Here is a 107,617-nt window from a genome sequence, read left to right on the forward strand (position 1 = left end):
TATCCTGTATTTAGTATCACAAGTGAAAGCATATCTTGAAGTGAATGGTCTCATCCAAAATAACTATTCTGGTTGGCATATAAACAGCAGCTTTCACATCATTTGCTTACGCATGGCTAGTATTCAGCAATCCATCACTTTTATGAAGACATTAATCCAGTACAAAAATAAACAAAACCCAACACCACACACAAGAAGTCGAGGTGAAAAGAATTAACTTCAGATACATATGATTGGTCTAAAATAGCCTACAAAGCCAATAATGAGACAGTGAAAACTTAGCTTAATTTATTAGAACCCAATAAATGGTTTCAGTAACTGAATCTTGAACACCTCATTCAGGACAAAAGTTACATTTTGAAGGCATCTTAAGTAAAATCTTGCAGTGTACAAAGTACAGTGTTATCTACTGAAGACTGCAAATTTAGAATTTTAAGATTTGTATCGTAATGGGGTATTGTTATGGCATCTCACTGAGCAGGTTCAGCTTTTTATTTTCATGTTGAAAATATACTCACATCATGCAATATTTTTAAAGTGTGTAATGAATAGTCCTGGCTTAAGTTGACAAAGCTCAAGTCTTCCAAAAAAAAAAAAAAAAAAAAAAAAAAAAAAAAAAAGTCAGCTGCTTAAGCAGAATCTTCTCAAAGCTTTGTTTTCAGGAAGTTATTGTATAACTACGAATTGTTACTGAAGTAAAAAAACCTGATGACCTTTTACTATTTACTCAAAATTTATTCAAAATGTTCACTTAATCACCACAATGAACCTTAAATGTAATACGATGCTATTTTAAATTTGAACCTGAGTACAGAGATAGCAAAGTACAATCACCCCGTCATAGGCCCCATAAATTCTATTCCCAGTAGCCCTTTTTGAGAGGCAGGTAGCGTTAACCTTAAATTTGAACTTACTGTAAATAAACAACCATTTCTGTGCCACAAGTACTCCTTTTCTTTTAACCATTTCTGTGGAATTCAGAAAGTATTTCAACCCAGAATACAAACAAGTACAAACTCTTCTGAAATAGAAAAGCAACAGTGCAGATGTCAAATGTTTGAAGAGATCTGTATCAGAGTATTAAACTTTAAATTAAAATGACAGACTTGAGCTGTTCATGAAATTAAGAGGGTTCATATGATATCTCGTGATTGCAAAGACTGCACATACTTTCCTTTAGTTTTCTCTAATGTGAGCTATTTATACAGAACTGTTGTAGACTACTTCTAATTTAAGAAACACTTGTACCCTTTAAAGGTGTTAGCAAATAAGTTTCCTACAGCTTTGTTAAGGGAAGTTTTAAAATACTGATTCAGTTTTTAGTTTGACTGGTGAAATCAGCTAGCCATACCTCTTCCATCATGGATGAAGTTACTAATACTCTAATATCACTGATTTCCAACTATGGATATAAACTTTGGTCACTGTGTGCTAGGATTAAATGGCTCTGATTTCTAGAAAGTTGCTGTAGAATGTTTCAGTCACCTATCTCTGTCCTTAATTTATTAAGGAAGGTGCAACCCATAAATATTTTTACACATTTTCATTCAGTTGTCTCAATTGAAAGCTTACCTGCAAAATACAAAATACAGCACCCATGGAAAACAAGGGGTATTTTCATTCATACAGATGATATATTCCTGTATAAAAGAAGTCCTTCGGCTGTCCAATTGTTTCCACAGTATATTTCTTCCATATGTAAGATACAAACTGTACAAGTTCTCCAGTTTACAAGATTTCCTAATTTGCAGAAACAATTCAGACTAAATTGATAATATATTAGTTTGTTTTAAAAGCAAAGATTACAGGTAAGGTACAGTCTTTAAATTTAATTGGCTCACTATAACAGAACAGAAATGTCATTTTGATAATACAATTTGCAATAGTACAACTATGTACATATATACACACAGCATTTTGTGTCTCCTTCCATTACTTAACTAACATTAAGTAAATTTATTTTAAGTAACCCTATTATTGTTTCTTTATTACCATCTTAAGGATTACTGAAACAAAAATGGTTCAGTTTTGCAGTGCTTCAGTTCTGTTGCAAATTCTCTTAGATTTTAATTCAGGCTTTAAAGCACATCATTGAAGCGTGACTTTCTATAGTCTCCAAGGTCCATTTGAAGTTCTTTCTCTTCATCATCTGCAAATGAAATATTCAGATCCAAATTAATATACAACTAAATGATCACTACTGAAACTCATTTAAAAATAGCTTTCCAGAACACATCGGGTTACAGATATATGTGGATACTGACATGGGTGCACACCACATTAAACCTGCCTGTTCACAAGAATAGACTAGACATGCCAGAGATGCCATGATGGCTATATCTAATTACAAACCCAGTGGTCTTCATTTTTTTGTTTGCCTCTGCTGAAGAAGTGGGATTTTGATGGTGCTAGATACCCTTATTTTGGAGTGCTGAGTTTCAGAGATTTGATTGATTTTAAGACATTCTAGGACTGGTTATATTTATCAGTTGAGAATGTCCCTTTTAAATGGGCCAGACAATCCTATTAAATCCAAATCCTTTCCAGAAGAATGAGACTTTGTGCCTTCTCCATTTTCCCCCACCTTCACAGACAGTGCATTACAAGAAAAAAACACCACACAACAAAACTGTGTACCTCATGCAGAAAAGTTACACTCTTGCCTCTAGCTCCCACTGCCAAAAAAGCTGTATATGGTCTGATAATGAACCAAGCTATACATTTCTTCTCTCTCTTCCTCATGAGCATAAAAGGGAGGAACACTCCAAAAATCTTTGGCACAGTCAATTGTGAAGCAGTGGAATCCATGCCCAGTATTTCAAATTGTACTTTTAATCAGTGTTTTTGAAGTCTGCTATATTAAAGTTCACATTTGTGCTTCTAAGACACCATAGTACAGTGTCTTATGAAGTCTTTAAACAGCAAACTCTAAGCTTCAGTCTTATATTTTATATATTAGCTCTAATACGGTTTTATATTTTTCTTTCATCTTCAGGTCAATTCAATCTTTGTTGTGTGTTCATCTTCAATATCATCATACTGCCCATGATAAAATTCTCAGTTATCCCTTTCTGCTCAAAAGATGAATGCAGTTATCCAGAAAGGTTATCATCTGACTGATATCCACCATGTCATTTATGACATTTACCTGCTCAGGACTTGGGGAAAAAAATATTTTAAGCCAGACATTAGCCAGAGGTAGAGATGAAAGATTTCTTTGGAGGGTGAGATCCAAGGGAAATGCCCAACCCCACTGCTAATTCCAGATGCTGCAAAGTGGTCGAATTTCTAATCAGATACCATGTGTGAACACTGCATAGAGGATTGTATCCTTCATATCAGCCTTTGATTGGTAGGCTTTTGATAGATTTGTAACTTCATCCTCAATCACGGGAAGGGAAGAGGAGTTCTCACTTTCACCAAACTTTCCAATACCCTAACAGCCTACCACAGCAATTGTCAAACTTTACTGTCCTGTTCTATTTCTTCTTTCCAACCTAACATGGGGCTCTGGCCTTTTCCTTCCTGCTTTCAAACCAAGAAAGCTGAAGTTCCAAATACAGCAATGGCAAATTCTGAAAGATATTAGAGCTCCCCTTCTCCAAATTTGTTGCATCCCTCCCATTCCTAGAAGTAACATGGGCAAGTTTCACTGCTGGAAGAGGTTTAATTAGATCTTTCCTCAAAATGTGTCTTATTCAGAAAGTTCACACTGAAATCTTCTTTCCTAAAGTACTTTGCATTTGCAAGCTGGAAAATTTCAGTTTTTTAATGGTAATATCCTTCTAACAATTCTGGAAGGAGTCTTACCGTTCTATTACATACTGCAATAGTCCAAGTCTCAAATTTAACCTCTGTGAAATGCGCATTACAATGAAACCAGGCTGCCATTGGCTCAGGGGTATTTCAGTTGAGCCAAAGACTCATAATACAGGTGTCAAGAATTATTAAACAATTAAAGCCACTCAAGAAGACTGCATCCCCTGGGTGATGTCTCTTATATGAATGTGAAATTTTCAAACACTGATATTGCTATTAAATACAACCTGGAATATAAACATTTTGTGATAAAAAACAAGAGCTGCTTAACTTGATTTGTTTGTACCTACAATACTTTCTGCTTTGCCTTTAAAGCCACAGAATATTTTCCAAAAACATTTCGGTTTCACTTTAGCCAAAGACCATTGAGATTTTTCCCTTCCACTCATTACAACAATGAAGCCAGGTCACCAAAAAGCGTGTTGACTAAACACATTTTTAATGCTTCCCCTGAGCAAAGTATTGTTGGCTTTTCCCTGCCATTGATCTGTACACCAAAATCAGGCAAATAACCAGCACACAGAAAAACAGAGCAAATACCCAGCTGTCATTCCTTTTCCCTTCAGTTCCAAGCCACTTCTGTCATCTTGAACCTGTAGAGATCATATCTGCTACTCTTCTTTTCAGGCAGATGCTCACAAGTTAACACACTGACCTTTACTGACAAAAATTAAGCCCACTGTCACTTTTGATGTATACAGTATGAGTTCCAAAAATCTAAGTTTCCTATCTGCTAGTCCAAAATAAAGCCGCAGAACCCAGATTACTGAATTGTCAGGCATCGTATCTGTAAACGTCCAAGACTTTTACAAAGCAATTTCTCTTTGCCACCAGCTGATCCAAATCGATATTAAGTACAAACAAGTTAAAGCAATTTACAACCCAAGGCTTATTTGAATAAATACAATTTAACCACAGCTCTCTGTGCCTCTAACTTTTCAATTTCCCACCAACATACCTTATAGAATCGTGCTGTAAGAACTGGTGTACAGAATAGTATACTAAAATATGCTGTTTATAATGGCATGCAACACAAGTTATGTGTACTCAATCTCATCACTTGCTCTGTAGAATACAAACCACTACGACACTGGGTTAGTATTGAAAGGTCAGTCAAAACTGAATCCAACCTAAGAACTCACACACTGATCTAGTCAGTTGAGCAAGAGCTGCATACTGCAGGGGGAACAATCCTGCACTGGTCCATAGCATTGGACTAGATGACCTAATCAGTTTTTCCCCCATCTCTAATTTATGATTCATAGAGCACAGCAGTAGAGAGAGAGAGAGAGAGCGGACCGTACTGAGTAGAATACAGAAAACTAGCACTTTGAGGAGATTTAAGAGTGGTCATAGTATTGTAGGGACTAAAATGAAAAGCTAGGCAATATGGCCAAGGTTTTAAAAAACTGGAGTCATATTTAGTCACCAGCCTGAGCTGTCAAAAGAGATGAGCATCCAACAAGTACCTACTGAGGGAGCTGTTGGATGCTCATCTCTTTTCAAAAGCCAGACTGAAGCCTAACTTTAAGCTCCTAATTTTGAAAATCTGAATGCATGGTTTAGACAGTTACACATGAGTGTCTAGATAGAACTCTTTCCTTAACTTTACAAGATGTATGGTTAAGAGCAGAAATCCCATACTTCTATAAGTCAATGGCAATAAAATAAACAGGCTATGTATTCTACTAGGTCAGATCTCCAAATCGAAGATACAAAGTGGGTTTTACGGACAGAACTGAAGACATAGTAGCCCTATTCAGATGAAACTGAAGACAGTAATCCAGAGCATTTAGAAATGCACCTGTCACCGCTGATCAAAACCGCAAGAACAGGAGCCTCATGCTGGAAGAGCAGCAGTAGGCTTTGTTTGTCAGTAAGTTAATTCATTGCTCAAAGTTCTCATCTGTACTTACGTACTCCTTCACCTGTTCATTAGCTTCCCCACGCCAACACGGCCACAGCATGATGCATATTTAAGTGCACAGCTACAGGAGTCGGTTGGTTCTAACCATATTTAGGGTCTCTATTAACTACGCGTAGAAGAAAGTCTTTCAAATTTATTTCCTGCTGTACAAACCCTGTTATCTGGGAACTTTTCAGGAAAAGAATATGCGGTTACAATAAGATGATCAAGAACAGGCACCTATAAAACTTCAAAATATTTTGTCTTATGCAATTTTCTTTTAGCTGGAGATATTTAGTACCTGAAACAATTTCTCCATAAAATTGTGCAAACTTTTCACAAACTACTACTACACTACCATACAACATTAATAGTGTAATTGGAAACATGCCATGAAGAGGTTTAGGTTGGATATTAGGAAAAACTTTTTCACTAGGAGGGTGGTGAAACACTGGAATGCGTTGCCTAGGGAGGTGGTGGAATCTCCTTCCTTAGAAGTTTTTAAGGTCAGGCTTGACAAAGCCCTCGCTGGGATGATTTAATTGGGGATTGGTCCTGCTTTTGAGCAGGGGGTTGGACTAGATGACCTCCTGAGGTCCCTTCCAACCCTGATATTCTATGATTCTATGAAGAGTCAATACACTGAAGTGCCCGCAGAACAAAAGATGGAGGCATGCACATATAAGTGGATATTAGACTATCACTGAGTTAACTAGTTTTGAAGTTAATAGGGTAAATTGAATGTCTGTTGAATCTGTGTATTAAGCACAAAAATGTTTAGTATAGTTTTTAGCTACTAAGTGCTGATAATTTGCTGATCATAAAACATGTAACACCCTAAGATAGTTGTGAATACTACAGATATAAGTAGTAGTCTCAAAATACATGTTAATATGCCTTTGAAATTGTTTTAATAAATGCAGAAGCATGTATGTTCAAAATAACTAGCTATGAGACTTCCTGATTATTGAAGGCAAATAAAACTGTTCCTGAAATTTCAGTCATGCTAACTTTACTAGCATAATAAATCAGATTCTTTCAAAGATTTATACAATGTTAAAATATACTGTATTGAAAACCGTTATAAGGTTGGTTTTGAAACAGTAAGTATAAACATAAGTGAAAGACTGCCTGAAGAACATTTCTTTTATGCTAAGGCAGTTTTGATTAGCTAGTAATATTGGAGCTGTACACAAATTCAACAAGTAAACTCAGTGTAGATTTTTCTTTAGTGGGATGGAGACAAGGCCCAAGCTCACCTTGGACGTCTTCTTCTCCACCATCACCATCCTCTTCCTCATTGTAGGCAAGTTCAGCCTGCTTGTCTGCCTCATACTCACCCACGTTACCATCATCCCCATTATAATCCGCCAATTTAGAGCCATGCTGCGGATCAACAGGGGATTCATTCTCATCAAAGAATCGGCCTGTGAAGTAGGCAAAGGATTAAGTCAGAAGCAAAGAGGAAAGGAAAGAAAAGAAAGGATTCTAACAAAGCAGATCATAGGTTAGATTCTTCAGTCCTCGTAGCCATGTCAGTTGTGAAAAACGAATACTGTTTTATGAAAACATCTCCATGCAAAAAGATTTACTTGATTATTTAAAAGGAGTTTGGAGAATTCTGCTGGTCAGTGGCACATGCCAGCTAGCTCTTACAGCATTTGGTTACTATGGGCTTCACAATTTGGAGAAAAAAAAGTGTTTCAATAGAAGGCTCCATATAGGAAGACCCAGAAATACCATTCACTTTTCCTCGAATGCCAGGATTTATCCATGACAATGAAGAATTCTGAAGTTAGATTTGCCTGACTTTTACCATCACATTGGCAAAAATTCAAAAAATCTTCTCCTTAGAAAGCACATTGGTGGTTTTCTGCTCACAGTGGTGAAGTATAAATACTGCAAAAGGAATTCAGCTAGTCTCTTGAGTGCACCATGCTGTCTGTGGGTCCAATCCAACAAAGATCTGTGTGGAGTCTTGAATATTTTTGTTGAACTATGTAGTTAGTATATCTTTATACTAACTTTCTTGTTATGATTAAAAGGTTTCAAAAATATAGTAAATATCTTAAGCTTTTAAACGGGTATGAGGAATAGTTCCATAATGAAATAAAGTACTACAAAAATGTGAATTAGTTGGAACTACAAAACGGATACACAAACTAAAAATATATGAGGAAAGATGAATGGTTTAATGTCAAATTGAGAACAGGTGTTCAGTTGAGTATCCGGGGGGTCCGAGTCCACTACAATTCAACAAATTTGTCAACTACTTGGAGGAGGGAGTGCAATATGCTAATCAAATTCGCAGATATGAACCTGGAAGGATTGCAACTGGAGACTAGATTAAAATGCAATACAATCTTTATATATTCAAGATGAGCAGAAAATTGAGATTTGATTATATCACAATCATGACAGATGAAAAGTCACATATGTAAAAAGCAATTAAATGCAGAAAAACTGAATGGGAGAATGCCACTTCAACATTAGTATCAGAGAAAAGTGTGCGTGCAGTGGATGATCTGACAGAGTGGCATTGTTTTAGGAAAAGCTAATGCTTCATTGTGTACAGTAACATGTGATTAACAGAGATTGGCAAATACTGAGTAAGGTTTTCCACAAATATTTGCTTGAATTTTTAAGTGAGTTCTCTTCAGCTATGTTTGTACATTTTTTTTATTGCACTAATATTCACAGAAAGCAAATCTGAGTTTAACTGGCACAAGTGTCCACAGAAAGTTTCTAAGTCTTATACAAGGAAATTGGAAGATTACATGCACAGGTATGTACTACATGCATTTATTTAAAAAAAAAAAAAAAACAGAAAACCCACAGGGAACAGAAACAATACCATGTTTCTTATTTGAAGAATCACAGGTAGTGCACATGTCTATTGAGCGGTACCGACCTATTCTCAGAACTTCTCAAAATTAATCCATATATAAGACGACTCACAAATATAGTTTCATATAACAGGTTAGAAAAAATTATGACCAGCTCACAAGCAAAAAAGTCATTTAGATAAGAGTGTGAAATGCTGAATGTATCAAAAAGATGTTAGAGACAACTGCTTTAATTAGCACTAAGTTAATTACTGCGTGTATTCTTGGTACTGCATTTTAAACAAATAAAGGTCAGAACTCAGGAGAGAAGTACATGTGTTAAGTTTTCAAATATGAAGAGAATAGATCAACTTTAGTCAGCCAAAATTAGCATAACCTACAGTCAGATAATTCAGGTTAAAAACTGACGCACACAGGTAGGAAACAGAACATAGCTGCTAAAGAGTTGTGGCAGATATTGAAGGCTAGAATGGATAAATATTTATCGAGTTTATTTAAGAATAATTAAACCCACTGTGCCACAATGAAGCAATATATCTGAGGACAAACAGGAGTTTCTATCAACCCAAGTGATTCTGTGGTACTGACTTGTAGCCATCATGTGCCAGAAACATCAGAAAATTGTATTTTTGAATAAAAATTTCCCTCTAAGAAGAGAATCTATGGCCAACAGATGGCACAGTGCCAACTGATATAACAAGACTATAGGTTCTGCATTTTTTCATTGTTCGATTGTTTTCTAGCTTTGCAGAGTCATTGTTTAAGTGTGTATTTGGGACATTACTGTAAGATTTCTTACTATCTGAGGCTTTATTCTGTAGCATATAGCACGTAGATAGACTGGTATGCTATCTACTTACATGTTACAGGACTAGGAAGGGCCCCAAGTGGTTCAGATATTCAGTCCATCAACAGAATGGGTTTTGTGAACAGCCAGAAGGCACAATAAGGTGGACAAGTGCCACTTGATAAAAAAGTTAAAAGGGAGTTCCATACCCTTGTTTCAAAGAAATGCCAAGCCCTTCAGAATTTCTAAAAGGATAAAACTATATGGAACACATGTAAGGACACAAAATGATCTTTTAATACACTCAACTCGCCTCCAATGTTATTTTATTTACATATGCCCAGCTTTAGTAGAAGACTAAACAGAATAGTCTATATTTGTTTATTTTTAAACAGCCTATTAGGTTGGTTTAGTTGAAATTAGTTATAAATACTATCAAATAAAGAGATTCATATGCACAGATGAACCTTAATTTGCTATTAAGAACATACTCACTTTGGGGAAATTTTTTGTTGGAGATTCAAACAACTTCCATGGCTATAGTTCCATTAAATTTTCCTGATTTCAAATATTCGTATAATACAGTATTTTGTCCATTGATACGTGAATAGAAATAGTTTAATCTCAATTGCATGACACTCTGCTTAAATGTTTAAAAAAAATCAAATTTCAGTATCAGTATATAAGACACATGAAAAACATCAATCATTTTGAAAATTTGTTAAAAGTTAAGCCTCAATGTAAAATATGAAAGCAGGAGATGAAGTGTTTGGACCAATTTCTAGTGTTCAAAAAAATAAAAAAAAAAAATAAAATAAAGCAGACCAAGTGTGATTCAACAGGACAGTAAAATTGGCAATGAAAACCATTCAAGTCCTTAAAAAGATAAAAAAAATGAATTTCACTGATATTGCACACCAAGTTTCTCAACTTAAAAATAAGGGCATATAATTTCCGATCAATGTCAAGGAAATCTGTAGTATATTTAAAAATATTCAATTTTCAGAGATTGAGCTTGGCATGAGAGTTACTTTTCTTTTTAGTTAACATACCCAGGTGTTCCTACAAGTTGTGACAAGATTATTATTTATTTGTATTATGGAAGCACAGAGGCTTATTATTTATTTGTATTATGGAAGTACAAATGAGATCAGAGCTCTGCTGTGCTAGCTGTTATATGCACATCCGAGGTATGAGACACACTCCTTGTTCCAAAGGGTTTAACAATCTAAACAAAGGATAAACTAAACCAAGCAGTGTACCATATCACTGTACTACAAGAGAAAAAGAAAAATATAGATTTTGATACTATGGTAAAAAGGTGCTATAGAAAATTCCAAAAGATATTACAAAAATAAGGGACCACTGCACCCAACAAGAAAACAAAAGCTTTCAGTAAACTGGTCATGTAGGTTAGGTGTTGAGTTTTTCCCACTTAAAGCTTGTAGTGAGAATTCTGTTAATTTACAAAACAGATTTCCTGGAGATTTCACTTTTACTTAAACTCTCACTCTTTACATTGTGCCCTGCAAAAGCTTGATATTTTGTTATATTAATATTTGTAAAGTGCTATGGACTCTCAGAAGCACCAAGAGCTAAATTATTATATTTATATGATCCATCATCTGCCCTTTTTCTTGAATGAGCTGATTGCAGCTAGGTATGGAAACAAGCTAAGTAACCGCTCCTACAAAACCATTACAGTTTAGGAAACTGTCCACAAGTATTCCACTTCTGGTGTGCATGCCTCCCCTCCTACCATGCATACAAAGTTGGATTCTTCTGAACAGCACCGTCCCCCGGGGCCTCACCTGAGCCTTGTCACCAAAGGCATAAGGGTTGAAGGCTGGTTGTGGCTGTCCATCTCCTTACTACCAAAGACAAGCTGGAACCCATGCTGAGCACTGTGCAGTTTCCTTCTCTATCAAGTTTTTAAGTCAGTATTGTAGTTATAATTCTTTAGGTAGATTAGTAAAAGTTTTAAACTCATTGGCAAAAAAAAAAATTTAGATGAGAGATGCTCCAGTACAGTACCACCTGGACATGGTGAAATCAAAATCCCCAGGATCCTGTCCCTCTTGCAAAGTCACTATTCATATTAATAATGGACACCTAAAGTGCCTCTTCTGCCTCACTGAAGCACACATATTGCTCAAGTGCTCAATGTCATGCTTTTTCAGACACACACAAACACACAGAGGGAATCCCACCTAAAACTTTTCCTCATGGAAAGGTCCCTGAGGGTATCCTCCAAGCCAGAGTAGACAGTGTCAGTGCTCCTGCAAGCCCTGGGTCCAGGCCTCATCAAGCAAGTTCCATACATCCATCACAGAATCAGCAAAAACCTCCAAACTCTCCTCGCTGCAGAGTTCTGAGGAGAGAGGAGGAAAGAACACTGCTCTCAAAGGGATAGGAGAGACAGATCTCCCTCATCAGCACCCAGTAGAGTAGGAGACAGTTTGAGACCCGTTGTGCCACTGACACCTCAACACCAGCAGGTTTCCAGATGGCCTCTGCACTGTTTCATGAGCTGGTACATGCCTTGACTAGTACCAAAGCACCGGCACTGAGACATCCGGCAACAAACCACCTACCATGTTACCTGCTAATGTGTGAGATGCACATCCAGAGCAGATCTTTCTGGTACCAGGAGACTTAACAGTAACCAGCCTCCCAGAATTGCCATTGCTGGCCACTAATAAAAAACTCCTAGCTCTGGGGGCATCTGGGTCAACCACCTCAGTTTGTACACAAGATATTTAGGAACCATCTACACTGTCTGAGAGAATGGCTCCACTTCTGGAGGACATATACTCTTCCCTCCTCGACTTCAGCCAAGTAAAGTAGAGATGTCACCCACATACTTACCATGCTCTCCTCATTTTGAGCCAAGCCATTCTGACATGGACAAAATTCCACAGGACAACAGGAGGTGAAGGGGAGGGAGGGAGCTCATCCCTGGGCCCTCTTGGGGAATCCTCTCTGGCCAACAGTACCACATCCCAAACAGGTACAATCATAGCCATTCTGGGGCCGTTGCGAGACGCAACAACAGAAAGTTTCATCAACTGTTTCTGTCTCCAAAACCAGGTCCTCCCTCACATCTTAGACCACATCAAGAAGGGCGACTGGTGCACCATACTTCCCAATATCTGGACCAGGATTTAGACCAAAAATTTCTTCAAGAGACAGATGTCCAGCCTATCCCAATGGCAATACAGTATCACCTAATGAAGCTGTCACTCCAACTGTTCCAACCCAGTCAGGTGATTACTGGATCTTCCAGGAGCACCTCCAATGAATGGCTGATATCTTGGAAATTCCAGTAGAAATAGCACAAGAGAAGTTGCACATACTTCTTGACATTCCATATTCAATTTCTAGAAGACTGTCAATGCCAAAATATCAAAGGTTTCTTGGAATAAACAAGGGATCTATGGCAGACCCAAAGATCAGTGACACCCACGTCACAGAAGACAGATAGGCACTACCAAGTCCCATTGGAGGGGTATTAGTATTTCTATAATCACCCCATACCTGGATCCTTGGTAGTTGCAGCTGTCCCAAAGAGGTCTAAATAGAGACCACCCAAAGCAACACCTCTCTGGCTGTAAAGCCCATTCCTCAGCTAACTTACAGACACACCTATCAAACTCCCAAAAACTTTCAGCTAGATACCACTTCCTGAATTGGGCCAGATCATCATTTTATTGAGACACTCCCTCAGGAAAATAGGAAAGAACTTAAGACTCATCATTGAGGAGCAACTGGTAACTTGCACCTCCTTACAAGCATCCTTAGATGTCTCAGATGTCAATAAGCACCATAGCAACCCCAACTACTACATGCAAAGCATCTTGGTTGCAGTTGTCCAGTATTCTGAAGAAGGCCCAAATGACCACTAAGGAGCCATCGTTCAAGGATCATAACCTTCTCAGTACCATACCAATGAGGCCTTACGTATGCTAAAAGACTCATGAGCCACCTTGTGCTCTTTGGGGGCATACAGCCCCACCTCCAGGAGGAAGCAATACAGGCCAACAGATAACACAGCCTCCAAGGAAGAGGGAGAGGTCCCAGAGGAGACAACCTTCTGACCCTTCCTCCACTCCCATCAGCAGGTTTGACAGCACAGACGACAACCACACAGAACCACAGGATCAATTTTCCTGCCCTCACCTAAAGTAGTCCTCGACTTTCACCTAAATAAGCGATCCACCTGCTAGTTTTCTTCCCTAAGCCTCATACCAGTCAGGGGTGGAAGCTAGATTACATACTTTTAAGATGTAATCAGGACTCTCTCTTACTGTTTGGATTGAACAAGAACATTCAGGAATTCACCTAGAGTGTTTCTGGCATTTGGTAGAGTGAAAGGATAGCCCATTTGTACCCAAAACCAGTTGTGACAAAGTTCCTCCTCTACCTTGGTGGCTCTTGCACTTATTGGCGGATTTGCTCGCCTTGGAGCTTCACGGCAGCCCTCAGTTTGGCCGTTTTCGTGAACCCGAAATCCAGGTCAACTCCTCCTGTGTCTGACCAGGAGTTGGGAGATTTGGGGGGAACCCGGGCCCGCCCTCTACTCAGGGTTCCAGCCCAGGGCCCTGCGGAATGCAGCTGTCTAGACTGCCTCCTGGAACAGCTGTGTGACAGCTACAACTCCCTGGGCTACTTCCCCATGGCCTCCTCCCAACACCTTCTTTATTCTCACCATAGGACCTTCCTTCTGGTGTCTGATAATGCTTGTACTCCTCGGTCCTCCAACAGTACGTGTTCTCACTCTCAGCTCCTAGTACCTCTTGCTCCCAGCTCAAAAACAGTGCACCACAAACTGAAGTGAGCTCCTTTTTAAACTCAGGTGCCCTGATTAGCCTGCCTTAATTGATTCTAGCAGGTTCTTGATTGGCTGCAGGTGTTCTAATCAGCCTGTCTGTCTTAATTGTCTCCAGAAGGTTCCTGATTGTTCTGGAACCTTCCCTGTTACCTTACCCACGGAAAAGGGACCTACTTAACCTGGGGCTAATATATCTGCCTTCTATTACTCTCCTGTAGCCATCTGGCCCGACCCTGTCACACTATCTAAATGGGTTCTGGACTGCATTAGAACATGTTTGAGGTAGAACATTGGGACCCACCTAAACAGATCAGAACCTACTCTCCCAGAGCTCAAGCAGCTTCTGCAGTTTCACTAAGGTGTTCCAATCTCAGATGTGTAGAACAGCTACCTGGAGTTCAGGTCACACCTTTACCCAGCACTAATCCTTGGTAGAGAGCTCCAGGTCTGATATGTTCTTTGGAAGAGCTATCATACAGTCATTTTTCAGTGACACTGAACACGAGTTCACTGCTTGCAAGTCACAAAAACTGGAATACATGTGGACAAATCAGTCAAAGAAAGAAAGAACAGGCTATAGGAAAAGTAGCTGTTCTTTGGGGACTTCTATAGCAACAGTGTTCCCTTCCAAAAGGCAAGGGAAACCAAAGAGTCAACACAAGAATTCCATTAACTAAATATTTCAGTATCTTTAGATATTTGTTCCTACTAGAATAATAGACTACAATGCACTGTTGGAGAAAGTTTGTCCAGTTCACATTTTGTTAGGTATGCAAAATAATTACTCTGAATCAAAGTCAGTTCATTCATTTAATTGATTCTGCTTTACTTTAAAAAAAAAAAGAATTGTTATACCCTTCCTGCCTAAAAGCAGCCCAAGTGCTTCAGACTTACTATAGACAAGTTAGTTTTCACTGTTCTAAAGCTTCACATTCAGAAGTAGATTTAAGAATGTCTAATCAAAAAAACTTGTCTTTTGTTTCTTCCATGAATAACATGCACACCATTTGGATAATGTGCTTTTAAAAAGTCAACAGTAAACAAAAGTCACTTATTTTTACAGATATATGTTTATAAAATGCTTTTCAATTGGAAAAAAACACAAGCAAGCAGAAGAGTTTTTGTGTTGTTTTTGTGTTGTTTTTTTTTATAAAGAGCACAAATCTGGGATTTTAAGAGGAAGTACAAAACCTATCCCAGTACATAGAACCACACTTCACAGGGAACTTTTCATCTGAAAAGTTTGAAGAGCTTTGTTTTGATGTAAGGGAAAAAAAAATCTGGATGAAATATATAAAATCAATGTAAATGCTCATGCCAGTGCAACCTTGAGCTTCTAACACTACTAAATGTCAACAGATTTACAAGAAGAAGAGACTTCCCAGGAAAATAAGACAAAATAAAATACAGTGCTAAAGTTATTGTAAATGGCCTTTTCTCACCCCAAAGGCATTGTAAACAAGTAATTCTTAAACAGATGAAATTAGGTCTTGAAAAATAACTGGGTTAAGATGTACTGAAGAGCAGAGTATCCTCAATGCTAACATGAAAAACTTGATGTTTCAAAGACTGAAAACTACAATTTAAAGATGAAATAACACAAAACATACTATGTGTGTAACACACAACATGCAGTCCACATGATAAATTACAGAGCCACGTGAAATTGTATTTGTGATGCACCTTTGTTTCACCTACACTCTGCCCACTAATCCATCCTTGGCAGGACAACAACTCATTCTGCACATTAAGTGCAACTTGCTTCTCTCAGAATAAAAACAATTCTCCAACATGGACATAAGGCAACATAAGGGTTCTTCTGGATGATATGTTTGGAACAGAACAAGTTTTTCAACAATATGCAAAAAGCAACCAAACCAAGTCAATTTCCTCCCCCATTATAGTACCAAACTATTTCTTTGTTAAGAGCATTCAAGACATAGCCACTAAGAAGAAAAAGTTAAAACGGAGTTAAGTCATATTGATAGATACAAGCAGCTGTCTACTTGCAAAATACAAACTGATTTTAATATTTTGATTGAATGTCTTCATACTTAATTATTTAAAATGTAAATTTTGTTATAAATTTCTACATTTTTAATACCCATAAAGATAGTTTAATAATTAAAACTAATCTCTCTAATAGTAACATGCTATTGTCTTAAGAAAATTAAGGAATGTACTTTCTGTAGTAATATCTTTACATATTTAAATTTTCTGCATGTTTAATTTCTATAAGGCCACCCACACAATTGGTCACTGTTTTTAATGAGTGTTATTGCAATAGATACAAATGAAAAGACAGATGCATCCCAAGGTATTGAAGTACAATGGTATTGACTAACTTACTTTGCTTCATCTTCTGGAATTCACCAACTCTATCCTTTGGAGCTTGTTTTCCAAGTTCAGTTTTAATTTTGTGTTCTTTTTTACTTTCCAAATTTTGTTCAGGAATCAAGAGCTGAGGAGGATTTGGAGGTATCTGCTTCACAATATTAACATTTCCTTCATTGTCAGCATTTAAATCTACAGCATGAAGAAGATAATTTAGTGTAGTCCATACTTATATTGACGACGAGGGCAAGGCACTGATTGCTTCACTCAGATACTTTTCAATCTGTTTCTGACCCAATAAGCATCGTATTGTGCTAAGCTTCCTCCCCACATGCATTCTGTCCTGGATTTTTAATCAATACCTCCTGTACAGCATTTAAGATTTCAAAAGTAATGATTTAAATTAGGGCTGTCGATCACAGTTAACTCAAGCGATAAATGCAAAACAAATTAGCTAGATTAAAAAATAATTGTGATTAATCGCAGTTTTAATTGTGCTGTTAAACAGAATACCAATTTAAAGTTGTTATAAATATTTTTGGATTCTTTTCTACATTTTCAAATATATTGATTTCAATTACAACACAATACAAAAAGTGTACAGTGCTCACTTTATATTACTGTTTTTGATTACAAATATTTGCACTATAAACAAGAAATAGTATTTTTCAATTCAGTTCATACAAGTACTGTTGTACAATCTCTATTGTTAAAGTGCAACTTACAAATGTAGAACTATTTTTATTTATTTTACATAACTGCACTCAAAAACAAAATAATGTAAAACTTTATAGAGTCTACATGTCGAAGCATGAAGGGTCATTATGTTGGATCATATTAAAGAAGTTCTGTATTAAAATCACAAATGAGTTTGATTCCCCATAGTTTAAATTCCAGGGTATTACTAATTAAGAGGTCTCTTGGTTTTTGGTACTGTTTCTCTCCCTCTGTGTGTGAAACTTGCAAGCTGCTAATTGCGTTAGTACATTCTAAGACAGAGTATGTTCTCAAAGCAATTCACACAGAGAGAGACTCAAAGCAATACTCTGTAACAACAGAAACAGCACCCACAGACTCCCCGCCCTTTTGTTGTATTAACAATTGTGATTAAAATAGAGATAGAGGATGTATGTGGATGGATGCTTGGTGTGGATAATAACTGAATGATCAGGGAGGTGCCAGCCTAAGAATCCAGTGTCCATCGGCTGAAGAAGGCGTCAAGTGGAAATAACCAGAGGACCCCCAGAGGGCAGACTGGAATCCACCCAACAGCCTCAAGAATGGGAGAACCAAAGAACAAGATAACATCTAGCAGCACGGAGCCATCAGGAATGTGCTATCTGCTAATTGATTCAGCAACAGCATGAAGAAGCAATTCCCATAGACTGGCCTAGGAAGAAATTCCTATAAAAACAGACTCTAGAAAGTGAGAACTTTGGGGGTCTGATTCTGCAAACCAACTTCCAGGAGCATCTGACAAGGCCCTGCTCCCTCCTCATGTCCAGGCCACCTGGCCAGTGGCTTCGCATGAGCAACTCTAAGGCTGGTAACTATGATAACAACCTTGCAGAACCTCTGTGTGTGTGTGTATGAATGAATGTGTGAATAAATATGCGATTGAATGGAATGTCATAGCTATAACTAACTGCTTACTGTGATTCTTTCTGTATTCACAATAAATGTGGTATTTTGCCTTTGCCTCTTTAGTAAGATCCTGCTGGTTTTTATTTTATTGGTATAACAATATGAATGTTTAGCATATCTGGCAGGTAGATACCTTGCAACACTGGCTACAACAGTGCCATGCCAATGCCTGTTCTCCCTTTCAGGTGACCTAAATAAGAAGCAGGCAGCATTATCTCCTGTAAAAGTAAACAAACTTGTTTGTCTTAACAACTGGCTGAACAAGAAATAGGACTGAGTAGACTTGTATGAGGTGAATTGAAAAATACTATTTCTGTGTTTCTTTTTTACATTGCAAATATTTGTAATAAAAAATAAAATAAAGTGAGCACTGTTCACTTTGTATTCCATGTTGTAACTGAAATCAACATATTTGAAAACGTAGAAAAGAATCCAAAAATATTTATAATTACATGTAAATTGGTATTCTATTATTGCTCAACAATGCAATTAAAACTGTGATTGAGACTTTTTTTTAAAACCGTTTGACAGCCTTAATTCAAATGCAAAGTTATTGCAAATGGGGTGGCAGATACACATGAATAAGGAGCACGGAGAATCCTTTCAGAAAGTGAAATCCTTGCCCCATTGCCACTGAAATCAAAGCTCTTACTGAATGCAGTGGGGCCAAGATTTCACATGGTCTCTACTGCTTTTCTTAGAGATGAGGAAAACTAATTTACCCAGAACGAAATAGCTTTTGTGGAACAAAGTCAGAGCCATGTACAATTATAGAAATAGATGTAGAAAGAGTCATTTCTTAAAGACCTACTATTTGGATATTTAAAACATTTTTAAGCTTATACCTATGCAAACTCTGAACACAAAAATCCACTAGTTTTAGTATCTTAAGTTTAATTTCTTTAAGAATTTGCAATGGACCATTAAGGGACATATTTTTTCTTTGACCACTGGTAGTTCTACTGGCACAACTTATAAATATCCTAAAGCTGTTTGGTCAATTTACACACAAACAAACTATGTTTCACCTTCCTAACAACATTTGAACATGCATTTTGAACTATAGTGTAGACAGAATCCAACCTTTCCCCAGGACTTCAAAAACAGAAACCAAACCCACATCATCATCTTCTGTACCCTTGCTCTCTGCCTGACATTAATAGAACTAAATCTAACTGGTTAGGCTTAGAAAAATAAGTTACTGTTTCTTGTGGTTTCAAAAGTCAGAATCAGTGGATGCTTGCAGCTAACCTTAAATGATTTGGTAGCAGAAATTAGCTATTGAACAAGATCTTATGAGATTTTGAAGTGTTGCCCGTTAGAGTTCATACCTGGAACCATATTTGGCATATGGGGCTGTAAAGTAGGAAGATTCAGATTGGGTTGATGACCTTCACTTTGAGAAGCTGAAATAAGAGGCTTCTTTAAAGCTAAAGAAAATAAATGGATTCACAATAAGAGTTTTGTCCAATAGAACCACCACTACATTCTAGGCTTTGCTTTAACAAAGTTCTATTTATACCAAATTTCATTTTAAAATCCCAGTGCTACAATTGAGAAATTAAAACTTCTGAGTAAAGTTTTCAAAAAAGAGCTTGAATGATGAAGCAGCTTAATCCCCAGTGACTTAAGCACTTGACATTTTACCTTCTACCAAAAATCCAAATGTTTTCTCACCGAAAAGTCTGTATTGACACAACTCCTAACATATATGGGTTTTAAATCATCTGGACTATGTTCACTGACTAATTGGCTGTCTAACATTTCACAGATTTAAATCAGAATGATATCAAATAGCAATATCCTATCCAATTAGAACATGATTTTTCCAACCAGCAGGAGTATCTTCAGCTTTAGCAGGATCATTCTCTTCTATTCCAGGCATGCCTGCATCACCTCCTGATTTGATTTGCTCTGTCAAAATAAAAACATGAAGTTCTTCTGTATTGTTCTTTTGACTTTAATAGTGAATTTCGCATTGGTGAAAGGCACTGGGCTGACAGCACTGGAATTGAGTCAGTTATCCACAGACCAGGCAGCGTGTCAGCAATGACAGCACAAGATTCCGCACACTGCCCTGCTAGTGGACTTCCACTCTGTTCTGGAGGGACCAATGAAAGGGCAGTTGGGACTTGGAACTCAGTCTTTTCCCTCTGTGCGGAGAAGGACAAGGGCATCATAGCAGTAGCTTTTGTAATCCGAATATCTAGCCAATCACAACTGAACTGAGGCAAACTGCTGACTGTCCTACCTCAAAAACAATAATGATTCTGTTTGACGGGGAGGGTAGAACACAATTAACACATTTATCCAGTGACGCAAAAAGGAAATACCTTTGCCATTAGGGATGTGATTGCTTGAGGGTTCTTCATTCTTTACTAAATTTTTCTCACGTGTCTCTTGAACAGTCTTAGATATCGCTTGATCATTCAAACCCTGTTCAATGTCTTGTCTTGGCTGGATTCTCTGTGCATCCTGTTTTTAAAACAGATTAAACATTAATCAAGATGACCCTTAAAAGGAGAGGGGAAATCACTCACTACACCTTGCAATGCTGCTTCTCTGAACATATCTTGCAGAGTTCTCACACCTATGTCTTGGCTCCTTAGGAGAATGAACCTTCAGAGCAGTGGGTAATATGACAGAGCATGAGCCAGACCCCCTATAGACCAACATCTGCCGTTGCCTGCCAGGTATACATGCTGCCCATGCCCTCCAAACCAGACATGCCAAAACCACCAAACAACAAAAAAAACCACACACACACAAAAACTGGGCTTGTTTTTGGCTTAATTGGCTTGTGAGTTGTTTGTTGACTAGTTTTTGGATTGTAGCTTGTTGCTTCTTTTTTTTTTGATTGGCTCCCGGCAAGCAGGGGCAAAAGGGGGAAAAAAGAGAAGATAGAGTCCGGGATGCAAAGCGGGCCCACCACAGTCCCAGACTGCATGCCAGGGAGGAAATCTAGTCACAGAGTGTTGGGGTTCTTAGGGATTGGCTTGTTTTGGCCTTGTTTTCAAATGGGATTAGCTTGATTTTTGGTTTATTGTGAAAGTTAGGGTGCTTATTTACTGTGTGGAAGTTGGTAACTGTGCGCCAAACATGAGTCAATTCCTGCAGTTGTGCAGGAACAGACTATCAGAAAGAAATGCCAATTCAAGAACATTGTAAGATCAAAGATTGTGTCTCAGGACAAGAGGGAAAAGAGCCTTCAGAAAGGTAACACAAAATCAGACTTCAAACACAAATACAGACGTCCCTGAGCGAATCTAGGCTTATGGCTCGTAAAGGGCCCACCTTGACCATGTTTCTCTTCCTCCAACAGGTGCATCACAAGGGTAAGGATTCCTGAATACCCTGTACCAAATCAATGACTCCATTTACAGCAAGACAGATCTTAACTGGTTTATATGGTGCTCAATTCAGTAATTCCCTTTTGCAGGAACAATTTATATCCCCAGAATAGAATAAGGGTGAAATTACAGAGTAGGTATACCTCTATCTGAACAAAGGTGCATATTAAATAAGGTGCAATTACTCAGATTTGTACCTGAAGTTCATTTTACAGACATGAACTTCACCCTCAAATAGGGTTGCTAGGTTGCTGTCTGGCTGAAAGTATGCCATCACATTTATATCTAGAGAGAAAATGGAGGATTGTGTGGTTGTACAAAGCTTTCACTGGCATGAATTTGGAATGGCGGAACTTCTTATACAATTTGTGAAGCAGATATCACAATCATCCCAAAGGACCACCAAGAAAACAGTTACTCCACCATAATACATGTATTTTGCTTGTACTATATTGTACAGTAAAGGTTAGAAAAAATTAGTTTTATCATTATTAATAGGTTTTCTACCACTCTGCCTCTAGTGGGAAGTTACCATTCATAGGCCTTGGACTAACAGGTAGTTCCACCGCATATCTCATGAGCAAAATCTAGCATCCAGCTCCACTATGGGATACAGCAAGAGTTTCTAGAGCTGCTGATTCACCAGACAGACCTTAAATGTGATAGAATTAAAACAAAATAAAAAAACAAAATAATTACAAGGTGACATTTTGGTGAACCCAAGCCAGTGTCTTAGACATCCAAACTAGTTCCGATTTTATTGCTCAAGATGATGATGATATTAAATTGAAACAAAAATCCCGTTTCAACAACAGGATTATTTTTAGCTACTATTTACCTTTTGTTCTTGTACACCTTGGTCCATTAACTTCTTTATATTTTCTTCATGTTGCATTTTCATGTCTTTGATTTGTTGTCCACACTGCAAACTTAATTGGAAGCACACTAACAGTTACACATTTGATTTGGATTATACCAAGTCTCCCATAACTGCCTGGGAGAAAAAGAAAATGGACTGGCACAGGAAGCTTGAGGAGTAGAAACTGGGATATAGTAGAAAATACCATGGTTTCAAAGGTGGGGTGAGCAGAAGGGTCTGTGACCAGCAGAGTACACTCCCTGACAAGCCTGGAAAAGAACCCAAAATTCCTGAGTTTCACCATTCCTCTATCAGCAAATATCTGTGAAACTCACGAGTAAAGTGTCTCATCCTCTCCAGTGCCCATCCTCATAAAGAATGGCAAACTACTTCTACTACCAGATACTCTGTTGGCTCTAGTAACAGGGTCTGTGCAGTGGATCTAAAGATTCCAACCATGCTGATGAACTATGTGGGTGTATTTATATTATGCACTAGGATGGTATGTTTTGTCAGATTTAAAGAGAAAAAAAACCAAACAAACAAAACTATAGTGAAAATATTAAGGGTACAGAGTAAAGAACTCCAGTTAGGAAATGCCATACTTAAGGTACTATGCAAAAGAAATGTGACCATAATTAAAGACAATTGTAATGCACATGCACAAGGAGACCAAATTACAGTTGCACAGGTAACCTTAATTATGGCATTACTTAAGTTCTGAGTGCTTGAATTTGAACCTTTATGTTTTTAATACCGTTTATATATACCGAGTATATATATATATAAAATATTACTAATTCTATATTGAGAAGAGAATCTCTGCAAGAGTTTCATATTTGTTTATAATAGAAAAGCCAGTGGTCAGTAAACTGATTTTGAATACAGCTTTAGAAACCCTTTCAGTTAAACAAAGTAACTTTCCACACACTCTCACCCACCTGAATTCTCTATTCTTCTGAAATCACTAATTCTTATCTTCAAAGAAACAACATTTATTAGAACTGTGTTTATTTGCTCAAAATGGATCTTACATTTGAAATGTATCATTAAGGTATTTAAATATTTTTGGATAAGTTTCAGAACCGATCATGGAAACAAATTCCTACAAGCTGTAAAATTAATAGTATGTTTAAGAATGCCCTAGATGAAAAGCCCATTAATTTGGTTAAAATAGCAGCAAATCACTGTTATAAAACTGCAGTCCACAAGGACATATTAGGGTTTCTCTAATTATTAGAAGTTTGTTCAAGTTAAAAGGAACCAGGATACAATGCAGTGCATTCCTTCCTATGCATGTATATTGGCTGAATAAACAGTTATGCTAAGTGACAGTTTTAATGTGTTCCATTCCATACAATGTTTATTTATGGGCACATAACTGAAACAAGTAAAGGGCTATCATCTCAAAATGGGAGAGTTGCTTGGCTTACTCCATTAGGCTTTCAGGAGTTAAACCCAGGATGGTTATGTCTGCCTCCTCCTACTCTCTGTATTTTATCTCTTGTAAGGCTTGAGTTGACAGAGAGGAAGGTAGTATCTTATGTGCTAGCCACAGCCAATTAATACTGATGACGAAAGAGCATGAGATTATCACAGCAGCTTCAAGGAGGAAAGGTGGAACACATGAACAAATATAAAAGTAACAGACCCTTAAAGCTATTTTTAAAAAATAGTTTTTAGGCCTAGAAGTGAACCAAGGATGGTCCACAAATTGAGGAGTTTGGGGATAACATGTGAAGAGGTAGTAGCCCTGCAAAGCTTTAAATTTTCTACTCTATGTATTTTGTTGTGAAAGCTTCCAATACACATATTTTAAACCAAACACATTATAAATTATGCTTTCAGAAGTTTTAAGCCTTTTCTCAGTGTTACTGTGTCTCACCCTTCCCTACAATATATGGGGGGAAAGAATTGCTTCCTAAAATTTGATTTCTCTTCCAAATTTATAGCCGACATTTCGAGTTAATTTCAGCCTAAGCATAGTATTTTTACCTCAATTCCAATCAAATAAATTGGTCATGAAGACTTTGATAAACACACCCGTAACACTTCAATTACCCACAGTTTGATTAAATATAATTGTTCTTCTATTGTCTCAAATCACATATCGTCTCAAGTACGAGTTAAGTCAAACTGAATAAAAAGCACAATTCTGGGAAGTCACATTTCTCTAGAGACTTTCCCACTCCCAACAAAACACAAAACACCAGAAAATAAAGGTTTACATTAGAAACCCTGACAGCTTCTTTGATTTGTCAGCTATCTATTGGTTAAGGTCTATTTGAGGAATAAAGATCTATTTGACTAGTTTGTGATTTAACGGGAGTTCACATTTATGGGAACGGTACACAAATCTATGGTTAATACAAAACACTGAAAAGCATCATACCTCTCATACTCCAGCCTCCTCCCAAGACGAGTATTGTTCTTCTTGTACTCATGAAGCTGGTCCTCTTGACGAATGAATTCTTGGCGTAATTCTGCTAGTTGTTCTAGGCCAAATTGCACAAATCAACGTGAGTAGAAAAATGCCCCCCTTTAATACCTTTTACCATTGATGCTTCTTAGATGAAAAATGCTCATTTTCAAATCTTTCTGATCTCTGCTGTATTTATTGATTCCCTGCCCCCATTGCATAGCCACACAGCATGCCAAATAAGTTATTATTGTAAACTAGAAATCAATTCATACACATTTATTTTGAAGCCAAGAGTACTACTTGTGATAAGATACTTTCAGGATAAGAATATATGGTAAAAATTTAACTCTTCATTCCAAAGGGCTATATGATTCATCTACTTATGAGAAATAATTTCATGTTAATCTCCTTATATATTATATTTTCTCCTAATATATAGTCTTATTTTGAAAAATATAGCAGTATAAATGGAACCCTCTCTCTCGCTACAGGGTCAGCCATTTACACTATATAATCATCCTCCTTAGCATGCAGCAGACATTCTGTGCTTCTTTTACTCCAAAATTTTTTTTTAAAAAATACATGTCATATTTTTACACCTATCTACATTAACATTTAACATACACTTTAGTTTTCAAAACAGCTACTTTAGAAGTTTCACCTCCCTGCTGCTTTGGGTGCAAATGTGAGATATAAAATGCCTACTCATATTTATTGAGTATTAATTACTTGTAATTGCTTTAAACAGAAAACCAAGATATTAAGCAAGTTAGGAGTCAACATTACTAGGGCCCTACCAAATTCAGGTCCACTTTGATCAATTTCATGGCCAGAGGGTTTTAAAATTGGTCAATTTCACAATTTCACCTGTTAACATCTGAAATTTCACAATGTTGTAACCTTGAGGGTCCCAACCCAAAAGGTACCCGGAAGTGGGTCTGATCTTCCCTCTGCTCTCACCCTCCCCCGCAGCTGCCAGGCAAGGGAAGGACAAGTCCTGTCTTGCCCCAGCCCAGCAGGGACACAGCTAGGAGCTCACTGACTGGGGGGCTTCCAGGAGTAGGGGGATACTGGACCCACCTTCACAAATCTCCTCCAGCTGCAGGAACCTCAGGGGTTTTCCTGCATACCCCGGCCCCACACCGCTCCCGAAAGGTGGCAATGTGCCCCTGCAACTCCATGCACTGCCCCTCTCTGCAAGCACCGCCCCCACAGCTCCCATTGGCCACAGCTCCTCGTTCCCAGCCAATGGGAGCTGCAGGGGCAATGCTTGCAGAGCAGGGCAGCATGCAGAGGGAGACCCCGCCCTGGCCGCTTCCAAGAGTGGTATGGGGCCAGGGCAGCTGGGGAGCCTACCTTAGCAGCAGCTCCGCTCTGGGATCGACCGGAAGATACTCTAGGATCAACCAGTCAATCGCAATTGACCAGTTGGTGACCACTGTCGTAGATAGATTTTCTGGTCCTTTTTTTATTTCTATAGTTTTCTATGTTATGCAGGAGTCAGACTCCCTCTCCCCTCACTCCTTCAGTCATAATTTTTACATCAATAGACAAATTACTTAAAAAAATTTGATATTACTGGTACCTAGAATATTACATTACATTTCACCTTGAAAATGATTTTGGGTATTTTAGAAAAGTTTTTGGTAGAATGTATCCTCTCCCTCCACTGCATAACATGAAAAGGCGGATATGGAAATCCATCCAGCCCTTATTATCTAAGCCAGATAAAGAATTACGTTTTATAAAACTTCCGCAGCTGAAAGACCCAAGCTGCCACTTGTTAATACTCCAGCCTCAGACATACTCTAGATTCTTCTTTCAGCATGCACTCCTCAATACCTAGGGAATTCTAAAAGATTTTAGTGTTCGTATGCTATTCTCAAACGATGTGTAAGTAGTAAGTTCCTTACCTTTTAAACGATGTATGTCTGCCATTTGATATGATATGTTGTTCTGTAGTTTGATCTGCAAAGAAAGAAGTTTAAAGATGTAAATATATATTTACACCTAAATAAGCCAGAAGCATTTGAACACATTTTGATCTCACAATTAAGTAAAAGTGTCATTTTACAAACTTGTGTGAACCGCTTTCAGAATCACAGATGGAAGGTACTGCAAGTAAAATCAATCATACATTTTCCTTACAAGTTAAGTCCCTAAGTTTTGCTGAGACAGGTTTAGCTAAACCCACCTTTAATAGAAATATTTTCTGAAAACTAAGTAAATAAATATATCTTTAAATCTATCATTTGTAACATTAAGATTGCATTGTGGTACTGCATGAAAAACTGAACATACGAGTCACGATTTCACTGTCCAAGCCTAAGTGCTGCAAGGTAAACAGTATTAATAGTGAAAAATCATTTACAAATGTTTCAGTTGTACTAAAGTGAAAAGCAATGGCAAAACAACTGAGAATATTTGCTTTAAACAATACTTTTCATATGAAAGCATGTCTTTAAGAGATCTGCCTCAGCTCTGATGGAGCCAGACTTCTATGAAGGATTTTTTGATTAGATATTTTCATTATGTAAAAGCACTAACAATTACAACCAATGAGAACACATGCAAAGGTAAGTGTAAATATAAAGCCATTATCATGCCAAAATACCTTATATTTCTTTATTTTTTCAAACAACAAATCAACCAAAGCAAAGATGAAAAATGTTAGAAGTGAGGGAACAATGTCTCGAACCAAAGAAACACCATGCAGAGACAAGGAATTATGTCAGAAACTGACCCCTGCACAGTTAGTTTTTGAAAGAAACTTGTCTCCGTTGGGGTCATAAGTATTCCCCAGTAGGGCTGCTAAACTTTTAGGTTTAAACTAAACATTAGAATTCAATTATCTTCCCTTTTAAAAAGTAGCCACAATTTATTTATAAAAAGAAAAGGAGAACTTGTGGCACCTTAGAGACTAACAAATTGAGCTGTAGCTCACGAAAGCTTATGCTCAAATAAATTGGTTAGTCTCTAAGGTGCCACAAGTCCTCCTTTTCTTTTTGCAAATACGGACTAACATGGCTGCTACTCTGAAACCAATTTATTTATAGTTACTTTTAAAATTGTACAATATGAACATATCCCTTTTTTCCCCAAAGCAAAGGGGTATTAGATATTTCAATCCCCACCTACTTTCTGAAGTTTTAATATCTTTGAGTCAGGCATTTGGAATACCTGGTTTGTTTTTTTTTTTTTAAAGCTACATCTGCTCTCAGGTTGGAATAAATGGAAGTGCTATGAAAAGTAGGTACTTTATATAATACCTCTCTCTATAGAGCTGCTATCTTAAAAATAATAAATGCAGCTAAATAACCATAAACTTTCAATTGTTAACATTCATCTCTTTTGAATTAAGTACAGGTGGAAAAAAAAAAAACCCTAAAACCACAGGGAAGTATTCATAAGCCTTTTCAAGTGGGAAAATAGATTTAGTCCTCGCTGCAGAAGACAGACTTAAAAAAAAAACCCCAAAAAACCAGTTCTCTGTTATAAGCAAGTCATAATATTTAACCCAATCACTACCAGTTTACCATGGAGTGCTCCCAGTACAGTTTTATAGTTGCCAGTTATAACAATGTACTAATGAAGAGTTCTTTATTATACCACAGATTCTGTGTAAGTCAGTTGTAATACTGTATCTCTAGCTGAATATGTATATTCAGGATGACTACATTTAGGTAAAATTCAAGCAGCAGACTTAGGGTTATGATCTGAAGTAGTACAAAAGAGCATAAGCTTTTGTGAGCTACAGCTCACTTCATCGGATGCATGTAGTGCATGTAGCTTATGCTCAGATAAATTTGTTAGTCTCTAAGGTGTCCTAAGTACTCCTTTTCTGTTTGCAAATACAGACTAACACGGCTGCTACTCTGAAACCTGTTAAATATGCTTAATACTGTACATGCTACTAAACATTTGGCTTTTAAAATCCGTGCAATAAGAGTAAAAAAGTAATAAGCCAAGCATTTTAGAATATAAGACAGTCTCTTAGTTAGTGTCATAGCAATATTTAGAAAGAGCTGGCCAAGAAGTAGGATGAATTTGATAAATTTCACACAAAAAAAACCCCACCACTTGATTTCACTGAAATAATGATGAAAAACTCAACAAAAAAATTGGAGTTTGGAAAATTTCAGCCAACTGTAACTTACAAATCACTAAAAAAAACAAACCAAAACAAAAAAACCCAAAAAAACCACACCACTATCCTGGTACTGTACAATGTAGTTTTCCAAGTGCCTTAAGGGTCAGAATTTCCAATTAATTTTAGTATCCCTGTAGAACATACTTTTTAGTAATTAACCAAACACAAACAGCTGCGAAGTCAAATGCAGTAGTAGTATTTTTTTTTTTTAAATTCTGTATCATTTGTTTTCCAGAGAGGTATATCAACTTCTAAAAATACATACTTAATCACACTATTTTCTAAGCACTCAAAAGTTAATTCTCAGCAAACACTGAATTATTGGAAGAACCTATCACCTCAGTGGCAAGATCTAAATAGCTCATTCATTGTTGCAGTGGGAAATAATGACTTCACTACCGACAGACCAAAATATGCTGGGCTGCCATTTAAGAGGCAAAATTTGTGGTGCTCTCCCACCATATTTCCTGCTAATCGGAATAAGATGCATTTTTCATTTAGACATGGGATAATTGCTGTTTAAGTAGGACAGTTTTTAAAACCAACCTTGACAGTTCTTATTTCAGCAGGTCAGTCAAATTCCACTTACCAAACTACACCATCACACTTCATATCATGCTATTTGATCATGATATTTTGTTGCAAAATTAATTGTGTGATGTGAATCAGAAAGAAAGGCATTCAAAAAAAGCAGTAAAATTTGTCACACAATGGTATTTCCTTAAATTCTATGACAAAAATAGTAATTAAAAAAGTACAAACTGTTCAACCACAAGACCACGATCCCCAGCTCCATTCAAACGACACTGCACTTACTACCATACAAAGTGTTTCTTATAATATTCAATCACATCACTCATCTCAAACTATTACCACCACATCTTTAGTTTCTTACTATTAAAAAGAGCTGCTTGTTTAACACAGCCTGGCAAAGTTGTCATGAAAATGTACCCCATTAGCACAAAATCTATTCATGCACTCTTTTCCATGACAAACCAAATGGAAAAATATCATTTTGCATAGTTAGTTTAAAATATCCCTACAGAGTGGACTAGCACCAGCCATGACTGATTTTAGCGAGGAAATTATGAAAGAAAAAAAGGTATTTTTTGATCTTTCAAAAATCAAAATAAACTTTCTATACAGAGTTTTGCAAGATAAAGTGGTGAAGAAAAGTGCACAGGCAGGTACTATCTTGGTTTTTCAATGTGCTGTTTAAACGAGTTATGTTTCCATAACAGGTCACCCATTAAGCTAGACAGAACAGTAGTTCCCTAGCTTTAAAGCTTCGGATCTCTTTTTCATTAGTCAGAACAGATCAGATCAATGGAAGAAAACGAGTTCAAGAAAAAATGAGCTGACCTGCAGTATATTAACCCACTTCCAAGGTTATACTCAAATAGCCAACATCCAACACTGGGTAAAGCCTTGAGTTTGTTTCTTGCACCCATTCCATCATCCTTCAGGAGCTGCAAAACGTTAGGATAACAAACTCACTAGCCCACATATCTATTCAGGGGACACCATCACAGGGCCTAATAACATCAACCACACTATCAGAGGCTCGTTCACCTGCACATCTACCAATGTGATATATGCCATCATGTGCCAGCAATGCCCCTCTGCCATGTACATTGGTCAAACTGGACAGTCTCTACGTAAAAGAATAAATGGACACAAATCAGATATCAAGAACTATAACATTCATAAACCAGTTGGAGAACACTTCAATCTCTCTGGTCACGCGATTACAGACATGAAAGTTGCGATATTACAACAGAAAAACTTCAAAACCAGACTCCAGGGAGAGACTGTTGAATAGGAATTCATTTGCAAATTGGATACAATTAACTTAGGCTTGAATAGAGGCTGGGAGTGGCTAAGTCATTATGCAAGATAACCTATTTCCCCTTGTTTTTTCCTACCTACACCCCCCCCTCCCCCTTCCTCAGACGTTCTTGTTAAACCGTGGATTTATGCTGGAAATGGCCCACCTTGATTATCATACACATTGTAAGGAGAGCTGCCACTTTAGATAAGCTATTACCAGCAGAAGAGTGGGGTGGGGGGAGAGAAAACCTTTTGTAGTGGTAAACACCCATTTTTTCATGGTTTGTATGTATAAGAACATCTTCTGTATTTTCCACAGTATGCATCCGATTAAGTGAGCTGCAGCTCAGGAAAGCTTATGCTCAAATAAATTGGTTAGTCTCTAAGGTGCCACAAGTCCTCCTTTTCTTTTTGCGAATACAGACTAACACGGCTGTTACTCTGAAACCTGTCACTAGTCCTAGAAGAGGCAGCAATAGTAACTCCCAAACTCTGCCCTGAGGTTTGTTATTTCTCTATATTGGGCACTGGAGAGGACTGAGAGTGGAAGGAAAGAAGAGAGATCCCCGACACCAGGGAGCACAGCACCGCAGGAAGTACAGAGGGACTCTCACTTCCAGGGGTACTTTTCACACACACACCCCCCCCAGCCCTGCCAGGACGTCAGCCCCGCACCCCTTTACCTTGCTGTCCTCGCATCTGGTAGCCTGGCTGTCCCTGGCTTGCAGCTGGCCGCTCAGGTGTCTGCAGTCCGCCTCCTTCTGCTCCAGCTGCTTCTGCTGGGAGTCCACCCTGAGCATGAGGTCCGAGTTCCTCTTCTCCAGCCGCCCGCGGGCCACCTCGCCGCGCCTGGCCTGGCCCTGCAGCCCGGCCACCTCCTCCTGCAGCAGGGCCTGGCGGGACGCGGCGCTCCAGTAGTTGAAGGCGAGGACGGCGATCAGCACCAGCAGCGCCGCGAAGACCAAGGACGGGAGACGGCCGCCCCTCCTGTTGGCCCCGAACCCCACCATGGAGGAGGCCGGGGGGGGGGGGCTTCGCCGCGCGCCGCCTCCGCCCACCGCTGAGGGGAGAAGCCGAGAACGGGGCCCGGGGAAGGCCCCTCAGGACCCGGCGGGACGGGGGGAGGCCCCTCGGGGCAGGGCTACGAGGGGGGCGCCGCAGAGGGGGGCGGGGCAGGGGCCGCTCGCGGCGGCCGAGGGCACCCGGAGCGCCGTCCCGCCCCGCACGGGAGAAGCGCTGCCGACCCCGCGCGCCCTCCTTCCTCCTCCCGCGCCGGTCCCGGACCCAGCCGGCGGCTCTCGGGCAGGCCCCGCCACTTCCGCGTTACCGCGTCTCGCGAGAAAGCCCCCCCCCTCCCCCCGAGCTCTCGCGAGAGCCCCGCCGCCGCGAGCGGGGGGCGTGGCGGCCTCTCTCGCTCCGCCGGGCCGCCGCCCGCGGGGGGAGCCGTGTCAGCCCCGACCCGCAGGAAGGCGGGGGAGTCCCTGGGGCGCCTGAGAGGCGGGCGCGGCGGCGGCGGGGGCGCGCGCGCGCTCTCCTGGGCTGGAAGCCCGCGTGACGGGGGCAGGTACGGGAGCGGGTGTGGAGGCGTGAGGGGAGGGGGGTTAAGGTTTTTGTAGTGACCCAGCCACGCCCCGTCTTTACTCAGGCCCAGTCTGACGGTGTCTCGTCGGCGCATTAATTCCAGGGCTGCAGCTTCTGTTTCTGAAGAAAAAAAAAAATTTTTTTTTTTTTTTTGAATTTCCAGAATTGCCCCGTTGAGGTCCGTTGTTGGGCGCTCCTGGCGTGAGGGACGAGGCGTTGCCTTGGGTCAGAACCTGTCTTGGAGGCGAAGCGAGGAGCAGGGTGCCCTGGTCCGGTCTCGGCCTGGCCCAAGACGGGCAGCAGGGAGCCTGCAGGTTCCCTCACGCAGGGGCCTCTCCCAACACGCTGCGTGGTGGCCTTCCCGTGCAGCCACCCACCCTTGCTGGTGGCCCTGCTGTCATTTTCCCCTAAAGTCCTTAATTAACTTCAGGAAAAACAAATCGAGATGCACATACGCGCCTCCAAATCATGGTAAACGTATCGAATCTTTTTGCAGACTCCATAATAAAGATAATGTATAGGTGTCTCTCTTCTTTACAGGGCCTAAACAGAACAGAAACACAAATAAGGTGCTCTGCAGGTTCTTTGTCTTTTTTGGTGTTGCTTCTTTTCCTTTTTTTGGGTTGCTTTTTTAAAAAGACTTGCGAGCTAGTAAGTCTGCTGCTGTGAAAAGTGATATTAACAAACCTACAAATTTCAGAGTAACAGCCCTGTTAGTCTGTATTCGCAAAAAGAAAAAGGAGGACTTGTGGCACCTTAGAGACTAACCAATTTATATGAGCATAAGCATCTGATGCAGTGAGCTGTAGCTCATGAAAGCTTATGCTCAAATAAATTGGTTAGTCTCTAAGGTGCCAAACATACAAATATCACTTTTCAAAGCAGCAGACTTACTCAGTCCTGGCAAGCCTGGGGACAAATTAAGCCCTGGCTGGGGAGGTGGGTAGGGGGAAGGGGAATGCATGACAGGCTGGCAGAGGCAGCAGGGGGTGAGCCCCATGATCAGAGCCTTCTGCCTGCCCCTCCAGAGCTGGAGCCCAACCCTACATCTCCAGGAAGGTGGGGAACTTACTAGTTACCTCCTCCTCCAGTATTTGTGTCTCCCGAGAGAGGCAGGATCCAATCCCTGCTGGTGGCCCTTGTGGAGGGACCACTGCTTCACTTTCTCCCCCAGTCACTGCCCAGGAGTCTGTGGCTGTAAGAAAAGCCTCTGGTGGCCATATTTGAGAAATGCTGTCTTAATGGGCCCAGTGGTGTTTAATATATTAAAGATCATAAAAGGGGGGTGAGTAGTGAGGTAGCAAAGTTTGTAGATGGCACAAACTTATTTAGATTATTAAGGACCAGAGGATATTTTGAGGAATTTCAGAGGGATCCAACCACACTAGGTGAACAGGCAATGTGATAGGAAGTAAAATTTACATTAGAGGGAAAATTTAAATCAGTCATGCACATAATGAATTTCTTAATTAATTGTAACAACTCACTGAAGACTTCAGCTCAGTGTACAGCTGGGGTCAGAAAAGTAAACAAGATGACTTGTACTCCATGCTACAGAGGAAGGTGAAAACTCCCCAAGGTCTCTGCCAATCTGACGTGGGGGAAGATTCCTTCCCAACCCCAAATGTGATTAGTTTGATCTGGAGCACATGGATGAGACCCACCAGCTGGAAATCTGGGAAAGAATTTTCTGTAGTAACTCAGCTCTCCCCATCTGGTGTCCCATTGCCAGCTGTTGGAGATATTTGCTAATAGCAGTTGCGCATGGGCGGTATGCTTTTGTAGGCAGTCTCATTATGCCATTCCCTCCATAAATTTATTAAGCTCTGTTTTAAAACAGGTTAGGTTTTTTGTCCCACTGCTCCCCTTGGAAGGCTGTTCCAGAGCTTTACTCTGCTGATGGTTAGAAACCTTTGTCTAATTCCAAGCCTAAACTTATTGATGTCCAGTTTATATCCATTTGTTCATGTGCCAGCATTAGTCTTTAACGTAAAAAACTCCTCTCCCTCCCTGGTGTTTATCCCTCTGACATATTTATAGAGGGCAATCATATCTCCCCTCTGCCTTTGTTTGGTTAGGTTAAACAAGCCAAGCTTAAGTCTCCTCTTGTAAGGCAGGTTCTCCATTCCTCTGATGATCCTAGTACACCTTCTCCAGCACCTGCTCCAGTTTGAATTCATCTTTCTTAACCATGGGAGACCAGAATTGCACACAGGATTCCAGATGAGATCTCACCAGTGCCTTATATAATGGTAATAACACTTTCCTGTCTCTACTGGAAATACCTCACCAGATGCATTCTAGGATTGCATTAGCTTTTTTTCACAGCTAGATCACATTGGTGGCTCATAGTCATCTGGCGATCAACCAATACACTCAGGTCTTTCTCCTCCTCTGTTGCTTCCAACTGATATGTTTCTAACTTGTAGCAAAAATTGTTGTTGCTGGTCCGTAAGTGCATGACCTTGCACTTTACACTATTAAATTTCATCCTATTTCTATTACTCCAGTTTTCAAGGTCATCTAAATCTTCTTGTATGATATTCTGGTCCTCCTCCTTACTGACAATATCTCCCAGTTTTGTGTTAGCCACGTATTTTATTAGCAGACTCCCAACATCATTAATAAAATCATTTTGTGCCAACATCATTAATAAAAATGTTAAATAAGATTGGCCCCAAGACCCATCCTTGAGGAACTCCAATAGTAACCTCCATTCAGCCTGATAGTGCGCCTTCCAGCATGACTGACTGTAGTCTGCCCTTTAACCAGTTCCTTACCTTCCTTTTGATTCTTGTATTAATCCCCATCTTGTCCAATTTAAGTGAAAATTTCCCATGTGGAATTGTATCAAATGCCTTACTGAAATCCAGGTAGATTAGATCTACTGCATTTCCTTTGTCTAGAAAATGATTTCCTTCTCAAAGAAAGAGATCAGGTAGGTCTGGCATGATTTACCTTATGTAAATCATGTTGTATTTATCCCAATTACCATTTACTTCTATGTCCTTAACTACCCTTTCTTTCAAAATTTGTTCTAAGAATTTGCATATAATTGAGGTCAAACTACCTGGCCTGTAGTTTCCTGGATCAGTTCCCTCCCCCGCTTCTTATATATAGGTACTATATTTGAAATTCTCCAGTCATAAGGTAGAATCCCCGAGTTTACAGATTCATTAAAAATCTTTGCTATTAGGTTTGCAATTTCTTGTGCCGGTTCCTTTAATAATCTTGGGATGCAGATTAGCTCCCCCACCCCAGTTTGGTCCCATTAACTGTTTGAGTTTGGTTTCAGCTTGGATACAGTAATTTCTACTTCTGTATCCTTATTCCCATTGGCCACCATGCCTCTGCACCCAAAATCCTCATTACCCTTTTTAAAAACTGAGGCAAAATATTTGTTTACATGTTGTGCCGTGCCTAGATTATCTTCAATCTCGACCCCATCCTCCGGGTTTAGCAGTCCCACTGCTTTCCTTGTTTTCTTTTTATTTATATGGCTAAAAACCCTTTTATTACTGGTTTTGAGTTCCTTTGCAAGGTCCAACTCGGCTTGTTTTTTGGCAGTTCTCACTTTTCACCTGTGCTTTCTGACCTCCAAGAGTAGCTTCCATTCCTTGTAGGTTTTCTTTTAATCATAGAATCATAGACGATAAGGGTTGGAGGAGACATCAGGAGGCTATCTAGTCTAACCCCCTGCTCAACGCAGGACCAAGCCCAACTAAATCATCCCAGCCAGGGGTTTGTCAAGCTGGGCCTTAAAAACTTCTAAGGATGGAGATTCTACCACCTCCCTAGGTAACCCATTCCAGTGTTTCACCACCCTCCTAGTGAAATAGTGTTTCCTAATGTTCAACCTAGACCTCCCCCACTGCAACTTAACACCATTGCTCTTTGTTTTGTCATCTGCCACCACTGAGAACAGCCAAGCTCAATCCTCTCTGGAACCCCCCTTCAGGTAGTTGAAGGCTGCTATCAGATCCCCACCTCACTCTTCTCTTCTGCAGACTAAATAAGCCCAGTTCCCTCAGCCTCTCCTCATAAATCATATATCCCAGCCCCCTAATCATTTTTGTTGCCCTCCTCTTGACTCTCTCCAGTTTGTCCATATTCTTTCTGTAGTGTGGGGCCCAAAACTGGATGCAGTACTCCAGATGTGGCCTCACCAGTGCCGAATAGAGAGGAATTAATAACTTGTTTGAAATGTTTGCTCTTCCACTTTGGTCTGCAATCCTTCCCTATGATTTTTTTCCTGTTGTCTGAGATACAGGCAACAAGATGCAGGCTTCAGATAGTTTCTGCAACTTTGACAAACTAATTCCAAGACTCTTCCACATTCAGATCCTTGAGTTCTTCAATTCTTACGGGTATACCAGGCTGCTTGCACTCCTTAACATTCAACACCTTAACAAAGTAATTTGTAAACTTGTCTGACAATTCTTTCTGCATTTGGAAAGTTTATCGAAGCTCATTATCAACAACAAATTACTTGAATCAGCATGCCCAGGGTTTACTAGTAACATCTGTCTTGGAAGAGATTTCATGTCTTTTAAGGGTAAAAGCAATCTGTCTTGTCAAAAGCCAGAGTGGCTCCCAGTCCTCTGCAACTTTCAAAATGCTAATTACTGTTTGTCCTAATCTGGGGAAGGGGGTGCCTGACTACTCCTGGGGTAGGGGAGCATAGAGGAGAGGACAGCATCTGTGTGTTTATAAAGAAAGCTGCAGGACCTCAAATCTTCTCCCTACACATACATACTCTTTAAATGTACTGTTACATCTGCAGGTACAGCAGCAGCTGAGTCTTTCAAAGTCCCTTCTGCCTTTTCTCCCTGCTCCCTTTACTGCTCCTAAAGTAACCAGTTGGGGGAGCCATTCACATGGACAAAGCTCTTACAAGCCACCTTCCTCGAGCCCAAGCTTCTCAGTTCATTCTTGGGTGGCAGTAACAGATGCATTCCACACCCATTAACCTGCCACTTTCCAGCAAGTGCAGGGAATGTGGGAGCAGGAATTAAAGCCATAGGAGTAGGGACCACTGGGAAGAGGAACATACACACAAACGCTTGTAAAAGAGCAAAGTGAAAGACCAGGAAAATAAAAAGAAAAGGACAGACAGAGAGAAAATAGATGGTGAAAGGGGAGATGGAGGTGTTGGGATGTGTTGTAAAGGGACACTGGAGGGGTGGAAGCTGACCCAAGAAAAATTAAAGGTTGTGAATCACTAGCCTGAGTTCTAACTTCAGTTCATAAACAGCTAAACAACAATCTCCCAGTCACTGAGATAGGATGAATCTTCGGCTGCAAAAGGCAAATATTAAAGCATGTTTTCTACTAGGGGAAAATATGTGCTTTTACCTCTAGGGATAAAATTATACATGGAACAGCTTGGGGAAAAATGGCAATTAGATCAATACATTTCTTTATGTAAATGAAGTCCCTTTGAGTAATATTCATGGAAGGCTTTTTGAGGATAAGTAGCTTGGAGGGTTGTTATAGGGGATTGTTAAGATATATGTTGCATTATGAAAACAAGCTGAGACACATCTGGGGTTATAATGAGGTTGAATCAGGTGAAATGGCAGAATGTTGTGAAAAAAACAGTCTAAAGAATACACTTGTGTACAGGGAACAGTAACTGATTTGAAGTTTCAAGCCAATCGGGAGGAGGAGAGACATCTGTTCGTGACGAGTGGTTGGGGAGTTTCAGTGCAAAGTCAGGCAGTGTGAGAGGGGATGCCTTCTTTAAATCACACTTGCAAAAAAGAAAGAGTAATTTTTAAAATGGAAGTTACTGTGGTGCCATTCCAGACCTCCAGGCATCCATGTACCTGTGATATTCCTTCAGCAACAAACAACCTCTGTAGTGAGGGTAAAAAGCAAGAAGTTCTGAAAGGCTCCACTAGAGATTCTGAACAGCTATTAAAAAGGTGAAGTATTGTTTTAGACTCTTTATTTGTAATATAACATCTGCCACACCAAAAGGACTGTCCTTGGAAGAAGTGGCCCTGGGAAAGGGTTTGTCACCTGTAACTGTGGGCTGGGCTCCTGAAGGGGAGTGCAGTCTCTGTTCAGCTCTGATGGACATAATCTGGTGGGACAGAGGCTGACCAGCAACATATGCTGTGGAAGGGTACACAGAGATAAGAGAGCTCCCTTTTCTCCAGAAAGAATGACCAGAGAAGAGGAAAGCCTTGCTATGGATCACTCTGTGAACAGGGGTAGACTTGGATAGACCAGGGCTGCTGTCAGATCTTGCCAAGGAGGAGCTGACTGGGGGCTTGGTAGGACCTGCAGAAAGCAGCCTGAACAGTGCTGTAATCTACAGTCTACCAACAGGCTGCAGAAGTGGGGGAAGGATAAGACCCTGGACATTGAGACAGAGCTTGCAGAAAACCTAGGGTGAGCAGCTTCTTCCTTTTCAAGGTGCTAGCACAGGTTGGCTGGCCCTTTAAGAGGAATTGGGGACCTAGCAGTAAACCCTTAGCTGATCCTGTTCTGGATTCAGTTACAGGTAGTGATCCCAGCTGTGGAAGGGTCAGGGAGAGCCACAGAGAAAGGGAAGAGAGCAGGTTTCTGCTCTGATTGAAGGTAGGTGGAAGAGAGCCTATAGGGACCTGGTTATGTTCCTGTGGGGGTCTGGAAGCAGGGAGACTCCTGGGAGAAGTGGCTGGGATCCCTGGGGACTGCAGGCAGTGGGGAAACCTGCTGAAAGAAGGGCCTCCAGGAGAAAAGCCCTGGGAGGCAGTGCTCTGCTTAGGAAGCATAGAAGAACTCTGCGAGTAGGGGAGCGGAGCAGGGACCTTGAGCAGAGCTGAAGAGAGGCATAAGAATCCCTTATCTGTATTTTCAGTTGCACTTTTGTTCACCTGGAAGATGCATGAAATTAAAGGTAAGCTGGATGGAGGGTTAGGCTATGGAAGATGCAGACAGATAGGCCATTATAGTGCCAAAGAAGTCGTCAGCCAGGGTGGTGGAGATGGAGACCCCTGCAATGCCATGCTCTGATGCCAGGTGGGCCATGGTGCTCTAACCAGAACTGCTTGCAGGGCCCATGGTTGGGCCTCCTAGGAGAGGAAGTACCCATACCCCCATTCCTCCTTCAGTGGAGTGAGAGCTGGTCCTAAACCCAGCAAGAACTGGAACTGCAGTGGCTGAAGAGCTTGGACTCCCTCCAGCCCGGGTAGGATGACTTTTGGAAACCGCTGCTACTAAGGGAGAAGGACCCTAGGAAGGGAGCTGTGGTCCAGAAAGGGTGAAGAACTATGTGTGTGTGTTTGTTTTTTGGGCTAAATTCAACTGTCCTGCCAGCTGAGAGGGAAACTGAGGCACAGTTGGGGGGGAGTAACCAAGGCACCAGCTGTTATTGATCAAGATTGCACCCCTTAAATCACCTCTTAGACAAATACAAAGGAAACTAATTAAAGGAAATACATAGGATACCAAATAAAGAACACCTGTCTCTTTAAATTCTGTATTTACTGAGTAATAGTCATCTTTAATTAATACCCATTAGTACTGAAATTATGCAAAAAGAAAACATACAGTGTAGTTCATGGTGACGTGGATTTTGAAGTCTGGTATTGTCAGGGTAAAGACACACTAAGGTAAATGGGCAGGGGAGAGGACGCTGGCTGAGTGCATAATACGTTGGTTTTCATACGGCTGTGCGTTATCGATATGTGTAAATAACGAGCGTACAAGAACTACTTTAAAAGAGCATTGTTTAGGTTGCAAAATCAAATACTTGAATCTAGGAAATGCTGGAATTATGGTTGTCTGTGTAACATTAATTCTGCCCCCTTGTATATCCAACTTGTGTACTGAATGAGACAGGAGTTTTACGGAAAATATGTGGTCACATAATTGAAAGCTAATTTAATACAATCATACAAGTGGGCAGAATTAAGATTGGACTGGTAACTGTAAATCTGGTATTTGCTAGCTTTTGATCACCTGACTTTCCAATCTAAGGGCTTGTCTACACAAACACTTCATTCACAGCAAGCTGGGGTATAAATCTATCCCGCAATGGCCTGTCATGAACTAAGTGTTTGCATGGGCCCTTCTGCTCACTAGAAGTTCTGTATTGTGATTTGATCTACCCTGCTTTCAAACAGGCGTAGATTTCTACCGAGGGAATTCTTGAGCTACAGGATAACTATGCAGACTTTCAGCAGAAGAAAGCTGTTCATCTCAGAAGGGGGACAGCCCACTAGTGTCATGTGCTGGGTCTGGTCATAGTTAGGGGACACCTGGCCGGGATGTGTGCGTCTTGCTCTTCCACCCCAGTATGTGGGGGTCTCTTGCCTATCTGGTGCCTCCAAAGCTGGGGATGGGATGCGATGCGATGCTGGGGCCACGTTCTGGGTACAGAAAGTTTGGTTTGGGGCAGACTGTGTGCATTGCTTCTGCTACTGCTGTAGTGGTGATGTGACCCGGGCTCTTGTTCTAGTGTGTGCCAGCATTTTCCTGAGGAAAACAAGCAAGAGAAGGGAAATAGTGATCAATACTTTATAACTCAGCTAAACCTCGATGGAATTTCATGAGACAAAGAAAAGGCACTTCTTTAGCCCGAGGCTACCTCCATGCCAGATTTCAGAGACCATCCTCAAACAATGGAGGTATTAGATCTTCCCAGAAAAAGGTCTCAAGCATCTTTTATAATCAAAGGTGCTGAGCTACCTAATATAGTTTCTACCAGTTCCTCCTATAACGTATCTGATGGTGCCTGGTTTTCAGGCACAGAGATGTCCAAGTGTCATTCATTGCATTGGTAGTTATCTGTGGGCTCTATAGTAAGACCAGGAGGAAACAAGTCTCACAAGTAGGCCCTTAGAATTTCAAGAATGTAAATTTTGAAAGCTGTAAATATTTTGACTGTGTCCTTTTCCTTCTACGTTTATGGTCACTCGGATACAGTCATAGTCTCTTGGGGCAGAGGCTGTCTGTATGTGTTGTACTGCACCTCAGACAATGAGGCCCTGATCTCAGTTAGGACTCCTGGGCACTATTTTAAGATACACATGTTGTTGTTTTTTTAAAATACCCTCCTAGTAAACATTCCTCCACCCTCTACAAAGCAAGGCTAACCCAGGACTGTTGTGTGCATTTAATGTGACTCTAATTCTTCAAGATATTCAGCTTTTCTTTGACATGTGAATGGTTCTAAAGAATAATGTGCTGCCTTTCTGCACCTCAGTTATCTCCAGTTCCACAAGATTTCCTGGACACCGTGTATTTGAATTGTAATTTGGACATGTTTCTGGCAACAGATGTTGGTCTCATGCTCACATGAGAGAACTAAAAAGAGAACTAGTGAGTTGGTTACCACTGACACATTTGGATTATGAGGTAACTAGAATGCAGTGCACATTCGTAATCTACACAAAAGGTAATATTGGCGTAGGTCGGGGCGGGGGTGTTTGGTTTTTTAAAGGTGCTGAACAGCCACAACTTCAGTTGAAGTTAGTGGTGGCTGCTGATGCTCAGAATCTCCAAAAATCAAACACACACAACTCATCAGGGTGAGAAGGCAATCAATTTAAAAACACCTAATCCTACCCTACATGTGCAATCAACTCACAGGGATTGATCAAACTGATCAGCTGGGTACCTCAAAGCCCAGTAACTTGCATTTGTTACCTCCTGTATTATTTAAACCCTTTTAGGCATACTTCATCCCCTTGTATTGCTACTAAATAGTGTCTTAACATCTTCTAAATTGTGATCTCTAGACTATAAGCTCTTTCTGTGTCTCATGTGTGGAAATTACCTTGCACATTGCAATTGCTACTGGAATAGAAATAATATCTCAGATTCACAGTGTAAAACTATTGTTGGTAGAACAAGTTCACCCTACAATTAATGTGTTAATAACAAATATATAAAAGCTGCAAAAAGGGTGCTGAAGTTCTAAAGTTAAGCATCAAATATCATGAGACACATGATAAAACAGCAAGAGTTGGCGTCTCTGTGAGACTTTCAAGTAGACAAGCTTAGCACACTTCTGCTAACTTGGCTATATGTGAGTTTGCTTCAGTCACCTGCTAAAATACCTGACTTCGGAATATGAAGGCAGTTCTTGCCATGGTTACAAAATGTGTGGGCCACACATTATTTATCCAACCACTGAGCTTTTTGTCAAGTCCTTTATAGTGTTGACCAACTGGCAGATACAACTACACCCAAGTTAGATTTCCTCTTGTTGAATAACTATAATTGTTTTAACAATCCTCAGAGGGGTAACCGTGTTAGTCTGGATCTGTAAAAGTGGCAAAGAGTCCTGTGGCACCTTATTTACTAACAGACGTATTGGAGCATAAGCTTTCGTGGGTGAATGCATGCATCCGACGAAGTGGGTATTCACCCATGAAAGCTTATGCTCTAATACGTCTGTTAGTCTATAAGGTGCCACAGGACTCTTTGCTGGTTTTAACAATGAAAGCACATCAATAACTAAAATCTAACCTTACACTTTAAAGGGCCAAATTCTGCTCTGATGCACAGGGGGGGCTCTCAGTTAAAGTCTCATTAACCTATAATTGCAGATCCTGGAAGGCTGCTTTCTAGTACCAGTAGCTTTGGACTAATAAATATACTTAACCTCTTGTATGTAACATAAAATAAAGGACTTTCTGTCTGTCAAAGGTGTATAAGTGAGAAGTAAATCTTCCTGGAGCCATCCAACACCTACCTAGTCATGTGAGCATAAATAAGTGGGTGCATCAGTACAACCTGTAAGTTTGGGAAGCTCACACTGTATGATTTCACAGAGTGGCTTTTCTTTTTTTTCCCTTTTATTGTCTTTGGGACCAATCCTGGGAGAGGCTTAGCACTCTTGGCTCCCATGGAAGACAACAGGAGTTGAGGACACTCAGCACCTCACAGGATTAGGCTATTTGAGTGTCATGATTATGCCAAATTTGTCTAATCCCTCCCAGAACTCCTCCGTATGCACCCCCAATGCAATTTGACTGTGTTTTTGTATGACAAAATTCTTTCACTCAAGGAAAACTAGAGCTACTGTAGTAATTTACTAAAATCCGTTTAATCTAAAGTAAACAGTATGACTAAGACTCTTAAACAGGGGTTTCAGTAGGAATCTTCGTGTTTTAGTTAACTGTGTCACAGTTCAGCGTCTGAGCACTAGGTGGTGCTGGTTTCCATTGTGCTTTGCCGTCATGAACACAAGAACACAACTGAAGCAAGACTTTTCATCTGTATTGAAGTGCTATAAAACTCTATTGCAAACAATGCCCATCAATTACGGCGTAAGTACTAGGTTAAAATTAACTTAATCAGCAATTAAGAACTGATTAATCCTTTTTAAGGGTTAAGAGATTCAAGGAGAGTGCACTGGGCTATAAGCAATTATGCTGAAATCGTGCTAATTTTTTGTTTTCCCAACCTGTTATGTTAATGGTCACTGCTGCTTTCTGCTTTTGAGTTGGAATACAAGAAAATAGTAGACTTGGAATTGGGATGCCTTGGTTATAGTGGTATGTTGTTCTGCCCCTTGAGCAAGTAGAATGAAAGACATCAAAATGCTACGGGTATCCTACTTATGATTTGGTGAAACCTTTTGTTTTGAGGCTTGGTACCTGAATTTTCATGGTGATGTGGGTTATCTACAACACCTCAATCTATTAATTCAATTGCGTGGTACAATTGGCTTCTCTGCTGAAAAGCTTACTCGTGTGTACAGATCAGAGCTCTGAGTGTGACATCTGTGATGGCATGGAGGCTTCATTTTCTGTAATGGAGGCAGAATGTGCTGTGGTGAAAAGTAATTAGGAAGGAGCCCCACTCCTGCCTTCTTTATAATGACTCAAATGGTTTAGAGCGCTTGCACCAAACGGGATTAGAATCCTCAGGTTTGAGTGCAGGAATACAGCTACCTGAATATTCAGCTTCCTTGTGCTCTGTGTTCTTAGCTAGTGGTTTTGATTCCTGGTTGATTTTTCTTGTAGTCTAAGAAAGCTACAAATTAAAAGCATCCCAGACTATTGGTGTACTAGGTAACCTCTGGTATCTCTGACTAAATCTATAAAGGGCTTTTGTAGTCTCAGACACTCCAGAAAAATGCTAGCTGTTCCATCTCTTTTTGGCCCAACTCATCAACAGGAGAAATAATTAAATCACATGGATCTGAAAATATTTCGGTCATATTTAAGAATCCAAGAGGGTTTTTAAAGGCAGGGACAGATGGAACTTCCCTATTCAATGCATGCTGGGGTGCAGGAGGTCAGATAGGGCCCAGGCCAGGTCACTGTCCTGCCTGTGGGTATGTGGGGAGCTCTGCTTTACATGTAGCCAGGGTGCTCTTTTGGTCCTACATCTCCATGAGCTCCAGCCCCGCTGCTGGTGGGAGTGACATCCCCAGCCCTGCTCCCAGTTCTGGGGTCTTGGCTTGGCAGGTCAGCTTGGGCCCACCAGGATGTTGGTGACGATGCCAGTGGGATCAGGGCCCAGCCAGGGAGGGCAAGCAGCTCCCCACGCTATCTATGGTGGGCCCCAAACCTGAGCTGTGCTGTGACTCTGTGCTCCAGGTCCACTCACACAAATTGGGCTGTCTCACTGCTCCGTCATGACAGAGGAGCAGCTGGGCCAATCCTGTGTGGTGTTGCAACTTGGCACACAGGATCGCAATGCCGCTTGCTCAGACGGCCAGCTTCCCTTTCAGTTTGGGTGGCATTGTGACCCTCTGCCCTGTGTTGCAGGTCACCACTCTGACCTAGCCTGATTTCTGTGGATGCAGTTGCACCCAGGGACCCCAGCTAAAGCCACCTTTGTGTAAAGGACACCCTATAGCAGAAATTTGGCAGGTTTTTTGTATTATAAATAAGATTCTGCAAGTTAATATTGGAAAAGCAGCAGTTTGGTTGACCCAAGGCCTAGAAGGACTGTCCACGTAGATTATGCATTAACCTATTAATCACATGAGCTTTATACAGCTCTGATCTCATTTATGTATCACTAAAATAGTAATTGTTGTGGGTCATTATTGTGTCCATACGGCCATAGTCGTGCTGATAAAGAGAGCAGGGCTGAGGATCCATTATTGTGCTACTCACAGCATGCAAGGGACGGGAAAGCAGCCTGCTCTTCCTTGCTGGGGATCTCAGGCTTGGGGAGCCAGCTGTTTTAGGGCTGGTGTAGCCAACTCCTATGCCACCGGGCCTGCAGCTCCACCTTGTGAAGGGTGAGAGAGGTGAGTTAAGGAGGGGCATGTCTGCAGCAAGCTGCGCTCCAGCAATCCACACCTCCAGGATGGCCCATGGGCATAGTATAAAGCATCCTGGAAGTTTGAAGAAAATGGAGTCGTTCAACAAAAGGGCATCAAACTGGGTTGATGGGTTTTTTTTTCTTTTCCAGATTAAAGGGTCGCAGGGATGGGACACATCCCACACATTTCCCAAGAGATATGCTGGATCCGAGATGGCAATCTAATGGATGCTAGAGATGGAGAATTGAACACATGAAGTCATCAGGTAACTCTGAGCTGGCCCTGTTGTTTGCGTTTTGAAATCAATAAGTTACTCGCAATTCCATAGGGGGAGAATCAAGCCCCAGGCACAGTAAATAAAAGCCAAGTTTTTTTGGCATATGATATGAGAAAATCACAAACAAAATTGATGTTAGCAGGATATAAACACAGACCAACTGCTGCACTAAGAGTAGCTAGCTCGGTTCTAGGCTTAGTTACACAGTACACTGGTTATCTCAGCTGGGGTCTTCACCGATTGCTCTGTTCTTGCCAAACAGGCTGTTAACCAGGACTCCAGTACATTTCTTTGGAAGTCTGTGTGGCCTGCGTCCCATTAAAGTATCCTGTCTCCCCCTCTTGTTGGCGCATCCTATATCTCTCTCTGAGCTAGAAATCACTAGGAGTTACTTGTAACCTCGATAGTGGAGCCCTGGAATTGGATGTGGTGACGATAAACTGGGGCAATTGGTGCTGTCCAGCATGGGGAAATAAATTGGACATGTGTCCTGTCAGGAAGGAGAAATGAAATAACTGAGTTGCTGCTTGGTCAGAGGAGCTAAACAAGCCCTGAACAGTGCTGAGAGGAAGCTGAATTAGCGTTGTGTGGGCAGGTGCTGAAGGGTGTGATGGTCCCACTGAAATCAACGCGATGGTGCACATGCTTGAAAGTTAAGGGTGGACTGCTGGTTCAAGGCATCAAGATGAACAATCTCAGAGGTGTTGGGTCAGGTTACAAAATTATTAAACAAGATTTCGAGGACTGAAATTGTAAAATGAACATATGAAGGTGAAGTTTATACAAGCAGATACTTTATAACAGGGAAGCACAGTTTGGAATGGGAATGACTTGTTTTTGACCCCTGAGAATAGAAACACAGCTTCCAAAGTCAGAAATTTAACAATACACAGCAGTTGTGGTTATGTTTCCCTGTGCCAATACTGTGATTGCAAAAGGAAAGCGATGTAAAGACCAGATGTCCCAATCTCCAAGGAAAGCTTTCTCTAACAAAAATGCCCAGTTATGAAAACTAATAAAAAGACAAACCTTTTGGATACAAGAAAACATTTTAACACTAAGAATTAAAAAGGAGGAAATAACCAACTGGCAAGTGAAGTGCCAGGAAAACACTGCAGAAAGAACTAAATTCAAACAGCAGTGTGGCTTTTTCCAAATGTAGGGCAAGTTGCACAATGCTTTTTGGGCTGTGAATTGTCCTATCACCTGCAGTGGGGTTGCTTGTGAAAGCTCAATCACATGAGTAGGGCCCTACCAAATTCCTGGCCATGAAAATCGCCTCACAGACCGTGAAATCTGGTCCCCCCGTGAAATCTGGTCTTTTGTGTGCTTTTAGCAAATACTCTACAGATTTCATGGGGCAGACAGTGTTTCTCAAATTGGGGGTCCTGACCCAAAAGGGAGTTGCAGAGGGGGGGTCGCAAGATTATTTTAGGGGGGTCCTGGTGTTGCCACCCTTGATGCTGCTGGCGGGGGCTCTGCCTTCAGAGCTGGGCTCCCGGCCAGCAGCCACCACTTTCCAGCTGCCCAGCTCTGAAGGCAGAGCAGAAGTAGGGATAGCCGTACCACAATCCCCCCTACAGTAACTTTGTGACCACCCAGTTCAACTACAAGAGTAGAATTTGGCCCACTGTGCATATTACAATAAACACAATACCAACATACTGGATGCTTATCCTGTTTTTCTTGTGTCTGAACTGTATTAAGTGTCTGGCTAGACAGTTCTTGTCCCAAGGATCTTTAGTCTCCTACATTTACGTAATCCCACTGTGTTTAAAAAAGGGATAGTAATGCATCCTCACTGTACCACTTAGAGAATTGTCAGATTCAGTAGGGAGTCGGGGGTTAAAACATCCCTCTTCGCTTCCATGTTTGGTTTCTAGATGAATAGGGCTAGCAACTAATCAAAAAGGATGTAAAAAGTAATTTCATCATTTGTATTATGAAAAAGTAGCAATCAACATGCAATTACACAACAAAATCCATACATAAAGCAAGTATCAGTCTAGTGAAAAAACTGAAATCAAATGTTATCTCCTCACCATCAAGAGCTACCTCAGCAGGGAAATAAAAAGGTTGGTTCTTTTTAATCACATCCCTGACAGTTAGCAGCACAGTGGATAGTTTATATATTGAGGGTTGCTGATTCAAACTACTCAGAGCATCAGAAGAGTTTGTGAGAAAATTCATTAGCCTGAGGGACTCTGCTTCATGGAGCCATTGTGTAGTCTGGGAAGGGGGTGAGGCAAATCTGTAATCAGAGAAGAAGTATGTTATGGATGATGTCCTTGTAAAGCCCGTGTCTAGGGTGACCCCGCTTGGCGTGACCTCCAGTGGCAGGCTGTGGCAGAACCAGTGGGTTAGACCCTCCACTGGTGTCTGGCCTTCAGCCCTCTGCTTGGGAAACTCAGCTGGCAAACCCCTCTTGCTGCTCTTCAGCCTTCCCCCAGGAAGCTCCTCCAGTTTATCCAGGGACCTCCCACAGTCTCCTAGCAGCTCTCACTTGCTGTTCTTTTGCTACAAGGCAGCTCTGACCCACCAGCACTTTCCTCCTTCTGTGACTCAGGTGTCCTCTCTTAAGCCAAACTGGGGTCAGCTGAGGAGTCATGGGTGCATTGACCTCTTCCCTCAGAGGGCCACTGTCACCCTGTGACACCCTTTACAAATAAGATACACAGGAGGCACCATCAGGGTCTGATGACTGGCTTCTCTTGCTCCTCCTCTGACCACTCTCCTACAGGCATTGGTATTTAGGGAACGGTGCTGGTGGCCCTCCTCCTCCTTTTGATGTCCATCACATGTACTCCCCCTGTGTGGGATGTCTCCCATGTACTTCCCTTTCCTTTCTGCTCCCCCCCAGCCCGAAGCTTGCTCCACATTCAGGAAGCCTCCCACCCCCCAAACACCCTTTCACTGGAGGAGAGAAACATGAGAGGCCCTCATGGTCTGGTCTCCTCCTTTCCTTCCCCAAAGGGAAGTGTGAGGAGGGGCTTCCTCTCCTGGGCCACTCACTTCTCCCTGTGAAGCAGAAGTGGCTTTTTCTGCCTTCACTCTCTTCCCTTGATGGAGGACCTGTACTAGGAGTTTGGGTTTTCTTGATGTTGCTCCACCCCCTGCATCCCAGGAGAGGAGAAGCAATGCAGCAGCTGTCAACAGCTTGATTGCTTTCCTTTTCTGCCTCTCCATCCCACTGCGTGTAGACGCTGCCTCCCTAAAAGCCCTGGGGCTGGAGTCACATCACTCAGCCTGATCACCTGCACTAATGGAGAGCTCAAGAAGGCAAGGCCTCTTGGGCCCAGCTTTTGCTTTCCTGAGTGCCCTGTGAGCCTTGCCTTAAATTGGAGACCAAGTGTGGTGTAGCATCGGTTGATGGGAATGGGGAGAAGGGGCGAGGACAGGCAATACGTGTTTTGGGTCTGATTTATTTCTTTTGAGCAGGCAGAAGAATGCCACTGTAGGAAAGAGCACCCTGTGTTAGGGTCACAACTGCCCTAGCTGAGAGCGCCACAATGGCTCAGCCATAGCCGAGGCAATCCTGTAACTCTGGTGTCCTCAGAACGCCACTTGCTCCTGCTGCCAGGTGGTGGCCAAAAGGTATCAGCCTCCCTCGTGTGACCCCCACCCAACTGGTAGTAGACCCAACTGGTAGGCTCATGGATGGCAGTGAGGACAAACCTGGGGATCCATCGTGAGGAGAAGCTCCTGGGGTTGGAGAGTGGAGTTGGCTGAGGGGAAATGGAGAGAGAAGCCACCTGGTACCAGCTCCAGCACCACTAGGCCTCAGTGCTGAGGTAGCTGTGCGTGTATCACCTCCCTCAAGCCAGCGGGGTGAGGCCCTGTGCCCCGCGGCAACTGGCAGCGCCACAAACGTTGGGCCCCACACGGAAACGTCTCTGTAACAGAGTCAGAAGCCCACGAAGGCTGTGCCTACATTTTGTTGAGTTACAACATCCTTCTCCTACCGATGGTTGGGTCTGCAGAGCGTGTTGGTGGCTATGGCTTGTGGGAGAGAAAGGTGAAAATGCCCTGGGCTTGCTGTCACTTACAAGAAGGTATTTTTGGTTCCATTTCACTTGCTGCACATACTATTTTCCTTCTTATCCCAGTCCCTTATTTTCCCCCATGCTGATCTAATAAACATGTTGCCTTGTGGGATGGCCGTTGGTAGGTGCTGAAACTGAAATGGATCATCTAAAGCAGTGTTTCTCAACCTTTTTGAGACCAGGAACTGATTTGCTGCCTTCCTAAACTGTGTCAGGGAGATCTTGGGGACTGGTGCTGGTCCACAGACTGGTCGTTGAGAAACACTGATCTAGAGACTGTTAGAAGTTCTTCAAGTGGCCCTGCATGAAGTGGGGTTGGATTACTCCCTGGAGATCTCCGGCTGGAGTGGGTTACAGGATAAGGGCCAGTGAGCAAATGAATATGAAGGTTTGATGAGGGAGAAGCTGGAACGGCTAGAGAGAGATACAGGAGCCAGGCAACATGTAGCCGCACCCCGGCCTGGCTGGTGTGCACCTGGAGCCCAAGCAGTATGTTCTGAGGGGCTCACAAAAAGTGTCTCATTGCTACCCTTATTTTACCAGACTCCTTGTGCATCCTAGAGCAGTCAATGGAGGGATCTGTGGTCGCTCAGATACCTCGCTGAGTTACAAGAGCCTGGAGAGAATAGTCACATTTTTGTTGATCTCTTAGACCCCATTTTAATAAAATAGAACACTCTGTGTTTCGATTGTTGCAACATTTTGGTTTGTAAATTTTAATAATAAACGTGTCTTGTTTATTCTGTTTCCCTTTCTTTTGCTTCCACCTGCTTTCTTTTTTCTGTTCATTTTAGAATATCGCCACTCTCTGTTTAAAATATCTCTGTGGCCTAAAATCCATCCCAGCTTTCCAGGTAGAGGCAGTGGGAGCTAACTTAGATTGAATCCAGGAGTGATTTACATCAGGCCAAACTTTAACCCACGTCTCCTAACAGCTGGGCTGTATGGGTCATTACAGTTGCTTTCGCTTTGTCTATTACTTGCGTCATGCCTAAACTAAAAGAAAAAAAAGTGTAATGCCCAATTCATTCATTCATACTAAATCAGTTGAAGCCTGTCTCCAAATAAATTCCTGTAATTAGTTATTGCCATAGCAGTGAGCTTGTTCTGATTGACACTACACTCCAGGGGACTCTACTCAGCAGAAAGGTCCACTCTTGCAGATCCCTTTGCAGCATCAAGTTATGTGCTGGGCAATCTGAAATTTCATTTAAAAATATCTTTCTATAAAATAATAAAACTGCTCAGTGCTGACTTTCTTGCTGCATACAAAAGGCACAGTAAAGGAGGGAAGGCAACAATATTGCAACCTTAATTCTGCCCCTTATAGAATCACAGAAATGTAGGGCTGGGAGGGGCCTTGAGAAGTCATTAAGCCCACCCCCAGGCAGTGTGGCACAACCAAGTAAACCTGGACCATCCTTCAGAGGGGTTTGTCCAACCTGTTTTTAAAAACATCCAATGATGCGGATTCCACAACCTCCTTTGAAGCCTGTTAAAGAGCTTGACTACCCCCTATAATTAGAAAGCATTTCCTAATATCTAACCTAAATCTCTCTTGCTGCAGATTAAACCCATTGCTTCTTGTCCTATCTTCAGTGGACATGGAGAACAATTGATCACCATCCTCTTTACAACAGCCCTTAACGTATGTGAAGACTCTTACCCGGTCCCCCCTCACTCTTCTTTTCTCAAGATTAAACATGCCCAGTTTTCTAACCTTTCCTTGTATGTCAGGTTTTCTAAATCTGTTATCATTTTTGTTGCTCTCCTCTGGATTCTCTCCACATTATCTGTATCTTTCTTAAAGTTTGGCACCCAGAATTGGACACAGTACTCCAGTTGATGCCTCACCAGTGCTGAGTGGAGCGGGACAGCTACCGCCCATGTCTTACATACAACAGTACTGTTAATTACCCCCTAGAACAATATTAGCCTTTTTTGTTGCTGCATCACATTGTTGACTCATATTCAATCTGTGATCCACTATAACTCTTAGATCCTTTTCAGCAGTCCTACCACCTCGCCAGTTATTCCCCATTTTGTAGTTATGCATTGGATTTTTAGCTTCCCAAGTGAAGTACTTTGCACTTGACTTTATTGAATTTCATCTTGTTGAATTCAGACCAATTCTCCAATTTGTCAAGGTCATTTTGAATTCTAATCCTGTCCTCCAAAGTTTTTGCTGCAGTTTGATGCAATCTGAAAACTTTATAAGCATACTCCACTCTATTATCCAAGTCATTAATGAAAATATTTAATAGTACCACACTCAGGACTGACTTGTGAGCTCCCTACTAGATACAACCTCCCAGTTTGACAATGAACCATTGATAAGTATAGTCTCTCAACCAGTTGTGTGCCCACTTGATAGTGATTTAATCTAGATGACATTTCCCTAGTTTGTTTATGACAATGCCATGTGGCCAGTAATCCCGTCAAAGAAGGAAATTTGGTTGGTTTGGCCTGATTTGTTCTTGACAAATACAAGTTAGCTGTTCTTTATAACCCTATTATTCTCCAGGTGGTTACAAACTGATTGTTTAATAGATTGTTCCAATATCTTTCCAGATATATAAGGGCTTGGCTACACTTGCGAGTTGCAGTGCAATAAAGGAGCCCCGGGCAAACTAGCTCACTACCCGTCCATGCTGGCAAGGTACGTAGAGCGCTCTGAGTCCATGACTACAGCGCTGCTGGTCTCCACCTTGGCGAGTGGAGTAACATTTGCTGCACCCCCACGGGAGCACCGCGTTGCCAGTGTGGACAACCTGGTCCATTAGTGCGCTCTGATCGGCCTCCAGAGGTGTCCCACAATGCCTGTTCTGGCCACTCTGGTCATCACTTTGAACTCTACTGCCCTGCCCTCAGGTGACCAACCATCAGACCTGCCCTTTAAATTCTCTGGGAATTTTGAAAATCCCCTTCCTGTTTGCTCAGCCAGGCATGGAGTGCTCTCAGTGCATCTTTCCAGGTGACCATGCCTCCACGAGCCAGGCGAACCCCAGCATGGAGCAATGGCGAGGTGCTGGACCTCATCAGTGTTTGGGGGGAGGAAGCTGTCCAGTCCCAGCTGCACTCCAGCTGTAGGAATTACGATACCTTTGGGCAGATATCGAGGGACATGATGGAAAGGGGCCATGACCGGGACGCATTGCAATGCAGGGTTAAAGTGAAGGAGCTGCGGAATGCCGGCTGCAAAGCGCGAGAGGCAAACCGCCACTCTGGTGCTGCCCCCGCAACCTGCCATTTCTACAAAGAGCTGGACGTGATACTTGGGGGCGACCCCACCTCCACTCCGAGTACCACCATGGACACTTCAGAGCCCAGTTCAACAAGGTGGGAGGAAGAGGAGCAAAGCGGAAGCGAGGGTGCTGAGGCAGAGGAAGACACCCCAGAATCCCTAGATGCATGTAGCCAGGAGCTGCTCTCAAGCCAGGAGGAAGGTAGCCAGTCGCGGCGGCCGGTGCTTGGGGAAGGACAAACACCAGAGGAGGTTCCCAGTAAACGGCTTTTATTTTGGGAAGAAAGTTATTTGGTGCGGGCTCTTAGGGCGAGGAGGGTTAGGGCTGTGCGCATGCCTAGATGCGGAGTAGGGCGTTGATGTGCTCTCTCACATCGTGGTAATCGGCCTCAGTGATTTCTGCCCAAGTTCTAGATGAGACCTTTGAAATGTGCTTGCACAGGTTTCGTGGGAGAGCCACTGTGGTCCTTGTCCCAGTAAGGCTAACTTGTCCATGCCACTGTGCCGTGAGGGGCCGGGGGACCATTGCTGCACACAGGCAAGCTGCATATGGGCCAGGGCAGAATCCGCATTGCAGTTGAAGGCCCTCCCTTGCTTCCCAGGTCACCCTCAGCAGCGAGATAGCTTCCAGGATGAACTCCTGTGGAAAATGTGGGGACAGTGTTCAGTATAGGGACCCCCTGCCACTCTTGGCTCTCCCCAAGGCACAGAAACCCAGAGGACAGTACAGCCGTGAAACAATCAGTCACGCTTGACCCTGTGCTTACTCACCATTTTGAGACTTCTGTGGGTTATGTGCACTTGCTTTGGGACGGGCAAATGATGCTATTGTGTAGACTGTGCTTGCACTTAAGTACAGGGGAATCATTGCTCTGTCTGGTGTGAACAATGCTGCCTCTGGTAAGTGTTGCATTTTGCCTTTACAGATGCAACCGTGAGATCTCAGCCATCCGTGTTATCACAGGCCGAAAGACTCCAAAGAATCAGAAAGAGGCCACGTAGAAGCAAGGAAGACATGTTGCATGAAGTAATGCAGCATTCAAGTAATGAAAATTGAAAAGTGCAGGAGTGGCGGGACAGTGAAAGGAGGATCCGCCAGCAGAATGAGGAGCGCTGGCACAAAAGCGCGGTGCTCCGGCAGCAAAGCCCGGATCGGCTGATAAGGATAATGGAGCGCCAAGCAGACTCGATCCAGGCACTCGTAGCCACGCAGGCGGAGCACTACTGTGCCCGACCCCCCCTGCAGCCCTTGTCCCAAAGCTCTTTCCCTTGTGCCCCCATGTCACCTCCAACCCACTTTCCCCAACATCCAGGTTCTTACCACCACCAGCTGCCTCCAGCACTTGTAGCTTCACCACCCAGCCCTGAAAACTACGACCCTGACCCTCTGCACTCAACCCCCATCACCATGCAGTACAGCCATCCTGAAGTGCAGCACTCATTGCACAGCAATCCAGACAGGAAGGCTGAGTATGATAACAAGACATATGCAAATCTGTGATTGAACCGTTCCCCACCCCAGCCCCCTGCCCTTTCTGTTTCCCAGGCAGTTGTGTTTCTTTTCAGTAAATGAATTTTTCTTTTCAATAAATGGATTTTTTGTCTTTGAAAACATTCTTTATTATTGCATAAAGTAAAAGATACCTTAGCCCAGGAAAGAAACAGGCACTGCAAGTCAGCGTAGCAAACACAGATTCCTACTAACATTGGAACCACTGCACTTCACTCCTGTGTAGGGCACCAGACATTACTGGTGGCTATCAGCCTCAAATTGCTCCCTCAAGGCATCCCTAATCCTGGCAGCCCCACAATGGGCCCTTCTAATAGCCCTGCTCTCTGGCTGTTCAAATTCAGCCTTCAGGTGTTGAACCTCCGAGTTCCATGCCTGAGTGAATCGTTCATCCTTCCCTTCACAAATGTTATGGAGGGTACAGCACAAGGATATAACCGCAGGGATGCTGTCATCGGCCAGGTCCAGCTTCCCATACAGAGAGCACCAGTGGCCCTTTAAACAGCCAAAAGCACTCTCCACAGTCATTCTGCACCGGCTCACCCTGTTGTTGAACCGCTCCTTGCTGCTGTCAAGGCTCCCTGTGTAGGGTTTCATGAGCCACAGCATTAAAGGGTAAGTGGGGTCTCCAAGGATCACAATGGGCATTTCGACTTCCCCTACGGTGATCTTCTGGTCTGAGAAAAAAGTCCCGGCTTGCAGCTTTCTGAACAGGCCAGTGTTCCGAAAGATGCGTGCGTCATGCACCTTTCTGGGCCAGCCTGCGTTAATGTCAATGAAATGCCCACACTGATCCACAAGCACCTGGAGAACCATAGAGAAATACTCCTTCCGATTAACGTACTTGGAAGCTAGGTGGGATGGTGCCAGAATTGGAATATGTGTGCCATCTATCGCCCCTTGGAAACCCATTTGTGCAAAGCCATCCACAATGTCATGCATTTTACCCAGAGTCATGGTTCTTCTGAGCAGGATGCGATTAATGGCCCTGCAAACTTGTATGAACACGATTCCAATGGTTGACTTCCCCACTCCAAACTGGTTAGCGACTGATCGGTAGCTGTCTGGAGTTGCCAGCTTCCAGATTGCAATAGCCACCCGCTTCTCCACCATCAGAGCAACTCTCAATCTCATGTCCTGTGCCACAGGATAGGGGAGAGCTCCTCACACAGCCCCATGAAAGTGGCTTTTCTCATCTGAAAGTTCTGCAGCCACTGCTTGTCATCCCAGACTTGCATGACAGTGTGATCCCACCACTCAGTGCTTGTTTCCTGAGCCCAAAAGTGGCGTTCCACGGTGGTGAGCATGCCCGTGAATGCCACAAGCAAACTCGTGTCATATGCGTTACTCAAGTCGATATCATTGTCGGAGCCCTTGCTGTCACTTTGGATCATAAAGAATAACTCGACTGCCAAACGTGACATGCTGGCAAGACTCGTCAGCACACTCCTCAGCAGTTTGGGCTCCATTCCCGCAGACTGAAAGGGAAGACAGAGCGTGCAGTACAAAAAATGTTGAAAGATGGTGCCAAATGTGGACAGAAGCACAGGGATTGCTGGGATGCGAACTGATGCATCACAGGGCGTTGGGACAGGACCCAGAATGCTCTGCACTCCCTGCCCCCTTCCCACAAGCCACAGTGCCAGAATGGGAAGAGGTGCTCTGTGGGATAGCTGCCCATAATGCACCACTCCCAATGCCACTGCAAGTGCTGCAAATGTGACCACGCCACTGCGCTTGTTCCTGTCAGTGTGGAAAGACTGCAGCACTTTCCCTACTGCGCTCTCCAAAGGCGGGTTTAACTCAAAGCGCTCTACATCTGCAAGTGTAGCCATGCCCTATGTTAGGCTGGCTGGTCTATAACTCCTGAATCCTCTTTGTTCCCCTTTTTAGAGATAGGTGCTATGTTTGTCCTTCTCCAGTCTTCTGGGACCTCACCCATTCTTCAGTAGTTCTCAAAGATAATTGCTAACGATCCCAAAATTGCTTCAGCTAGTTCCTTAAGTACCCTAGGATGAATTTTGTCATGTCCTGCTGACTTGTATACATCTAACTTACCTAAATATTGTTCAATATGTTCTATCTCTATTTTGGCTTGCACTCCTTACCCCTCGTTGATATAGTGTTGAATATCTGGTCATAATTAACATTTTTAATGAAGACTGAAGTGAAATAAGCATTAACTCAACTTTCTCTTGATGTCATCAGATATTAGCTTTCCTTCCTCACTAAGCAGAGGACCTACACTTTCCTTTGTCTTTTTTCTTGCTCCTAATATATTAAAATAACCTCTTCTTATTGCCTTTACACCCTTGGTAGGTGTAACTCATTTTTTGCCTGAGCCCTTTCTGATTTTGTTCATATATGCTTGTGCTATTCTTTTTTACTTCCTCTTAGCAATTTGACAATGTTTCTACTTTTTGTAGGATTCCTTTTTTGAAACCCTTGAAGTTATGCATTACCTACAGTCCCTACCTATATGATCACTTAATGTATTATTTGAGAAATGATATGATAAACATTTTTTCTACAACCTTAGATACACACTAATAACATCTCTTTACCTTAGCCATTAATCTCTGATGTCGAAGTTTAGCAAATGCTTTCTGAAAATTTACGTTTAATGATTCCCCTATCTTGCCACAATATTTTTAAAGAATTCCGAGAGATTAGGAAAGGAAGACCTACCCTCCTGAAGTCCACATGTACTCTCCTGAATGAGATTGTGTTTTTCCAAGTGTTCCTTAAGATTTTTTTCCCAGAGTACTAGAGTATGTCAGCAGCGGGCAGCCCTTGTCAATGACACTCCTTCAACAGATTCTCATTCTCAAAAAGTTAATTAAATTAAACTTTTAAAAAATCACCTTGGTAGCCAGACATAAGCAGAATACAAGATGTTTCTCTTCCTTCAGGAAAGCTGCCGTCATGTATTATATCAGTTAATTGGGTTCAACTAACACTTGGAAAATTCAGTTACTCCTGAGCAACTTGGATTAAAATAATGGAAACCCTGCTATTTAGCAGCATATTATGTCTCAAAACATACACATTTCCCTTGTGCATAAAAGCACTCAGCACATAAAGATGGATAGCAAACTGAAGATTGGCAAAGGCTATATGTACAGTGTGACCTTGATTATTCAAATGTCATGGGAGGCACTTAATACATTCACGTAGTTGAGAGCGTCTTCAGTGAAAGCAACAGACGTCAGGGACGTGACCCTATTTTGGATAAAGTGAGGATCAGATCATAGAAATTGTACCGTATCCCCAGGGCAGAACTGAGGGAATAATCTGATTGGCTAGCTGGAAATCTGGTCCTGAGGGGTCTGAATGGAATGGTTTTAATACAGCAGCTTAAGCCTGTTTGTGTTATAATGATCTATGTTTTTTTCCAAAGAAGGCATTATAAGACATAGCTGCTCATTTGGAAGTGTTTCTTGCATGCACACGGTACTGTGCCTTTAATTCATCCTGGGTTCATTCCCTTTCACTTGCAAGCTTGAACCCTTCCTCACATCCTCAGAATTGCCTACAGTGGGAGTTGCAGCAGGTGTTCGGCACCTCCAGGATCAGGATGTAAGACACCAATATGTGTGATTACGGGGGACAACTTCCACTTTCTCGGGTGTGAAGGGACTGTGCAGGGCCCAGGGCTGAGCAATACACTAGAACTGTGCTGTTATGTCACAGACATGCCCTGTTTTGGGAGATCCCTTACACAAGCTGGTTTCAGTTAAACTTCACTCTTTAAGATGAAGAGCAGCATTTCCCCCAGGCTCCCTGCAGTTCTCTAACAGATTCTGTTGAAAGTTTTTTAAGACTTCTCAAATTCAGGAGCATCCGTCTTGCACTATATGCTGAGTCTGAGCTTCAGCATCATTTCATCCTGTGTTTGCAGAGCAGTTTGTTTACCTGCCAGTGGAAATGTTCGTGAGGGACCTTCCTCTTGGTTTTAAATTATAGTACTCCCCTCCAAATCAGCTTTTAGTCTGGCCATTCAATAGGCATGATATTCTGTATAATTATTTGTGTTGATTTACGTTGATCTCAGTGGCGACAATACACTGTTGTTTTACTGCTGATGACAGGCCACGTGGTGCCCTACTTTATGCACTTCAGTGTGGAGAAAAATGGGCCCAATCAGTGGGAAAAGGAAGCCATTCCTCTGCAGCATGTTCCTTCCAAACTTAGATGCTGGGGAAGCTCCTTCATGCAAGATCCCCCAGGGACGGGCTCCGTGTTGAGGGAGACAGTCTGGGGTTGGAGAGAAGGTACCAGGCAGCAGCCATTGGAGGATTCTGCAGAATGTAGATTTGTTAAGAGGGATGTGGGCAAGGATTACTGACGGGAGCTCCGGCTACTGACCTGACCAATATTTCCAAAGTACCATTCATCATGAAATGCTAATAATTGCATGGGATGGCAAATGTCTACAGAAAAGGTGAGTGGGGGGCGGGAAACTTAACCTGATCCTCTTTGGTCCTCTATTGCTGAGGCTATAAAACCAACCAATCACCATGGTTATTGCTACAGTCAACTCTTAATGGTGTGAATCTCTGCTTCTGTGTTGACTGGATTAGTTAGAAAAAGTTCTGACCTGTGAGGGCATGACTGGGGTCTCTGGCATATGGCTTCTGATGGCACAAACAATTAATTCAGTGTTGGGTAAGTGACTATCATAGTAGCATCATCCAGAGAAGTCAAATGTATCCATCCACCATCAGCACCCCCCATACCTTTAGTTCCGGCACATATTGTTGCATAGCTAGTGCCCCATGAGTTATGAGCGTGAATATAAGACACAATGAAACTTATATGCAAGTGAAAGTTCCAGGTGAGCATATTGTCTTAGCCCTGGTCTACACTAGGAGTTGAGGTCGAATTTAGCAGCGTTAAATCGATTTAACCCTGCACCCATTCACACAACGAAACCCCCTTTTTTTTTTTGACTTAAAGGGCTCTTAAAATCGATTTTCTTATTCCACCCCCGGCAAGGGGATTAGCGCTGAAATTGGCCTTGCTGGGTCGAATTTGGAGTACTGTGGATGCAATTAAACGGTATTGGCTTCCGGGAGCTATCCCACAGTGCTCCATTGTGACTGCTCTGGACAGCACTCTCAACTCAGATCCACTGGCCAGGTACAGGAAAAGGCCCGTGAACTTTTGCATTTCAATTTCCTGTTTGGCCAGCATGGCAAGCTGCAGGTGAGTGCAGAGCTCATCAGCAGAGGTGACCATGATGGAGTCCCAGAATCGCAAAAGAGCTCCAGCATGGACCGAACGGGAGGTACAGGATCTGATCGCTGTATGCGGAGAGGAATCCGTGCTATCAGAACTACGTTCCAGTTTTCGAAATGCCCAAAACATTTGTCAAAATCTCCCAGGGCATGAAGGACAGAGGCCATAACGGGGACCCAAAGCAGTGCCACGTGAAACTTAAGGAGCTGAGGCAAGCCTACCAGAAAACCAGAGAGGCAAACGGCCGCTCCGGGTCAGAGCCCCAAACATGCCACTTCTATGATGAGCTGCATGCCATTTTAGGGGGTTCAGTCACCACTACCCCAGCCATGGTGTTTGACTCCTTCAATGGAGATGGAGGCAACACGGAAGCAGGTTTTGGGGACGAGGAAGATGATGAGGATGATGAAGTTGTAGACAACTCACAGCAAGCAAGCGGAAAAACCAGTTTTCCTGACAGCCAGGAACTGTTTCTCACCCTGGACCTGGAGCCAGTACCCCCTGAACCCACCCAAGGCTGCCTCCCGGACCCGCCAGGCGGAGAAGGGACCTCCAGTGAGTGTACCTTTTAAAATACTATACATGGTTTAAAAGCAAGCATGTGAAAGGATTAATTTGCCCTGGCATTTGCGGCTCTCCTGGATGTACTCCCAAAGCCTTTGCAAAAGGTTTCTGGGGAGGGCAGCCTTATTCATGGTAGGACACTTTACCACTCCAGGCCAGTAGCATGTATTCGGGAATCATTGTAGAACAAAGCATTGCAGTGTATGTTTGCCTGCGTTCAAACAACATCCGTTCTTTATCTCTCTATGTTATCCTCAGGAGAGTGATATCATTCATGGTCACCTGGTTGAAATAGAGTGCTTTTCTTAAGGGGACATTCAGAGGTGTCCGTTCCTGCTGGGCTGTTTGCCTGTGGCTGAACAGAAACATTCCTGCTGTTAGCCACAGGGAGGGGGGAGGGGCTAGCCACTTGGTGGGGGGAGGTAAAATGCGACCTTGGAACGAAAGCACATGTGCTATGTATGTAATGTTAATAGCAAGGTCTACCGTGAAAGAGTCTACCCATTGTTCTATAAAATGTGTCTTAAATACCAGTGCCCCCTTTTTTTTTCTCCACCAGCTGCATGTGTTTCAAGGATCACAGTTTTAAAGTTTTAAACTTTTAAAGTGCTGTGTGGCCTTGTCCTTCCCTCCTCTACCACCCCGCCCAGTGCTTCTCTCCTCCACCACCCTTCCCGGGCTACCTTGGCAGTTATCCCACAATTTGTGTGATGAATTAATAAAGAATGCATGAATGTGAAGCAACAATGACCTTATTGCCTCTGCAAGTGGTGATCAAAGGGAGGAGAGGAGGATGGGTAGCTTACAGGGAAGTAGAGTCAACCAAGGGGCGGGGGGTTTCATCAAGGAGAAACAAACGGAACTTTCACACCGTAGCCTGGCCAGTCACAAAACTAGTTTTCAAAGCTTCTCTGATGTGCACCGCACCCTCCTGTGCTCTTCTAACCATCCTGGTATCTGGCTGCATGTAACCAGTGGCCAGACGATTTGCCTCAACATCCCACCCCGCCATAAACGTCTCCCCCTTACTCTCACAGATATTGTGGAGCGCACAGCAAGCAGTAATAACAGTGGGAATATTGGTTTCGCTGAGGTCTAACTGAGTCAGTAAACTGCACCAGTGCACTTTTAAACGTCCAAATGCACATTCTACCACCATTCTGCACTTGCTCAGCCTGTAGTTGAACAGCTCCTGACCACTGTCCAGGCTGCCTGTGTACGGCTTCATGAGCTATGGCATTAAGGGGTAGGCTGGGTCCCCAAGGATACATATAGGCATTTCAACATCCGCAACGGTTATTTTCTGGTCTGGGAATAAAGTCCCTTCTTGCAGCTTTTGAAACAGACCAGAGTTCCTGAAGATGCGAGCGTCATGCACCTTTCCCGGCCATCCCACGTTGATGTTGGTGAAATGTCCCTTGTGATCCACCAGTACTTGCAGCACTATCGAAAAGTACCCCTTGCAGTTTATGTACTCACCGGCTTGGTGCTCCGGTGCCAAGATAGAGATATGGGTTCCGTCTATGGCCCCACCACAGTTAGGGAATCCCATTGCAGCAAAGCCATCCACTGTGACCTGCACATTTCCCAGGGTCACTACCCTTGATATCAGCAGATCTTTGATTGTGTTGGCTACTTGCATCACAGCAGCCCCCACAGTAGATTTGCCCACTCCAAATTGATTCCCGACTGACCGGTAGCTGTCTGGCATTGCAAGCTTCCACAGGGCTATTGCCACTCGCTTCTCAACTGTGAGGGCTGCTCTCATCTTGGTATTCATGCGCTTCAGGGCAGGGGAAAGCAAGTCACAAAGTTCCATGAAAGTGCCCTTATGCATGCGAAAGTTTCGCAGCCACTGGGAATCGTCCTAGACCTGCAACACTATGCGGTCCCACTAGTCTGTGCTTGTTTCCCGGGCCCAGAATCAGCATTCCACTGCATGAACCTGCCCCATTAGCACCATGATGCCCGCATTGCCAGGGCCCGTGCTTTGAGAGAAGCCTGTGTCCATGTCCTCATCACTCCCGTCACCGCGCTGACATGACCTACTCGCCCGGTTTCGTTTTGCCAGGTTCTGGTGCTGTATATACTGCTGGATAATGCGTGTGGTGTTTAATGTGCTCCTAATTGCCAAAGTGATCTGAGCCGGCTGCATGCTTGCCGTGATATGGCGTCTGCACAGAAAAAAGGCTTGGAACGATTGTCTGCCATTGCTCTGACGGAGGGAGGGGCGACTGATGACATAGCTTGCAGGGTTGGCTTACAGGGAATTAAAATCAACAAAGGGGATGGCTTTACATCAAGGAGAAACAAAAACAACTGTCATACAGAATGGCCCCCTCAAGGATTGAACTCAAACCTCTGGGGTTAGCAGGCCAATGCTCAACCCACTAAGCTATCCCTCCCTCTGGTATTTCAGGCGGGACTGAATCTCCATTAAAGTTTTCAAGGTGCCCCTGACAGACCTCACCAAAATGATTGTCAGCTGTTGATTTTAGGGAGGGGGGAGCAAATGAATACAAAACAAATCTGGTCTATTTCTTGTTTTGATCCACTCTATCTATCTTTTACATCTTTGGCTGGCAGCAGACGGCGCAATAGGACTGCTAGCCATCCTCCTCTCCTGCCTGCCCAGCAGAAGATGGTGCAATAGGACTGCTAGCCATCCACATCTCCTGCCTGCTCACCATAAGATGGTACAATAGGACTGCCTGCAGGACTAAAGAGAATGACCTGGTCGAGTTACTCCTAATTTAGTCCCTGCGCACATGTCTGCCCAGGCGCTCCTGACTGACCTTACCGAGGCTGCCAGGAGCACCTCAGACACGATGAGGATGGTTTTCAGGCCTATTGCACCATCTGCTGCCACAAGGCAATGGGTTGCTGCTGCTGTGTAGCAATGCAGTACTGCGTCTGCCAACACCCAGGAGACATACGGTGACAGTGAGCTGAGCGGGCTCCATGCTTGCCGTGGTATGGCGTCTGCACAGGTAACTCAGGAAAAAAGGTGCAAACAATTGTCTGCCGTTGCTTTCACAGAGGGAGGGAGGGCCTGACAACATGTACCCAGAACCACCTGCGACAATGTTTTTTGCCCCATCAGGCATTGGGATCTCAACCCAGAATTCCAATGGGCAGCGGAGACTGCGGGAACTGTGGGATAGGTACCCACAGTGCAACGCTCCGGAAGTCGACTCTAGCCTCGGTACTGTGGAAGCGCTCCGCCTAGTGAATGCACTTAGAGCATTTTGTGTGGGGACACGCACACTCGACTATATAAAAACAATTTCTAAAATAATGACTTCTATAAATTCGACCTAATTTCGTAGTGTAGACATACCCTTAGTCCTTTCTACTGTTGTGCCCATGTTGTACCTTAAGGCCTGGTCCACACTAGAGAGTTAGTCAGTGTCTGCACTACAATGGTGCTCCCATCCATGTAAATGGCCCACAACATCAAATTAATAACTCCACCTCCACAAGAGGAGTAATGCTTACGTTGATATAGTTAGGGTGATGCAGTGTCTCTGTAGGCACCTGTTAGCTGTCAGCTGCTGTTAGCTGTCAGCTGGAGTCCTCCCCACTGCCAGGAACTGGCAGCCTGGAGACTCAATTTCACAGCAGGGAGTCTACCAGCAGTGAAATTGACATTCTTGTCAGTTTCACAACTGCTCTTTTTTCACATTTTGTCTCTGGCTCCAGAAGAGGTTCCTCTGGTCAGAGCTGCAGACCACTGACAGCATTATGAAGACACTTGTACTGTCACTGACCAAGACTTGCAATCTCCAATTCTAGCAGGATGGCTCTTTTTATGATTGCTTAATGGCATGTCCCCAGACCAAGGGTTAAGTGCAAAAAAGGAACATATCTATTAGCATATACACTCCATAGAAGGAAAGACTCCCTGTGTAGGTCATAGATGCCTGTATGCTCCCAGAGCCAGAGAGAAGCATGCAGAAAGACACAGGGCTCAGGCTCTAGAGACACAAATAGACTTTCGCTACCATAAATGTACGTATACTTTACATATCTAACTTTATTTACATATGCAAAGTGTGTAAAAGTGGACCACAGTGTTGAGTATTGCATATTTTATAAATCTGAAACAGACACAAATAGAACACAACGTGTTGTTAAAAATGGCTAGAAGACCAGAAACAGCTGACCTTGGGAAGTTATTTAGCTCTAGTTTCACATTTTAAATACCATCAAAACATGCTGTATTTTATGCCCTTGAGCTAGAGCAATCTGTTTTCATCAGAATCTGATGATGTTTTTGTTACACCCCATGTACAGAATGATGGAATAATTCCAGCGCCCGAGGGCAACAAGTGCAATGTTAAACGTACTTATTTTATATTTTACACTTTGTTCCTGAGTAAATCTGATTAGATGCTCTGATAGTTGGTATGCAATTCATTGATGAATTGTTCCATAAAAGTATTATATGTGCAGTTCTTGAGACTGCCAAACATTTGTTATACTTTGGGTCTGATTTTTACAATCCAGCTTTCCTTTTTGCAGATGTAAATCTAAATATCTGATTGCACTTGTCAACCAGGCAGTGAGATCTGCACATGTCCTCATCTGTAAGTGCAAAAAGGAGGACCAGGCTGAGGCTCTATATAAAAACAGGCTTTTGCATTTATATAGTGATTAGTACTGTGTCTAGAGCAATGACTCCAGAGGCATCGCAGATTAATAGTTGTGTTGTTATAGATATATAGACTGTAAACATTCAATGCAAAATAAATTATATAAAATGCAACATTATACTTGAAATTTTAGAAGCAAAAGGTCAGGGAGTTCCAACGTATGATGGATACATACAGTGTTTTGTATTACGGAATATGGCAATGGCTTACCTGTGTTCATATGGATGTGTAATGTGTCCCAGTTATAGTTCTGTTGGAACCATAATTTTCAGCTTCCTGACTTATACAGGTGTAAAATCTGTCAGTGTTGTATTATCAGAGTCTGTTGTATTTGTATTCCTGAGTGATCACAGATTGAAATACAGTAAATGCTACATATCACTGATAGTCCACCTCCAGTACCTGGGTTCTATAGGATGCTCTGAGATGAGCAGGGTGGGAAGACTACGGACCTTTCATATTCAGTCATGTTTGGCATGCATTTGGCAGTAGTCCTGCCTGACACTGTTAATCTCTCTGTGGAGCCGTGCATATGCAGAGACTGAAGAATTCCTCAGCGAAGCTGTACGTGAATTAGTATATTTTCCTCTTCAAGAGTAACTTCCAGCAACATTATAGTTACTAATGCATATCAAAAGCACAGCAGACCATAAAATTACTCCTAGGGCATTAACATTTTTGTAAATGGTTACTCTTTCGATTAGATTCTTCTGGATGTGTGTGCGCTCACTTACCCGTGGATAGCAGATATATTTCTATTGACCCTGCTAATTTTCAGCGTCAGATTACCCAGTTTGGGTAACAAGTGTGAATTGGAATAGGTGGGTTAATGCAGAATGTCTCTGTGGTTCAGCTTCTCCTTCTATTCACTTCGAATAGGTCCACATGTTATTCCTCGACTTTAGCAAAGCTTTTGACACGGTCTCCCACAGTATTCTTGTCAGCAAGTTAAAGAAGTATGGGCTGGATGGATGCACTACAAGATGGGTAGAAAGTTGGCTAGATTGTCGGGCTCAACAGGTAGTGATCAATGGCTCCATGTCTAGTTGGCAGCCGGTATCTAGCGGTGTGCCCCAAGGGTCGGTCCTGGGGCCGGTTTTGTTCAATATCTTCATTAATGATCTGGAGGATGGTGTCGATTGCACCCTCAGCAAGTTTGCGGATGACACTAAACTGGGAGGAGTGGTAGATACGCTGGAGGGTAGGGATAGGATACAGAGGGACCTAGACAAACTGGAGGATTGGGCCAAAAGAAATCTGATGAGGTTCAACAAGGGCAAGTGCAGAGTCCTGCACTTAGGACGGAAGAATCCAATGCACAGCTACATACTAGGGACCGAATGGCTCGGCAGCAGTTCTGCAGAGAAGGACCTAGGGGTGACAGTGGATGAGAAGCTGGATATGAGTCAGCAGTGTGCCCTTGTTGCCAAGAAGGCCAATGGCATTTTGGAGTGTATAAGTAGGGGCATTGCCAGCAGATTGAGGGACGTGATCGTTCCCCTCTATTCGACATTGGTGAGGCCTCATCTGGAGTACTGTGTCCAGTTTTGGGCCCCACACTACAAGAAGGATGTGGAGAAATTGGAGAGAGTCCAGCGAAGGGCAACAAAAATGATTAGGGGTCTGGAACAAATGACTTATGAGGAGAGGCTGAGGGAACTGGGATTGTTCAGTCTATGGAAGAGAAGAATGAGAGGGGATTTGATAGCTGCTTATAACTACCTGAAAGGTGGATCCAAAGAGGATGGATCTAGACTATTCTCAGTGATAGCAGATGACAGGACAAGGAGTAATGGTCTCAAGTTGCAGTGGGGGAGATTTAGGTTGGATATTAGGAAAACTTTTTCACTAGGAGGGTGGTGAAACACTGGAATGCGTTACCTAGGGAGGTGGTAGAATCCCCTTCCTTAGAAGTTTTTAAGGTCAGGCTTGACAAAGCCCTGGCTGGGATGATTTAGTTGGGATTGGTCCTGCTCTGGGCAGGGGTTGGACTAGATGGCCTCCAGAGGTCCCTTCCAACTCTGTTATTCTATGATTCTATGATTCACTCTTTTTAATGGCATTTAGCTCTTATATAGCACTTTGTAAATGTCAAAAGAAAATTAGCATTAGCCTTCTTGCGGAAATTAAGGTCCAGAGCGATGTAAGTGACCTGACAAGGTCATTGAGCAAGCTAATAGCAGACCCAGAAATAGAGAAGTGAGGTTTGTGACAGGTTTCAGAGTAGGTTTGTGGAAATCCAGTCCAGAGTCCTGTCTACTGGACCACCCCATCTAGACAAATTAGAGGATTGGGCCAAAAGAAATCTGATGAAGTTCAACAAGGACGAGTGCAGAGTCCTGCACTTAGGACGGAAGAATCCCATGCACCGCTACAGGCTGAGGACCGACCGGCGAAGCGGCAGTTCTGCAGAAAAGGACCTGGGGATTACAGTGGACGAGAAGCTGGATAGGAGTCAGCAGTGTGCCCTTGTTGCCAAGAAGGCTAATGGCATATTGGGCTGAATTAGTAGGATCATTGCCAGCAGATTGAGGGAAGAGATTATTCTCCTCTATTCGGCACTGGTGAGGCCACATCTGGAGTATTGCATCCTGTTTTGGGCCCCCCACTACAGAAAGGATGTGGACAAATTGGAGAGAGTCCAGCGGAGGACAACGAAAATTATTAGGGGGCTGGGGCACATGATTTACGAGGAGAGGCTGAGGGAACTGGGCTTAATTTAGTCTGCAAAAGAGAAGCACAAGGGCGGATTTGATAGCAGCCTTCAACTACCTGAAGGGGGGTTCCAAAGAGGATGGAGCTCGGCTGTTCTCAGTGGTGGCAGATGACAGAACAAGGAGCAATGGTCTCAAGTGGCAGTGGTGGAGGTTTAGATTGGATATTAGGAAACACTATTTCACTAGGAGGGTGATGAAGCACTGGAATGGGTAACCTAGGGAAGTGGTGGAATCTCCATCCTTAGAGGTTTTTAAGGCCCGGCTTGACAAACCCCTGGCTGGGATGATTTAGTTGGGGTTGGTCCCACTTTGAGCAGGGGGTTGGACTAGATGACCCCATGAGGTCTCTTCCAACCCTAATCTTCTATGATGATTCTATGATCTCCCCAGAGCTATTTTTAAAGAAGTAACTATGGGCTACTTAAGTTTTATTACCTTACTTGTCTTCAAGAGCTAGTATCTAAACTTGGATCTTAATTGCTACTTACCAAAATTCAATTTAAGATTTGTATTTTCAGAAACTTGATAACTAAATATTGTTTAAACTGATACTTACAGAAACTTCAACTAAACTTACAGTCCAGTAAAATTCAGTCTAATGCCAAATAGACTTCTTGCTAAACAACTGTATGCACTCACATTTCACTGTCATATTCTGTTCATTCCTGACTTTCTCTCTGTTACCTTGTGCCAAGGGAACAGTTTATTTGAGAACCAGTCTCCTGTTGCAGCTCAGAGGTCCTCTGCTGCTAGCCATCAATAGTCAACAGACCTGGGACTCTCTGCAATGCCAGGCTCTTAAAATGCTTATGCTCCTTGTCACATGCTGACTGGCCCCTTTAAAAGAGAGCAGGTCCAGTGACTCCTTACTTGCTGCCCCAAAGGGTTTAAGGGCGGGCACCTGAGCCTTACAAAGAGGAAACACCAGCAGAGGAGGGTGACTATCCACTGATCTTTGCTCAGCCCAGGGAGGTAAGGGTGCTGCTGGAGGACGCTGTCACAGAGGCTGCAGAGAGCAGAAGGCTCCTGCAGGAGACTCTGAGTAGCCAGGGGAACAGCAGAAGGTGTTTACCTGTTGACCTGTGAGGCTCCGTTTACACTACGAGCTCGGGGTGTGACCCGGCGTCCTCACACTCTCCAGTTGAGTGAGCGCGAGTGTGAAGAGCAGCATAGCTGCATTGGGTGGGTAATGGCAGCAGAGGCATGGCTGAGTCATGCCGAGAACAAGGATGCCTGAAACCACTGGGTATGTTCTCAGCCGAGCTGCCACTGCCCGTGCTCCTACAGCGACGCTGCTCGTTGTTCTTGAGCTAGAGCAGGTGTGCGTACACACGCAGTATAGGGGTGGCCTGAGAGAGAGCTGAAGAAGGCTGGGCTTTAGCTAGAAAGGGCTGGGAGTGGCTGCTGCGGGAGAGCAGGCCGAGAGAGGAGATGCGCTCCAGGACTGGCTGAAGATGCTGGAGCTGAGTAGGAACTTTGGGGTTGGAGCGATGGACTTTATTTTGGGACTTTGGACATTGTTTTCAACAGTCTGTCGTTAAACCAGCCCCGGGCAGGGATGGTGTTTGCCTGTGGGGAGCCTATTAAAGAGTTCTGAGAGAAACTGAAACTGAAAAAGGCTTCTACAGAGCCACACCAGGTCTTGAGGGGACATGTGGGAAGTGATGTGCCCTATTACACTCCAACAGCTGTTTTCTTGTCCTTTCCAGCCTTTATTTCCTCTGTTTTCCTTCCCTTTACCCCATTCTCCTCCTCCCCTCTGCCTCACTTCACGTTTCCTTGGTGTACACCCCCTGTCCCCTGTTTTCCTTCAAGTGCCATTTGGCCGGAGCTCCTACTGTGGAATCTTTTGGGTACGTCTACACAGCAGAACCAAAACCCATGGCAGCAAGTCTCGGAGCCTGGGTTGACAGACCCAGGCCAATGCTAGGGGGCTATAAATAGCAGCATAGATGCTTCAGTCCAAGGGGGAACATCTTTGTGGCTATTTTTAGCCCTGTAGCGTGAGCCTCAGCCAGTTGGCCTGGCCTCTGAGACTTGGTGCTGTGGATTGCTGTGTAGACATATTATTCCTCCCTACCCTGGACATCAGCGTTCCTTCCCCCGTTAACGGGGTCACGTAAAGCATTCTGCTGGTTCTCTTGAGCACAGCAGAAGACAGGAATATCACTCCAGACCTACTTCATTACAGAAGTACCTGCAGTGCCAGACTGGGGAGGCCAAAGCCTCTAGGACAGGAGAAAAGTGGAGCCTGTGAGTATGGCACTTAGTGGAAAAAGGCCACAAAGTGAGTACAAAGTACTTTTACACCCACATAAAGGCTCTTTTATGCTGTCAAAGTGGTGTAAAGGGGCACTAGTATAAATGAGAATCAGACCCTGTGAGTGCTTTGAGTTTCTCAGGTGAAAGGCTGTGTTGTTCATTAGCTGTTTCCGTTAGATTGTTATTGTGTAAGTGTTTTTGTTAAAGGTCTGAGGACACCATCCTGTCCTCAGTTATGCAGGTGCAATTGCTGCATCCCTTGTAATGTCAGCTGTTTTGCTTATGCTCAGGACTTGCGGAGATGTGAGTTCTCCCTTATCCAGACAAGGTCAAGTCCGTGAGATGAGAGAGGAAGGATTTCTTTTCCCTTTTTTCCACTTGATTGCAAACATTTAAATCTTTTAAAATATGCAAGAAATGTTTTTAAACCCTTCAGACCCAAAGTATTTTCTCCTTATAGAAAAGTCACACTGGAGAGTGAAAGCAGCTTCAGTCTCAGCCTTTAATCCTGACAATGTGTGATACCAGCAGTCAAAATGTGTGACACATGATCAAAATGTGGAACATTGGTGTTTGGTAGTGTCTTGTTCCATAACTGACAATTTGTAATGGCTTTTAAACTACAAAACCTGATTTAATTGAGGTGTTCTCACTGTGGGAATTAAATAAACCAGCTTTAAAAAGAAAATCTTGAAAAACAATGTTCACTGCGTACAATCATGTGAATTCCCTGAACTAGCAAAGAGAAGGACCGGAGGAGCTAATGGGTCTTTTCGATATCTAATGGCCAACTCACAGAAATAATAAAGCCATACTACTAATGGACGTGGTTCTTTCAGATCAGGGCAGTTTCTGAAGCTGACCGTGGTGGCTTGCATCCCCACGCCTAAACACGCTATTTCTGCACCAGCATTTATTGCACAATAAACAATACATGTATTTATAAATAATAGGTATCTATTGTCTAACACTTCTGTAGCCATGGGTGATTCTTGAGTGAAAAATATATAATTTCAAATTAATTGTCAGTTATTTCTATTTCTATTGCAGTAGCTCTTAGGGGCCCCACACAGGGATCAGGACTGCACTGTACAGAGAGAGACAAAGCAGGCTGCTTCCTAGTACAGAAAGGCACAGCTCACCCCACTTCAGCATAGGCCGCCTGTCTGCACACTGATTCTGATGGCATGCTTCCCTACAGAGCCACCCTGCCTGCAAGCAGGATCAGGAAAACCCCAAAGAATTTAAAATGCTAAGTCACTGTTTTCAGTACACCACCTTAGTAAAAAGACAGTTCCTGCCCCAAAGAGCTTGCAGTCTTGGTTAATAAGATGCAATAGGTGCATAAGACAAACAAGTGCCTGGATGCTAGGGAGGGAGAGCAATAATATGAGCCTGTTTTCATAAAGAGTATCACTTTTAGAATGAAAGGGGTTTAGGAAGCCAGTTCTGATCATTCACCCCTCACAGCTGCATGGCCTGTCACAAATCTGTATTTAACACATTTTAAAAATTCATATTTATCCAAAAGAGTGGAATTCAAGTAGAAGTTTTCACTTAAAAATGTAAATCCAAGGAAGAATGTCAAGAGCTCATACAGGCTCAGTTGTCGCTTTTCCTCCCCTCTTTATCCTGTCAAGTTTGAGTGAGGATGGCAATCCATACTACAGCTGTGACTTATCCCAGCAGCTCCTGCTTATGATCAGTCAGGAACAAAGATCTTCTGTTGCAAGTGAGCAATCTGAAGTTTAATTTTGTTTTTAAACCCCACCAATACATTCTTTCCGGAATTCAGACTTTAGCAGGAAAAATACCAGTCCACTTGGTGACGGACAGTGATACCGAGATGGGGGAAAGCCAGTTACCCTTTGTGGTCCTGCCTCTTCTCAGGGATAAGCTGCATTCATTGGCACTTTGAGACCCGCAAGCCTTTGCTGATGTGGCACATTGGCAGGCTCTGACAAACCACTTCTCATTGTCTACTTAGCAAGTTATTTATGTCTAGACAATTTCAGGTGCCAAAAGGGAGGTTCCCCTTACCGGCAGGCTGAAATGCAGGGCCTGCATCCTCAGAGAAAGAAGTGATGCCAGATGGATGGAAAGAATAGCTATGTTAGTTCCTTAGCTGAGTCTTTATTTCAGCTGGGCTCTGGGTTGACTTTCTGGAGTCAGACTATCAGATGATTTCATATGCTTACCATTAGTTCTAGTGGTGAGTTTCTGACCTAGACAGTAGGTCTGGCAAGAGATGGACTATATCTGTCATGTGGATGATTTAAAATCTGTTTCTACAAACAAAGACTGTAATCATGACCTGATTCAACAGGTTAGCACATTAGAGATGAGGCCAGTCCATGAAGTTTGAATCCAGAATCAAACTTCCCCAAAGGTTAGGGGAGTTCAGATCGAGGGGTTTGGGTCAGGTCACACCCAGATGTGACATGCATTTCTCTACTGAGCTACATTACACAGCATTTGTGCAATGGTTTTTTGGTACCTTTGAGTAATATATAGAATCAAAAATAAGAGATGGAAAAGATTTCTTCCAAGGCAGGTTTGTTCCCTGCATTATACTCTCCAGTGCTTTTCTGATCAAGCTGAAAATATTCCAAGCAAAGAGACTTCTTCCACTTTCCTTGGAAGTCTATCCCACAATTTAATTCCCTGTCAGGAAGTTTGTTCTGATATTTACCCAAAATTGTCATGTTCTCATTGCATCAGTAAGCATCTACTGCAGGAACCTGTCATCTTGGCATAAAGAGCGAATCTCATTTTCACCTCATTCAGCATTACTGGGGGATTGCATTATGGACGGGGGGAGGGGGAATGGGAATCATGTCTGTCCAGTGGTTTGCACTGTCCTTTTGTGGCTAATGCAGATACAGGTATAGCCTCATGAAGATGAATGATCCCTTTCCTTTTCTTCCCTGTGGCAAGTGACGAGCTGAAAGGGAGGGACATTCTGTCGCTATTTGTGAGAGCAGTTTGGAGTCTAGGGAATCCAAAGTCAAGACTGGGTTCTGATCTTCATTACACCAGAGTTGCTCCTGGGACTTCAGTAACTTAGGTCAGAATTTGACTCGCAGACACTTATAAAAAAAGAAATATTTCATTGTGCCATTGTTACCATACAATTTCTTCAAGCAACTGCAATCAAAGAACAAGCCATTGCAGAGCAAGCACTAGCAAATTCTAGGCATGTGGTCTGTCATGCAGGCCTGAGGCAGCCCTTGTAATCCTGTCTGCTTGCGAGTGGTTCATGCTAAGAATGGGCTACGTCTCAACCTCTCTGTTTCCTGCAGAACGCGCTGCTTCACTTTCTTTGCCCTTGGAAGCCAAGGTCTGGTGCTAACACCCAATGTACAGCTGCAGAGAGAAGCTTGCTCTCTTCTTGTTGAAAGAAAAGAGGGTTATGGCCTAACCCAAACAATGCTTAAGCCCACTCAATAGCTTAAAAAGAGGGAGTGACACATAAAACAGCCAGAGAAATCCCCACAGATGGGCTCTTTTTGAGCAATGTTTTCCGTTGGACTTCTCTAGCCACTTTTGTTATGTGCTCTCCCATCCTTAGAGTATGAGCAGCATCATTACGAGGACTTTGAAAGTGAGGTAGCTGGCAGCTGGGGGGGCGAGCAGTCTGCCTAGAGGAAGGTGTGAGAATATTGGCAGGGAAGCCCTGACCTGATCACCCCCAATTCTTCACACAGAAAAGCTGATGCATTTCAGAGCAGTATTTCATCAGTGAGTAGTTACACATTGGCAATGGCTTCATGCTGTGAATAACACAGGAGCTGCCTTTGTTTTGCCTTTGGGGAAATACAGCGGTTGTAAGATATCATAGCAGAGGGCCTGACTCACACTACTGGGTGCAGTGCTTACTACCCTCAGTGGTTCTGCTGACACCTGAGATGAACTGTACCTATTAGCATATATTTGCTGGATCGAGGCCTTGCCTAGCAGTTGGCGGGGTGGGTGGGGGATGGGTGTCTCAAGTGTTGTCTTGAAGTGACAGTACCAGCCCATTTGCCCCCAGTGGGGAGGACACATGGCTATGAACAGAATTTTTTCAGCTCTTAATAATAATAATGAAGTCTGTCCTCCCAAAGTTCCAGTGCAGTTTGGGAAGACCCTGCAACATTTGCTGCAAGTGCTTTTGCACAAGTGGCTGTGAAAAGTGTATAGGTCACAGCAGATGCTGCCTCACCTGAGTTAATTACATTTTGATGGGTGGCCTGGTCTCTGAGCAGTGTCTTTTCTTGAGAGGCAGCAGCCGTTACTGTGCTGTGTATTGTGTGTCTGTTTGATGGTACAGCGGTTCTTGTTTAGTGCCTTTTTGCCTGTTTTGCTTGGTCTGCGTGTGTATGGAGTACTCCCCACATTCTGCAAGAGCCGTCCCCAGGTACATCATTGCCTGTACAATCTGTGTACATTAACATGAGTCTTACAGTACTGGTGTGCACCTGCATTGAGAGCCCTATTGCTTATGTCCAGACTCTGGATGCCTTAAATTGGAAATACCCAGTACTCACCAGGAACGCGTATTTGTAGGTGTAGCATCATATTGCATCAGGAAAGGCGCAGTCACCACTAAGTAGTAATGTGATGTGACGCGATGCAAGAGGAGAGCAGCGGGAGGCTGGGAGCACAGTATAGAAGCTGATTTAGAAAATACGCTTTGCTGTACTTAGGAGCGAATATTTATGAAAATTACTGTCTCCTTTGAGCTAAATAATGGACACTTGTAAGTAGCCCTGGTTATAATGAGGGGTGTGCTGACCAAATGCCACCTGCAGGTCAGTGAGCTGGCCGAGTCATTTGTGCGCACACTCATCCCTCCTGCTTCATTCACTGGAGTGCCACTGTTCTGACGGTGAAAACAGGACACAGTCTGGAGACCGAACTCATGCTATTCGCCTGGTTAGTTTGCTTGGGAAAGCGCTCCCTTCACATCCATTTGTTTAATATAATGTTTCTACCTCCCAAAAAGGCAACATCCCAGTGGGGAATCTGCTGCTGTTTTTTATAAACCACACATAGGGGAGGGGAACAAGCAATTCAAAAAATATTTCCAAACAATTTAGGGAACAAATATTTAAGAACATACAAGAAGGCGCGCACACACTTGCATGCACACAATCACGAGACAAAGAGAGACCTGCAAATTTACGGTCAGTAATTCCCTCCCCAGTCTCTAGGTAGGAACTGGTGAGTCACCCTGGGTGACGTTCTGGCCTCATTGATGTTAATAGCAAAGTTCCCCTGGACTTCAGGGGGCCAAGATTTCACTTTAGGACTAGAGAGAGGCACGGTTGAATACTCGGGGTTGTAATCCCAGCTGCGACCCTAACCGTTGTTGTGGCCCTGGGCAGCTCTCTAACCCCTCAGCCACAATTTCTCCATCTGTAAAACTCGTGATCACATGTACTAACCTACTTCCCCACCCACTCCACACCCAATGGCAAAGAAACCAACATCCAACAGGAGCTTGTTGTAAAATGCACTTAGGCCAGGTCTACACCCAAAAGTTAAACCAACCCAGCTATGTCACTCAGGGGTGTGAAAAATCTATACTCCTGAGGGATGTAGTTAACCTAATCCCTGGTGTAGACAGTGCTAGGTTGATGGAAGAATTCTGTTGACCTAGCTATTGCCTCTTGGGAAGGTGGGTTAACTACGCTGATGGGAGAACTTCTCCTGTCGTGGTAGCATTCCAGCTCTGAGTTACCAGTTGGGTCTGTGGCTGGCCACATGGCTCTGGCTCCAAAGAGGTTCCATATGCCTAAACAACGCCAGCCTTTCTCCCCATCACCCACCCTTCCAAAAACAATTCATTACCTCTCAGAGCTAAAGGCTTCCCCCGCCTGTCTCAGATTCATTTTCTTTCTATCTCTCACTGATCCAACAAGTTTGAAATTTCCCAAATTAAGTTATTTGCAAGGGACTTGAGGGATGGGAATGGTAATACTATGGAAAAGGAGCATTGTTCTTTACTGGTTGCTAACTCAGGGCGATTGTCTGCTAAATCGAGGAGCTCTTTGTCAGCTCTCTGAATGAGGCAGCTGATGAGAATAATGAGCACACGCGGGAGATATTTTCTTTGGGTGCTAGCTTTATTTCCCCTCCTGTATGGTATGCAGCAAATCAGAACTGACGTCCGGATATTTTAAAGAGCTGGGGAAGGAGCATGGGGGGGGGGGAATTTGAGGGGGTGGGGTGGGGGGAGAGGGGATGTGAGGGGAGAGCACTGAGGGGAATTTGGGGCTGGTAACTGTTGTTTTCTATAATAATATCCTAAAATACATTGTAATTGTTGTAGGGAAAATTTAAAGTGAAGGTAAGAAAGTTAGAGTAATCTGTGCAAGTCACTCCATGCAGCAGGACAGAATGGCTTTGTCCTCTGCTATTACAGGGAAACTCTGCTTAGAGTGAATTTGGGGGCAGCAGGGGAACAAAGCCACCACTGCACTAAGGGTTAAATCCTGCCTTGGTACCAACGTACCTGGAGTAGCTGGACTTAGAGCTGGCAGGATCCGGAAGTGGGAACACAGGCAAGGAACCCACCTTTCCACGGCTGCTACTACAGTCCTGAGGCTGCAGCAGCCCTTGCTCCCAGAGGATAATGACTGGTGGCGCAGTTTCAGAGGTACACCCTGCCCACACTCAGGCCCTGCTGCACTAGGACATGCAAGGTTCCTTCCCCACTCTGAACTCTAGGGTACAGATGTGGGGACCTGCATGAAAGACCCCCTAAGCTTATTCTTACCAGCTTAGGTTAAACGCTGCCACCACCAAAGTGTTACACAAAGAACAAGGGAAGTGCCCGCTTGGAAACGTCTCCCTCCCAAAATATCCCCCCAAGCACTACACCCCCTTTCCTGGGGAAGGCTTGATAAAAATCCTCACCAATTTGCATAGGTGAACACAGACACAAACCCTTGGATCTTAAGAACAATGAAAAAGCCATCAGGTTCTTAAAAGAAGAATTTTAATTAAAGAAAAAGTAAAAGAATCACCTCTGTAAAATCAGGATGGTAAATACCTTACAGGGTAATCAGATTCAAACCATAGAGAATCCCTCTAGGCAAAACCTTAAGTTACAAAAAGACATAAAACCAGGAATCTACATTCCATTCAGGACAGCTTATTTTATCAGCCATTTAAACAAAACAGAATCTAATGCATATCTAACTAGATTGCTTATTAACTCCTTACAGGAGTTCTGACCTGCATTCCACAAGTCCTCCTTTTCTTTCTGCAGAGCAGGGCTGCAGTCTGCAAGGGGCATTCAGTAGGGTATAAAATAAACGGGGAGCAGTGTGGGGAGCCTCCCCATGGCTTGGATAACCCAAGCTCCCTCCACCTCTGTCCCTGGCTGGTGCATTGTGGGAGCTCAAGCTCCTATTTCAATCCCCTGCAGTCACTGACCCGGGGCCTACAGCATGCTAGCACCTGACACCAGCTCAGCAGGAGGGGAGTTGTGATTGCTGCTGTTGATCTGCTTATTCACTGTGTGACTGCAAATGGCCAAACACGCCGGTGTGATCATTGCCTTGTCGTCCACCTCACCCTCATTTGCTTCACTCCCCTTTTACATCTTGTCTTTTAGGGAACGTCTACACGGGAGCTGGGAGGTATCATTTCCAGCTCGGGCAGCCATTGCTACTTTGAGGCTCTAGCTTGGCAAAGGTAGTGCATGTACATCTACCAGATCTGGAAATTACAGCTGTGCAGACATATCCTTAGAGTGTGAGTTCTCTGGGGCAGGAGCTGCCTTCTACTATCTGTCTGTGACATAACGGGGCCCTGATCCTGAGTGCGACAGCTGGGTGCTCCTCTGATGCCAATAAGAATAGGTGTGGACTCTCCATTTTCTGTGCCCAAACAGACCCACACTAACAGGCTGGGACTCGTCATAACCGCCAGAGAGGGCAGGATCTGTCCCATAAGAAGTTTCCACCAAATGAGCACCTTTTTGTGCCTGCGTCGTGCATGTTCACAGGTATCGTTAATGCTCTCACTTGCTGCATTAGTTTGAATCTCTCTGAACTCCAGATGCTCAGCTCCTTGGAGCCGTGCTGAGTTCCAACTCAGAACCTGCCCCTCAAGCTTTTTGGAGATTTACATCTGTGTATAAGTTGTTAATATTTGTTGGGTGCTGCTATTCCATTTCCCTTCTGCTTTGCTTCCATGAGTGCAGATCCCAGGCTCAGCATCGCTAAACAAGTCCTGATAATTCTCTATCATGGATCACTTCAGTCACTGGGGCTGTTTGCTCTTGTCTCGTTCCCACCATGTCTTGGGCTTCCTCTGGTTCATTACCTTTGTTACTTTTCCTTTCTGCAGCTGCACTGCTGAGCTCTCTGCAGCTGTCATTACCTCCGTGGTTGATATGTTAGCCTCAGCGTGGGTCCAGGGCTCCATCCACTCTCTCAAGGGCTTTCTTTCATTCCAGCTGTGTTACGATTTCATCAGCTCCCCTGTCCATTTCAGCTTGTGGTTCAGTCTGCAGGGCTAACTAGGAGGAAGTCTCCAGCTGTGTGGTAAATCCTGAGGGAAGTTTTCAGTCAGGCTTATTTCTTTGCCTTACGTTGAGGGATTTCTTTCTGGCCCTTGCAGAGCTACAACCAATCTTTTTAACGGCTTGTCACATTTACGGATGTTGAAGGTGTCTGTCCAATGGAGGAGCCTCTCAATCCTGTCCATAAATCTGTCAGGTGTATCAGCAGCTACCTTTCCCTTAAACCTACAGCAGTCCCTGCCCACAATAGATGATGCTGTTTGGCATCCCAAAATGATGCAGTTCATTGATTTTGTTTTGTTTTGTTATACAGAGGTACCACCAGGTCAACAAAATGTAGTATTTCCTCCTTGTTTCTCTTCCTGCCCCTGAATATTTACTGACGCACTTTCAAAATCCTGTACCACTTGTGTAAGTCCCCTCCCCACACACTTTTCCTACCACTCACTCTCAAGGATCTTGTACTAAGAAGAGCAGAAGCTCACACAGACGTCCTTGTTCCTGAGTCCATCCCCCTCCCACCCTTTAGTTCTGTGGGAAATTTTATTGGACTTTAAATAATGGAGCCGGTTTGTGGTGTGACTTTGTGCTGTGCAGAATAACGGGATTACACTCACCAGTGAAACTTCATGTATGATAGTCAATCCAGGACGTTTGTCTGGGAGACCTGCATTTGGGGTGGTATCATTGCCATTTTAACAGGGGGATACCAATGGCTACTTCATTACGGAGTCAGCCACCCTTCTGACGCTGTTTTGAACTGACAGAATGAGATACATCTGCTCAAGCCAAAAAGGGATTCTGTTTGAAACTCTAAGGCATTAATCGACCATGCAGCAGTACAGTACTGCATTGCCTTTACAAACAATTGAACACCAGCACTATGGCATTTGAATGTGTCGTATTTATCTCAGTCATTTTGCATGGGAAAGACAAATGGCTCAGTGTGACTTTGTGCTGGCGCTTTGTCTTCTTTAATGTAGTTACAGGTAAAGTCTCCACGTAAAAATGAACTTTCCAGGGCATCTTCCTGGAATGACACAGCAAACATAAAATAGATAAATACAACTTTGCTTGCATCCTGCCCTCGAGATGAAACATGCTAATATCTTTATACTTGGATTATTTTAAAAGCATCTTACCTTCAAGCACAGAAAAGCTCCTTACTGGGAAGAGAGAAATATATTCTATACATCCATGTCCAGGCAGTTCTGCAGACCAGATACTTTGCTTCTTCTTTCCTTTTTTTAGTTTGGAGATGTCAGCACTCTCAGTTCCCATGGGAACCTCATCTTCGCTGTTGCCAGCAGCAAATCCTCTGTAGAGATACTGGGATTGGAGTATTGGTGGGCTTTCATGCAATTGGTCTATTATTGCTGGCTTCCTGGTCGACAAAAAGCCTTGACTGTAAAGTTCTCACAACTTTGTGAACTTGAAGTCACCTACTCCATCACAAGGCATTACTCTTATCAGCCACCCTCTCTGTGCATAGCTAAGGGGACAACCCAAATCGAATGGCTTTTAACTTGTAGAGGCAAATAATAAGAAATCGATCAGAAGCTGATTGCAAACAATTGTGGGCCTGATTCTGCTCTCTACACAATTCCCAGTGACCTCAGTGGGACAGGACAAGAGCAAGCCCTGTGTGTACTGCAGGAACACTTTCTATGTAAGTTCAGTGTTGGGCTGTCCCTCCAGTTCAAAGAGTAGCCTATTCTTACACGACGAAATGCCTGCTCCTGCTAAAGTCAATGGCAAAGCTCCCCAACTTACATGGAAACAAGAACAGACCCATTGACTGTAAATGTCATTAACAATATGATGAAATATTATCTGTAGTCTACTGGTTAACGTTTGAGATGGTGAATTGCCATGCTCAACACCTCACAGGACTTAATCCAATATGGTACTTTATAGTCCTTAATTTAATTCATGAGGCATGAAGTGGGCCCCACTGGGATAAAGGATTAAAAAAAAGGATAAACCGCGTAATTGCAAATACTTAAAAATATTTTTTTTAAAAGTAGGTCATTTCAGAGGGGTGGTACACATGAACTGAAGGTATGAGCCACTGGCAGATGCTGGAACACTGTGGGCATTATGACCAGCTAGATTGACAGATAGTCCACTGTTTGGAATTGATGTTTCTATTCACTAAGCAGATTTTCATTCTGCACTTATGAATACTCCTGCTTCACTTTGTATTTAAAGACACTGCAGATACTTTCAGAAGTCAGTAATTTTTGGATTGTGAATAGTACCTTGCTGATGTACAGGGGTGGAAGTGGGCTGGACTGGTTCTGTACAGCAACACAGTGAGGGCTGTAATACTTGGGTCTGATTTTGGTTGTTGGCTCAGTGTGTGGGTACTGGGTGGTGTTAAGTAGCCTGTGATATACAGGAGGTCAGACTAGATGATCTGGTGGTCCGTTGTGAATGTGACAAGATCTCTGTAGTGCATAGATATCAGGGATGCTGAGTGTGTTGAGGAGGGAATTCTGGCATTGTGAACATGGCAAGGGAGGTTTGAGATTAAAACCCACCACAGATGCACTGAGACAATGCTGTGGTCATGCGGTTTCCAGCTGATCCAGTGCCTGATCCTACAGTGTGTACACAGGCAGAGCTCCCTTTGACTTTGGTGGAAGTTCTCCTTACTTACCAGAATGAAGGATTATGGTCAACATTGAGGAAATCTGAACTCCTTTTCGGTTTTGTCACTTCCACAGGCCTGTTTTCTTGCCAATGTGTTTTTTGCTTCATTAGGCAATTCACCGTGTTATTTTTTTGAGTGTACTGAGGCTTCCCACTTAAAGTCCTTTGTCTGGGTGAGTGTTTCCTCAGGGCCAGATTGTGTCACCCGTACTCCTGTCTGAGTGAACCTGCTCCCAGAGTAAGGCGCTATGCAGTGTGAGTATGGATAGTGGAACCTGGCCCCTGTCCCTCTCGGTGCTAAGAGTTACAATTTGCTAGCCACTCGTGCAGGTAGAAGAATGCTACTGCAGCTGGCTGGTCACCTACTGTTGGGCCGGCTATGGTACAGCCATTAGATGTTTGCCAGGTCTCAGCCCGAGCAATCCAAGAAGAATCCCTGTATCCCATGATAGGTCATGCCGAATGAAAGGGTCCCTTAGTTCTGGCAGCTGAGTTCTCACACTGCTGTAGCTGCACAGTGGATGTCCTCAGAGAAAGGAAAAGAACAGTCCGACCTACAGATTCCTCTGCATGTTCCTGCTTTCCAAGGGGGAGTTAATACAAAATGGACCCTCGACACACCAACATTTCAGCCTTCTCCGAAAAACCCTCCCTGAAATGCTGCTGTTCGGTTACTTTTCCTCCCAACTGGCTGCTCAGAAGCAAAGTGGGTTACTACTGCAGGCTTTCACTGGGAACTGGGGCCGGAAGCTCAGATTATCCTAGCCTTTCCCAGAGGTGGGTGCTCACTGTGTCCCCTCACTCTCGGTGGAGGACTGAGGGTTTCCATGGCAGTGCGGACATGGCAGTAGTTTGAGCAGCCCATGCTGCTGCTTTCCACTTAACTAGAAAGAGTCTCAACAGTTCCTGTCTCCCTCCTGCATGTCCCATCTGCACTGTGCTGAAGCCTCTCACATGGGTGAGAAAAGGACTAAGGGCTTCAAAACAGCCCTGGGTCTTCGTGCTGAGCTCTCAGATCCTTCATACCACCTGCTTCGTGTTTCCAAATCAGAGGCTTTCTCTGACACCAGGGGCCTATATCCTGGTTCAAAAAAAGATCCTGTCTTAATTTGCCACGGCTGCTGCCTTTGGCTTTTTGTTCTGTTGCGATGTTCCCCCACTGAAGCACTGTGCTGTGTCGTTGTGTGGGTTTTCTGCAGTGGTACAGTAAAGATTTTATTATGCAAGGGTCTAATATAGCCATTTCAACTGACTAGTAAAATACAGCGTTGCATAATGAAATCACTCCCGTTCTGCTGCAGGGCTATGTGCCACCGATGGAATCCCTGGGAAGTGCTATTCACTTCAGTGGTGAGAGGCTACAACAGAGGGAAGTACAGAGGCAGCAAGGGAGTCTGCAGCTCAGACTCTCCAGTGTATTTAAGGAGGAAAAGTCCATTGGGTACAGCATATACGGGTGTCTGGCTGTTTAAAACCTTCCCGACCACTGATCAAACATCTCAGTCTGTCTGCTTTAGTTACCCTGAAATCAAGGGAGGCCAGCACATGCACCTGCCAAAGCCACATATAATCTTCATTGAACTCATTCCACTTACTGTTGATGGCCAGGAAGGAGGAATATTGCACACCTCAGTGGTTGTGGTCCATTGATCTGTCTCTCTCTCTCTCCTTTTGGCATAGACTGCCAGATCTCTTTATGCCACAGCCGTTGTCACTATCCTTCAGAAATAACACAACATGCCATTTGGGGGGCTCGCGCTAGTTGCTAGCAGACAGGTGCTTCCATCCCAATCGGGATCGGGAACAGAGAGGCCAGGTACTGACTAGACCCAGAGAATGAACATTTCTCACACGTGCTCTTTCTGCGCAACGGCAGAGCCACATTAGTGGGGCCACATGGAAAAGCCGGTGTTGCCACTGAACACGCGTGGCATCTTGTGTCGGCACTAAAATGACACTAAGCAGCCCAGCACACATATTCTGAAGTCACTCATTTGCGCAGGGCTAAAAACAAGCTCTTCAAACTGCATTATGTTCCCTGCAGAAGAGGAGCTTTCCTGTACTGTCTGAACATGGCCGCCCCCATCTAGGATGTGGGTTGGCTGTGCTCTGTGAAGCCAGATTTTCAAAATATGAAGGTTAATTAGTGTTTGCTTTTAAGCTTTTAAGTTTGTCTGGTTTGTGCTTAAATCTTTCTGCTTTCATGTTCCCTTTTGTTTTCACGAAGAGCTGGCTTTAGAACTTCATCCCTTATGGCTCCAAAATAGACTTGGATTCAGAAACAGTGAGAACAAAAATGAGGAAAGGGTTGTATCAGAGGTGGTGGATATCCTGTGTACACATCTGGCAAACAGAGCTCCCACTAGCTTGTGTGCCAGATCACACCATTACACTCCCATCTGGCTGATACCATCCCACCAAACCTGGTCCTGCTCCCACTGTAGTCAGTGCCCCCAAATAATTTTGGTGGTTCCTTTCTGCTCCCTCTCCAATTTTTCAGTGTGGACACCACAAGTGGATGCAGTGTTCCAGAATCTGGCTCAGCAGTGCTGCATTCAGAAGTAAAATCATCTCTCTATTCCTGCACGCTATTCCCCTGTCTGTACATCCAGGAGCTGAAATGGCCCTTTTTGCCACAGAATCACATTGGGAGTTTGTGTTTAGCTGCTTGTCCACCATGGTCCCTAAATCCTTTTCTGAGTCACTGTTTTCCAGGAGATAGTCCCCAATCTGTAGGTATGGCCTACATTATTTGTTCCTTGCATTTGGGTGTATTAAAACACATTGTGTTTGAATGAGCTCAGGTTACCAAGCAATCCAGATCTCTCTGTATGACTGCCCTGTCCTTATCACTATTTACCATTCCACCAAATTTTGTGTTATCTGCAAATGTTATCAGCAGTGATTTTATACTTGCTTCCAGATCACTGATAAAAATATTGAATTGGGCTGAGTACCAATCTCTGTGGAACCCCACTAGAAACCCCTCCATTCAGTGATGATTCCCCATTGACAGTTACTTTTTGAGATCTGTCAGTTAGCCAATTTTTAATCCATTTAACGTGTGCTTTCCTCTTGTTGTATGTACTATTTTTGTAATCAGAATGTCGTGATGTACTAAATCAAATACCCTACTGTTACCTACATAGTTATTTTTATCAACCAAACTTTTAATCTCATCGAAAAATGAAATCAGGTATGTTCAACAAGACCTATTTTGCATAAAGTCATATTGACTGGCATTAATTGTATTTATAACTGTTAATTGTTAATTGAATCCCACATCAGCTTTTCCATTATTTTGCTCAGGATTAATGTCAGTCTAACTAGCCTGTAGTTACCCTGGTTATCCCACTTGCCCTTTTTTTAATATGGACACAACATGAGCACTCTCGCAGTGTTCTGGAATTTCCCCAGTGTTCTAAGATTTATTAAAAATTAATGTCAGCAGGTCAAAGGTCTCCTTAGCCAACTCTTTTAGGACTCTTTGGTGGAAATTATCCAGGCCTGCTGATTTAAAAATGTTTATCCCTAATAGATGTTGTTTAACATCCTCCTTGGTTACTAATGGACTGGAAAGTACTTCATCATCCTCATGTGATATGAGGATAGCCTCCTGCTTCTTTCCAAATACAGAACAGAAATATTTAGTGAACACTTTGCCCTTTTTTACATCGGTAATAACTATTTTCCAATCTACTTCTCGTCAAGGGCATATACCAGGGGAAGGCAACCTATGGCACGAGTGCCAAAGGCGGCACACAAGCTGATTTTCAGTGGCACTCACACTGCCCGGGTCCTGGCCACTGGTCCGGGGGGCTCTGCATTTTAATTTAATTTTAAATGAAGCTTCTTAAACATTTTAAAAACCTTACCTTACATACAACAATAGTTTAGTTATATATTATAGACTTATCGAACGAGACGTTCTAAAAACATTAAAATGTATTACGGGCACGCGAAACCTTAAATTAGAGTGAATAAATGAAAACTCGGCACACCACTTCTGAAAGGTATATACCACTGCTAGGATTTCTTTTTTTTCTGATATACATAAAAAACTTCTTATTGTCCTTAGCCTTATCAGCCGTGGATTTTGCCTTATGTCTTTCATTTCTCTAATCAATCATCTACACTTCATGGCTTCTAACATATCAATTGCTATCTATGTCCCCTTTTACCCACTTGTTTTTTATTTCTAATTTTAGCCTCTTGGGCTTTTACTCAAAGTTGTCCTCTTTCTTGATTGTGGAATTGTGGAACTGTGGGTTTTTTGGCCCTCTCATAAACTCTTCTTAAAGAACTCCCAATTTTTATTCACATTTTTCTATTTAATTTCTTCCTCCCAATTAATTTGGCTCAAAATTTCCCTCAGCTTTGGGAACTTAGTCCTTTTGAAGTATATATTACTGATTGGCAGAGTCCTCTGTTTGCCCATATCCATTATAATGAGGTCATGATCACAGGTCCTTAGGCAACCACCTACTTCCAGGCCAGTGATCAGTTCAACTTTATCCATCATAATGAAGTCCAAAATAGTTACCTTATGTTGGGTGCATATTGAATTACTCCTGAGGGCATTCTGCACGAAAAAATTAAAAATTCTGCGCACAATATTTTAAAATTCTGCAAGTTTTATTTGTCAATAAATAAATGCAGCGGCTCCAGCATGGCAGTAAGGAGCACAGGCCACCGACTGTACGAAGGTGGGAGATCACCTGGCAGCCTCCCCACACCCAACCCCCAGGACATGGACTCAGTGGTGAGGCTGCTCCTGACCCTGACTGAGCACAAGGCCTGGGCCTGTCCCAGAAATACTCTGGGTCCCTGCTGCTCTGTGCCATGCACACCAGGTGTGGGGCAGGCAGGCTCAACCAGGCAGTCCCTGCTCAACCAAGCGTGGAGGGGCTCAATGTGGGGGATCCAAATGTGGGGTGAGAGGATTCTGTGTGGGACAATCTGGGTGCAGACAGCTCAGTGGGGGGTCTAGGTGTGTGTGGGAGATCTGGATGCACAGAGGCTCATGGGGGGGGGCAGGTTCCAGGTACAAGGCCAAGGGGACTCTGCAGGGGCTTCCAGGTGAAGATGGTTGGGTCTCAGCAGGGGGGTCTGGATGCTGTGGGAGTGGGGTTTGGTGGGGTGGGAGTTGGGGTGCAGCTAGTTGGGGGTCAGTGGAATGGGGGTTTGGATGTGGGGGCTCAGGCTCATCAGGGTGGGGGGTTTGAGTGCAGGGAGCTCAGTGGGAGGTGGTCTGGGTGCAGGGGTGGGGGTCCAGAGGCAGGGGGTCTGGGTGAAGGGGGGCTCCAGATGCAGGGGTTGAGGTTCAGTATGGTGGGATTCGGGTATGGAGGTTAGGGGGGTTCTGGGTGAGGGTGAGACTTGGTAGGGGTGTCTAGTATGGAAGGTCCAGATGCATGGTGATTGGGCAGATGGGGGAGCAGCTCCTGGTACAGTGACCCCTCCCCCACAGCTGAGGACCAATTGGGGCAGGAAGCAGGAGAGGATGCTGAGCTTCCTGCAGCTGTGGGAAGTTTCTGGGGGTAGGTCTGACACAGCCCCAGCCACTCTTTGCAAGGGAAGAGAAAGTCCTGTCCTCTCCTGCCTCCAGTCCAGCTGGGACTAGCAGCTGATTCCAGCTCAGGGTAGGAGCCACTGGCTGGGGTGTCCCCAGCCCAGCAGTGATTTACCTCTTCAACGGCTGCTCCAGGTTCCTGAAGCAATGTACCTGCACAGCGTGGGAGTGGTGCGTGGCCGCTCTTGCAGCTTCCCTTTGCTTCCCTGACAGAAAGTCATTTTTCTGTGGGGAAGCAAAGAAATCTGTGGAGGACATAAATTCTGCGCAGGCACAGTGGTGCAGAGTTCCCCCCAGGAGTAATATTGGACTGAGAAGTCCATGCTTTGGCCCTGCACCTTTAGTTTGCCATTTCCTGAGCACATCCGGGCTGAACTCTAATATCCAGAATATGGCCCTCACTGTCTAGATTATCTAAAGGGACCATCAGAGCAACCATTGCTGAAAGTGGAAATGCACTCTCTGTGTTGCAGTTTAAGAAGTGGGTGGGTAAAATTAGGATTCTAGGAATGCTTCCATATGAAGCTGTAGGTTATGATTTCACTTAAAATGTGTCCTTTATAGATTGATCATTTACAACAAAGGGCAATACAGTCTAAATGTTTAGGAAAGAAAATGATGAATTATTTCACTGCAGTTTATCCAACTTAAGAAAACTACTCTCTCCCCATCCCATTTGATGTTCTACTCATCAGTAATATATGGTGACCTGGGGGAACGTATTACTCTGATCTAGAAACAGAGCCTGTGTTCTCACTGATGTACTGAAGGTTTATGTGGGAAGGAGCTACTCATTCATGTCCCCTGGGTTTTAATGGGAGGATAAACTGCTTGCTTGCATTTTGGGGAGTGATGAACAAAATTAGCTAAGAACTGCTTTCTTAAATACAATTACATTGGGGTATTTTCCTTCAGATGGCTAATTAATTAATTTTTGTCCATGTAAAATATCTGCCTTTGCAATAAATTAAACATGTTTTTCCCTCTTGTCTGTGAGTTGGCACACTCTCTGATTGGAATCCAAACCGCGCTCAGTTTAAAAGCTGGAGGGACAAGGGAATATCAGACAGACACAGAGAAAATAGAACATGGGAATTTGGTAAAGTGGAATGGCAGCCTTATCTTGTCATCCAGTGCAGCTAGCGCAGGACCATTACAGGGCTACTTATTGAAGTTTTAAGACAGATGTGTTGCACAATGCATATACAGTACCCTTTGAAACACACTGTACCTTTCCCCTTAAAAACTGATTCACCTCAATAATGTGAACTCTTTATACTGCTTTATGAGGAAAATGCCATATACTGAATAAAAAGCAGGCATCATTGCTTTGATTTTTTTAGGCTGGGATCAATAAAATGACGTTAAGCATTTGCACAGTAGGTAGGGTTGCCAGTTTTGGTTGGACGTATTCCTGGAGGTTTCATCATATGACATAATCTTTAATTAAAGATTAATCTTTAATTCCTGGAGACTCCAAGACAATCCTGGAGGGTTGGAAACCTTAACAGTAGCTATGTGTTTGTGAAGAAACACTTAGCATTTAATTTATTAGTGTATATTAGAGAAAACATAGCTCTGCAAAGTATTAAATTCATAAGAGAATGGAAAATGTAGTACCGATCTATAAAAAGGGGAATCAGGACAACCCAGGGAATTAGAAACCAGTCATCTTAACTTTGGTACCATGCAAGATAATGGAGCAAATAATCAAACATCAGTTTGTAAGCACCTAGAAGAAAATAAGGTGATAAGAACAGTCCACATGAATTCATCAAAAAATCATGTCAGACCAACTAATATCCTTCTTTGACAGGGTAACAAGCCTTGTGGATGGGGGGAGCAATAGATGTGATATATCTAGACTTTAATAAGGCTTTTGAAACTGTCTCACATGACTGTCTCATAAACAAACTAGGGAAATATAGCCTAGATGAACATACTATAAGGTAGGTGCACAATTGGTTGGAAAACCATGCTCAGAGTAGTTATCAATGGTTCATACTCAAGATGGAAGGGCATACTGAGTCGGGTCCCGCAGGGATTGGTCCTAAATCTAGTTCTATTCAATATCTTTATAAGTAATTTGGATAGTGGCAAGAGTACACTTACAAAGTTTGCAGATGATACCAAGCTGAGGGGGCTTGCAAGTACTTTGGAGGACAGGATTAAAATTCAAAATTTTTGAATTTTGGAGAAATTGGAGAAATGGTCTAAAGTAAATAGGATGAGATTCAATAAGAACAAATGCAAAGTACTCCACTTAGGAAGGAACAATCAACTGCATATGTACAAAATGGGAAATGACTGTCTAGGAAGGAGTACTGCAGAAAAGGATCTGGGGTAATAGTGGATTACAAACTAAATTTGAGTCAACAATGTAATACTGTTGCAAAAAAAAGCAAACATCATTCTGGGGTGTATTAGCAGAAGTGTTGTAAGCAAGAAACGAGAAGTAATTCTTCCACTCTACTCAGCTCTGATAAGGGCTCAGCTGCGGTACTGTGTCCAGCTCTGGGCACCATGCTTTGGGAAAGATGTGGACAAATTGGAGGAAGTTCAGAAGAGGACAAAAAAAATTAACCGTCTAGAAAACATGGCCCTTGAGGAAAGATTGAAAAAACTGGATTTGTTTAGTCTGGAGAAGAAAAGACTGAGGGGGGAACAGGATAAGAGTCTTCAAGTATGTAAAAGGTTGTTATAAAGAGGAGAAGACAGGACCAGAAGAACGGTCTTAAACTCCAGCAAGGGAGATTTAGGTTAGACCAGGCGTGGCCAGCTTGAGCCTGAAAAGGAGCCAGAATTTACCAATGTACATTGTCAAAGAGGCACAGTAATATGTCAGCAGCCCCCCTTCTCCCCTGCTCCCAGTGCCTCCCGCCCACCGGCAGCCCCACTGATCAGCACCTCTCCCTCCCTCCCGCACCTCCTGATCAGCTGTTTTGTGGTGTGCAGGAGGCTCTGGGGGGAGGAGCGAGGGCACGGCAGGCTCAGGGGAGGCGGTGGGGAGGGGTGGAGGGGGGGCAGGGCCTGGGGCAGAGCCAGGGGCTGAGCAGGGAGCCCCCCCCGGCCCATTGGAAAGTTGGCGCCTGTCGCTCCGGCCCCAGAGTCGGTGCCTGCACAAGGAGCCGCGTGTTAACTTCTGAGGAGCCGCACGTGGCTCCGGAGCCCCGGGTTGGCCGCCCCTGGGTTAGACATCAGGGAAAACTTTCGAACTATAAGGGTGGTTAAGCACTGGAACAAATTACCGAGGGCGGTTGTGGAATCTCCCTCACTGGAGGTTTGTAAGAACAGGTTAGACAAACAGCTGTCGGGGATGGTCTAGAGCAGCGGTGCCCAACCTTGCCCCTCACGCCCCCCTTACCGTAGCGGGATCTGTCCGTGCCCCCCGGCACTGCACAGTCGGCTCAGCAGAGGAGCTCGGGCTGAAGACGAAGCTGGGGGCAGAACTGGGGGTGGGGAAGGAGCGGGGGCTAGAGGGAGGGAGGGCCTGGGGTGGAGAGGGAACGAGGGCAGAGCTGGGCTGGGCTCAGAGCAGGGGTCAGAGTGGGGCTGCGGCTGGACCTGGGCTGGGGGCGGAGGGGACTGTGACTGTGTTGAGAGCTGGGTTGGGGGTGGAGCGGAGCTGTGGCTGGGGGCATACTGGGGCTTGGGGGTGCTCCCTCTCTCCCCCCCGTGGAGGCTGACCCTGCCCTGCTGCACTCCCCCCTGAACATTCCTCTGTGCCCCCTGAGGAGGGCATTTCCCACAGTTTGGGGACCACTGGTTTAGAAAATACTTAGTCCTGCCTCAGTGCTGCAGATGGGACTAGATGACCTATCAAGGTCCCTTCCAGCCCTACATTGCATGAAGAAAAACAAGAATACAGCATGGTCTGGCTAGACATACAGTAGAAGACCCTCCACTTATTGGCCACCAAGTCCAGTCTGAGATTCGTTATCAGAACATAGGACTGGAAGGGTCATCAAGTCCAGTTCCCTCCTGATACAAGCAACCCTGTTATATAATCCCATTCATAAACTTGTCAAGTTCCATCTTGTTAAATTGTTTGCCCCTCATTGCTCCTATCTGGAGGCTGTTCCAGAACCTCACTCCTCTGTTGGCTAGAAACCACCTTCTAACTTCCAGCCTAAATATCCAGCCATCTCTTGAAAGTCTGTGTAATCTGAAGTAGTCAAAGATTTTTCTGTTGTCAAAGGTGCTGTGTAGACTGAAGAAAATGCAGATGGGTGACTAGTGAGAAAACGGCTGTGTACTCTCTCCTGTTAGGCCACAAGGTCTTATTCCACCAGCAATGAACAGTAGACTTGCGTATGTTTCACACAGTGTAAAAGATCATTCAACCCCAATCAGTAAACCAATAATTAATCTGTAAATGCAAAAATCTTCTATACAGCTTTCGTGCAGACGGAATTATCAAAAATTCTGCACGTGGAATTGCTGATAGCAACTAGTAAAGATTCCACCCAAATTTTTGAATTTGTAGATGTAAAATCAATATAGGATACCATTTTCTTCAAACATGCAACCAGAAATATTTTAAAATGCTATTGAGAGGGAGAAAAAACTTTCCATATATGGAGTAAATAATTAATAAAAGCAATTAATATTTTTATTATGCCTTATGCCTAGAACACACTGTGTGACCTAATGGATCAGCCAGCTTCTCTTGCCTCCATTTCAGCACCTCCCAACCATCCTTGTGGCTAGCCCTCTGTTGCTAACGATCCTCTCCCATTCTCTTGCCTATATAGACCATTATTTTACAACATACCTACAAATAGATCCTACAAGAAAAGTACCAAACTTCAGCAGTGCATATTTCACTGACTGTTACGTCCTTTCCCACCTCCTTTGGATATACGTAACTCTCCTTTGCCATCACGCCTACAGAAAATGACAAGCATTACGCTACTAGAATACAGAGACCAATGCTGTCATGCTGCCCAGTACTGTCTCACTGTTTACTTGTATTCTCTCATCTGTCTATATCCAGGTGTTGTCTTAAAGGTAGGTTTTAGGCATCCAAGGCCTGTCTTGTGGTTAAATGTTTGTACAGCACCTAGCACAGTGGGATCTTCATCCATCGCGAGGGCTTCTTTGGGGCTACAGTAATTCAGACAATACATTTCGCCAGCCTTGTGCTCAGTCATGCCTTACTGTGCAGGTAGTACCACTGAAGTCGGGTGGAGTAAGACATAATGCTTCTCAACAGGATTTAAGGGTGGCAGACTCAGATGCTGAAGACGTAAGCTCTTCAGGGTTGGAAGCGCATCATCCTGCATTTGTCTGTGAAGTGTTGTGCACCCCTATAGCACGGTGCAAGGAAGGTTTAGCCAGCATCTTGGTCCAAGGATCTGACAGCACTTTACAAAAGTGGGTAAAAATGACCATCAAGTGGGGGAAACTGAGACACAGAGCGATTCTCTTGCCCAAGGCCAGAGGCAGAGTCAGACATACAGTCCAGGCTTCCTGACTCTGTCTTCTGCTCGAACCACTACACATCCCGCCTGGTGAAGCATTGAGTATACTGTCCTCATCACAGTAAAGCTAGACAAGCTGAAAAACACACTGTATGTTTTGCACATATGGAGAGTATTTGAGCTGAAGTGACATCCGCTCCTCCTGTTTCTTCTAACTCAGTCACTGGAAGAATCAAGCAGAATTCAAAGCAGAAATGCCATAAGTAGTTTAAATTAAATCCAAATTAAATCCAGTGCTTGTCAAACCTTGTGATATTACCACAAGTGGCTGGAACAGAGTGTTGGGCTGTTTGCTATTAATAGGCTCACGCTACTGCTGAATAGACTTATTCTAACCCAGGGCAGTTCTCCCTCCTCCGATCCCAAGGGAAAAGATATTTTTAGGAGAGTTTCCTTAAGGCTCTAACTCTGTCACCCCTAATCATGGAAAAGGGGTTGCAGGCCTGAGTTAACAGTGGGGAATGAGCCATAGCTCTTCTGCAGGGTCTGCCAGATTTACTCTCCCCTGTGGCAAAGCTACAGATTTAGGCCTGGGTCAGCTCAGACTGCCGGCTGACAGCCCTACAGATGGGGGCTGCAGCAGCAGTGGCTATGGTGTAGTCTTGGATAATATCCAGTTCAGGCAATGAGATGGTTTTACACAAGGAGATGTCTCAGTCTCTTACTACAGAGTTGCTTACTTGACATGGAGTCAGTCCCGAGTCCTGTATGTGATGGACTTTCATTTAGGGCATTTTAGTATTGATGGTCTGAGGGAAATTACGGACTTGGTAGATAGCACCAGACCCGTGGCCCATCTAGTCTGGCCTCCTGGCTCTGACAGTGGCCAGCACCAGGGACAAATTCAGGGGTGACATAAATAAACGTCCCCGGCATGTCAGTAGGTTGGTGCCAGTGGGGGTTCCGTGCCAAGTAGGCAGAGGCCAGGGTAGGGTTGTCTCTGGAAAGATAGGAGGGTCCAAAACTTAACTACTTTGAGGCCCCATTGAAAATCCCGCCCTTGGACCCTATTTTTTTCTTTGCACCTAGACATTTAGCATTCCAACATTTGTACACAGCAGCGGCAAGGGTTCAAGTATCATGAGCCTGCCCCCACCAACTCATGAGCCTGGCTAGCAAAATATGAGATTGAAAAAACCCTAGGAGTTCCTTTTGTTAGCCTTCTGGTTTCTGAGCCTTTGGAGTGCCCAGGGGTCACATTTTCAAGCTTCTTGCTGCAACCATGAAGGATAGAAACTGTATGTATTTATTTTAAACATTCCAACATGTTCACATGAAGCCAGGAGCTAGGGCTTTCAGAAAAAAACACCAAGTATCACGAGATGTGATAAAATCATGAGTGTTGGCAACTCTGTGGAGTGATGCTGGTGTCATGGCAACTTGAGAAGGCCTTGCGAGGCTTGTGGTGTGGCAGAGCTTCTGTTAGATGAAAGGAAAGCCAAAATTAGACACCCCTGAAAGCCAGGTGAGGTCAGAGTGCCCTGAATCAGGGGCTCAGACACTGCAGGAAGGCAGCCGAAGAGGAATGATAGAACAACTGACAGATTTTGGCAATGTGGTGGATTATGGTTTCAACTTTTTGTTTCTGAAAAGCTGTTAAAACATTAACGCATTAATGAAATAAACAGTGAATCCCAGCATTAGTCTAGTCCCTTGTGGACCTTTTGCCTACATCAGGTCAGTAGGCGCAAATCAACATAATGATCTTACTTCGGGGTTGGAATAGTAAGAGTACTCCAGGTAGGATGTATTGCCCTAGCACTGGGAAGGTAACCTCCCAGGTACCTCGATTCCAGGGTCCTTTGTTTGTAATCTTTGCTAAACACATGCTGTGTGTATCTAGATAGATATCTAACCACTTAGTGTAAAAAGAGAAGCAACGCAGTTTACAACGACAGGTTTCAGAGTAGCGGCCGTGTTAGTCGGTATCCGCAAAAAGAAACGGAGGACTTGGGGCACCTTAGAGGCTAACAAATTTATTTGAACATAAGCTTTTGTGAGCTACAGCTTCCTCTGCAGCAAGCCCAGCCCTATAAAATCCAGCTATGACCAAAGCATCCAGCCCCTGAAAGAAACCCTTCAGCCTGCTGGGAGTACCTGGATGTGGGTGTTACCTTTTGCTGGAGATTGCTGGGTGGTTTGGCCCTACACGCTCTTTGGAGAGATGTGTCTCTCCCTGGGTAACTGAGCCAAGTGAAGGGGCAGAGTGCTACACAGATGGCATTAGAATAAGGTTTGTAAATGTTGTTGGCATAGTAATTATGCTGCTGTGAAATGGATTGTTTGTAGGCTTTGGAGCTAAGCAGAGGTTGCTTGATAGCTGTGTACCTTGGTCAAACTCTAGATTAGAGCAATATTCCCTTCCAGATGCTACCTCAGATTGTGGGATTTGGGTTTTTGTTTCTTGTGCTTTGTTTTTTGAGGCAGGGACCTTTAGGATCCCTACTCCCATTTCCTCCCATCAACACAAGTCACATCTGGACAGAAGAGTTGAAAAAGTCACCACACCCTGGGATTGCTTTTATTAACAAAGAGGAAATTCCAAAATACCCTAGCAGGAACCCTAACCTGAGCCTTGTCCTGTGTTTGGGTGCTTTCAGGGCTCGTTGCAAACAACCTTACCTCCCTCTTCCACAGGGCTACTCCCACTTCCCTTATGCTCAAGGAAGAGCAAAAGATTTACAGACTTTAAGGCCAGAAGGGATCTTTGTGACTATCTAGTCCGACCTCCTGCCTAACGCAGGCCATAGCATTACACCCAGAAATTCCTGCATCATGCCCTACAGCCCATGGAAGAACTCAAGCAGATCTGAGGCTAATAAGCCTGTCCCAGTAAACCAGCAGTAATTAATCTGCCGCCCTGCAGGTTCCCAATACTTCTGAACAGGTGAAAGCCTGCCCTAGGCTTACAGCTGTGCTGCTGTCATATCTGCAGTGTAGACAGGCCATCAGTCTCTGGCTTTTCCTCTCCTTTCTTTGCCCTCCCCTCCTCTCTTCCTTTTCTTGCTTCCTCTTAATGTTTTCTTTTGGGTCAGAGGAAAATTTATCCTCAAAGAAAATCTGGAGGAATGCTCTTCCCTAGTGGCAAATCAAACCATCTGCACCATCGAGCAGCTCCCACCCTCATCAGATAGTGTTAAAAGAAATATATTAAAACATCAACCACTACCTCTGAGTCAGAGAAAGGATGTTCACATAACACTCTGTTACTACAGCCAGATAATCTCACATGGAAAACGTTTTCTTTTCGTTAGTAACCATGGCGTATAATCTGGGATAAAGCCAATCCTCACACCTGGGCATATCAAATCACTCGCCCTACTAGCAGGGCTCAGACACTGCGTTCTCATCAGCAGTGTTTCACAGGTTACTAAGCCAGCCATGAGAGAAACAGAAGTGCCACGCTTGTCTTTGGAATGAGGTACAATCTTGTGGGATAAGAAGAGACGCGATGTAACAGCTCAGCTGAATGGGGATTGGCATTTTCCCTGATCAGCGCCTGGTGGCTTAGGGCCAGATCGTCATTCCTGGCTCCCCCTTTTTCACAGTCACAGTTTTGTGCCTGCAAGTACCTGCAGGAGCAGCTTCTACCACGCAGGAGTCTAAGTGCTTGGTTCCTTTCACAAATTACTTGCAAGTGCAAAATAGTATTGGTAAAATGGAGGCTGAGTAGGTGTATGTTAAAACTCAGGCCCAGGTGCCTCAGACAGCTGCAAATCTCTTGCTTCTGCAGACTGGCATGTTAAATATCCTCCAGCACTGGCCATTTTTAAATCAAGAAAGGCTGTTTTCCCAGTATATCTGCTCTAGTTCAGACAGGAATTAATTCAAGGAAGTTCTCTGGCCTGTCTTAGACAAGTCAGACTATGATCAAAGTGGTCACTTTTGGCCTTATGATCTGTGAAATATTATTTGTCCTAACTTTATTTTTGTTTGAGTATAAAAAATACTCTGTATAAAGAGATTTTCTCAGCTCAGTTTAGGACCCACATGTAGGATTTCTTATGAACTCAGAAAAAGATAACAGGGTTTTTATGTGTGGTGGAGATTTCAACATTCCCCTGCAGCCTTGAGAACTTAAGCATGACACCACACAAGTTGCAGTCGTGCAGCATTTAGAATTAGATTGCACCTAGCCCTAATGCAACCACACAAGGATTTCTTTTTGCATGACTGCATTTGGGCTGCCTGAATCCCAGTTCCAGGCCCTCAGAAGTGCAGAGCCCCTGTGTGCCAGGTACTGCCCCCACCCCAGGGAGGAACAGGAGAACAGGTGAAACCATGGGTCTGCCTCCCATACACTGCCCAGCAGAGCTAACGGCTGCATGGGACAAATATGTCGCTCCTATATAGTGGTGTGACAAATTATTCCTCTCCCCCATGCAACAGGAGAACCCCTGGGAAGAACTGTGCTGTTGCGGGGCTTTGTGGAGAGCCAGTGACCCCAGGGGCGGTATGCCATGCCTTAAAGGCACAGTCTAGCTCTACACGAGTGGAACTTCCGGACCTGATGTAATTTTGCTGTCGGTGGTAACACAGTTGCTGGGGCAAATACTCCACTCGGGCACTAACGTTCGACGGAGGATGAGAGCTGTGCCCACGCTAGCTGAAGGGCTGCTTCTCCCCTTCACGGAGATTCACCAAATGGTAGAACACTCCACCGGAAAAGAGAAACACTGCCATCTGTAACCCAGACACAATTCTAGATTGGCCAAAAAGCTCGTGATGAGTCCCTTTTGATGACCACAATGTTTATAATTATTCATTACTTTAGGAAACATCCAGTAAAACATGACGAAGGTCACACAAGCATTTGTTCTAGATCGAGAGCAAGTGAAAATGAGTGGAAGTTAGAGGTTGAATTGGGCTGGCTTATGGCACCTTGGTGAGTAGCAACGTCTCCCTGGAGGCTGCAGTCTTGTCCTCCAGGGTATTTCATTTAACAAATAAATTAAGGGCAAGATTTGAAAAATTAAGGATCAACAGAGAATTCGGATTTAAGTCTATAAAAAGAAAAACCTAGGCCAGAAAGAAGTAAACCAAAGAAGAGCTGTCTGCCTGTGTTGGCAGATTGCCTGAAAGAATAGCCCAGAGAAGTGTGACTGACCCCAGTTCCTGTCAATGGGCTATTAACTCAGAAGAAATAATGCAAATGTCAACATTGTTTGCAGTGTTGTTGTAGCCAGGATATGAGAGAATGAAATACAAAAAGTAAACAGCGTTAATGGTGGAAATTAAATCAGATTTATGTATTGCATATTTAATACGAATATAAAGATATTATAAGTAGCATATTAGGAGAATTTTTAAAAACATGTTTTTTAGTAAGCAGTTACCCTTTAAAATTGTGTCAAACCAGCCATTCAGTAGTGTTATTACTGAGTAAACAGAATCCTATATGAACAGATGAATCCTCCAGAGTGGAAAATCTAGGGACCCCCTAGCAGAAAGCTCTCCTTATTGCCAGATGCCTCCTTAGGACATGGAATATTCTGTTCTCTTAGCCTTGTTTGCAATCATACCCGCTTTCTGTACTAAGGTTAGATGTTTATTATGTATCATAAAAATAAGATGTATCATAATTCCCATGGCTCTATCCAGAACAGAAAGAGGATAATAAATTGCCCCCTTTTAAAATTTAAGTTGGTAATTGAATCATTGATTTTGTCAATGTCAGATTATTAGACACCTTGTAAAACAGCTGGAGCACTTTCTAAATATCAGCAAAACTTGCCAGACTGGATCACACTGTCAATTTTCATTGGAAACGCATGTATATGATTGTCATTGAACAAATGACAAGCAATGTAAATAATTAGCTGCTATGCTGTTTACATTGTAAGATATATCAAAAAGGGAAGAGGCTTGCACCTAAATGTGATGGATACAAGGGTATGGTTAACAGAGAGCCTGAGGCATACTGTAAAATCCTGTTTATAAACCTATTGATTGGGATGATGAAAATTGTCCAGTCAGTAGTATTAACTGGCTCATGGGCTTGGTAATTGGATATAGAAAACTTTTCACCTTTCAATCAATAGTTCAAAACCAGCCTAGGTCAGTTTGCATACAGTAGAAATGGACAGAAATGAAGTTTCTGATTGCATTTGGACACATTCCCCCTGATGTCTGACTTTGGAAAATCTTTTCCTGTTATTTAAGTGAAGTTTCGTAGCTCTGGGAAGCTAAGGATATGTCTACACTGGTGGAGTTCCAGCGCTGCTCAGAGAGTGCTGTAGGGAAACGGCTGTTGTGTGTTCACACTGTCAGGTGCCTGTGCAATGGTGTGTTCACACGTGCGGCACTTGCAATGATATTTGGAGCAGTGCACTCTGTCCCACAGAACAGCTCTTCCTCTTCTGCCGCTAAGAGTTGTGCAAAGGTGGAAGGGGTCGCAGGTCATTCTGGGTCCTGTCCCAATGTCCCACGATGCATTGCTTCACATCCCAGGAATCCCTGTGTTTCCATCCGCATTTGGCACCATCTTTCAATGGTTTGTGTACTGCGCGCTCTGCCCTGCCTCTTCGGGCTGCAGGAATGGATCCCGCACCGTTGCCCAATATGCTGCTCGCTCTGATTAACATGTCACGAGAGGCAGCGGAGTTATTCCTTAAATGACAAAGGCAAGAGCAGTTTGACATTGATCTTGCCACATGTAATAGCTACGATATTAGACTGCTTGTGGCATTCACGAAGGTGCTGACCACAATGGAACGCCACCTCTGGGTTCGGGAAACAAGCGCTGAGTGGTGGGATCACATCGTCATGCACGTCTGGGCTGAGGAGCAGTGGCTGCAGAACTTTCGGATGAGGAAAGGCACATTCATGGGACTGTGTGATGAGCTCGCCCCAGCCCTGCGGTGCAAGGTCACAAGAATGAGAGCTGCCCTGCCATTGGAGAAGCACGTGGCGATTGCACTGTGGAAGCTGGCTACTCCAGACTGCTACCAATTGGTCACTAACCAGTTTGGAGTGGGGAAATTGACTGTTGGACTCGTGTTGATGGAAGTGTGCAGGGCCATTAATCACATCCTGCTCCAAAAGACCGTGACTCTGGGCAACGTGCGTGACATTGTGGATGGCTTTGCACAAATGGGCTTCCCTAACTGCAGAGGGGCAATAAACGGCAGGCACATTTCAATTCTGGCACCAGACCACCTAGCCACCAAGTACATTCATCGGTAGGGGTATTTCTCAATGGTTCTCCAGGCACTTATGGATCACCGTGGGCATTCCATGGACATTATCGCAGGCTAGTCCAGAAAGGTGCATGATCCCATGCATCTTTCAGAACACTGGCCTGTTCAGGAAGCTGCAAACAGGGGCTTTCTTCACGGACCAGAAGATCATTGTAGGGGAAGTCAAAATGCTCATTGTGATCCTGAGAGACCCCACCTACCCCTTAATGACGTGGCTTATGAAGCCATACATGGGGCATCTTGACAGCAGCAAGGAGCGGTTCAACAACAGGCTGAGCAAGTGCAGAATGACTATTGAGTGTGCTTTTGGCCATTTAAAGGCCTGCTGGTGCTGCCTATATGGGAGGCTGGACCTGGCTGACGACAATATTCCAATGCTTATAGCCGCATGCTGTATGCTCCATAATATTTGTGAAGGGGTGGGTGAAAGCTTCACTCAGGGCTGGACCGCTGAGGCTTAGCGTCTGGAGGCTGAATTTGAAAAGCCAGAGACCAGGGCTATTAGAGGGGTGCAGCATGGGGCCATCAGGATGCCCTGAGGCAGCAATTTGAAGCTGAAAACCACTAATATTTGTTGCTATGCTCTTGAGTGCAGTGCTTGTAATGCTAGGAGGTGATTGTGATTGGTGCAGGCGATGCCCTAGGAAGGTTTAAGAAAATTGCCTGTTGCTTTGCAGGGCTCTGTTTGCTGTCAGTTAATGGAACAAAGATTGCTTTCAAACCAAAACAATTCTTTTATTAAAAAACGACAACCAGAGGAGAGAGACAAACAAAAAAACACATCAGCACTGAGGAGGATGGGGGAAGGGAGGGTCCCAGGAGGAGGTGGGGAACGGTTGAAGATTTGTGTATGTCCAGATACCACCTCCAACCTTCCCCTTTGGAGTCCAGTGCAGCGGGTACTGTACTTCGGCAGGGCTAAACTGCAGCGGGACGGGTGTGGAGGGCAGTGGGTACTGGGAGTCCGCAGGGCTGGACTGTGACGGGGCAGGAGTGGAACGCAGCGGGTACAGACTGGAGCCAGGAGGTTGAGAAGTGTGCGCTGGCGGTGTCTGGGGGGCACATGGGAAAGAGTTTTGCGACGGCGGCTGCAGGAGCGGGCAGGCGTGGAGCTGCTCGGTTTGCAGTGCTAGTAGCACCCGGAGCGCGTCCACTTGGCGCGCCGTAACGTTTAATAGCTGCTCCGTGGCTTCGTCCTGGCGCGCCACGTTCTCCTTTCCGTCCCTCTTCTCCCTGTCCCGCCCACTCCTTCAATTCCTGTTTCTCCGCTGCAGAGTGCATCATGACCTCACGCAGAAAGTCCTCGTTAGTTCTTCGTGGCCGCTTTCTAATTCTGCGCAACCGTTCTGCCACCAATAACAAAGAGGGAGGCTGGGCTCCCAAGGTCAGCTCTGTGAAGCCAAAATGTAACGTTTTACAGAAGCAGCGTTGTTTGCAATACACAGACCACTGACTCAGTGATTTAAAACACAGCCACTATTCACACACCTGTCACTAACTGGCTGACCCCAGGCAAGCACACATGAGCCACGAGACCCCCAGAATGGTGAGTAACTGCAGGGGCAGGGGAAATCAACGTTCCAGGACTGTACTGTGCACTGGGCATGTGGCTCTTGGGGAGAGCCAGCACTGTGGGGGGGAGGGAGGCTTATAATCATTACTGTCCCCACATTTTCCACAGGGTGTGCTCATTATGGAAGATATCTCGCTGCTGAGTGTGAACAGGGAATCAAGGGAGGGTCTTCTCCAAGCCTGCAGCTTCTGCCCTGGACCTTATGTGGCTTGCCTGTATACAGAAATGGTCCTCCCGCCCTGTGATGACAGAGTGGCCTGGGAAAGTTACCGTTAATGGGGCAAGACACAAAGCAGTTCTGCCAAAGAACCTGCAGCAGCAGATTGCCCAGTATCACCATGAGAGTTTCGTGGAGATCTCTGAGGCAGATTCCCGTGAAGTGAGGGAGTCAATCAACACCCTGTTCCGCCGCTCAGACTAGGCATGCGGTGGTACACACGTCATCCAGACACAAGCCTGCTTTCTGCAACCCTTCTGCCCCCAACAACTCACTTCAGCGATTCCCAAAATCAAAGCCACTTACGAGGGGCCTCCTCTCCTGTTTGCGCTTCGCCAGCATCCGACAGCTGTGACTGGCTAGCCTCCTCCAGGGTAGAGAAGAGCTCCTTGCTGCATGCATCTCTGACCTCTGAATCGTCCTCTGCCTCTGGGTCCCCCTCCCCCTCCACAGCCTCATCCAAGATTTCCTCCTCCTAGCTCAGTCCACTCTCGACTGGCACATGAGCCACCGATGTATCCACAGAGGCCTTTGCAGTGGAGGTGGAGTCGCCACCGAGTATCACATCCAGCTCTTTGTAGAACCGGCAACTCATGGGCGCAGCCCCGGAGCGGCGGTTTGCCTCCCGCGCCTTGTGGTAGGCGTTCCGCAGCTCCTTCACTTTGACCCTGCACTGCAGTTTGTCCCCGTCATGGCCTCTTTCTGTCATGCATCGTGACATCTGTCTGGAGCGCAGCTGGGACTGGACAGCCTCCTCTCCGCAAATGCTGACGAGGTCCAGCAGCTCGGCATTGCTCCAAGCGGGGGATCGCCTGCTGCGTGGAGCAGGCCTGGCCATCTGGAAAGATGCACTGAGACCGCTGCATGCGTCACCGAGCAAACAAGAAGGGGACTTTCAAAATTCCCAAGGAATTTACGGGGTGGGGCTCACGGTTCATCACCTGAGGGCAGGGCAGTAGAGTTCAAACCAATGACCAGAGAGGCGAGAACACGCATTGTGGGACACCTCCCGGAGGCCAGTCACAGCGCTATCATCGACCAGGGTGTCTACACTGGCCCCGCGGTGCTGTAGCCCTGGCGCAGACAGCTCTACGCCGCTCATCAGGGTGGGTTTTTACAGCGCTGCAACTGCGCAGTTTCTGAGCACTAAGTAGCTTGGCTGCGTGTTCGCTTCGGGCGTTACAGCGCAGAAACCAGCTTTGCTGCCCAGAAACCTGCCAGGGTAGACAGGGCCTTAGTCGCTTTATTATGAGGAAGCCATTGTCATGCCATTGTTAAGGTTGGCTTCTATTTTGCACTCATAGAAGGAGTTCTACCACAATTTTTGGTATTGGTATTGGGGCTGGAACAGACGACAGTGTATCTGCCCAAATTTTTCAGCACATAAACTCTGAGCAAAGCTTGGATTTTCAGAGGCTTTTCAAGCAAAGTCATTTCTGAGTTCTAACTGATTAATAAATGGCGCCAAAAAATTCACGTGCTGAGCCTCATGACTTTTTCCTGTAACTTAAAACTACAAACCGTAGAGTCAAAATGTGCTCGTCGTGAGAGTTCACAGGGCTCCTTACGGCTATGGAATTATTTTGTTAATTAATAAAAAGAAAAAAGTTGCATTATTAATCAAAACTGAATTTCTGTCTGCCGCAATGAGACAATAGAGAAAACTTTCATGGGCTATTTTTGTTATCTGAAACAGGGGAAGCCTTTTTAAACAGGTTTGGATGAGGAAAGAAAACCAATTTTTGACATAGACCTCCCAACTCCATAAAGGTCCCTGCGTCCAAACCCTGGGGCTGGCCTGGGGATGAGGAATGAGTGTGACTACTCAAGGGGTTTCTGCATTGCTTCGGTGAAGATCTTCAAAAAAATAGCAGCTACTTTGTCAAAGACCAGGCTCTCGATGAAACTGTTCAGTTGGTTCCAGAACAAACCTAATTAGCACCTGAACAGTAGACAGGAGAACAGGATCTTTGACAGAGCGCTGGCTGGTGTGTCCTGAATTTTGTTCTTCGTTAAACTGTTCAGCTGGCTCACGAGCTCCTGGTCTGTATGAAAACAAGAACCACGAATGGCGATGACCCTATTACTCAGGAGCAGTTCAGAAGGGGAGCTTTGAGGTAGATGAACAGTGTATGAGGACAGGATCTATGACAAAGTAGTGGCAACTTTGACAAATATTAGGATCTTCATGAAAGTGCCGAGTCAGTTCAGAGGCGGGTTCTGTTCTTTGTGAAAGGAATCATTGCTGTGTCGAAGAGCCTTTCTTAATCTATTAGCATCAGCCCTTGTAGCTGAATCGTTATGTGCATTGTTCACCTAATGGAGAACATGAAAAGTTTAGTTTTTGCTAAGGAAAGCATACATTTCCCTTTTAAAATAAAAAGTTGGCCGGCCACCTCTACTTTGAAACAACTTAGAAGAGACATACAATATTGTCTGTTAGCATTTGCCCCAAGCTGCGTGGCCTCCTTTCACAACTGGGCCCCAATGTGCTGGAGAGGAACAGAGTTTTACTATTCCAGAGCATTGCTATTGCATTTGCAGAGGAAGATCTTTGACAAAGCAGCAGCTACTGCTGTTCACAAATAGGATGTTTGTGAAACCACCCAGCTGGTTCAAGAACTCCAGCCTCACAAAAGGGCACTTTCACAGAGATCCTATTCTTTATGAAAGTGGCCACTGTGGTTTTGGAGATTCTTTATGAATCTAAGAAAACCTGGCCAATTACTAGGTTCTGAGCGAGTTAAAGTTGTTCTATACATAACGTACCTAACACAAAAAGAAAGGAAAGGACATGCAAACAAATGAAAAGCTAAGGCATCTAACAGTACATCTACTCCTCTACCAGAGATACACACCTCTCACCTGTGGAACAACCAACATATACCACAGACAACACCCCTTAATTCTGCCCCAGTCGGAGTTTTAGCCTTTCAGCACCCTCTCCCTACACATGGGTAAATGTGATTCTCCAGAATTGTGCAGAAAAGATAGTAGGGAAAGGAAGTCCGGTCTTTTTGTGGTTGTGGTGAGTTTGCAGAAAGGGTGCTCAAATGCTGGCATTAATTATTATTTATGATTATTTTATTCTGATTGTTGTAGCATCTACAGTTCAAGGCCCCAGTGTGCTAAACACTGTCCAAATACAAACATATAACAAAGAAACGGTCCCTGCCTTGAAGGGCTGCTGGGCAGAATTAAGGTTGTGGTGTGTTATCTATGCCAGAAGTTCACACATTTTTCTTTTTGCGTACTCCTTTCCAGATCTACCAGCTGCCCGTGTACCCTACCCTACTCATCACTGATACTTTGTATGTTCTCCTTAACACTATCTCACCTGTCTTTAGCCATCTTCCATATTTCACTTTTACGTACAGATATAGTTTTAGCATGACGTAGACAACCGAATAAAAACTCCTGACTAAGTTCTGAGCTCAGTGAGACGGGACAGTTGCTGGGCAACTGAACCCGCATTGTACGGTGATTGGAGGAAGGGTTCTGTACGTCTGCGTCTCGGTGTATTTGTGTTCTCATTGGTACATCTTGAAGTAATTAACTACCATATTTTATATAACAAATTCCCAGAAAGTTTTAAAGCTGCATCTGAGTAGCTTATTATGAAAATCCAATAAATGAAATAATAAATAAAACCCACCATTACACAATTTCTCCTGCATACCCCCCAGAGATGTCTCACGTGCCCCCAGGGGGATGCGTACCACAGTTTGGGAACCCCTGATCAATGTGGGAGAGCCAGATTCAGTTCCCCCCCAGCCTGAGGAGAAGAGGGTTTTGAACAGCTACCTTACAGGAGAGTGCTCTAACCCAGTGGTTCTCAATCAGGGGTACACATACCCCTGGGGGTATGCAGAGGTCTTCCAGGGGGTACATCAACTCATCTAGTATTTGCCTAGTTTTACAACAGGCTACATAAAAAGCACTAGCGAAGTCAGTACAAACTCAAATTTCATAGGGACAATGACTTGCTTATACTGCTGTGTATACTATACACTGAAATGGAAGTAAAATATTTATATTCCAATTGATTTATTTTATAATTATGTGGTAAACTGAGAAAATCAGCAATTTTTCAGTAACAGTGGCTGTGATGCTTTTCTATGTTTATGTTTGATTTTGTAAGCCAGTAGTTTTTAAGTGAGGAGAAACTTGGGGTATGTAAGGCAAATCAGACTCCTGAAAGGGGTACAGTAGTCTGGGAAGATTGAGAGCCACTGGCCTGACTGTAAGGGTTCTTTCTGCTCTCTCTTTCCCACTGTCCCAGGAACTGGAACAGTCTCCACAGGTACCTACTAACCTTGCCGCTCTCTATACTCTTTTCAGAGCCTATTTCAAGGTCCATTTTTTCTCCCTGGCTCCTGATTGAACTTATCTCCTACTTTTCCTATCCCCATTCATTCTTCCTCAGTCTTGGCCAGTGTATCCCCCCAAATACCAATGTAGCCTCCATAATTGCATATGTGTAGGATAGAGCTGGCTGGGAAGTGTTCTGTGGTTCATTTTCTATGATGCAGTACTGTCTACACCTTGTGGAATTAATAAGTGTTTTGCAGCCTAGTCGTAGCCATGTCGGTCCCAGGACATGAAAGAGACAAGGCGGGTGAGGTGATTCCTTTCATTGGACCAACTTTTGTTGGTGTAAGAAGGTGTTTTGTGTTATTTCTTTTGTAACATTATTGAGCCATAACTGAAGATGATATACAGTAGACTTTTAATGGCTAATAATAGGACTATGGTTATATTTCAACAGAAGGAAGATTATTTGCATTTTTTAACTAGGATCTCTAGTTCTCAGTAATCCTATAGCAACATCTTGGGCAAAAGGGATATACATCTTCTATGGTATCATGATGTTCAAATCGTACCAATAGATGCCCCATACACATTGATGCTGTTGGTCTGCCATTATTTCTCCCAAATAGCACTGGATAATGTGTTATCCAAGCTAGCCCCTATCAGTCCACAGGGTAAGCTTCTGACCTACTTCTAGCACCTGTTTTCAGCAGTGTACAGAGCTCTGGGCTCCTTTCTGAGAATGATCTCCTATATTTAACACTTCGGTGTGCAAATCACTCCTAACAACCTGTGTTTCATGCTCTGCTACAAGACTGTGGAACTTGCCTCATCTTGTCTCCATTTTACGATTTACCAAGCTAATAGCGTGGTCCCCTGTTGCAGTGTCAGTTGGATAGAGGCCCTGATGCTGCCAGATTATAGGGGTGGTCTCCTGAAAATTGCTAAATGTTAAGTGGCCAGGGAAGGGGAAGAAGGCCTGACTTTTAGGACCCCAAAGACAGATACCAGGGCCCCTGGAAGACCATGCAGAAGTGGTAGTGTTAAGAGCCACACCCAATGTTGTCAGGGCCAAGGGTGGGGTAAGAGGCCTTTGTGATGTGAATCCTAAATGCTCTCCCTCTAGAAGACAGTGAGAGTATGAGATTGAGGTGGGAGAGGAGTAGATAGGGCCTAGATGGACCTGATGTTGGGGAGGGTCCGGCTAGGAGGGAAGAATGGGCCGGGTGTGGGAGGACATGCAGGGCAGGAGTGAAAGGATTTGAGGAGGGGCACGAAGCAGATCAGGACTGAGGTAAGGCAAAGCCTACTGAGAAGTGGAGCAGGACTTATTGGGTGACCCCTGAGGGATGAGCTTCTGTAATAGGGCACGCAGGCCCTTAATGGCAGGCTACAGGCCCAGGACAGCCCTGTTCCCGCTTCATAACAGAGGAATTCTGGAACTTGTAGTTCTGAGGACTGATGGGAGTTAGAGGCACAATAAGGAATGGTGGGAGGAAGTGTCAGGAGCTATACAACAGGACTTACCATAAAATTGAGAGAACACTGACACCAGACAGTGGTTCTCAAGGTGACAGACTGAGGGAAGTTGGAGATAGATATAAATGACCTCGTGGCTGTTTGTCTGTTTTGGATGTTTGTTTTGCAGGGAGTTTGGGGGGAAAACTTGGTGAAACTTTAGTGAACTCCCTGGGCAGGATCCTCTCTCTTCCATCTCCCTGCTGCAACCATCCATGGAGTCAGTGAAAATGAGTGGGTTTGTGGGCAGAACTCTGGTCTGATCTGCGGCAATGCAAGCCCTCACCCATGTACGATAGGACCATCGGATGTTCTACTTCCACAGTGCCAGCTGTGATAACAGCAATTGCAGCCAAATCTGAATAAACACGTGAAATGAACCAAAAAAGGTCATTTATTAGTTAATCTGAAATAAGACACTGCTCTCCTAGTCAAATGATGCAGACAGGGCCACAGATGCCCCTGGGATTATCT

General features: G+C 43.8%; 1 protein-coding gene and 1 long non-coding RNA gene across 6 annotated transcripts; one reads left to right on the forward strand and one right to left on the reverse strand.

Annotated features, from left to right (window-relative positions):
• Positions 1-274: 274 nt before the first annotated feature.
• Positions 275-31,935, reverse strand: GOLM2 (golgi membrane protein 2). Of its 3 annotated transcripts, XM_084641256.1 has the most exons (10): positions 31,462-31,935; positions 26,712-26,766; positions 24,769-24,871; positions 22,356-22,446; positions 20,501-20,642; positions 20,001-20,081; positions 19,499-19,597; positions 16,539-16,715; positions 6,985-7,152; positions 275-2,149 (listed from the first exon to the last, which is right to left on the reverse strand). In XM_084641256.1, the coding sequence occupies exons 1-10, from the start codon at positions 31,786-31,788 to the stop codon at positions 2,079-2,081; spliced, it is 1,314 nt and encodes a 437-aa protein (XP_084497382.1). In that variant the 5' UTR covers positions 31,789-31,935; the 3' UTR covers positions 275-2,078. The 3 variants fall into 3 exon arrangements, with proteins under 3 accessions (XP_084497382.1, XP_084497383.1, XP_084497384.1); XM_084641257.1 differs by lacking the exon at positions 19,499-19,597; XM_084641258.1 differs by lacking the exon at positions 6,985-7,152.
• Positions 31,936-32,166: 231 nt separating this feature from the next.
• Positions 32,167-54,733, forward strand: LOC311527352. 3 transcript variants are annotated; one of them, XR_014713316.1, is made up of 6 exons: positions 32,167-32,342; positions 32,523-32,830; positions 45,734-45,849; positions 52,476-52,563; positions 53,017-53,350; positions 54,075-54,733. It is a non-coding gene; the product is annotated as an uncharacterized lncRNA (long non-coding RNA). The 3 variants fall into 3 exon arrangements; XR_014713317.1 differs by having other exon boundaries at positions 32,174-32,342; positions 53,070-53,350; XR_014713318.1 differs by lacking the exon at positions 32,523-32,830 and having other exon boundaries at positions 32,184-32,342; positions 53,070-53,350.
• The last annotated feature ends 52,884 nt before the right edge of the window (positions 54,734-107,617 follow it).

This window comes from Lepidochelys olivacea, assembly GCF_965140295.1.
Source record: "Lepidochelys olivacea isolate rLepOli2 genome assembly, chromosome: 10".
Lineage (NCBI taxonomy): Eukaryota > Metazoa > Chordata > Testudines > Cheloniidae > Lepidochelys > Lepidochelys olivacea.

Excerpts from the sequence above, each read along its gene's own strand:
- GOLM2 (XM_084641256.1), bottom strand. The coding sequence starts at position 31,788 with ATGGTGGGGTTCGGGGCCAACAGGAGGGGCGGCCGTCTCCCGTCCTTG. Across the intron at positions 16,716-19,498 it reads TATGCCAAATATGGTTCCAG|ATTTAAATGCTGACAATGAA; the intron begins GTATGAACTCTA and ends TTCATGCTGTAG. Across the intron at positions 7,153-16,538 it reads ATTCCAGAAGATGAAGCAAA|GCCGATTCTTTGATGAGAAT; the intron begins GTAAGTTAGTCA and ends CCTACTTCACAG.